The sequence below is a fragment of the Solea solea genome, chromosome 19 (genome assembly GCF_958295425.1).
Source record: "Solea solea chromosome 19, fSolSol10.1, whole genome shotgun sequence".
NCBI lineage: Eukaryota > Metazoa > Chordata > Actinopteri > Pleuronectiformes > Soleidae > Solea > Solea solea.
Genome location: NC_081152.1, coordinates 3316863 through 3447833, shown reverse-complemented (window position 1 = coordinate 3447833; position 130971 = coordinate 3316863). Strand labels below are relative to the sequence as shown.

Below are 130971 nucleotides of genomic sequence, written 5' to 3'. Positions count from 1 at the left end.
TGACTTGAATTCAGTGTATTTATCTAATCACACCATTTTTTGGATTTAAGATAATTTGACTTGTTGCGAGGTATTTATTTCTTCTTACATTTTCTTTCCGCACAGGCAGATTTACATTAATACATTAATTAATACATTAATTTGGCTCGAAACAAGCAATTTTCCCCTAAAAGTAGTTATTTTTTCTTGTTTTTTAGAGGCATTTTTTGCTGTGAACAAGAAAACTTCAATCCACAAGCCAGCTTTAGCTCAGATAGAAACCATGCATCATCAATATTATCATAAAACTTAACATAAAACACAGCTGTAGCTCAGGATGTACGTGATTAAAATGTAAAGGATGAAAAAAAGATAAGAATAAGGTTTCTCTGTGATAAATGATTCCTCCTGGTTGAACGTCATCTGCCTCCGGACGTCCACTAACCTTTTATAGTAAGCCAGCTCCTCCTGCAGCAGGAAGACTTTGGCCTTGAGCTCGTTCCTCTCGTGCAGGACGTCCCTCAGCTCCTGCAGCGTGAACCGCGGTCGACACGGGTCCTTCAGGTCCAGACCTCCTGTCTCCTCCTCACACAGCGCCTCCTACAAAGAGAGAGAGGAAGGTGCATCACACTGAGGAAACTAAGCCCAAGGAAGGGAAGGACGGGAGAAAGGAAGGAAGCGGAGGATACCTTTGTAAAATATTGGAACACAGCAGGCATGTCCTCATCGTACATCGCCTCCTGGTGGCAAACGTTGAACTCTAAGTCAGACTTGCAGCCGCCTTGTTCCAATAAATAATGTAAAAGTTACTCCTTCCCTTCAGCCTCTAAACTTAACCGGAAACTTTTTGGGATTTCTTTTTCAAACTCAGCACAAACGAGACATTCACTGTCCGCTTAACAAACACCATGCAGCGGACTCAAGACACTCATGCACTGAGCAAACTAAACACACCAATATTCTTATATTTCCATGTCCAACTGAAATCACAATTAGTCAAAAACAGATTGTTGGCATTATTATATAATCAGCATTGGACAACAGTTACTTCTGTAAGTTTACTGACTTGTTCTCAAATACTTGATAGTTGCAAAGTACATTTAAACTCCTTACCTTTACATTTGGTGTACTTTATTGTTAAAAAAAAACTGTGAATTGACAAATTTTATATTTTTATATTTATTGTTTCATTGATACATTACTTTAGTTTGAAATGTATTAAATGCACTGAAATAAAGAATGCAGATTGGAATGACAGTGACCATAAGTGTTATTTCCAAAATGTTTGTTTAAGTCAAGACATTTTGTGTATTTTTTGTTATTATTACATTTATATTTTACCAGATAGAGGAGGAAAGAAGAAAATTGGCTAAAACATATTATTGTCCAAAAAACATCAATATCATACATCAGTCATCAGCTGTACTGATATCAGTCAACGGGTGCTTTTCAAGTTACTGTGAATGACGACTGTGTTTATTTGATTCAAGTGGGAGTTGCTTTTGCACATTAGGCAGACTAGAATTAAAATTCTCTCTCATTCTAGTTCTATTCAATAGTCTTACTCCACAATACATTATTGGATGTTGTAAGTCATAAACTAAAAAATGGCTGAAGCATGTTTTCGATGCATTTATTAGATTCTCTGCTTTTGTAAATGTGTAAAATTGCTCTCTGTGTGAATCGTTAAATCATCCAATGATAAACCGGTTGGACTTTAAATGTCCATTCCTGTCGCCTGTGTTTCAGGATTAAACCACGTGACAGGAAAAACAGTGATGTAAGAGGCCGAGCGTTCACACTCATCTATATTTAGAAGAGCTCATCGGTGCGGTCATCCGAAAAGTGTCACCCAGTTGGCCGGAGAGCAATAAAAAATCCACTGACACTCAGTGTTAGCGCACTCACAAACAAACACCCATGCACCATCATGGGTCAGACACATGTTAGTCCACTAGCTTTTATATTTGCTCCCGTCTATATTGACGCTCGTCTCGTGGCGGCCGTGCAGGTCTGGAGTTAGACTCATCGGGACAATCACACCAAACCACTTCTGCATTACCCAAAGCAACGCTGCCTCTTCCTCAGCCTCCTCATCCTCGTCCTCGTGTCCCTCTGGACTGAGGGAAGCAGGCAGAGGCAGTGGTTGGGCGAGGTCGAGCCCACCAGACATCACCTCTGAGAGGTCAGGGCTGTGTGCCGCTGCTAGCACGGCAGCACCTTTGCCATGCTGGTGGAATAAAAGACAGTTTATCACCTGTTCACCGGGCCTCAGAGACTGTGCGTCTTTCATCCAGTTGACTCTAAATATGACCAGAATTTACAAAAATGGACATCATGATGTATTGAAGAAGACTTTGATTGGGACCATAAACAGCTCCCAAATTGTGGAATTCATATTAGGAGCTTTCAGCCGCTCTGTTCCACTGGAATCTCTGGAATTCACTCCCACCAGAAATCCACATCCGCTGACTCTCTTCCTCTCTTCAAATCCAGACTCACCTGTTCAAAATAGCCTACTCTCTGTAATCACACTGCATTTTTTACACAGTTTACTTTGTTGTCCTGTTGCCTGTTTTTTTATTGTTGTTTATTTTGTAGCGCCTATAAATAAAATGTATTATTATAATATTATATTATTATATTATATTATTATATTATTATGTATGTATAATATAACCTTAGCTGCAACTGGCAGCAGCACCGTTACACTGGACAACAAATCCACGTACCGATATCGACCTGACCTGACCTGACCTAAACAAGTGTATAGTGTGGTCATTTTTTTGACAGACTTAAATAAAGCCAAACAAGGCAATGAAATAAAAAACAACACCATAATGGAGATCAGTGATGATGCTATTTTGTGTCTTTTCATTTGGTCCCTTATTCAAACTCAACATCCAGTGATCGAATGTAAGATTAAATACTGTCCCAAGTTGTTCGAAGGAAGATTCACTCAAAACCTTATAGTATATGACTCCATGAATGTCTGAGCATTGCACCGGAATTTGCCCACCTGGTCTTGTTTTCTCACTAACATCAGGGTTCTCACCAGGATTTTTTCACAGCATAGTGGAGGACTTACTGCGGAGCAGCCCCACAGTGCGCGAGTATTGTAGAAAATTTTAAAATCTATAACCCTCTATAACAGTATTTCCTGCATTTTGTGGGTAAAGTGAAGCTATTATTACGATGGTACCGATTAAAAAAATGGAAAAAACAACAGAAAAGCTGAAATCACAGCGTGGGCGATCAAAGTCACAGGGGGGGGCCCCCTATGCTCAACTGCACTGGCGAGAACCTTGAATGTTGATCAGACCAAAGACAATACAATCAACACTGACTTGAGATTCCCACTGGTCAATATCTGTGGAATCCCTAAATTAAATGTTTTGGGGTTTTCTTCACCAGTCTATGATAAATATGAATAAGGTTAAATTCACCAATAATTATTTTATGGCTTTAAATGACTAAGACAAAAGGTAGTGATTAAGGTGTGGGAGGGCTTTTCAAACAGAGTGTTTGGTTTTGTTAGGTTTTAATTCTTTCTTTGGCTTTTCTTACATGTTTGAAATAAATAGATTTCCATTCCAGTGTATAGTCACCCCTTAATGTCCATTCAAAAGAATACAGGTTTCAGACACACAAACATTTAGGCCTCAAATTCTGTTCCAGGAGACTACGCTTGAAGGCGATGGATGGCCTCGTTTTTACCCACAATGCCCCATATGTCTATAAAACCATTGAGCTAACAGGATGCATGCAGGATTCCCTTCACCATGGGACAATTGTGGCATCATGAAAGCCTATATATGCCACTATATATGACAATAATGACAGAATAAATCTAATCATTACTTTAGTGATTGTGTGTACTGTGTTACCTTTGCAGGTGAGGGTGGCAGAGGTGAGGGCTCCTCAGAATTCTGGGTGGGCTGTTCTCCTTGAAGTCGCTCCCTTAAGCGAATCACTTCCTGCCGCAGTGCAGTGACTTCCTGGCCTTGAGCCTGAGCACCAGCTTCCAGTTCCACCTTCTGCTCAATGAGGGCTTTCCCCTGAGCCTCCACCACAGAGATTTTATGACGCAGGTCATGGTTGATCTTCATGAGACGAGACTGCTGCTGCTGGAGCTGCAGAGAGAGACGGACAAGCACAGAGAGGATGAGACAGATGGACATGAGACATACAGAGACAAAGAGTCGCGGACAGTGTGACTAGTGATATGGAAAGCAGTTGTAACTCAATCATTAGAATCAGTTCTTCCATGACCGGAGCACAATCTCCATCTGACATACAGCTGAAATACAGCAGCAGGGTTAGTGATTTCAGTTACCTTCCCTTGGGATACCTGGGTAATGGTTCAGTACGGGTGGAGCTAGACCCGCAACAGTCAGCGGATTGGGCGACAGAAAAGCGCCACTCGCTGGCAACTGGTGTTTCTTCAACACCACAGTCTATTCTCATACAAAGCTTTGTGTCACGTTCAACGTCATCCCACTACGTAGCTTGGTGACACGGCCTTCTTAGTCGAAACACAAGCCTGACCTGGGGCTTCACCATTCCAAGCCATACCATACTGTACTAAACCGAACTGCACCATGAGGAAAACACGGCTTAATACTCGTATATACAAGTGTTAGTATATTCATAGTTCATTTGAAAGAGCCCACAGTGTGTTACTGCTCTCCTGTGACTGTAACATTGTTCAACACAACTATGGAGATAATAATAGTTTAAGAAATGACATAAGTGCTTAACAAAAACGTTTCCTTTCTGTCGTCTTACTGCTTCTATGTCCTCGTTCTTCAGCGTGAGCTCCCGGTCCTTGGCTCTGATCTCGTCCCTCTGCTTGTCCACCACCTCTTTAAGCTTCTTCATCACCTGCCGCTCTCTCTCTGACATACCTGAACACCACAGAGAGCAGAGACAGTTAATTAAATAATAAAAGATCATTCGCATTGTTTTTAAGTGTTTGTGTGAGTAAGAAAGACAGACCCAGTATGGGTCAGTTTCCATGCACAATGAAGTCATTCTATGGTTGTAGCTCCACTAAGCTGTTCAGTTGTAGTGTCCTAGCACGAGTGGGGAATTGATTTATTGAATATTATTGAATTGTTAGTCTTCCTACCATCATCTCTTAATTCTTAAAGCCGATCATAAAATCAATCTCCTTGTCAGTCCAAAGAATGTACAAGGCTGAATTTTGTTGACTTATTCTTGTGTGTAACAGCTTCTTCTAATATTTACAGATATTAGCCAGGGATGGGAAATGTAGCACATGTGCAGAGCACCCAGACCAGCTCGAGTCCCACTGAAGGTTTACGTGCAGCAGCAGCTGGACTCCTAATTGCATTATCTGGGTGTGTTAATCTGACTTAGTATTTGATTAAGTCAAATCTTTATTCGGAGGAACATAGTTATACGTGTTTCCGTGTTTCTGTCATGTAAATGCAATGATACTGAGTCAGTCGAGCAGGTGCACTCACACACTGAGGGTGTTCTTTCCACAGTGCATCAGAGAAACTGTGCAGCCTCTGTGTGAAAACACGAACGAGTGAGACTGACTCACAGTCTGACACAGAGAAAGCCTTCTTTGTGTGAGTGTGTGTGTGATTTCAGCAGACGTCCTCACCCTCATGCCTCTGCAGGTCCTCCTCACTCATGGGGTCTTTGATGGACATGTTGGTCAGCAGAGTTTTGTTCTCCTCCTGCAGCTGAGCGATCTGTGAGAGCAGATCCTGAGCTTCTCCTCTCCACACATCCTCCACCAGCTCCAGCTCCTAAACATACACGTATGTACTGTATATTATATCACATAGGTGAACATAGACACATGTTGCCACACTGATTACACATGACTGTATTAAGATGGACACATCTTCAAGAGTACATGAGCATTAGTGCCTTCATTACTTCTACTAATAGCAATAGTACTTTTATTTTATAAATCACTTTTCATACATCAAATGCTGCTCTGGGTGTGTGACAAAACAACATTTGAAAAGATAATAAACACATTAAGAAGACTAAGACTTAGACTTCCTTTTGTTGAAAACACAGCAGTGAAAACTGGCAACGAAATTTCGTTGCTTGGCAAGCGGATGAAAACCGACAATACAGCATTGAATTTTGAGGTATTTTACTGTATACTATTACAATGAAAAAAATAAATAAATAAGTGTGTATGTATATAAATACATATAAAAGTGACAGGTAAAGTGTCAGTCAGTCATCATCTACCGCTTTATCCTCTGCCAGAGGGTCGCGGGGGGTGCTGTGCCAATCTCAGCTACATCGGGCGATCGGCGGGGTACACCCTGGACAGTTCGCCAGTCCATCGCAGGGCCACATACAGAGACAGACAAACAACCATTCACTCTCACACTCACTCCTATGGTCAATTTGGAGTGTCCAATTTACCTATCCCCACATTGCATGTTTTTGGACTGTGGGAGGAAGCCGGAGTACCCGGAGAGAACCCACGCACACACGGGGAGAACATGCAAACTCCATGCAGAAAGGCCCTTGTTCCAACCGGGGCTCGAACCCGGGTCTTCTCGCTGCAAGGCGAGAGTGCTCAGGTAAAGTGTATAATTGGATAAATAAGACAGGTTTTAAACCATGTAAATGAGAAAGGTACATACAAATCAAAAACAGATTAAAAAAAACATCAATTAAAAGGGCAAATAAAGTGTTTTAAAAACCCAGTTTTTACTTTTAACTTTCAGTGTAATGCTTTTTTAAAAAAAAGGTTGTTGTGTATCAACAGAGCTTACATGTCTGGAATAGCTGCACAATGTGTTCCACATTTTTATGTGCAAAGAAGCCAAAAGCTATAAAATATTATCTAAAGTAGCCAATAAAAGCAGTAGAGAAGCTTACTGCTTTTATTGGCTACTTTAGGTAATATTTAAAAAAAAAAGACCCAAGTGTTTGTACTGGCTGATAAGGTAGTTGATAAGAAGTTGTTGTGTTATTAAGAGCTGTGTGTGTGTGTGTGTGTGTGTGGTAAATAGATCAATAATAAGTGCAGGGAAGTTAAAACAGGAGTGATGTGCTGTCTTTTTCTGGTGGCATGCCAGAAAAGGCCAGAACAGTAGTCCAAGCATGGGTTAGATTCTCTGCTTTTGATCTTTGGCCACATTCCTTCAAGATACAGTGTGTAAAATTTAGCTACATTTACTGGTGAAGTTGTATGTTGCAGCTGAATATCTGCAACATGTAGATATTCATGCTTCTCCAAGTGTGTTGGAGAAGCCATGTAGCCTAAGATAATGTCCATGTGAAAAGCTGGATAATTGGCGTGTCAGTGGGCGATGGGCAATTATTAATATTGCACTGTGGTGCATCTATTACCACAAGGTGGCAGCAGCAGGAGGAAGTATTTAGTTAGTAACTTGAAGCTGCTCATCTAAGCTCAACGTGCAGCATCACTAGCTGTCATGCACTAGAGTTAAGTATATTGGACGAATAATGTTGAATATTCAAATAGCATTCTTGCTTGAAGTGTGGACAAATGTACTTCCATCAGACTCTGCCACACACCTGAACGTCCCAGATATTCTGTTGTTGTGAGCAAGTGTAGTCCAAACAATCATGATGTGTTAACAAAAGAACCCTGGAAAGTGTCTGGGCCAATTTTCCACACATTTTCCCCACAGATTATTTCTAAAAACAGCTCAAGTCTGAGTGTTTGTCTGTGATTTTTCGTCCATAAAGTGATTTAAAATGAAAGTTCTCTGGTTTCTTCACCTTTCATTCAAGAGCAATAATAAAAAATTACAAAAAGCATTACTGCATTAATCAATACTAACTTATTTGGGGGGGGGGACCTGTGAGAATAATTATTTTAGTAATTAAATTCAAACCTAGTTTGTATTCTTTATGTGGATTTATGCATGTAACAATTAATCTCAGTCATTTCTGTATCACAGATAATAATGAGGAAGCTACTGCACATGTATCACTATTATAAGACCTCTGGAATTTGAAATAAATAAATATGCTAACATTGAAGTCTGAGTCTGAGAGGAAACAGTCATGAGACACAGTTAATGAGTGAGCCGGTGACTGTGTTCACTCTGTCATCGCCACGAGGAGCTGACATTAACCTTTATATAGCAGCAGCAGCAGCAGCAGTAGTAGTGGGCTGACAGTGCTGCTGCTTCACTTGATCATTTCTATGTCTGCAACCATTCCATTACACTGCTTCTGTGCCACATGTCAGGAGGAGATACTGCACTAACGACTCCACTTTATATTCAGATTTATTTATTAATGACTCTTTACACATTTAGATTTTACACACAACACATTATACGTAATAGAGCATTAGTCAGTACATTGTCTGTGTTTTTATTCATGATGTAGCACCAGTGTTGTTGGTATTAGGTCACTATATTATTGTTTTTCTACTTGCAATGGAGTACTACACAGTATGTTGTTAGTTTTTAACATGGAATGAAGTATTAGTCAGCATATTATTGATATCTGATGAAGTAGACATACTGAATTTATACTCATAATGAAGTATCAAGCACTGTTGCCTTTGCAGCAAGAAGACCTGGGTTTCTCCAGGTGTTCTGGTTTCCTCCCACAGTCCAAAAACAGATAGCAGATTACAGATTAAAGGGGATTAGGCAAATCGTACACTCCAAATTGACTGTAGGTGTGAGAGTGAATGGTTGTTTGTCTCTTCATGTGGCCCTGTGATGGACTGGTGACCTGTCCAAGGTGTGACCCCACCTATCACCCCATGCCAGCTGAGATGGATGGATGGATGGATGGATGGATGAACAGGGCTGCACAAACATTTTTCCTTGAAATTAAGCACCGCACTGTGTGGTATTGGTATACAGACTCTGTATCTCAATACAGTACAGTACAGTGGCCCATTACAAATACAAAAATACCAATACTTCACTGTATAGTACACAATTTTGAGTAAAGAAATACCAACAAACCACTGCTCAGTACTCAGTACAGTATATTATTGACCCACATTTTAAAGATGGCAAACAATTGTGACCCAAATCACAATAATAATGTGGCAAAAGCAAACTACAGCGATATCTGTAAGACCTAATATCAGTTTGAACTGGTAATTGGATCATTAGGAAGAGATGTTTGGTAAAAGAATTTGGGTTTTTTAAGAAATCAGAACTGAAAGGTTGGGAAAAGTCTGCAACTTTGTTTGGGGGCTGTCTCGTTTGTTGTTGGTATTTTACTAAGAATAATACAGAAATTATTATAGACAAGTTACACTACTATACAGTGTTGTATTTTTGTATTTTGATTTCATCAAAGTCTGAAACTCTGTGGCTCTGTTTCACTTGTGTTATTTGTTGTCTACAGTCCAAATAACACAGTTCAGATAAATGTGCAGCAACTGCTTGTATGCTTGACTATAAACTATAACATACCAGCGATAATAAACAATGATAAACTCCCACCTTCCTGTGCTTCTTCTCTTTCTCCAGCCGGTCCATCCTCTCCAGCCGCAGCTTGTCCAGCTCCAGCCGCAGCTCCTCGGTGTCCGGGCTGATGCTGTTGCGGCTCACCATCACCTCTAGGATCTCAAGAACCCGCACCACTTTGGGCATGAGCCTAGACAGAGCCTCGCAGCCATACTGGTCAATAATCCGCTCAAACTCCTGACCCACCACCGCCGCTATGTCGTACACGTCCATCACCGTTAGGTCAGCCACATTCTTCTCCAGCGCCGAGCCGGACTCCTCCATGTCAGGATATTACGGCCCTCCTCGGTTTCCCTCACCGCAAACTTCCTTCCGCTGGAACAACAGTCCCGCTAAGTTACACCACGGCTGTGTACTTTCTAATTAAACTTTGTACAAATACACGGTAGCGCCGCTACAAACACAACAACTGCCGCCTGTCTGTGGCTAACGCTACAGTACAAGTTTCACTTTGATTTATTCTGGGTAAACATCGTCCATGTCCCATCGCTGTCCTGTCGTCACTGCGCCACTTCGGCTTGGACTACTCCAAAATAAAACAACGCACTTCCGGCTACACCTTTCACAATTAAACAACTTATACTGAGGAACGTACCACCAAGCCATTTCTGAGTAACTCTTCAACAGTGGGCCTTATTTATCATTGACATAGTCTTTACTCATTTATTTAAAAGGTGGTCACCAACATGTTTTGATTCAACTTCACAATTGAGAGAATACTGACTTCGAGATAGATAGATCGTTCTTAAAACTACTAGGTAAAGTAGTAGTGCTACCAAATGTCCGGTTTCATTCGTGTTCACGGTCTTTCAATTGAAATAATATTTACTAATTAAATCAGAGGTCTTTTATTTTGAAGAAAAAAAGATCTCCACTTCCGCTGTTCCTTTCTAATCTAACTTTTTCTGACTTGACCACGCCTCGTTTTCGATAGTCACCAGTGGCTGCTTCCATGGTGGTGTGAGTTTGCACTTTGTGTTGCGCATGACAGAAATAACAGGCAGATGAGGTCGCTGTTGTATTACAGAGAGAGAATATAATGTTGCTGATATCACATGTAATGACACCTGAAGTGTTGATGACCATTAATGTATAATTGACCACATGGATGACGAATCTGTAACTGGAGGTTAGATGTAATTAATTACTTGTAATACTGTATCATAACTCTACTTAAGTAAAAAATCATTAACAGGAGAAACTCATGACGACATGTTAAGCTTCAGCTTTTAGCTCAGTCGGATTTTAGACCTCATTCATCCATCATGAGTCAACCTCATCTGCCTATGACTCACTTTAACCTTCATTTAACAGACAGAAGTATACAAAAGAGAAGAGAATGTGCTTTCACTAACAATCAATCAATCAATCTGTCTGTCTGTCAGCCAGTTGGAGGGCAACAGTTTCCAGTGCAAGAATGCAAACAATTTCAGTCTTTCATCCATCTGAAAGACTGAAATTGGGGGGGATGTTGGGGCGTAAAGGCCAAGGGAAGAAGCTGCTGCTGAATGTGTGTGTATGCAGCGAGCCTTCAGGCAGTCTAGTTTGAGAAAGTGTCATGTGACCGCGTCAGGCACAGCCACATGGGTTGAGGAGAACTTTGGAAGATCATTGTCACTGAACACAGTCGTCCTTTGCATCAAGACAGGGTGAGATTGTTCTGTCATGTAAAACTCATTATGCAAAGAGGAAGCTATATTTCAATTTTGTGCAGAAATATTACTGAGTTCTCAGGACAACATCTGACAGTAAGTGTGGTCAGATGAGTCTGATAACCAGCTCTTTACCTGGTCTGCTGTAATGCCCTGGCAAGATAGGAATCTCCATCCATCCATTTTCTACCATTTTATCGTCCACATGAGGGTCATGGGGGGTCACTGTGCCAATCTCAGCTGACAGGGCGATATTTAGAGTCAATTTAGAGTGTCTAATTGACCTAATCACCATATTGCATGTTTTTGGCCTGTGGGAGGAAGCCAGAAAACCCGTACCCACACAGTGAGAGCATGCAGAAAGGCCCCAGGTCTTCTTGCTGCTAACCACTACTACTCCAACCGTGTGGCGAGAATATAATGATGCAAAAGGGTTGAAAAAGTGCAAATACACTCAGTGACATTAGAAAACGTTCAGATCTTTAATATTTTTCTTCTCTTTACAGCATCAGGCTTAGTGCACAAGAGAACGTGTTGGCAGTGTTGTTGTTAATCTTAAGAGAACATAGTTATACAGATCAGCTGGAAAATACAACATAATATCACGTTGTTGTTTTTTGCACATTATATCTACATTTACTGTAACTAGTGTAAAACACAGAGCCAAAGCCAGAAAGAGTTTATGTTTTAAACCTTATGTGGAAGTAAAATCCTCTTGTCAGTCACTCCTCAGGATTCCCCCGTCCCAGTTTCACCTCGTTTGAACTATGATGGGGATAAAGAAACACACTCATGAAGTCACACGATCCACTTTATACAATTATACTGTAAATGCAAGATGGATATGAGCAGATGAGAGTCGGTACTCACCGCCTGCTTGAGCAAATTTCCAGATTTGGTGAAGATGTTTGGCTTCTTAGAGGCGGGTTTGACTGTGTCAGTGCTGCTCTGCTGGGTCGCCTGAGGCGGAGCAGGCTGAGCGGGAGGAGGAGCAGCAGGTGCTGTGTGTGATGAGGGCAGTGACGGCGAATACGGCTGAGGTTTAGCGAAACTTTGGGATGTGTTTGGTGTGAAAGAGGAGGGTGTGTAGGACTGAGACGGTGTGTAGGACTGAGACGGTGTGTAGGACTGAGACGGTGTGTAGGACTGAGACGGTGTGAAGGACTGGGACGGTGTATAGGACTGAGACGGTGTGAAGGACTGAGACGGTGTGTAGGACTGAGACGGCGTGAAGGACTGAGACGGTGTGAAGGACTGAGACGGTGTGTAGGACTGAGACGGTGTGTAGTTTTGGGGCTGTGTGTAAGTGTTTGTTGTTGTCTGAGGCATAGAGAACGGTTGTGTTTGAGGCACGGAGAACGGATTGCTTGGCCCAAAGCCCTGAGTGTTGAGGTAGGGCTGTGTTTGTGAAAAGGATGCAGGCACCGGCGTGGAGTCCAGCAGAGTGGGTGGCGGCGGCGGAGGGAAGTTATCAGTCGACTCCGGTACGTCGGCGGCGTCGTCCCCAGGAGGGCCGAGCTCATAGTGCCTCTTCCTGAGCTCGCCCAGGCGGACTCGCTCCTGCTCCAGCTGGCTCTCCAGTTGCAGCACCTTCACCTGAGACATTCAGGGAGAAGAATCTCATCGTTAACCACAGATCTACAATCAACAGGCAGTGTAGGATTCTGCCGAAGAAGTCTGGCTTTTCCCCCTTAAGGAATGGAGAGATGAACAAACCAAGATGGCTTCTTTTTAACAACCTATATATAAGATTAATAATCATTTAGATCTCTACTTGAAGGTAAGGGCTCCTTATCTGGAAATGATTGGAAGGTGATCAACTGTCAAAATTCTTAGTATTCATCATTTTTGCATTATTTTGTGATTATTATTTGTATTTTGTCTTTCTACATTTCCTTTCTTTTCCTTGTTACTGTTAGGTTTGTTTTATTTTTCTTAAAATGTTGACTTTATATTTGCACAATGGTTGTGCATTTGTGATGAAAAGTCAGTACGTTAAACTGAAGAAGACTTATTATCGAGACTCACCTGAGCTTCCATTTCTTCTTTTTTCAGCTTGATCAGAGACAGGCCAGAGAAATCCATCATACCTGTGAGAACATCAGGGTGAATGCTGCTGTAATCAATGTTTTAGTTTAATGATTTGTATATTTATGTTTCCACACAGGATGAACTACCAGAACTGTAAAATGAAAGAATGTACAGTTGTGGTAATCCTTCAGGGGTCCTTCTCTCACCATGGTTGGAGATCTGCTGCTGTCCATGTTTGGTGGAGGTGACCACCACGGCGGCCATGTCGTTCACATGTCGCGAGGCGTGCTGCAGCGTATTAAGCTTCTTATTGTTGCGATCGGCCTTCACCTGAAATCACAGTCAATCACATCAGCAAACAAAACAGTGTACAGTGCACTCTGTGTTCTAAGATTGATTTATTTGCCCAGAGTTTAATGATTTTCTGTCCGCACTATTGAGGTTTATGTGGAATAGAATTTTATCATGTGATTATTTACACTTGTGCTGAGAATGATTTTCACTTGTACACGTGACAGTGTCTGCCATTAAATTAGTCTATTAGAAAGGGAAGAAGAGAACACATTTTAGCATTTTTTTCACGATATATTTGATTTGCGGTTATGTGTATTGTGTAAACTTCACTGATGTGTGATGAGTGATGAGAATGTCATGACCGAAATAAACATATATATAAATAAATAAATAAATAAATAATAATAATAATGTCGTTTGTGACTTAAACAGAAATTAAAACCTCATACGTTCAGCAGAGGAATGTCTCTTTGGTGGAGCTGCTGACATTCCATAGACATCACAAATATGATAAGATTCTGTCATGAGTCACTGTAAAGAGGTTTCAAGTGTAGAAAAAAAGTGTAAATACTTACTAACAAATAAAGTAGAATGTACAATAATTGTACTGCCCAAAAAATACCATAAAAAAGCACTTAGTTCATTTCAAAATGTGCATAATGGGCCCCAGTTCTAGACTGATTCAAATGCTTTGTTCAGACCACTCTCCATCAACCTGAGAGATGGTTATGTGTGGAAAAACCCAGCAGATCAGCGGTTTCTGAAAGACCAGCTACCAACAACCGTGCCACGTCACTTGAATGACCTTTCTTCCTGATTCTGCTGCTTGTTTTGAAATTCATTGGGTCCTCTTGACCATGTCTGCATGCCTAATAACACTGAGTTGCTGCCATGTGATTGGCTGATTTTGTATTAACAAGCAGCTGAGGAGGTGTTCTTAAAAAAAGTGGAGTGTGTTTTTGCATTTCTGAAACTATGCAGTATGCAATAATGCATAAAAAGAATTGTGGGATGTAGCAGGATGATTTGTTGTTGGGTCATTGCCCTCTCATATGCCTAGAGTACCAGGAACCTTCAAAGTAAAGTGACTGCTCCTCCACACAGCATCTACAGGAGGTTTTGACTTGACTGTACCTTGGACGCAGCAACCAGCTGTGCAGTACTTGCAGCGATCTCGTGTGAACAAGCGATGAGCTCCTCGTACGTTCCATTTTCACCCACGACCCGGTCGGCAGACTCTCTGACAGCAAAGAGGTGAACACGGACAATGTCATCACACATTCAGGGACAGTCTTGTATAAATACAAACAACCCGAGTGTGTTTGTCATTAATAGGAGGTGTAAATATACTTTATTTTTAAAATGAGCAAGGTAAATAATAAGTAAGTAATTACACAATATGAAACATTTGATTTAAAATGTTCTTTGTTGCTAAGGGTGCACAAGTCTTGCACTTGCACTGTATGCATGTGCACTTTACTCCTCTTAGAAGAGATAAGTGCTGGTTTTCTGCACCCTAAACAAGCACAAGAGAGAGGTGGAAAAGGAGAGAAGAGAAGGAAAGAGTGACGAGAACAGAGGGAGAATGAATAAAAAATAACTAAGTGGCTTAAATCAAACTACAGGAAAAACAAATGAAAACAAAAGGAGTGAAAACAAATTCAAACATTTCCTGCTGTTTCCAGCTTCTTACGTGTTGTGTGTTGCTGTTTTCAGTGTCATATATCAGTCATTTCCAGAGACTCAGGAGTCACGAGGAGATGCCAAATAACTTTTCCAGGCTTTTATTTAAGATTTATTAAATTAAATATACACAAAGTGATATTTTGATTAATTTATCAAACAAAATAAGTGGTTTACCAATTCAAAAATAATACTAGGTGTTACAGTCTTTGAAAATACTGTAAATGTTAGGTGTTATATTCTGTAAAAATTCAGTAACTTACAGAATTGATATTTTAAAAGCCGGAGAATAAGCGTCTTTGTCACCAGAGAGGAGAGAGTTGGAGAAATGCCTGTGCAAGTACTTTATACTGTTCAAAATTCAAATTTAACTTGCAGGATCTGTTGTTCATGTATAGCTACAATGTTTTCTTATTACCATTTTTAGTTTTTCTTCATTTTAATTTTTAAAACATGCAGAAAATTGTAAATAACTGCCAAATGTTCAAAGTTATTCTAGAAAAACGGTCAAAATCACTTACTCCGAGGACATTTTTCTGGCACCTTTATGGTTAAAAGAAGCAGGACATTTTGAGGGTTCGTTGTTAAAGGGTTAACCATGTTCAATGTTCAATGGTTTGTCATGTTTAAAAAATGAGTGCTTGTATAAAATGAACTATGACAGTACATGAAGAGTCTGGAGGTTTTGAACTGTTGATTTGAAAAGTTTTTTTTAATATTAGTAAAGACAGTGTCACCAGCTGCCGCTGGCTTGTATGTGTGGTCGTTGGTACTTACAGCAGCTGCGTGGCGCCCCAGCCCACAGCCTTTGAGGCAGAGATGAGTCCCTCTGTCCAGCGAGAGTTTTTGGCATAAAAGTCAGTGACGGATGCTGCTCCCTGCAGGAAAAAAAAACCCCAAAACAATTTCACATGACGATTCAATTTAATCCAACATGGTATCTGTCATTGTTAGGGCACTGTTTCTTTAGTTTTAACCAGATCGAAGCAAATACGTATGAAATAATCTTACATACATTCACAATGTCTTAGAAATATTTTAAAAAACAGAATATTTCAGTCAAAGAATGATGGAAACCAGTGTAGACAACAAGACATTCTAATTTAATACAATGTATATATTTATTTATTATAACAACATACATTTCCACGATAATATTCTTTTATAATTATGTATGATGGATCAATTAACCAATTTAAAAATAATCAATTAGGATAATTAAATATATAACTTAGTTATACAACAAGTATATACCTAGTTATTATATAATCACACTTTAGCTTTTTGGAAAATAGTTAGCATTTCCCTAACACATTAAAATTAAAAATGATTTTAAATTCACTATGCATCTGAATATTTGTCTGTGCATTTCACTGAAAATTAGTTTTTAAATCAGAAGGTTTTTCACTGTAGAATAAAAGGGTTTATTGTTAAAGCGTAATCTAAATTTTGTGCATGACATATTTTCAGATAAAAGGTCAAATAATCATTAGGTAGTTACTATTTAATGCTTACTTTCCCAATTTATTTAGGATGAAAGTTTTTGTGAGTGACATATTTTTTGAGCCTGTATAAGACAGGACAGCGAGTGAGGGCAGAAAAAGGACCACAAGTCAAATTCAAATATCCTCACTGGTGCCACTAAAACCACTTAAACCTTAGTTTGATGAGAAGATGCGAAACTCACCCTGCCTCCTTCCACAATGTCTTTTTGTAAGTCAGTCGCAGCTGTCACCAGCATATGAACAGCCTGCAGACGAGAGACAGAGAGAGAGAGCAGGAGAAATTTAAATGAAGTGTAAAAAAATAATAATGTGGTCACAGGAGATGATCAAATACTGGACAGCATTTTTACCTTCATCAGGTCAGAGCAGGATCCCAGGATACTGAGATCAAACAGAAAGAAAGAAAACACTGATTGAAAATAAGACAATGAAGAAAATGAATTATAAACAAAACATACAAAGCCTTTATTTTACCCCTGGTTGACCTCCAGCTTAACACCTGACGTTTCTTGACGTGCCTGATTTAAAATCTCCTGTACGACAAAAAAAAACAGAAAGCGTTAAGCATCAGCAGGTGTGTGAAGAAGGTTGTGTCCATCACATTTGATGTGTGTGTCCTTACGTCCATTCGCAGCACAGCCTCCTCTATGGCAGTGGATGTAGCGATCATCTCTCTGTCCACCATGTTCCCCAGCTCTTCTTTTAGCACATCCTGACCTCTGGGGCGCAAATCCTACACACAAAACCCCCCACTTGTTACTTATAGTACAGTGTGTGCTGAAAGTCAAAGACACATTTGAAGGCGGTTAAATGTATATACTGTATCTTCATTTATAATGAGTGACAATTACTTTACAAATAGGCAGGTTGTGGGTGAAACACAAACTAATAAACTGCAGTGTTTTACTGTATCTTTGCTCTGACAGCGTGGATTTTCCAGTCGAAAATAAAACCATCAAAGCAGATTTTCTTTCACAGTCGGACTGATTTCTGTTTTTCTTTTAGTCTGTGTTCTTCGTACTAGTGTGAATTGACACAATGTTGCTGCATGCTGTACCTTCAGGCACCAGAACCTGTTACATTCAACTCAGGAAGATGTTTGAATATGACCGACCACTATGACCACAGGAATCTAAAACTAAGTTTTAACCCTTAGTGCTCAAGCTGCACGAATCTGTGCCGCTGGTGCACCCATGGTCATTTGCCGCGGGAATAATACACAACTCCTTAAATGGACATCCTTGGGGTCGTGTGTGTTTATAGGTCACATATTCAGGCTTTAGAAAAAGTTTTTTTTCATCTTCTTATGTGTTTTTGAGTCAAAGTTATGATTCATTTTACATCACATTTTTAAGTCTTGTACCTCTGGAAAACCACTAACTGTGACTCACCTGGCCCAAAGCGAGGATGCGTTGCACAGTGTAGCGTACGGCGGAAGGGTCTGCTCTCTGTAAACTGGCCTGAAGCTTCAGATCCTTTAAGAACTGAAGGCAGTTGTTGGCGCAATCCCGACAGCTGTCAGTTAAACCTGTGTGAGACGGAGGCAGAAAATGCAGTGTTTTAGACTTTTGTGTGTCACTAAGAGGTGCAGTGCGCGTGTGGTCTGTGGTTGAGGGGTTAACCAAACATGTGACCATATATAAATTTGTGTAATGATGTGTGATGAGGTTTGTGCAACAGGTTCATGTGCATTCCCACCAGAGTGCAATATTTTAAGGGGGCTCTGTGCTTTGAATTTTGAATCTATAATATTAGCACTTTACTATCATCCACTGTCACTGGCACTTTAGTAACAGCTGCGTATGTATGTATTGTATAAGTATAAGAGTATGAATATGTGTATGTGAGTATGGATGTATATGTATATCCTGCTTTATGTCATTTTTCCATGTTCCGATGTTTTTGTGTCCCTGGATGTATTTTAATTTTTATCCCTTATAAACATCAACGATGTTTATGAATATGCATTGTCCCTTTCCTTAAATAAATAAATAAATAAATAAGAAAATAAATAATATAAAAAAGTGTGTGTCTCTCACGATCAGCCTGGTCAGTGGGAGCAGAGTGTGATGTCGCCGCTCCGTTGACGATGGTGTCAGCGGCCATGTGAGAAAACTGCGTGACAGCTCTTAACAAACCACTGGCGTCTAAGAGGAAAGACAAGAGAGAAGCATCAGATGATCTGTGATCATAGAAGGTCAACAACACAACAACCAAAGCACTTACCATTCCTGTTTCCCAGGTAAACCAGGTGACTCTGCTGCATTTTGTCTATCGAGCCCAGAGTGATTTCAGCCCGGTTCACCAAATAGTCTGAAAACAAGAAGGAGTAGTTATCATAGGGATGTAAATAGTACTTGTGCTTATGAGCAGATAAAGGCATTAAAGGTACAGTGTGTAAAAAGTGTGAAGTTGCAGGTTGCAGCTAAATATTCCTCACTTTACCCAGCTGTGTTGTGCGACACAATGCCAAAACATTCAGACAAAGGCTAATGGGAGAATTTCCCTGAATCAACAGAGTGAGTTGTCTTTCAACTAGAATGTTGTTGGTTCGATTCCGGGCTAGTCTATATGCCAATGTGTCCTTGAGCAACTGTGCGAATGTGAACAGGTATGAAAGATGTGTGATAAATACGCTGTATGAATGTGTGAGTAAATGGGTGTGAATGGTCAAACTTTAGTGTAAAGTTTCCTTATTCCTTATATCTAAAGTGTGTGTTATTGATTAAAGTGTGCTGTACCTAAATGTAAAGGCTTTCTTTATTCTACTCCTCAAAGTTAGGGGCATGATCTTTATAAGTGAAGTCTGAAGACAGGCAAGACTGTGGGATAAAATGTAGATGAAGGAGTTTAAAGCATGTCTACCTGGCGAACTGATGCAGCGAACATGAATAGGGTCGTCCACTTTGGCCACAGCGTCCAGTATGATACCCTCGGCCTCCACCACGGCACACTGGAGCAGACAGAACTGCTCGTCCTGCAGCTTCTGGGCCAGTTCTCCTTCTCGACAGGCCTGTTTTCACACACACACACACACACACTCAGTATGTGAAATCCTCTACACGGTCTACTCCAGGAGTGGCCAATTATTTTCCCCAAGGGGCCACATGAGAAACTTCCTCATGAGAAAATATTGAGGGTAATGGGCTGAACTAAATTCTGCTTGATATTCATTTTATCTCTTTATAAAAAGCAGTAAATCGTATCGTTTTGGAGTGGATTTTACTATATGCACTGCTGTGACACTGCGGTGTCCCTGTTGTGGGCATAGATTGTATAGAAAAACAGGACGTAGGGTGAGTCTCATCAGGAAGTAACAATATAATGAATATCCACCAGGGGGAAACACTGCAAGTTGCACAAATAAGTTTGTTTGAATGGAAGCCTTTGACAGTTGGTATCGTATGGTATGATGTCACTGGTCAAACCAACAATCTAAAGCCCCCATTTTGATGTATGACATCACAACTGGTTGCCACTTGGTTGTGGGACGAATAAATTATAATTTTATCTTAACTGACCATCGAGATATATACAGTACACAACATAAACACTAGCATTGCACCTGTTGCTGTAACTGGGCGTGCAAACTTCCCAACTCCATGTTGCTCCTCTGCCTCTCCTGCTCCAGCGAGCTGTGGTGGAGCTGAGCTTGTTGTCTGAGGGAGTTGAGCTCCGCCTCCTGCTCCCTCACCGACCGCAGCAACGCGTCCTTCTCCGCATGCAGCCCTGCGAGTGAGCTGCTCATCTGAGAACCACTCTGTGGAAGGAAAGCAGCTGTGAGCGTGCTCCATCTCAAGAGGAGCGGATATAAAATGTGAGGAAAAATAGACTCTTACCATTTCTTTGCTCTGCAGTAAGTTGTTGGCACGCATCAGGTCTGCTCGTGTTGAGTCCAGCTCTCGCCTCAGCCTATCGATCTCCAGTTTCTGCTCTGCGTTGATGGCCAGCTGTGGAAAGACAGACAGAATCGTCAATCAATCAATCAAATCAATTATAAAAGACAGAGACAGCCACTTACCCTAATTAATAATCCAAATAAGAATAAATAATAATTCCGATTGAGTTTAAAATTAGAAAAAAAAAGAAAAAGGGATGGATAGAAACTAAATAATATTATTTCATTTAGCACGCGACAAAATGGTGGCTGAACGTGAGTCGAGGTGTCAATGTAGTGAAAGTAGAGCTGCAACAACACATTGTTTTGATATTTGAGGTTTTGAGAAATGGCAACATTCTCATTTCCACTGATGTGTGGTTTCAATAATTGATTTTCTATTGCACTGCTTTCAAAACCTTTTTATATTGGGACACAAATTTTAAAGATGACAAACAATTACATCCTGATTCATAATATAAACCTTTACTAATTTGTGCATAATGTAACATTTCTGGCTACCCTCACCTTATTACTACTACTTTAACACTTTGGTCCTTACTTTGTGATTTGCTTTGCTGCATCTTATATTTTATATTCTAAAGTACTCTGTCTTATCTAGAACATAGCCTATGCTGTTTGTCTGTTGTTATTTTTCTTACTATTATTATATTTTTTCATCAGTGTGTGTGTGTGTGTGTCGCCTGTGTTACCTGCTGCTGCAGCTGAGCTCTCAGCGCCTCCAGCTCTCTGTTGCATCGGTCTCTCTCCAGGTCCATGGAGCCCTGCTGCTGCTGCGCCTGCAGCCTCAGCGACGACAGCTCCGTGTTTCTCTCTGTGGCCGAACGCAGGAGCACGTCGCGTTCTGCCTGCAGAGCTGCCAGGCTGCTGCTCACCTGAGAGCCTTCCTGCAGGAGGAGAGAGAGAGAGACCAGGGAAATAAAACATGGAAGAGGAAAGAGCAGGGAAACTCAGAAAACTGATCAATTAGCTGAGCAACCACTCTGTCCTGGGGTCTATAGTAAATAAATACATTGGAAAGAAAAAGCATTTCCAGTAATATAAAAACATTAGAATAAATATAAAAATACTAGATAATAAATATAGACCATTTACCATAATGGTCGGTGAAACATTTGTGTGGAACATTTTCTTGCAATTGTAATAATGCTGTTTGCCATTTTTGTGACAATATACAACAGTTTAGTTTCAGTAAACATCTGATTATGTTGATCCTTTTCTGTTTGTGGCATTAATGTACAGTTGTAATCTTATTGCATAATTTAAATCTGTGCAATAAATAGTATAAATGACGCATTAAACTATTATATCTATCTGTTATACCAGATTGTAAGCAGCAGGTAAGAAAGCCATAATTAAAAAGTGGTTAAAACCAGATATTCCTACAGTAGATTATTGGATTGATATTATTTATGAAGTAAATAAAGACATTTTCATGCAGACAACAGAAAGACAAATTGGGTTGTATATATTGTATAGTAAGTTAGTAATTAGTTTAAAGCAAAAGGAGGGCAATTCTATTTATATATCCTATATTATGTCTCTTCTGGTCCTTGCTTGGTAATGGTAAATTTAGAAGAATATGAAGACACACCCTCAAAGTTTAGGTCAGTCAGTAGTTGATTATAATAAGACTTGTAGATTTATCGTGTTTGTGTTTTTATTATGATGTTGTTATTTTTAATGTATCTTATACTTGAATGTTCGAGACTTAAAAGCGAATTATTCTACACTGTGACTCATCCTCAGTTATTGCTTTGAACTAAATAATGTTAGATGATGAGTCACATGTTCTCCATATGACGCCGTGAGTGACCTGATGGTTTTGAATGTTTCATAAACAGGATGAACAGGAACAACATGAGTATTTGCTATTATCTCATTAACTGATCTACAGAGGAACACTGGAGACTGTGTTGTCTTCCTGTGTCTCTCTGTCTGTGTGTCTGTTATCAGGATTAATCAAAAGCTACTGAAACCATGTCCATTCAATTCAATTCTGCAGTGAGTCTGGAGAAATGGCATTTTTGACATCCTTTGAATCAGAGGTCGGCAAGTACATTTTAGGCTTAGGGACAATGTTTTTCTTCAATTCACTTAGACAGCCTAACCAAAGACTTATCCCTAACCTTAACCATAAGCCAGGTCCTCAAAAATGAGGCAAACTTATCCAAAGCTTTTCCTCCCACGTTCTTACAAGGAATCACTCTCTTAAGCCCCTTTTCCACTTATGGTCCCAGCTCGCCTCGCCTCGGCACGTCACGGTTTAGGTTGTGTTTCCACTACAAAATAGTACCTACTCAACATGGGTCATCACTGCACGGCTGCATGAAACTGCAGTGACTTCGTTTTACACGCGCAAACACAAATGAGTGACTAGTGACTTGTAAAGCAGTTGTTTTCAGTGTAACTGAATCATTAGAATCAGTTAATTAAAAAGATTTGTTCAGTACTTCCTCCATGACCAGAGCACAGTCACCGGACTGAAATACAGTAGCAGGGTTTGTGATGCCGCTCGCCCGTCACGATCAGCAGTGCTGTCTCTAAAAACACCAGACTCCTCTGTTAAATATTGAGATTTTAGTCATTTCCCTGGTCATTTTTGGAGATTAACCCACATTTTTAGGATAGTTAAGTGTTTTTAACTGATCTACAGTTCGGCTTGAATCTTGTGTTGGATGTCTTACTCATGACGGCACTCTGACCAATCAGTGGCCGGCAGCCTGGCGACGCCATGCTTAGTATCGCCTCAGCTCGCTTGGAACCTCGCCAGAGCAGGTATTAAAAAAAGTGCCAGGTAGGCCTAGTATGCTAGTGGAAACACAAAATAACCGTGCAGTGCCGAGACAAGGCGAGTCGAGCTAGTGGAAACACGCCGTTATTATCAGGAAATTTGACTGACAGGAGAAGTTATTTTAAATGACTGAAGTGCTCATTTGCATTTTCACAGACAGCCCGTCCAGATAACGTAAAAGAAAAAGGCCCTACTTCTAAAAGCAGCCACATACGCACCTTCTCCTTATTTTCCAGTGTACTGCGAAGGAGGGCCAGCTCAGCTCGTTGTTCCAGCAGTTCTTTGTTGAGACGCTCGTTCTCCTGCTGCTGATGATTCATCTGGGTGGGAAAGGAGTCATTAGATTTATGGTTCATGAGTGTCTGTCTTCCTCTGCAAACACAAAACCAGGCTGAAATGGGGCAGAACTGCTGTCTGTCTGTTCACAGGAGGAAAATGATGTTTTTGACGAGGTATGCTGATTCGTGTAGAAAGCTGTGAGACGGCAGAGGACGTCTGCTGAGGAAGTCTATCACAATGTAATTGTGTTCATGTAGCTCCGGAATGTGATGTGGACACATACATCCTAAAACTGACTTTGTGAATGTGTTGGGTTTTTTATGTGAACAACTGTTTAATTGGCATAATTTCACACATTGAGGTCAAATATTACCAACAGTACAAACATTTTAACATGCCCCAAGCCAGCCAACCAAACTTTGCGTTGTTTCTCACTCAGCCCCAAATGTGAGTCATCATTGAGCAAAAGGATAGTCGGCTCCAGAGGTACAGTCATAGTAGATAAAGTCACTGTTACCTTCCTCCAAAAGCTATGAACCTCATATGCTTAAATGTTCCCGGTGTGTTCAAGGAACACAGGCCACAGTTTGGGCTGGGTGAATGTGTTTTTTTGTGATCGGAGCTGAGGACACATTCAGGATGGACTGGCAGTGTTTGGATCAGTCAGGATAGATGATAGGTGCTAGTTATTTTAGTACTAACGCAAAAAAACCCCAAGAAACACGGCTCTACTTCTAAATTTAAAAATAAGGTTTATAAACACTTGGTGTAGTGGTGCGTTCAGGTGTCACAGAGGTCTTACTGTGTTATACTTCTCCTTCCGCAGGTTTTCCAGCTCGCTTTCCATCTGCTTGTTGGCTCTCAGTAGATCACCATGGTTTTGTTTCGTGCCAGTCAGCACCTTCACCGTTTCTGCATTCTGCACATGGATACACAGAACAACAGTTTGCAACACGTCTGGACAGAACTCTTTCAGAAGATGAAAGTAGTTGTTATCTTCTCATCTACACAGTGGAGACACATTGTCCTAAAATGTCTCCAAGTCCCTTCAAAGTTGTGCCAGAAACGACCTTGATGAAGATGAACGGTGCAGTTTACCTTCTTCATTAAGTCAGCATGACTGGTAACCAGCTCTGCGTGTCTCTCTTTGAGTTGCGTGAAACGAACCTCAGCGGCATGAGCTCTGGCTGCAATGAAATAGCAAGATACCGCCCCCTTTTTAGTGATGTTCTTCAATATTCATGTTACTCGTCTGCCTTGACACACAACTGCATACTCACTGTCGGCTTCCTTGAATCCAATCTGTGCCCCAACATTGACGATATTCGTGCTCCGCAGAGCCTCCACTTCCATGCGCAGGTGCTCGTTTTCCACCATGGCCATCTGCTTATGGGTGCGCTGCTCCTCCACTTGGGCCTCCAGACGATTCACCTGACCCTTTAACTCGGTCACGCACCTCTGAGCCTGAGGAGAGGAGAGACAAGGATTTGTATGTTTGGAGTTCGCAAGAAAAAAAGAGAGAAAAGTCATGCATGTGTCTGAGACCAGAGGTGAGAGTTGCAGGGGGTTGAGATGGCCAACTCCAGCACAATTTCAGAATTATTATTTATTTTTTTAATATGAAGTCTCCCTGACAAATAGTAAACAAATAACATAAAGCAAAGTAACACCAGGATGGTTGCTCAGCTGACCTCATTCTTGATGATTTGCAGCTCTGGTTTGAGCACCTCCAGCTCCTTCCTCATGCTCTCATTCTGTGTGTCTCTCTGCTCCAGCGAAGTGTCAGGTGCTGTCACTTGGCTGAGCAAATAGTACTGCTGTGAGAAGCAAAACTACATGTTAGGCCATCCTACCAAAAGACACAAAAGATGGAGGAGAAACTTCTTATAATTAACATTGTGAGACGCAAGGAGGCGTCATTACCTGCGCCATCTGTGGTGCTTCCCTAAGCTCTGGTTGTGGCTCCACCTCCTCCATCTCCTCCTCATTGGGTATCACCACCACTGGCCTCCTGTACTCCGCAAAAGCAGCCGCACGAAGGAAGTTTGGTGGAGCCTGCAGGGTATACAACAAAACAACATTAGAAAACAGAAGTATCGGATTTATACACATAGATGTGGACGAAGCCGTTGCTGTACTTACGTCGGGGAGATCTGGGATCTGGATGATACTTTTGAAGAACTCCATCTCCCTGGCTCTGTTGAAGAACTGTGAGAGGCTGCAGGAGAAAATGCATCTCACATTAGTGACATAAAACAGTGCTAATATGCTAATAATACTAATATACTGTGTTAAAGTGAAGTGAACCACACAAGTCCCCAGGGGCAGAAGGGATTTATATGAAAGTACATGCTCTACAGTACATAAATAGCACAGCATTAAGAAGAGGGATGTTCTATTACCAACACTATACACACATTTGCATGTGGTATCTTAATAATAAACAAACTAGCAAGTATGTAAAAGAGATATTAGAAGTCTTCCTTATATTAGGGTTAATGAGCAATTCTAAATGTTGAGATTTTTCTAACTCTAGGTGCATCTTAACATCTGTCATAAGGTTTGAATACGTTGGGACTGTTTAATGTTTCCATTTGAGACAATTTTACACATTTTAACTTCAACCTCTTCTCAAACTGTGGTCTGAGTGTTGGTTTCCAGACATCTCACCTTCTTGCCAACTTTTATGTCATGCCCTACCATCACCGCCACCTCCTGTTTGGAGTTTTGCCTCAAATACCTTATATACCAACCAACAATAACAAATGAAATCTTGGAAAATATGCATATGTATACGTACAAAATGTCATTTTAGAACACAGGTTAGTCATGTGGGAACATGATTTCTTTGTGACAGGGTTGGTTCCTGTGTGTGACTTTGATTTTCTATTGATTTTACACAAAATGATGCAATAATATTCTTATGCACAGACGATGGAAGAAACAGAATCTTGTGTGTCATGTTTCAAGAAACCAAACAGCTTATAGAACAAGGGTCTAAAAAGAAATACCACTACATACAATCTATCCCTGCACATGCATACGTTGGTTTCTTGTAAAGCATGTTGGTGAGTTTATGTTGACTTGAGTTAACAAAAGTGTGTGTTTGAGATTATAAATTTGTCTTGGAATGCTGGAAAAAGTATTTAACTTTTATTCACATTTACTCATCATATTATTTTATCAGTTATTCATTTATTCTGTTGATGATATTGTATTTTGTGAATGCATGTGCAGCAATCTGGCTCTGGCCTAAATGGATTCATGACCTAGTAATAAAAATCTCCTTCCCTTTTGACATCACCTACCTCATAAACAGATCGCGGAAACGCTCTCGATGACCGAGTAGAACGTCTGGGGGGATACCTGTGAAGCAGAGGACACGGTGAATTAATCTAACGCAGAGAGGTTTGACTGGATGAGAATGTGTTACGTCTGTGCCTCACTCACGGCTGTGAAGTTTGAACATGAGCAGGACGGAGAAGTGGTAGAGGAAACTGCAGTCCAGGATGAGAGGAATCAGAGGCATAAGTCTGCACTTTCCAGCTGGTGTCGTAGATTTGGCCCCGTTGGCATCGAGCTGACGCAGAACTTCACACAGGAGAAACAACAGTAACCGTTAGAACACAGAGCATTTCAACTGCTTTTTTCCATTACTATGTTTAAACATACAGTATATACAGTTTTAGCACTACATGGGTACAATGTTATCAAAGTAATTGTACTTTCATTTGAAAAGAGTGTTTCAGTATTTTTTCCACCAGTAATATAGACCATTAAACCTGCTGGAGGACTCACCGGTCTCAGACATCTTCAGTCCAGCATCCAAGTAGTCCAACAGCTCTTGTGTCATGTCTAGCCTATAATAAGACAAGAAATAGGTGTCAGAACCACACAATTCATCAGAAACACTGTGTCGTCATGGCAGCATCTCATCATCAACAACAACAACAACAACAACAACAACAACAACAACAACAACAACAACAGCAGTACTTGAAAGCTGAGATTAACTTACACTTTGGTCATGTCAGTTCCTGCTTCCTTGTCCAAGGTCTCATCACTGGCTTCCAGGTTGCCTGGGATCACCTTGTGCTGTGCAATGGAAGGTTTGTGTCATCAAACTGAAGTGTTTTTATTATCAAGAAGACAAAATAAATAGAAAATGATTACCTTGGCATGAAATTCCAATTTGTGGCAGAGGAACTTGGCTGACAAGGCGACAATGTGGCCATATCGATCATGTAGGTTCCCCTGGAAACAGTCACAGTATACAGTATAATAGATGCAATGAAAAAAGCTTGATTTATCCAGAGGGTAAAATAACTCTGTTACACATAATTCTCTTGTTTAAATCTTGTCTTGTCAAATTTTACTACTGTCCTTGCACTGCTGCTGTATATACAGAAACACTCCCTCAGTCAGGTCTGATAGTTTGTTTTCAGATCAAGGACACAAATAATGTTACACTGTTTCTGTTCATAAAGATCAAACAGAAATAAAAAAAAATCATCAACAGTTACACACTGGAGCTTCGCTAAATAGTCATTGTTTCAATATTTAAATTTGGAATATCTCCAAAATTCCCAAACACAAGTTCCCATGGAAAGTTTATGGATATGTACAGGGAATTTTCTGCCCCTTTGCAAACCTATTCCCAATAGTGACATAATACAGTAGCTTCCATAGAGAATGAAATAGATTAAACCAGCGGATGTTTTACACCAACTACCACTTGAGGAAAATATTGAGCTCTTGAAGTAACACCATTATCACCAGTGTTAAAACACAGTGGTGTATAAAGGCCGAGCAAAGTCAGCGACAGACTTTTCACAGGAGGCAGATATATTCCCATCCTCCTCCTCTTCCTCACATATACTTCAGACATTGTAGTATCCAAATTAGATTACATTAGATAGATAGGTAAGGTGACTCCAATTTTTTTTCATTTTCTACACGCACTGGTCAAAATTCCCCAGATCCACTCCGATCACATACCCTGGTGCACATCCAGATGTGCATTTGTAAATCACAACCTCAACTTTTTTTTTTTTTTACTTGAATAGAAGATATCTCACAAGTTTTCACAAACGGTTACTCACCCAGAGGATACCCATGTCTTTCACGTTGCGACAGTGTCTGTAAGAATCTGCGACAGCCTGTGGAGTCAGACAGACACACGGGGAGATTACACATCACCAGTGTGCAAGTGAAGTGTGGGGAAGTGGAACATAGTGAAGGGGGGCAAAAGACAGTGGTCTACACAAGAAGAGATGGGTTTGAACTTGCATTTCTGTGTCCATCCCTGAGCAGTTTGTGCAGCACGTAGCAGAACTTCCAGCTGACCATGGAGTTGCTAGACAGTGGCAGGTTCAGGGTGTAGGACCAGAAGGTGGTGGCTCCGCCCTCCTTATAACTTCCCATGATGATATCTTCCCAGCTGTTAAGGAAACTCTGAGGTACCAGTGTACATGGTGAACCGTGGTGAAAAACAGCCCATAATTAACCATAAAAGTACTTCTGACAACTCTAGATTCAACTCTACTGGGGCTGCAACAATTAATGAATGAATTACAGCTCATTAAGTCATTACTAAATTATTGCTTACTATTTTGGTCATCAATGAATTCCTTTGCACATCTGTGACAAGACACTGCCAAAATAAGACTTTTGAGGGAATCATCCCTTTATGGACCAAACAATTTACCAATCATTCAGGAAAACACACAACACATTAATCACATAATCAATACTTAAAATGAAGACTTAGTTGATGTCCTAATCCTAACAACTACAGGATGATAGACATTAAGATTCTATCAAGTTGTTATCCCCCAGGAAGTTAAAGCCCTCTGTTTTTGCTTTTCTTCTGACATTTCAGCAGATATTCATGATCCCCAGAGGATACATTCTGACTGTAAGAGAAGAATCTCAGCAACAACTGAATCAGTTACCAAGACTTTATCTAATGGTTCCCAAAGACTTGTTTCTAGACATTCTAGGACATACTAAAGAGTTGTAGGAAAAGGAGAATACATTCAGATTCATGTTCCAGAAACTGTTTAACAGTGTCAAAGGATACTGCGCACATATTTCTCCTTGGGTGGTGTTTCACCTGATGTGATGGTTTTGCTGATGCTATGGAGCTGAAAGAAATGACGTAAAACAAACAAGCACCAGGTCATAAATACACAACTCAACTCCCTCACAAACATATAGTCAACATCAGATCGATGGCTGATAACAAAAGGTTATATTTACTCCAGCTAACATTTTTAACTACACATACACCAATCAACCATGACATAGACAACAAAATGACTGTTTAACAATGAACATGTATTAACTTTAAAAAAAAAAAAGCATTTGTATGATATTCACTGATCAGCCACAACATAAAATGCATTTTTATGTTGTTTGATTATATATAGTGATCTAAAGGAGCTGATTTCACTTTCCTCACTTAAAACAGTAGGAATGTGAACTGAATCCTTCCCCCATTAAAAAAGAAACCCAGCTTGTTTATTTTTGCTACAAACAAGAAAAATGACTTACCTGTTGTTTTCCAAACTGCTCCTTCTCAGCTGCCAAAGCCTTTTCCGTCTTATTGTCACTTTTGTTCTTTGGTTTGCTCATTGTGTTTTCTCTAGCTGACACTGACGACGAGTCAGACGGTGCCAGTCCTGATTTCTGCGCCTCACCTGACGTAAACTAAAAGTCCTTCAACCACGCGCATGTCATCTAGAAGCGTTTCTTGTTCAAAATAACACACCAATAACTTCCAACAAAGCTGGCCAGGGAGAGAAATTGGCCGAATCTGTCTGCGTAAAAGCGCTCCGAAGTCGTTCCAAATTGCGTAAATACGCACGCCAAAGACGGAAAACACACAAAGTCGGCGATGCGTTTGTAAAAAAAAAAAAGATTGTTTATAATACTTTATCACAAAAAGTAGTGAGGTGACTCTTACCAGCGCTCTACAATTCAACTGAGTCACCAGCAGGTAAATGTGCAGGGAGTGAAACTGGAAAAACAATACAAGGACACACCACTCAACAGCCCAGTAGGACTGGTTTCACATCTCACCCACTTCACACAACACATCATTTAAGAAACAATACTGCATTTAAAAAAAAATTACACAGTACATTTATGTTAGGAAAATAGCACAACAAACACATTAAAAACAAAAAGGTATATATATTTAAAAAAGGTTATACACAGTTATGATAGTTCATGATTGAATCACTTCATCTTGTTTTCCTGAGGCAGTATTGTTCAACATTTGGCTGTGTACATACACAGACATTCATTTAAATGTAATAATACTGATTTAATATTTAATTCAGTGCATAATGTGAGTTTGGTAAATGCTGAATTTTCCACAGAAAATCATCTCCTCCTCAGTCTGTGTGCAGGCATCCACTTGGCCGGCTGACACCAGGTTGAGGGCAGGCTTTGGGTGGGGTTTCACCGGCCTGTGGAAAGAAAAAAAAAGCTGTTATGTCTTGTGGCCACGCCCAAACACAAAGGTGGAACGGCTGAACGATGATGAAACTCGTCTACCTTTTGTGGCGGGCTACAAGGGTTTTGGTGGTGATGGTGCTGGGGTGACTGGACCTTCTGAGAGTGAAGGGGTTCAGTGGCGTAGTAGCTCACAGCGGGGCCACTGTTGTATGAAAAGCTGTGGGTTCTCAAATGGTGGGGCATGATTTCATCACGCAGCTGTTGCAAGAAACTGCTGGACAGAGGATCATCGCCCTGTAATAGAAGGCTGTTGATAATGAACTGCTGAAGCGAGATTTAGGCTGATGAATGAATGCCTGTGTTCACATGAGATGGTGAAGGGAGAAGGGAGTGGATGCTATAACGTCAGCAATGGGCAGGAAGTTCATGTTATGTAACATATATCATATATCAATTTACCAGCAGTGCAAAAATACATTAAAATACACAAAATGAAAGTTAAAAAAATAACATTATAATAGACATAAAATAAATCAAAAACAAATCACACATTAAAAGCAATTCTGAAGTGGTGGCTTTTGACAATGGATGCATTTGGAGGATGCAGCTGTTATAGTAAAGAAATCAACACTTCCTATTTTTATCTTTGTAAGAAGGCGATTAAAAAGATGTACCTTAAGTATATTTACATGGATCCTGCACAGTTGTTTTTACGTCTTTCATTGTTATATTATAGCAATGTATTAGTAAATGTGTAATTGTTACATTTTAAACAATATGTATAAATGCATATATAAGCACATTTGAGGACATTTGCATGAATGTATAGGCATGATTTTTAAGCATAAATGTGAATATGTTTTGGGTTTATTGCTCCATAAAACAAAGAAATGATTTAAACAGATTCATTCTTGTTTGTGGACAAAATAATAAATAGTTTAATCAATTGTGACAACAATCGATTGTTGTTTTATTTGTATATTTAACAAATGATTATTCAGAACATTTCATGTTTGTATGGATGATGATGCAAGACTTGAAATGTAAACTTTCTATACTGACATTAGAATAAAATAAAAACAATATATTTTATTGTCAACCCTTTGTCCATATATCAAAAGGTCATGTGTTTTATCTTACATCTATCACGTGTGATGAGAAGATTCCCCGGTCATTGTTCACTGGTCGTTGCTGGATCGTTGCTCCAGGTAAAGTGGAAGTTTCATGTCCAGGTGCTGAGTTCTCCCCTCTGAACGATGGAGGTGAGCGGCTCAACTCCTCCTGACTGGGAACACAAACACAGACAAGAACCCTTTAATCGTGGAGTCTGCATCACTTGCACTGGCACTACGGAACTTCGGCACCATGATGACACAAAAGGAACAACAAAATTCGACTTAACTTAACCTAAGTTGACTGTAGGTGTGAGAGTGAATGGTTGTTTGTCTCTATATGTGTCCCTGTGATGGACTGGCGAACTGTCCAGGGTGTGACCCCCCCTATTGCCCAATGTCAGCTGAGATTGGCACAGCTCCCTCTGCGACCCTCATGTGCAGGATAAAACAGCAGTAAATGGATGGATGGATGATGCTTGTGCTCACCTCAGCAGTAGCGCATGTTTGGTTTTCTCCCTCAGAGTTTCCCGGGCACTTTCCAGGTTTAACTGCAGCAGCTGCAGGTCATTCCTCTGATTCTCACATACCTACAACAACATTTCATTTTATGAAGAAAGTCATTTGACACTGAAAATACAGGCTCACATTTTTGAGATGCTCTGTCACACAGCCGGTTTTTTCTCCCCGGTTTTCTATTGCACCTTTGAGCAAAAGTCCTAGTAGAGTATGTTAATAATGCAAACAAATGTTTTTATGCCTTATTTACCTCATTTTTATGACTTATATCTGTCTTAATAATATGATTAATAATGAAATGTGATGATTCTTATGTTTTTTGTGAATATATTAGGGTTGCAAATTGTCATTGTCATCATTCATTCATTATTTTTCTCAATTAATCCTAAATTGTTTGATCAGATTAATTAATTCTTCTTCCCTATGGGTGGAGATACAGGCTCTCAGGCTACAGAAGGCTGGGTTAGGGTTAGAAGGCTACAGAAAAAACCTTGTTTTTTGTTGGTGTAATGTGAAATAGGAGGAGGAATTTTGGGATTGGGAGTGTTTTAAATCAAGCTTGGTTGTGCTGTGTGTGTCGTTGTTGTCCTTGCATATTGTGTTTCCCCCCCCCCGTGAGGGACAATAAAGCTCTGAACTGTCAATAAAATGCCATGACAGTGACCCAGAGTCACTGCTGTGGTGCAGAAGCACCGTGAAGTATGCGGCCAAACCAGAAACACTTCTCTGATGACAACAACGACGTGAGCGGCAGGAATGAGGAAGGTTGACTCTCCAAAGCTGTGACTCGACAACTGAGGAGGTATTTAATCACAGATTTATTATGTTGCTTTAGAGCCACCGCTGGGATTCATACCTGTCGCAGGCAGCGAAGTTCAGACATGGTGCGTTCCTGTTTAGAGTGGGCCATTTCCAACAGGTCGTCTTTCCAGGTGTCGCTCTCTCCTGGTGAAAAAAGATGTCAAAGCTGAACTTATCTGAGTAGGAATGATTCTGTCTTAACCTTAACAGGTGAAAGGTGCACACAGCATGGATCTGTGCCGCAGGTGCACCCATGGTCATTTGCCGTGGGAATAATACACAACTCCTTATATGGACATCCTGGGGGTGTGTGTGTTTATAGGTCACATATTCAGGCTTTAAAAAATGTGTTGTTGAGTCAAAGTTATGATTCATAGTGATATAAAGTATCAATAATTCTGCAGAAGTAAAAAAATACAGTGTTTTCCTTTTCTTTTTATTCATAAAAACGAGCCAAGTGAACTTTGACCTGTGATGTATTTCCAAAATTAAACAATTTTGAGTAGTTTTTGCTCAGGTGTGTTTATATAGTTTGTGAAAATGATTTTTTTTTTCATCAGATTGTCTAGATTGTGCTAAAAAAAGGATATAAGACACTCTGTATTGCACATTCATGGTATATACTGTATGTTTCAACATAGTAATGGAAAAAAGCAGCCAAAATGCTCTTTGCAAACAAGTTGACAGTTGTAGGGCAGGGGGTCAAATTGTGAAATATTTAATTAAATAAATAAATAGATAAATGAATAGGCTCAAAAGCTGTATAAGAAGTATTTTATCCTTGCAGTATACAATTATAATTTTAAGTGAATGGAAATGTCCTGTGTACCTAATAAACTGGCCAATGTATATACTGTATATATATATATGCTATTATAGTGTATTGCAACTATGTCAGTTGGTGCAACGTGATGTACCTGACAAAGCCAGATCTCTGTGGAGCAGCTGCAGCTCCTGTTTGAGACGGATGATCTCCTCTCTTTGAGTGCTGCTCTGTGTTATTTGCTGCTGCAGCTGCTCTGAAAAAACACAACAAAAGCATGACGCCGATGAGACGGAGACACATGTGAAGTATATATGACCCATCACTCGAAGGTGTGCATTGTCTGAGGAAATGAAATCACTGAATGTACCTTTAAGGGAAGTGACTTCGTGTCTTGTTTCTTTGTAACGCAGTTTTCTTTCCTCCAAGTCTCTCTGAAGCTTGTTTTCTCTTGAGCGACTGTCTGTTAGTGACGTCTCCAGGTCTCGCAGACGCCCTGAGAGATCGACTATATGACTCGATGCCTCAGTCAGATCTTTATCCTGAATGAGAGGAAAGCCACATGAACCCACTAACGTGCACTGACACAACTTATCTTGATCATCCCAACAGCAAATAATAACATACGTACAATATAAGGTCCTTTATTTGATGCTTGATACAAAGATATGCTGTTTACAATCTGCTTGTGTACCTTAAGTTTGAGCATGGAACTCAGTTCTTCATCCTTGACCTGCAGAGACCCAAATTGACTGGACAGAGACATTAGTGTGGAGTTCAGACTCTGGTTCTTGTCCTGAAAGAACACCGGAGACAGAGACTTGATACATCATAAAGACAGAGACAACTAAGTCTGTCCTCTACTGAGTATGAAACGTACACAGTCAATACTGTATACTTCAATAGAGATGTGTATCTTAAAGGTAAAGTAGGCAGGTTTTTTTTGCATTATTGATCAATAATACAGTGAAAAACTCTTAGCAAAAACTGAGAGCAGTGTACGATACGATACGATACGATACGATACGATACGATACGATACGATACAATACGATATACCATTATTGTCCCACAATGGGGAAATTCCCAGTATTACAGCAGCAAAGAGATAGTCACACAAACTATATATACAGGAACAGCCAACAATAACTCAACAATAGGTGCGCCTCGTGAGTGCAACAAACATTTAGATTTGAGAAAAAATCCTGCCAGAGAATCATGATCTCAATTCTAAGCAAAAAAAAACATGATCTTTTCCAGAATCGTGCAGCCCGAGATGAGATGTAAAACTGAATCTAAGAAAACTGCATCTATACTCCTGAGATGACTGAGAACCTTTACAGACTTGAACATAATGAAAAACACATAATCTAAGAGAGAGAGAATGAAACTTCTTCAGCTCCTCCTGGCTTTGATCCTTAGATCCTTCGGGAAATCTGGCTCATCAGAGCAACCCAGAAGCATTATATTCTTCTATACTCTCAGAATAGTGATGTGTGTTCATGTGCCACTGGTACCTCAAAATCTTGACATTTCTGGCTGATGTGCTGTTGTTTCTGTTCAAACTCTTGGAGCTGTTCTTGGGCTACGCTCAGCTCCTTCTGGACCTCCTTCACCCTGTTTTCCACTGTCCACGCATGCTTAGTCAGGACTCTGATCATCTCATTGCGCTTCTGCAACTCTTCTGTAGGTACAAACAAACAAAAAGAAAAGAACAGGTAAGAAAGAAAGGAAATATTTTAATCACATTTTGGATTAAATTGCTCAACGTGGAGCTGATGTATGAAAAAGTAAAACTGTATAAAAGTAAACTAAGCAGGAAATGTGTTATTGATCATGTTGATCAGTGTCTTGCATCATCTGTTGTACCTTTTAAAACCCCCACTTTGTAAGAACTATCCCTTTTAATCGTGACGGTATCTCTGAGGTTTTGTGCTGCTCTCACCGTCTAAACAGGAACACCTCTGTTCCAGGCTGAGCACCTTCTGGCGATCTTGTTCCCAGATGTAGAGCTGCTTGTGATGGGATGCAGCCATGTTGTTGAGCTCTCGCTCACGGTCCTTCAGCTCGGACATCAGCAGCTGCAGCTCCCTCCTCTGCCTCTGGATGGTGGAACCACTCAGGTCCTTCACAGGGAACTTGCGCAAAACACGCAGAGGGACCACAGAGGAAATACGCAACATGTTAACATAACATGTACAATTTATATTTTGACATTAAAGCAAAAACAATTAGTCAATTTGTCCATTTCCAAATGATGGCATAGGACTACGTGTGACCAGATATGTTACTTATTTTTTCCTTGATTCAGTCTTGTAAGCAATTTTGATCATTGATAATTTGGTTTTAGAGATTTTTTAATAATTAAAACAAGATTTCTTTTTTTTCAGCCTCTTAAATGTGAATATTTTCTGGTTTCATTGCTCCATTTGACAAATCATTTAAACTGAAATATTTTTGGTTTGTGGACAAAACACGACGCCTGAGAGCACCATCATTTCCAACATTTTCCAACAATGTCTGACATTTTATGGACCAAAGAAATACGCAATAACAATACTATTATTACAGTAACTAAGTAGTTTTTGTTTATATTGAATTGTTTCACCACAAAAGTGTTTAAAAAGAATCTAGTTATTTAGATCACCCATCCAAATGTAACCATCACCTCCACACAAAAGTATGCTTTACCTTTCTCTTATGACTTCTTATTTCTAGGGTCCACTAGAAAATGAAGATTTAATTATAATTTGGATAAATTCAAGTGCCTAATAATTCCTAAAATTAGTTTTTGAATGAAATGCTGTTTTTTCCAGTTCACTCTCGGGCATCAGATTTGCTGGAGTGCTAAACTCGCACATGAATGTTTCCCCATATGACCATCATAAAGAAGAAAGAAACATGAACACAGAGCAAATACTGATTATAATCCAGATCCATCTCACCTCAGAGTCAAAATGGCTGTTTTGTTTTGCTGTGGTGTCCAAGCTGGTTAAGACAGTGTTCTGTGTAACAGTCAGTGGAGGGCCACCATTTTCCTGAGAATGATTCCATAAGCTTTATTATTGACATGTACTAAACAAAAGAACCCTGCAATAAATCCTGCCTTCATCAAAGTCCTCATGTTGAACTTTTATTTTTACTTTATTTTTTAATTTAATTTACAAATGCCTTGTTTATTATTATCCATACACAATCAAGAGATATACATATGTATAAGTGGGGAATAAACTTCTCTGATATTTCAACTTTCTTAAATGCGTAAATGAACATTTTTTGGATCCTTTGCTCCAGAAATAATGAAAAATTAATAATGAACCACTGGTTTCGGGACAAAATATCATCATTTCAAGGTTTGGGAAACAGCAATTGAAAATGTCTGTTAGTTGCAGCCCCCATAGTTGATCGAATGAGGGAAAACACCTGTAATACATAGATCTCTAAATTACATACAGCAAGGAATCATCATAGAGAGGTGCAAACTGATGATTAGATTAAGTGTTGACAAACTAGCGCCCATATGAGAAGAGACTGATAACTTTAGGGAACAGTGGCAATGTGACACGTCCCAACAGTTATCCAAGAAATTACCAGTAAACAAAATGGTGTCACTGACCTTTTTAACAGGAGTGCTGTGCCAGAACTCAGCTGATGCATATGAAACACAGTGGAAGCAAAAAAAAAAAAAGCCTGGTTAAGTTAATTCAGTTAAGAACAAAGGTATTTTAACAGGTAAAAAGGGGCTGAGAGGTGAAGTGATTTTGAAGCAAAAATATCCTCTTAGATTTGTGGGAAGGGGGCCCCCCCAAATCAAATTCAGCTTAGGACCCCGTAAAGGCTTGGGTCAGCCCTGTTCCAAACAAGCTTTGTGCAGCTTGTACCGATACCGTAACACCTCAAATAAATGAGCACAATTATTTTTAGCCCAAGCTTGCTTGACTGTGTTTCCACAGATGTAGGATGGACCGAAGCAGTACAAAGTACAAATACTATGTTACTCTACTTAAGTACACAATTCAGGTATCCGTACTCTACTTTATTTGTATTTCTAGCAACTTTTACTCCACTACATTTCCTAAATGGTGTACTTTTACTCCACTACATTTCCCCTAACTAACTTTGTTACTCATTACAAAATCAGAAGAAGAAGAGTTGGTATTATGGTATGTATTTATATAGAGCTTTTTTAGTCTTGATGAGCTGCTTTACACTACAGTTTAGCATTTCACCCATTCACACATCTTTCATACCCTTTCAGACGCTTCAACATGGGGTTCAGTGTCTTGCTCAAGGACACATATAGAGTAGCAGAGCCAGGAATTGAACCCACGACCTTCCTGAGTTGAAAGACAACTCGCCCTAGCACTTAGCCACCATGGCTCAATCCTTACTCCTCACATTTTATATCAGAAAATGACTTTTTCTACTTAAGTACAGTAAATGTCATACACTTTAAGACTTTTACTTAAGTAATATTATGAAAACATTCTGGTTCTTTCGAAAGTATTCCTTTCAGGGAACTTTATACACGACTGGTGTTTACCTTGTGAAGAACCCAGGGGAGAACAGGCGAAAGCTTTTCCATGAGCTCTTCCATCTGAGGCTGATCTTCTCCCTCCGTCCATCACATCGTCACAATAACAAACCTGTATTGTTGCAGTGCAACCTGAATAATAGTACACTTAAATGTAGTGTGCTGCAAGTCAAACGCTTACAAAACTAGCAGGGACAGTTACAAATAACAACTCGAAGTTAACTATTTAGAAGTGATTCTTCTTCTAATAATCATTTCCGGCAGGCTGTACACTCCGGGCGGTGCAATGCTGCCCTCAACAGGAAAATGTTGAAAATGTTTAATTTGACATGTGCCTTGTTCATTATGTAGTATATGTTTTGAAGTTTTTATGCCACGTATCTTTATTTATAAAACTTAATTTTTAAAACTTTTAATTTTTTTTATTTAAAGGTTCTAGGAACTACATCATCCCCAACAGAGGAGCCATGCTTTTTTCCCTTTCAGCTGAAAAAGTGATTTAGGGGTTTGTAAACAGACAGTACATGAGAATTACAATTAGAATTATTTTTGCACACACACACAACAATTAGTGATAGTGAATTTGACCTCTGCATTTGACCCGTATTCATTATACACCAGCACATACACGCCAGACACAGGAGCAGTTGGCAGCACTTATCTGTGTCTGGGGGTTTATATTTTGAAGTTTGATCGTGGTATGAATTTCAATGAGAATTTTTGAAAGTTGTGGAAGATCTGCATATTTTGAGTATTTTTATTGATTGTTTTGCTCAGGCATATAAACTGTTGCACTTGCCTTGTCAATTTCTCACTTTTTGTATTTTTTAATAGAAAAAGAAACGGTGCCACTTTGTCTACACTAGCTTCAATGCATGGCTTGTTGTTATTATTGTTTTAATAAGACAAGAAGAAGAAGATACGATAAGAAAACACAAGATAAGCTCTACGTACCCATAGTATAAAAATATAACAAATAGCAAAACAATTTGTCTCTAGAAGAATCTTTAAAAATAATAATAATCAGAATAATGGACTGACTACGTTAGCTCATTCCCCTCCTCCACGTTGTCCCTCACCGGCAACACATTGAGTTTCACCGTCAGAGACTTTTCCTCTGTGTTGAGAGCCTGAAGGTCATTGTTAATGTCAAAATCATGGACTTGAAATAAGTCCCCTGAGAGGTCAGGGGTTGGTTTGGGGACATGTTTATCTTTAGGGTGTTTAGCTTGACCCAGCTTGTTCTTCTCGGGTGTTGACCCAGAGCCATACTTCTGGTCGAGATGAGCAAGAATGGCTGCATGTACTGATGAATTTCTGACATTTGACACCATTATGGGTTTGCACCGTTTACGAATGCAAGGATCCATTTGTTGTTGTCTTTTGGCGTTTTGTCCTTCGTCCATGAGAGCGCGCTGAGATTCAGCCATGTTCCAGCGTCTCTTCCTCTGGTTAATATCATGGACATCAAAATAGTTCTTGGTCCTCTGTCTGTTGATAGCTTCTGCCCTTTCCTCGAGCTCGTTCAGCTCATCTTTAAGCACTCGCACTCTTTCATAGTCTCTGTTCTTTTCTGCCACCGCCTTGTCTTTAAGTAACTGTGTTTTCTTCATGGCATAATTCAGAGGTGCTTGACGGAATCTGGCCTTTTCCTTGACAATAACCTCAATGTCTTTGTCACTGAGCTTGTAGTTCAGAGCTTCCATGATGGACTGCACTTTTTTGGCGACTTGGGCATGAGTTGGTACTTGCATCCTAGCAACCATCATTGCCTCTTTCCACTTCAGGAACTCACTGTCTGTAAAATCCTGATTGGATATAAATTCCAGCCTGAAAACACGTGTCTCGCTTCCATGCCTTAATTTTAGTCCCTTGTTTGTTCGCGTTGAACCAAGCTGGTAAACCTTTGCCGTCTCCACCACTTCTATGATTTCAGTGACCCTGTAAACTGGTTTAGTGTTGCATTTGCCAATCCCTATCCTCACAAAGCAGCCAGTCACTGTCTTGGCAAAGAAGGGCATGTGGCACAAGTGCTCCAGCTTGTGCCTTGACAGACGGATCCTGTTGAGCTCAGCTGGTCGTGAAATGAGCTGCGACTTTGGTTGAGTCTCATGAGTCGATGAGTGCGACCTCCAGCGACTATTGACTGAGGACTTGTCATTGTTGGAGAAAACCTCACTCGTCTTCAGGGGCGCATGTTTGGCTGTTTTGTTTTTCCTCCTCTCATGTTCAGCTTTGGGTTCTTCTATGGTTTGGAACTTCTTGTCAGGTTTGCAGGTGTGTCTTGGACCTGAGGATTCTTTTCCCCTTTTCTCTTTATTTGCTATTTTTAGCTTCTTACTTCCAAACTCCCTCTGTAACATTTCTGAATGTTTGAAGATAACTGTTGCTGGTTAGCGGTAACCACCTGGCTTGTTGGCTAGCTGGGAGTATGTGCAACTTCTGTTGTTGCTGTTTCTTTGCACAACTTTGATCTCAACAGGTATTACCTAGATGAGCATTCACTGTGGAAAAAGGAGTTAAAAATTATGAGATTTGTTGTTTTCTTTTACATCCGTGCTTGTCAGGATTTGTTGCCTTTGATGCATGCGTGGTCGTAAAGATCAAAGGCAACCAATGGCAATGGCCACTTTTGTCCAAGGAAACAGATGGTGCTTTTCCACTACACAGCCTGGCACAGCTTCACTCAGCACATTTTTATTTTGCTTTTCCATTAGCCAAAGTACCTGGTACCAGGTAGTTTTTTCAGTCGAGTGTCTGTGTCAGACGGAGTCTGTGCTCCGGTCATGCAGGAAGTACTGAACTATTCTGTAAACAAATCTGATTCTAATGATTCAGTTACACTGAAAACATTTGCTTTACAAGTCACTACTAGTCACTAGTTTATGTGTTTGTGTCACGTGTTTAAAAGGAAGTCACAGCAGTTTCATGCAGCTGTGCTATGATGACTCCACCCACGTTGAGGAGGTACTATAGTAATGGAAAACCATACCAAACTCAAGCCGAGATGAGCCGAGTGGAAAAGCGCCAAGAATGTAGACGGCAGATTTCCAAAATAAAAGCTGGATGAACACAGCACACTTTTTTTTTCTTTTTTTTCTTTTTTTAATTATCATACATTTTGGAAGGTAATTTAAACTAAAACCAAGGGAATAAAATAATATATCATAGAAATGTACTCAAAAATAAATTATTATTAGATTGCTGTTACTTATTAATACCACTTAACAATAAAACAGAAAACTACAATAGCTGTAAACAATAACTTGTAACTGTAACGTGATAAAGCATGTTTTAACTCAATGTCAAAAATATCAAAGAGAAAGAGAAATAACTCACACTCCGTATCAGATGGTGGCGACAATGCACCATATCGTTGTTTGCCAACCGCAAACACCTCAAAGAAGAAGCGTGAAATTACTCTCCTGCGCACCGGAGGGCGCTGTTGCACATGAGAGCAGCGTGTCGATCTCTCCTACAACTACTGAAACAAGAAGCGCATCAAGGCGTGCTCAAAGTACGCCAACTAAACCTGAATCAATGACAATGATTTTCTAAAAGTCACTCCAGGATTAACGATGCAAACGGGTTCACTGGTCAGAAAGCAATTTTAAAGTATCTTTTGCAGGGTATGTACCTCAACATTTGTTGTATCTTTAGCCAGTTACTGGTCAGCAGAGCCTTTTCTGGTAGCGGTGCGTTAGCTCAGTTAGCATGCTAAGCTAATGCTTACTAATGGTGACAGCTGGGGCACTCAATGTAACCTGATGAATGAAACCACTGAAACTTAATGCAGGGACTTATTTTCCCCCCAGCAAGGTTTATGTTAATTTGTCACAGTGGCGACAGAGTCTGAAATATTGGAAATTGTGTGAACATATGAGGTTAAACGGTCTGTTATAACAGCCGCATGCGTTAGCCAGGTAGAGCTAGTTGAGTTGATGTCGCCTACCTGGCTATGTAACGGTCTTGCTGCAGTTGTGAGTTAAATTAATTATATTAAAAGCGACGTGTGAAGTGTTTCGGTGTCAAAGAGTTTTGTTTTATGTTGTAAGCTAGCTGCTGCTCATGTATCCGTTTGCAAAATGTATATGAATAGACCGCGAGTGCTAGTATGATGACATAATTGCAGAAGCCCGATTATGCCACCAATGGAGTCTCTTATTAATTAATTTGAAGATGCTTCATACTTCAGATGAATTATCTTATCAGTATTAGTGTGGACAAGTTCATTCTCGAAAAAAAACGTTTACCCGAAGTATTGAAGTAAACCATAAGCTGATTGTACATTTTCAGCCTGCATTTTAGAGACTGTGATGATAAATTTCATGAACATGAAAACATGAAATTTCAAACACATTTGAATTGCTAAAAGCTGCAGGCAGTGTAATCAATCTAAATTAAACATAGTGTGTTTTATATGGGAATTACATGCTGCCATTATATTACGTTTAGATTAACTAAACTATGTAAAGACAAAATCCCAGTTGCAAGAATGTAAAAATATTTCTATATGTCACATATTGAAATATTTAAAATATCACGTAACCAATAATTAACCATAATAATATATTTAATCAGTGACTATTTTATTATGGCATTTGTTTGTTAAATAAAAACAAGTATTATTTATTAGATCCCCAAATGACAAACTGAGGTTGCTTGTGTTTTTGAGACCATATGCCGCATCAAGTTTGTAATTGAATCTCTTAATAAACAAACATATCATCCAGAAATGTAGGTTTTTTTTAGTTTTAGATTAGGTTTTTTTTCACAAAAAAGATTTGACGTACTCACTTAAGAGTGTAAAAAGCATTTTAATATTCTTAACTAGTGTGTTCAATTAGGGCTGCAACTAATGATTATTAACATCATGTTTTAAAATAAAAAATAAAACATTCACATTTAAGAATCTGAAATCACAGAACACCCAATCTATAATGCAAATAGAATTAGAAGAACAATTAGAATAATATTTTTTCACAGACATTGATAATGAAATTGTCCTCTGCATTTAACCCATACTTATTACACACCAGTAGTGAGGAGCAGTGGGCAGCACTTATCTGCACCCGGGGAGCAATGGGGTATTGGCTTCACCCCGACCCTTGGCCCATGTTTTGATCGGAAGTCTGTGTCCTGAATGTTTCTGTCCATCTGTCTTTAATTCAGATCATTTGTGATGGCGACTACTGAGATGGAATCTGGTTCTTCAGAATACAGATCAGAACATGGGAGTGGAGATGCTGACTCAAAATACCCACTCAAAGTTCTTTATTGTGGAGGTAAAGTGTGGAGCTTTTGACTGAGTAAAATCTCTTTGTTAAATTAAAGTGGGGATCCTTTTCAGACTGTGACTTTTTCTTTCTTTGTCTGTCTGCAGTGTGCTCTCTGCCTACAGAGGTAAGGTTAATTATCATAAAATCTGGATATGCTGTAGAATCACTCAAGTAAGTACCGTTGTCTGTGTTCTGATTGAATCTACACTGTTGTGTCCGCAGTACTGCGAGTACATGCCTGAGCCAGCCAAATGTAGGCAGTGGCTTGAGAAGAACTTTCCAGATGTATTTGCCAGGATGACTGTAGGTGAGTGTCATCTACGTGTTTTTCTTAAATTTCACCTTAGGATTTATATGGGTAATATAGGTTTATGAATGATATAATATCGATTTTTAATTCAAAAACCTTCTCGTCCATGGTGTGGAAAAGCACACATGGCAGTAGATCATCTCTGCCATGAAACTACAATCAATTAATGTCCACCCCATATCATAATAAACACAATGACACTATGTTACAGCTCATGTAGCCACATTTGAGTGACAAGATAGTTATATAAACTGTTTATAGTACGTCCTATTTGCAATCGGAATTTGGACGTCATGGAGCGCTCCCTGAACTCGGATTTCCAACTCGGAAACTTGGAGCAACCTCACCAACCCCAACATGGAATTTCGAGAAGGCTGTTGCCCCACAAACACTGCTACCGTTAATAGCACTTCTCTCATACTTGTTTCACAGTCTATCAGCTGTACACATGGTACTGTTTATTTTTAACCATAGAGATGTTGCTACACTGCAAAAAGTACAACGTAGAGTGTTGTTGTTGACTGTTATTGCTAACAGTGGCTAATAATGGCGAGCCCAAGATACATTTGCATGTCTGACTTCTCAACAGAACTCGGTGAACTTGGGGTGGCGTCACCTCCAGTTCTGACTTCCAAGTCTGATTTCAATGGTACTCCAGGTTAAATTTCTCAAGTATGAAAATGTTTGAGATTTTTTGCGATGCGAGCAAAAAAAAAAAAACATTTATCACTAAAAATCTAAGCAGTTAATTGGAATTGTAATGGCATTAAGCAATTCTTGTTTACATTGTGAAATGATGTAGTTGTTGCGGGATTGGTTTTAACATCTTCCTATTTTACTTGTGTCCTACTGGTCCTGCAGTGAAAGCACCCAAACAGGAAGCCGGCACTGGAGAGGCTCCCCCTGCAGGCGAGGAGGAGAAAAAGAAACAGAAGCGAGGTATCTCAAAATCAGAAATAAATCTGTAGCAAATGAGTTATTACTTTATACTTTTCATTTAAATACAGACATTGACTACAATCGCAAAACATGGTGTCATGTGTGGTACCTTAAAGCTTAAAGGGAAGATGACATAGTGTATTTCTGGTCTTAGTGCCCACTAATTCAATAATAATTAAGTTGTAATTGGAGTAAGGTTGGATTACATGCATCATAATTAGTATTCTTACAGTGAAAGGTATTGGACAGAATGTGAATATGTTTGATGACCGTTGCACAAAATGTATCAAAAAAGGGATTTAATTTTATTGGAATCTTTTTGAATTATAACAATTAAAGCCAATTATTTTTTCAGTGCTGTATGTTTTTAAGGATGTACCTGTATCTGTTGTGTGATTACATTTACAGTGTGAGTCACTAATACTTTTTACTCTTATTTTACCCTCCCAAGGTGGAAAAGGCCAGATTAAACAGAAAAAGAAGACTGTGCCTCAGAAAGTTTCGATAGCAAAAATCCCAAGAGCCAAGAAGAAATATGTCACACGGGTCTGTGGCCTGGCAACGTTTGGTGAGTGTCTCTGGTTTTATTATTCTCAGTGTGTTGTTTCGCTTCCCTTTCCGCGCTGTGTTGTTATACAAACCCTGTGTTGACTGTTGCAGACATCGAGCTAAAAGAGGCTCAGCGATTCTTTGCCCAGAAATTCTCTTGTGGTGCCTCAGTGACAGCAGAGGATGAAATAATCATTCAGGGAGACTTTACAGATGACATAATCGATGTCATTCAAGAGAAGTGGCCTGAGGTGAGTTGTGTTATTTGTTTTTAACTGAAAAAAAAGAGAAAATTGTGTGGTGTAAATGGTGCTAGACTGAGAAATGTAGAGAATCTCAATCGACAATGGTTTGATTGTAATGGACATTGGTTTATATTTAATACCATCCATTCTCACACTCACACCTGTCTAATCCCCAAATCTGCATGTTTTTGGACTGTGGGAGGTAACTAGAGAATCCGGAGAATACTAACGCACACGCGTGGGGAGAAAATTAACAAACTCCCGAGTTTTTTAAAAACAGAACTTTGAAAAATGCTTAAATTGAATTCAGCTTTTAATGATTTGTTTCAAATCTTAACATGTAACTGTTACATAGAGCTTGGTTAGGACGCAAAGGAAGTGCCCAAAACGTCTGTTCAGTCAAACTACACAACCAACTATTTTGATAATCGATTAATCGGGTCAAAGCTTTTTTCTATGATTAAATCAAGATTTCAGATTTTTTAAGCTTCTTAAATATGAGTATTTTCTTCATTTCTTTGCTCTGGATAACAAAGAAAGTTAATCATTTTGGTTTGTGGACAAAACAAGACATTTGAGAACATCATTTCCAGTTTTGATGAACACCGTTCAACATTTTTTACGGTTTTCTGATATTTTATGTACCAAACGATAATCGAGAAAATAATCGACAGATTAATCGATTATGAAAATAATAGTTGCAGCTCTAGAAATGATAACGGCAAAGACTGCACTGTTTTGTTTTTTATCGGAACAAGATCCAAGCACGAGATGGTACGAACCAAGCATGACCCAAAAATCCAATAGTATTGGAGCTTAAACCTATATGAACCAGCTAACTTAAAAATTGCCAGTGTTTGGTCTGTGGTGTTTTTCTTCATTTCCTTTGTGCAGGCTGTGATGTCACAAATGCACTGGAAACGTAACAGGAAGTCATAGGAAGACGATACCTACAACCAAGTAACAGTGGTTGCTATTTGGTATCTTGTACTTTGGTCCACCTCCCAATCAATCTATCAATTGTTTCCACTGATAAAATTAAAATGATTCAGTGCTGTCCCAGGTTGTAAAAAGCAAGGTGACAACATGCACAGAGCAACACCTACAACCTCTGCTAAAATATAAGCCAGCCCCTTAATTTCTGGTCAGTTTTTGCCAAGGGGAAACTTGGACTTTATAAGGTAACGTTGGCGACTAAAACTTCTGATATCGATTAAAAAATAGTTATCCCTGAGGCATTCATCATGGCCGAAAATGAATAGGGTGTTTAAATTTAAGCCTCATGAGGGGACAACAGCTGAGCATTACTGCATCACACTGTGCGCAGCCTCCACTAAATTTTGTAATTCAGAATTTGTCACTAAGTAATCTTTGCTAACTTCAGCAGACACCAACTGTGTCTTTGGCTGATAGTTGTATGGGAAATAGTCTGCCTGGATTATTGAAAACCAGGTAGAGACTGTGCATATAATCTATTAAAAACATTCCATTTCCCACTGGTTAATGTTTCTTTTAAATAAGGTTTAAATTTTTCTTAACCTGTGGGGAATTGGGTATTTGTATCCAAAGCCTGATATTATTAATATAAACAGTTGGGCTGGTGTCAGTTATTCACTCTGCAAAAAAAAGTATTGGATAAATTGGCACTAAATAAGAGTGCTGTAGATCCCATTTAATCCTGAGGAGAACATTAATGTTTGCACTATCCAGCTGTATTGGACCACCAGAGCAGCACTACCATCCCTGGTGGTCAACGAAAGTATTTAAAATGAGACATTAATTAATATTCTAAACATTGGGTTTAAAGGTAACCGTTTGATGCCTTATTTTAAAGCTGTTGGTGAGAGACCATGTGACCATACTCTCTCATGGTTTATGATTATATTGAGGCTATAACTATAGTGCTGTGTTTGCTCTCAGGCATGTGTGCTTTTTATTGAGGTGAGGATGACAACAGTTGTCAGTGAGAGTCAGGTGGAGAATCCCCTAACAGATAATGAAACAATCTCATGAAATACCTAAGTGCAATATGTTATTCATTATGTTTTCATTAGAGAATAATTACTGGGAAAATTCAATACATTCAAAATATCCCTATTATGTTTTTGAGTTTTATACTTTTAAGAGTCCAACATGTTAAAGTCTCAATTTTTTGTTTATTTGTCAATGTTTGGGGGGAAAGTCATGTTAAAATGCGCTCTCTCTGCTTACAGGTGGATGACGACAGCATCGATGATCTGGGTGAAGTGAAGAAGTGAAGACCAAATATGCACTTTGAAAATGGATCTGACCCGTAACGGTGACAACCTGGCCAAATGTACACATTAAGTCATTTTATACCTATTTTATTTACTGTACATAAAAAAAAAAGCTGCGGACTTGGCCACTCACTTGGCATTTTTTTTTAGTTCACACACTCTTGTTTTGCCAAAGGTGTGGTATGGTGTGATGATTTTTTTTTTTTTCCTCCCCAAAATGTTCTTCACTCAAGCAACTGTAGGCTAATAAATTTCAATCTCCCTCATCTATACTCTCAAGTCTGATTTGTTCACCTTTTTTCAGTGCGTATGGGATTGATTTTAAAAACAATTATTTTCCATGGTTATAATCTTGGCATGTTGCAGTAAACCTGCTTTTTTTGTAGTTAACCTGAGTCACGGGTCACTTGTTTTTCATTTGTCCTTCTTGATACCCAGGAGTCCACCTATTCCTCTGCATAATAGTTTTATAATGAAGACTTACTCCCAAGGTGGATAACATTTACAGTTGCTGCCATGCTCCTCTGGGTCAATACCACTTCCCCCATAGATAACACACAGATGTTTGGTCCACTGTGGAATTAAAATGTTTGTCTGAGAATCATTTGCATGATCGCAAACATGATTCCCTACCAGAAATCACCTGGTACGGCATATCTGTGTTGACACTGTAAAGAGAGGCAGGTTGGTGTTGTGTTTCATCTGCTGTGATAGCAATGAATGTCACAGAGTGCTGTGCCTTTCCGTCTCCCATCCTGGACCAGGTTTTGCCTCCAGTGCTGATCCTGGAGTTCATGTTTGGACTGACTGGGAACTTCATCGCCCTGTCGATGTTTGTCTTTTACATGAAAGAATGGAAACCCAACTCTGTGTACCTGGCCCACCTGGCTGTTGCAGATTCCATTGTGCTGTTCTGCCTGCCTTTCAGAGCTGACTACTACAGGCGTGGTAAAAACTGGCTGTACGGTGATGCCTTTTGTCGTATCCTGCTCTTTCTCCTGGCAGCCAACCGTGCTGCAGGGATCTTTTTTCTCACTGCTGTGGCTGTCGATCGATACTTCAAGATAGTCCATCCGCTCAACCGAATCAACCGTCTGGGATTGGGCTATGCTCTGTTGGTCTCTTTTGGCCTCTGGGGTCTGATTTTTTTTGCGACCGGCTACCTTCTTTTTGAAGAGCACTTCTTCTACAATAACAACTACACACAGTGTGAGAGTTTCAACATCTGTATGGGCTTCAGCGCCCTCTCCACCTGGCACAATGCTTTCTATGTCATACAGTTTTCCCTGCCCACCGCAATCGTTGCCTTCTGCACCATCAGGATCACCTGGCAGCTGAAAACCAAGACTTTGGACAAAAGGGGGAAAATCAAACGAGCCGTTAAGTTTGTAATGGCAGTGGCTTTGATCTTCATCATCTGTTTCTTTCCCAGCACTGTATCCCGCGTTGCAGTGTGGGTGCTTAAGGTATGGTACAATGAGTGCAGTTACTTTGAGACGGCCAACCTAGCGTTCTACACGTCTGTGTGTTTCACGTACTTCAACAGTGTCCTCAACCCTGTGGTGTATTATTTCTCGACCCCTGCCTTCAGTGGCACCTTCCAGAAGGTGCTGAATAAGCTGCTGAGACGGAGTGATGATCAGACGGACTCAGCGGCGAATGACATTTCCACTGTTGAGGGTAGGAGGCTATGAAAACGGGTGCTGTTGAAAGGAATCATAACACAATAAAGGCTGAGCCAGTGGTAAGATTTCTCCATTCCTATAACAACTCTCAAGAATATTATATATATATATATATTCAATTTCTAATATAATTGGTTTTTTGCTGTGGTTGTGAACAATAACCACTGTCCACCTCAGAAATAAATAACAGCTTAATGTTTTGTGTATACAATGTAAAACTCTGATTGTGGTTGTGTGTATATAAGCAAATTACAAGCTAGTTGCAAGTCAGAAGTTATATTTTTTATGGTGACCTATGTCAAATATTTACTACTTGTTAATCTCATCTATCAGAGGAGAGACTTGGACCACATAGGAAAATTCATAATTTTCATCATCTGGAAAATAATATTCACACTACAAATCACCTCAGGATCTGGAGGGAACCTGAGGTCACTGTCAAATAATGTGTTTGTTAATATAGAATAGTCAAGATCGTATATTGTAATACATAATCATACATGAGTCGTGTATTTAGTAGTTCCTTAAATGATGCTAGTTCTGTGTCCATGTTTCAAATTCTATCTGTTCAAATCTTTGTATTGTGATCCAGACACATTCTGCTTTGGTTTAAGAAAAATGTATTCTCTCAAATGTACTTCTTCTTTCTGACATTTCCTTGTTTTGTGCTACAGCAAATGTATCCGTTTGTATTCAAGTTTTACAATGTAAATAAAAATATGTAGCCCTTTGAATCAACAATAAAATATGACTTCTCCCAAATTGACCTCTTATATTTTAAGTATACACATATTGGCTATAGTTACCAGCATTTTATTTATCTCTTTTCCACAGCATCATCACAGTTAAATCGAATGTAATTTAAATGCACATTTACATAGATTTACATATATTTTCTTTATGAAATTTGTATTCATCTCTCACAGGAATCCGAGGGACTGCTGGAACAAAGCATTGACACATGATGTCCAATATCAGTCAGTCATCATCTACCGCTTTATACTCCACCAGAGGGTCACGGGGGTGTCCTGCCAATCTCAGCTACATCGGGCGATAGGCGGGGTACACCCTGGACAGTTCCCCAGGGCCACACACACACAGATAGAGACAAACAACCATTCACTCTCACACTCACTCCTATGGTCAATTTAGAGTGTCTAATTTACCTAATCCCCACATTGCATGTTTTTGGACTGTGGGAGGAAGCCGGAGAACCGGGGCTCGAACCCGGTTCTTCTCGCTGCAAGGCAAGAGTGCCAACCACTAAACCACTTTTAAATCTAAGTTGGCTCGTGTTGTTTGCATGGATTCCTTGGACGTGCAGTCAGCGTGACTGACACGCAGAGAAGAACAGTGAACTTGTTTGTGTGCATTTTCCCACTGCTCTTCTCTGACCTCCACTCCCACACCTTCCTGACATGTATGCTTTTGGATAAGCATTTTGAAAGCTGTGGATTTTCTTCTTCACTGACACTGCCAATAAATCTGGGGTTGATCCTGTAATTATCCAGTATTAACTCACAGGAACTCACAAAATAATGACAAATTAATCACAATGAAAAGATTCAATGTGACTACAATGACAGTTAGAGCGACCAAAAAAATGAACAGAGAGCTGATATTAGAACGGATACAAAAACTATTTAAACGACTGTAAAATGGACTTAATTGTTTCTTGTCAGTTTGTGTATTTTTATTTTAAAGGTTTCTAGAGTGGGGGGCCTTAAATTAAAGAGTGGACCCCAAAGTTCCTTGAAATCTGCCTCCGTCTCTTCTCAGTCCACGGCCTCCGCTTCCATAAACAGGAGGAATAATTACAGCTAGGAAAAACCTCTGTCACACTGAAAGGCTCAATTCTTTCTTTTTTTAAAGACATTTGTTTTAGACAGAACTGATCAATCAGTTCACAGGTGATGCTGGGACTGGGATGTACGAGCTCCTGTTCGGGTCCGCGAAGGCAGCATTAGTTCCCAGGGTGACGTCATGTAGTCGGGGTTGGGAAACATGGAGCGGGGAGAGACGTGCACTACACCGATCCACAACATCTCGGACTGAGAGCCTGCTCGCCGAAAAACACCAGGTAAGCGCCCACAGAAACTTTCCAACCAGTGTCCGCGTTCCTCTGCTGTAATATCACCTCAACACGACGTTAACCGCCTCAGTGTTCTCCTTAGTTTATGCTCCCTCGTTAATCTCTAGCTAGCTAGCTCTGGCATTTCAGCAGGGACACAGAATGTGACAAGGAGTAAAGTTTATCCCGCCACAAAGGTCTGGAAGTAGCTGCCAGGTACCACGCCTGGTCCCAAGCTCATATTGTGATTTTAAATGTGTGCAGTGTTGTGTTTGAGTGATAGCCCCTAAATTAGTGGTACATCTCTAGGGATGGAGGCAGTAGGTGGAAAGAGAAAGAGCCCAGCCCAGACACAAACAACACGGCCCGCTCTCATCCAGTGTTAACCAGCTTCTGAATTAGCGGTAGCGGTCGCAGCTCGTGTGTGTTTTATTCATGGTTGGCTGTTGTGGCGTGATGCCGCAGACAAAGCAGTGATAGAATTGGACGCCACAGAGGCCCGAGGAAGAGGTTCGAGTGTTCCAGGTTTGACAGCTCCAGGTGAGCATGTTGTTGTTGTGGTGTGGCATCACCGCCTGGGCGCGGTGCGTTCAGGCTACACCACAAACTAGGATGGTTTGATCTAAAACCGACGAGTCTGTCTTTGTATCAATAAATTATCACATATTTCATTATCTACTGAATCTGATACCAGTCCAATACTCAATTTTTACCAAAACAATTGAGCTGTTCTAACTGTAGTGTGTAACTTTCAAATACTATAAGTTACATTTTCTCAGCTCCACACAACTCTCTCTGTGCTTCTCAGTGTTACAAATCTTGTGTCACCCCGCGACACTCACGTGCTGCACACAGGAAGTGAGTCAGCATGTTATATCCAAGAAAGATGGCTGCAAACATGACAAAGCACCCACAAAAAGTTAATTCTACTGCTCAAAAAACAGTGTAAAGCATACAGTTGATGTTGACCTAGTTGCAGTTTGACTGAGTCAGCCTTGTTGTTATTAAAAGAGCAGCATGAGGAGGCGGCTGTCCACCACCTCCAGACATGCAGGAAATTAAATCTGACCATAGTCATTTGAGTTATGTAAGAAAAGGGAATTTATGATTAATGCTGGAGCCTGCACACTTCCTTCAATGCTACAGAAAACTTTATTTGTCTTGAGAAGATGAGGTGATGTAAAAGTCCTTTGGTTATAAATAGATATTTTCCAAAACTTTTACACTGAAGACCTTGACTTTTGATGTCATATTAATGTTGCCCGGTATATGTAAATGTAATGTTTGTTCACTCTTTTTTCATATATTTTTGCTAAACCTTTACTTGCATACATATGTTTGTAAAAGTATTGAACATTTTTCCTTTAAAGTTAAAAAACCTTTCAGGGTGATCACCTGCACTTGATGGTCATTGTGCATATGAAATCAGTCTCGCCTGAGAGGATCCACATTAGATGTGTCGTCAAATAAAGTTTTCTTGTGGCAGTGGCTTAAGCATGCATGTTCTATCTCTTTTTCAGAGAAGGAAATGTTCAGAAAGTGACCTGAAAGTGCAATAATTCCTTTGTAAAGGCATTTCCTCCTGTTTCTAGAGCAGAGACATGAAACTGTTCATGAGGAGTGATGTCAGCTGCACATCACATGCACTGCATGGGTGATAATTGATGTCTAGGGATTGGAATAAACATTGGAATGTGAATTGTGGTCGGTGTCGAGGGAGTTCCAAGAAGTGCTCAGTGTTTTGAGGCCATGCTGAGCAGTGCCGCAGCTCCCACACTGACACTGGGAGGTTTTTATGGTGTTGAAGGACAGATACAGTAAAAAGTAGGCCCCTCCTTTGTAGGTTTTTATGTTTTATTGGCAATACTGAATCAATAAGCCTTTAATGGCAAAGAGGCCATAGATCTCTCCAGTGTAATACACTTAAGAAAAAACGCATTATACCGGTAAGAGGAATTGCTTTATTCATTGCCAGTACATCCATTTGCCTTAAATTACATAAGTAGACATGTAGTCAGTGATTCACTTTTTGGGTAATTATTGCTTAGTCAGTGTTTCCAGCTTTTTCTTTCCTGTTAGTCATTTTTTAAGCAGATATACCCAAACATTGAATTTGAATGTTATTCCTTTTTTTTTTTTAAAGCTTTCAGTTGCTGCAACTGTCTCTGGTGTTTTTTGAGTGTGCGCAGTTGGTGCACGAAGATGGGTACACGCATGGGGGGGAAGGAGGGCATGAATTTGTTCACCCTATCTTTAAATTAATATGTTTTGTTTTTGGTTTGTTGAACCAAAATTAACTCAACATCTTATTTCCCCCAGCTCTCCTCCATTATATCTTGACAGATTGGGGTTGTGGGGAAGGCCAAATCCCCCAGCTTGATCAGGCCAGACACCCCACACGCCTCCCCCAACCCCACCCATGGAGAAACAAGGTGCCGTGAGTGCGCTGGGCAAGGTCAGCGGCCTGAAACCGCCAAGTAAAATTGTCCGTCCATCAGTTGTGCCACCAAGGACATCGCCATCCTCTGGTAGCAAACAATTATTAACAATTGCTGTATCTTCACTGCATTTTCATGAAATGGTCAAAAGTAATTTGTCACTGTGACAACAAACATATTTTAGCACTTTATAGTTTGGCTTACTTGAAGCACTTACTTACTTCTAGCTCTTGTTTGTACTCAAATGTTGAAATGCACTTATTGTAAATCGCTTTGGATAAAAGCGTCTGCTAAATGACTTGTAGTGTAATATTTTAACCAATATTGGCATACAAACACATGTTCTAGTTTGGATTTCAGATTTAATGGTTTCCCTGTAACATGGAGCTTCTCCATATGTTTGTCCTTGTATTTTTGTTTTTTTAATAAAAGTTCCTAACTGCCACTTTAATGCCAATGGACCATTTACACAGTGGCTATTTTGACACGGTTTAGCAGGAAAAGCACAGGTGTCACTGATCACTTTAACGATGGCCCTGTCAAGGCAGTGTAACTCAGGCATAATTAAGTTGATTATCTACACCTGTGGTTTTATGAGTTACCTGCCAAAATGGCTGTTGTGCAAAGGGCCCATTCAAAAAGATGCTATTTTAAAGGAAAAACACAGTCTTAATAGCTGAGATGTTGGTTATGTTGGTTGTAATTTTTCATTTGTATGACTGATCATAGGTACTGCAAAGCCAGTTCCTCCCGAGAAGTCCCCTGGCAGTGTGACCTCCCCAACCCAGGATGGAAGTACTGACTTTCAGATCGGGGAGAAGGTCTGGGTCAACAGCAACAAGCCCGGCTATGTGCAGTTCATTGGCAGCACGCAGTTCGCTCCAGGACAGTGGGCGGGCATCGTGCTTGATGAGCCAATAGGAAAGAACGACGGGTCGGTTACAGGGGTGCGGTACTTCCAGTGTGAGGATGGGAGGGGGATATTCACGCGGCCATCAAAGCTTTCCAGGACTCCACTGCCAGAAAAGGAGGTAAACGGGGGTCAGGCCAATCCCACACAAGAAACCGCTGCGACAAGCGAGCCTGCACCTGCTGTCACTGCCTCACCAGGTAACAACTCACTGATTTATTAATAGAGACATTTTTACTGCTTTAGAAATGTTTTCAGATTTGGCACAAACATCGACTTGATTACTTTCTGGCAGTCAGAGGTTAATAAGGTCTGGGTGAATGCAATATGCAAGTAATACTTGTAAATGTGGCACAGTTACTTTGCCACATTGATCCTTGTAGAGCTATCACCTTTTTCCAAAAATCAAGTTGAAATGAGTATAACACACAATTCCTTCAAAGATATTTTCCCACACACAAACACAAACAAGATGACAATGAAAAGTTGCAATCTGGTAGATCTGTGATTCTTCCTCCACGGCCTCACTAGGGTGGAGCTAACAGCTTAGCTAAGCAGATTTGTCAGTTACTTTGCTATCTATTATGTACAACCAGAAATACTATCATATGCCACTTCTCAGATACTTTGGCATCATGGTTGTCTGCTCCGTTTTCACATCAAAACAACATCATATCAGTGTCTTATTTTTCTGCCAAAAGGGCATTTAAAGTTGACCTAAGGTAATTACTTTAGATGGTTTGACACACTTCTAGGCTGTAACAAGTTACTTAACCAAATGGGTGTTCAGTGTTCAAGATTAAAATGATTAAAATGTCTAAAGTTATATCTGTATTTCAGATAGAAGTCCTATCACCAAGTAAAATACATTTTTGGCCTTGTGAACACTCGCTTATTTGGCACGTGTTCACTTGGATTCAAGGATGAACTGTCATTAAAAGTAATTTGTCACTCACCACACAAATCGGTTTTTAGCCATTGTGCTGACAGGACTGACATTACCCTAGTTGGTATAGGCATATAAGTCACTAATCATTTAATAGTAATAATACTAGTTTTTTTGGGTTATGTCACATACTGGTCACATACTGGTATCTGTTTCCTTTGTTTAGCTCCAGGCTCTGGAATAAAGACAAGTGGCGTTCTGAACTGCATGCTCACACCCGGTGAGTCAGTGTCAAACCTCTCCGACCCAGACTCTGTGACGAAGAACAAAAGGGAGCTGAGGCTGGGAGACCGTGTGCTGGTAACACATCATATCACTAATCTCTGTACAAGCATATTCTCATGTTATATATGGCAAGATTCAGAATAGTTCCACCTGCTCATCAACAAGTAAATGTAAAATCAGTGAGTGGAATAATCTGAATCTCAAAATTGCTTTAAAAAGGCTTTTGTTCAATTCATTTTTTTTGGCCAGGCAGTGTATGTTGCTTCTCTACTTTTGTTTAATTTGTTAGAAACTTGTCATCTTTGTTTTTGTCAATTTTTGATTTATGAAGGTGGGTGGTACCAAGGCAGGAGTCGTGCGATTTCTGGGAGAGACTGAGTTTGCTAAGGGAGACTGGTGTGGAGTGGAACTAGATGAACCACTTGGCAAGAATGATGGGGCTGTAGCAGGGGCCAGGTAAAGAGCAATAACAAATGACTTGTTATATATTTTTGAATGTAATTACACAAGAACCTGAACCAGCATCCATCAGTGGTTGTGTTTTTGGTTTCTGACTCTGTGTCGTTTACCTCTCAGGTATTTTCAGTGCATGCCGAGGTTTGGCCTGTTCGCTCCGGTCCATAAGGTGACACGCATTGGCTTCCCCTCCACAACACCTTCTAAGGCAAAGAGCTCACACAGGAGGTCCGCCCTCTTCAAGAGGAGCCCCAGTGCTTCCTCCATCAGCTCGCTCAGCTCCGCCACCTCATCAATAAGTGGAAAACCCAGTCGAGCAGGACTGGTAAGACCTACACCATATTTTTGTTCAACACCAAAAGTTATGCAACTTTTCCCCAAAGTGGCAGCCCCATTTCTGGAACAGAAATGTATTTAATAATTCAATTTCATTTATTTTCCCTCAATTTCACTTTGTAGGAATAACATTATGATTTAACTTGCATGAACATCCGTGTGCACGCATGGTTTGGTTTGGTCACAAAGTGACTTTAACCACAAGTGTTTGTTTAGCTTTGTTTAAACACAGTCAGACTTTCATTAACCTCAATCAAAGTGCTGTTAACATAACCACAAGTGGATGAAAACTGGTTTCTAGGGTCCAACTTATATTCTCTTATGATTATCTTCATTATTCTTTTCTTAATTATTCTTTCTTAATACCATGTCTGTGATTTCCACACCTCAAACTGACGACATCCTCAAAAGTACATTCAGTTCACCGCCATCGAGAAGCAAAGAAACCGGAACATATTCACATTTGCAGATGCATTGTGCTGCTTAACATTTTGTAACCCCTGGGCTTCATGAAGCCTCATAGAAACGTTGTACACCAGCCTGGAAGACGGTATCACGTTATAAAATACAGTCCATGAAGTGAAACATGAACGTATGTGATTCCCTAGCTGACAGAAACGTCGGCTCGGTACGCCCGTAAGATCTCGGGCACCACAGCGCTGCAGGAGGCTCTGAAGGAGAAGCAGCAACACATTGAACAGCTGTTGGCAGAGAGAGCCCTGGAGAGATGTGAGGTCGCCAAGGCAACCAGCCACGCAGGAGAGGTGCAGCAGGAGCTTTCTCTGCTGAGGAAAGGACAGGATCAGGTGAGAATCATGTATCCAGGTATATTTCCTGCAGGTAAACAGAAACACAAGCTTTTTCATTTTCACCAACTATATAAACGCACCTGAGCAAAAAGTACTTTAATAACGGATTGAATTTGTCAAATATTTGGAAATATGTCACAGTTCAAAGTTCACTTGGCTTATTTTTATGAACAAAAAGAAAAGAAAAACTGTCTATTTTGTGACTTCTGCACAAATATTGCTACTTTATATCACTACTAAAAGCGTGACATAAAATGAATCATAACTTTGACTCAACAACACATAAGAAGATGAAAAAGCCTGAATATGTGAGCTATAAACACACACCCAAAAGATGTTCATATAAGGAGTTGTGTATTATTCCCACGGCAATTTACAATGGGTGCACCTGTGGCACAGATCTGTGGTCAGGGTGTTAATGATATTGTAATACTGTACAATGATATTGTAAGTTTCTGAGAGCTTTGAACACAGTGTGCAGGTCCTTTTTTCTTCATTTTGATATGTCATTCAGCACCTGTGAAGGTTTATTCTCATGTGTTTACCCTTCACCCTGTGGTTCATGGGTTTCTTCCTCAAAAAGTATCATTTTTACTCTTCAGAGACAAAGACATTTATTATGAGAAAACAATCTCTCAGTGTCAATGTCAGTTGCAGCATAATGTCGATTAGTCGACTATGTATCCAAAAGTTTATAGCCATGTATTAGGAGTTGGGTTGTCAAAGTGAACACATTAATTGCTGCAATAATTTAACACAGTTAACGCAAGTTTGTTGACATGAGTGCCGTAAATTATCCATGCGGAACAGTCACTTTCCTGCAGCCTGCAGATAGGAGCGACAGAGATAGTAACTGAAGATGGAGAGAGGTGAGGGATTGTTGAGCGACGGAACCATCGATAAAACAAAAGTTAGCTGGGTGTTACTGCACAGTTTATTGACAATGACAATGAAGTTGCGATCCTTTGCCTTGACTGTCAAAAAAACCAGATGCACGACTAATTGCTGAGACCTGTGCTGAGGAAATCCTCCACGTTAGTGGAAAGCAAGTGGTAAACTAACCACTCTAGGCACCGATAGTGCACGATTTTCAGATTACCCGGATGGCACTTGATAGGCCTGAGTCTCTTTGAAATCATATAGTTCTATGTGTAGTTCTGTGTTAAAAAGAAAGATACAATTAAAAATGGTGTCTGATTACTCATTAATTCAGTCATTAGAAGAAAGGCAAACTTTTAATCGTGATTAATCTAGATTAATGAATTTCAAAATGTGAGATTAATTAGTTTATTTTTTATAGCCCTAATTAGGAGGCATTAACTTATCAGTGTGTTGCAGAGAAGAAAACATAAAGTGCACGTTACTTGTGGCGTCATCATTTCTGGAGTCACAAGGAAACATTTCATATTGTAATTATATCATGAATGAAGTTTTGAACAAGACTGCACTGTGTGTTTGTCAGTATGCCGTGGAGATGGAAGCAAAGCTCGATCAGCTACGTTCGCTGGTGGAAGCAGCAGATCGAGACAAAGTGGAGCTTCTTAACCAGCTGGAGGAGGAGAAAAGGTTAGATGTCCCACTTTCCTTGTAGCCTGCACTTTATACTGAATGAACATGGGCGTTCTAGCAGACAAAGCAAACTGCTGAAGGTGGCAGTTCTCACTTCACTGAATGACAAAAGCATAATTCAGTTCACTTTTATTCACATACCTCACAATAAAAGCATTTAAAAAAAAAAAATGTTATTTCCCACGATTGCCAAAAATGTAGGTATTGATAAATAATATATTACCTGACTATAGGCTTATCAGCCACTTAATTAGGCACACACAGCACCTCATACATTTACAGCACGGGTGCACCCAGTTTGGTCTCATGCTTCTTCAAGGATCAACGTGTTGTGCTTTCAGAGATTGTTTTTTGGTGATTATTGGAGCTACTGTTACAAGTTAATGTTTCCTTTCTATCATTTCAGACTAGTCTGACTGTTCTCTTCTGAACTATGGCCATCTCTATGTCTCACATATAACCATCTCTGGTGTAAACATTACAGATAGTTGTACATGAAAATCCCATTAGAGTAACAGTTTCGGAACATACAAAAAAACATTTCCCAAGAAACTTTAAATCACCTTTTTTGCCCCATTCTGATGCATATGGCGTGTTTCCATTAGCGCTACTTGACTCGACACGCCTCGGCACGGCACGGTTATTTTGTGTTTCCATTAGCGATAGTACCTGATATCTGGTACTGTTTTTAGGCGAGTCGAGCTGGGGCCATACGTAGGTGGAAAAAGGATGGGCATGAGTATGTGATTATTCGATGATTTGCTTGATTGAAGCTGATCAGTGACTGACCATTTGTAAGAAAAGATAGAGGCCTTGTGAACTGTCCAGGGTGTGACTCCGCCTCTCACCCTATGTCAGCTGGGATTTGCACCAGAACCCCCCTCGACCCTCGTGTAGAGGGTAAAACTTTAGAAGATGAATGAATTAATGAAAATATAGAAGGGGAAGTGTTTTCAATGATTGCATTGCAGGATTGCCATGGGCTTTGCTGAACAGTTGAATGGGTGTACCTAATGAAGTGCCTGGTGAATGAATAATTTACTGTATATTATGCTTATATCTGTATGTCTTTATTTTCTGTTCTACTCATTGTACTATTACTGTGAATTACCAATATACCAGCTGCAGGAATATCCTACCTGCCTTATATATATATTGATATTTGGCAGTTCAAAAAAGAACAGTTATACAGATTTTTTATTTTTATTTTTTTTAAACATAAAAATATTAATAGAAGAACATAAGCCCACATTAATGTGTTAAAGTGTTTTGGTTTGGTGTGTTTTTTAAATGTTTGGAAATGTAGCACTGACTCTGCTGATGGATTTAGTTCCAATTGAATTTACAAAAAAAACATTGCATCTGAAGCAGCATCTAATGTTTCAAGTCGAGGTGCTACTTTGGTTTTATTATTTTCGCTGTTTGACAGAAAAGCGGAGGATCTGCAGTTTCGCATGGAAGAGGTTTGCATCACCAAAGGAGATCTTGAGGTATCTATCTGTCTGTCTTCATCTCGACTGTTTTTCGCAAATATTTCATCATTTACTGAGTATTTTAACTCGCTGGTTGGTTGAAGAATTTTGACACGACGTTATTGCTTCAGTTCCCATTAAAACAAACCCTCCTTTACACCAGTTTCACAAGTTTCGGGTTTTTTGCTTTGTACTTTTCTCCGTTCAGTTTTTCTTTAGAACCTTTAGAACTAGGGTGCACTAATTTACAGGACTGCTTGGGGCTTTTGATCGAGTCAGTCGTTTTGAGGTTTTTCCTTACTGCACTCTTTGAATGTTTCATTTCCTATCTTGTTAGGACACACTTGTCTTCCTATTTCTTTTATGCTTGTTCATTCATGCTTAAATCACCTTCCCTCCATCTCTGATTTCTCTACCCATGTAGAGCACTTATTTTACCGTCCCCAGTCTCATCATCTTTTCATGCCCGTTTTTGAGAGCTGTTTTTGTCCTGCCTCGCCTTCAGTCTGCCTACATGCTCCAATCCTCCTCTTCTCTGTCTGTATCTTTGTCACTCTTGAGAGGAAATACTGCCTAAATCATAAGTAAACAAGTGCATCTAGAGGTGAAGTACAGATTTCTGAACTTGAGGTTATCAAAAAGAATTCATTCCTGATATTCCTCACAGTAGAATTAAAAAAAAAAAGTATTTTGTTAACAACCAGCTGATAGAACCATCAGCACTTTCATTCTGACTTACAGCTCTTCTCTTTAAAGTCTCTGTCTTCTTGCTCTGTGTGGCACAAAGCTGGCATGTCAGTGTTGCATTGGTGTGTTCTCCTCTTCCTGCTCTCTCTTACTAACAGACGCAGACCAGGCTGGAGCATGCCCACATAAAGGAGCTTGAGCAGAGCCTGCTCTTTGAAAAGACCAAAGCTGAAAAACTCCAGAGGGACTTAGAGGACACTAGGGTAATGCTGGCAGTCCCAGTCCCACTGCACGACTGTGTGATGTGCTTTTTCCCCCAGTTGGTTTATTAATAATGACATACAGAATGTGTCGAGGGAGCCACAGAGTACAGCCTTTATGAACATTTTCTTATTTATCACAAGCTACTTCCCATGCAGCCTAGTTCGCCACTAGCTCTGGCACAGGGATGTTTGAGTCTTGTCGACCTTGAGCTTTTTCAGTAACTCCTCAATCTTTACTAAGTGATGCATGTGTGCATGAACGTTCTTTTAAAGAACAGATTTTGGAAAATGCCTCTGCTTTTTACATTGTTGGTCTAAAAGGATAAGGCTGGCATCATGCTGCATTCTTCTTATTCAGCAAACACCATAAAAAGACCAACAATGTTTTACTTCTTTCTTTCAATGCTGCCGTCACTGCCCCATGTGTTGCACAAACCACTTATTCCTAAAGATGTCAAACTATACAACCCATAAGTATGTTTGTATACATGTATAAAGGTTTGAATAAAAATGTTCTTATAGCCTTAGGGTGCTTTTACACCAGAGCTGTTTGGACCAGCGTTAATTTCCTCCAATAGCCCCCTTTGTTTGGGCAGGTGTGAAAGCTCATCCGAACTGTGGTGCGGTTCGCTTACAGTGGGGAAGGCAAACGGTCTGCCTCACCTGCTGCTCATACTGGGCAACTTCTTGTGCTCGGTTCGGGCGAGCAGCTATTGTAACTGTGTGGAAGCAAACCAAACTAAAAGAAGGTGTGAAAACTTTCAGCGTTCCCCACATTCAACCTCCTGACTCCCATGAGCAGAACCATGCACCGAACCTTGAGGGACAAAGCCTTCACCGCCACTGCCCCTACCCTCTGGAACTCCCTCCCACTACACATCCGTAACTCCGACTCACTTGTGTTTCAAAACACAAATCAAGACCCACCTGTTCAATATCTTGTTATCTTGAGTGACCTGAAAAGCGCTATAAAATATGATAAATTATTGATATAAGTATATAAGTAATAAATATGGTAAATTGTGGCTGGTTCCAGCTTTTAATGTATAAAGATTGAATGCTTTGTTTTTTATATCATAGATAAAACAATAGATGATGAATAGGGACCTTGCGCTGTTTGGTGCTCAGGCCTCAATCTAAACTCTCTATTTGCAGCCCTGTTTTTTTCATTCATTTTATATCAAACACTGTCACTGAACCATGTTGAAGGTGAACTATAGTAATCAGTTTCTCTGCATTCACAACTCAAAGTAGTATTAGATAAACCAGTATTTGCTACATTCGATACAACCCAGGTCTTTTTCTCTATCCTTATTTGCCCTCATGCCTTCTCTCTGGGACTCTCCACTGCAGGTGGCCACTGTGTCTGAGCGCTCCAGAATCATGGAGCTGGAGAGGGAGGTGGCAGATCTGCAGCTCAGGCTCCGGGCGTCCCAGCAGAAGGAGGACGCTGTGTCTCTGTCCCAGCAACAGATTAACAGCCTCAAGGCCCAGGCACAGTCTCAAGAGAAAAAGGTGTGTGGGAAACACCAAGGCATTTGTCCCTGTTATGGGTGCATTTCTAAGCTCTTGTGATGATGCGTCATTCATGGCTCTACTTAGATGTACGTGTGTGTCACCAACAGGTCAGTGAGCTGAGTGTCGACATGGAGAGCAAACAGAAGGAGCTTCAGTCTCTAGAGCAAGAAAAGAGTTCTCTGGAGCAACAGATGAACAGCCTGGTAAGAGAGGAACATACGATACATGTGCTCAGAGAGCACATACCACTGCAAAGCACTAAAACGCAGATCCACACTAAATACTACATATGGTATCTGCATTACTTGTGAAAATGAAAATCTCACAATGTTAAAGCAAATTTAAAAAAAAAAACAAAAAAAACTCCCTGTATACACCCTCTTAATGGGATCTTCTCCAGATGACACCCCACCCTACTTCTCCCCAAGTTTCAAGAAAATCTGTTGCATAATCAAAAGGTGGACAGACTGCACTGAAAACATAACCTTGTTGACGGAGGAAATAATCACAAATAAAGTAGAAAGATACAGTAATGGACATTTATTACTCAAGTAGATTTGTTATTAAATGTGATCAATTATTTTATTCTAAACCTAGAACAAAAAACAACACAACAACTCAGAAACAATCTTACAAAAAGAAGAAAATGAGCCCCTGTGTAGCCTCTTTTTAATATCTTTTTATATCACAAGAATGCCTTGGCTCAATTGTACCCTCTTTTTTGCATCTTAATGTATCAGCCATCCACCAAAAAGCATGTTGTCAAATCTATGCATGACAAAAACATGTTTGTCAAACACTAGCTGTAGCTGTATGCTACATTTCCAGTGCCAAAAACTATGACACTGAAAAATACAAACGTTCATATTCAAAAATGATGCGTTCGTGTAACATCACCAGCATATTTTCACAAAGCAAGTGTATATCTGTGAGGGTATTGTCTATAACTTGGACTTAATTTTTTTCACTGAGCAGTGTTTTGATCGTGTGCATTGTGAAAGTGGCCTCATTAGGAGAAGCAGAGAAGTAGTTTATCCTCAAACTTTGCATGTTTTCTAAACCCCCTCATTATTTCCCAGTTAGCTCAAGGTACAAGAATGTTCCTATGTAAGTGATTATCTTGTAGTCAGGCCGATGTTTCTCCCTTGCAGAGACAAAAGCTGGAGACAGCCGAGGAGGAGAGCGGGAAGACGGCAAAAACCATGCAAAGTAATCACATCTGATATACTGTAGCTCTGTTTACTTAATGCTTATCACTAATAGTTATAATTATTGCAATTATTGTGACCTGTTGTCTGTTAGAACTGGAGCAGAGTGTGGAGCAGTCACAGAAAGACTATCAGACCCAGAAAGAGGAGAGTCTGTGCAAAGAGAAGGAGCTGAAGACTCAGCTAACAAAGGTATGTAGTTGAATTTTACTCCTCTGACTATACAAAATCCTAGGATACCACCAGCTTTGTTGTTTTCATGTCTGTTAAATCCTGTGACCATTGGCATTGGGATTAGAATGATGCAATTGGAGACAAAAGTTAACAAAACAAGTCTTTAATAGAACAGGCTAACAAAAAACCTCAAAATACAGGGAGTCAAAACACACGTAACAATTTCGCGATACGCATCGAGAAAAACTACAGCAACAAACTAAACTGAAACAAATTGATACAAATTATCTGCATGTGTAGATTAACACACATAAATGAGTGTGTATGGTTGCCTAGGGATCATGGTCCCTTTAAATTGCCGGGGGCTTAGGTGACGTGGCGTCACATGGTGATGGGCAGCACCATCTTCATTTTGGGCACTCTGCTGTTTTGGTGATGAGAAATAAACGCATCTGCGTAGTCGATGGTGGAAATGATCCGCTGTCCTTTACCACAATTTCCACAGGGAGTCAAAACACAAGTAACAATTTCAGGAAACGCATGGGAAAAACTACAGCAACAAACTAAACTGAAACAAAGTGACCTGAAACAAGGGAGGCAGGGATAAGACACAGGTGAAACTCATCAGGGCGGGGCAGACAATCGTAGGAAGACAGGATAGGAAGCAAAACTCGACAAAGTAGACACAAGGAAAAACTTCAAAATAAAACAGAAAACAAGTAAAAGAAAACCAGACACAGAGAACTAAGAACCCAAGGTTCAAAGACAACTGTCCAAACAAAGAGCATGACAAACTGTCGATGACTTTAACTAATACAACATGTGTATGTAATGCTCTAGCGTGTCCTGAACTACATACATGTTTCCTGTATTGTCTGCATGCGTTAATAATTATACTGTATGCTTATCATAGCATTGATTAAACAACAAATCTAATGGTGGCCTAAGACCTTTGCACATTACTGTATGTATTTGACAGGTGTAGCTGCCAGGGACTTATCCGATTTTAGATTTTACAATAAAACACAATAACCTACAACTTGTAAATTACCATAAAAATTCAGCCAGTGGTGTTCCTAACCATAACCCATCATGTTTAGTTTGTGACCTCTCTCAGGAAAGCAGCCTGTCAAAGAAATAAAAACACAACTTAAACATAATCATCTCACAGACCCTCAGCTTTATATGACCACTAGACTAAACTGTTTATAAAGTACTAGCTGCAACTCATGCAGCTTCAACAACCATACAATTCTCGGTTATTTGATGATGTAATGACATTTTTCCTTATTATACATATTGAAAAACATCAAAAGATCTCCATGTGTAAGTCCCCAACATGTGTGTGTGAATGACTGATATACTGAACACCATACTACTAAATAGTGACATTCATTCATTTATTTATTTATTTATTTATTTATTTATTTATTTATTTATTTATTCCTTCCTTCCTTCCTTCTTTTCCAGGTCACTGAGAAGTTGGAGAGGACAGCTCTGTCACTGGAGCATCTGTCCAATGAGAATAAGAAGCTGGGTACAGAGGTGAGTAGAAAGTCCTGGCAGGGGCATGTATGGTAGTGATGAAGCTGCTGTCAGCAGCGTCCTGTTTTGGCTAACCTTCTGTCAGATGCTGCCACAAGCTTTACCCTTCCTCCTCACAATGTCAAATCATGAATGCATTTCTTAAGCCAAAGAACCACCTCCTTGTGTGAAAGTGGCTTTAAACTTCAACTGCTACGGTTCAGTTTAGTGACCCACTTTTGCAGAACAATTGACCTCAGGCTGGATTAGCAGTCTTAAAAGGGAATTTATTATGAAAAGTCAAACTCAAGTCCAATGGAGGAGGATGATGGGCAGGCAGTGCATAGAGAGTTGATTTTTCCAGGATCCAGGGCAAGCAGAGGCAAGTGAATGGAACAGGTGTTAGCTGTTGACTGAAATGACAATGTTTGATACTGTTTTTTATAATTAAGTCAAATGTAGAAAACACTATATGCTGTACTTCTTAGGCTGTAGTGAGCTTAAAGTCACAACTCTTCATGAGAGGCATGTCTGTGAGTGAGTGGAGTGGAGTGTCTGTTGTTACTTGATTTAATTTCAGTCAGTCAGACACTGACTGAATACTTTTAAATTGATCACAATTTCCAGTGAGAAGGAAAACTGCTGACTTTTGTCAATTTTTCCCCTAAAACCAAAAACTCTCAATGGAGACAAATAAAAGAACAGCTGACTAAGATGAGTGTTGACTTTGGCTCTCAGTGTCATTTTAGCACACACCATCTGCTGCTCAGCCCGTACGTCCTCAGATGAGCAAGTCGGAGGTTGAATTGTGCTTTCTATTTTTAATGCTCTAACAGAAAAAAGCTTTTCAGTTGAACACTGACTGGTGCATTTAGGAAAATAGGTATTATATTAGGTAACAACGTGTGAAGAACCAGCTTCCACACTAACAATGTGTTATCTGTGACTGGAGCATTTTTCATTCATATCTCTGCACAGAATTCTTTCAAATTTAGCACAAACATTCACTTGTAATGAAGGATGAACTGATTGTATTTTGGTCATCTTAGACCACAGGTTACTCTGACTGCACAATTGCATGACTTTATTAATTTAAGAAGACTTAAAATTGGCACAAATGTTCACTTGGACTCGTCGGTTAACTTTACAGTCAAGGTCATGGTGAAATCATAAATTATATTTTTGAACATTCAATTTTAATTCAGTAGGAATTGTGTTAATTGTCTTTTTTTTTTAACAAGTTCACCTGGGAATTTTAGTATAAATAGATCTGGGTTTGCAACCCGGTTCAACCAAGAGAGTTTGCATGTTCTTCTCGGGTTGTCTTGTTTCCTCCCACAGTCCAAAGAACATGCAGAGGTGAATTTGAACCTCTAAATCGACTGTAGGTGTGAATGGGTGAATGGTTGTTCGTTTCTGTATGTTGGCCCTGTGATGGACTGGTGATGTGTCCATGGTGTACCCCTCTGTCAGCTGGGTTTGGCTCCAGCAACCTCCACAACCCCCATGTTATGGATAAAGTGGTAGACAATGGATGAATGAAGAGGCTTTCATTTGGAAAAACAAAACAATGGTGAACTGAAACTGTTGTTCATGGAAGCGTTCAACTGCTGTGCAGTGATTTCTTTTTTTCTCGTAAACCTTCAAACTGAGGAACTTACCTCATGGAGCCTAATTCACGTTGCCCCTGTGAGGAACTAGTTATTTTGGCAAACACGCTATAATTTGCAGCTTGGATTAGAGCTCCTTCCTTACCTTCTTGCTGTTGTATTACCCCTCCACATTTGTGTACTAAAAAGCTGAAGCTCTGACGACATGTATAATGTTGTGGCATGCAGAGAAAGCTTGATGAACTCATGCATGTGCATCCTCAGCTCAGTGAAAGGGTTTACACGTGCACATGGACAAGTTTAGCATCTGCTGCCTGCAGGGTTTTTGTTGTACACTCTTATCAGGATCCCACAGTCTATGGCTCTCTGGTGCCCTCCTGCTCTTCGGCTGTAAATTCAGTTTACCCCCCCACTCGTGCTGCTTGTGTGCTCCAGATGGTTGGCCTCATGATGGGTTGAAGATTAGAGCTGAAGCTCAGGATTGAATGTGGTAGTGTTTATATTCCTTATTCCGTGGCATGAACCTTTTTAATGCACTGTATTTCCGCCCTGCAGCTACACTCCTGCTCTTCTTAGTCATAAATTGAAGGAGGGAGATTCTATCTGTTTTACATTTAAGAGACTGAATTAATGTGAAAACAACATGTGAGAGCGCTGTATAACTATATCTACAGTTTACTACCTCCCAAGAGCATTTTAAAATAGAAAAACAACACCGTAAACTGCCCCTTTGTGACAGTATAAAAGCTTTTAATGGCATTATAGCAAATATATGAACATTCTGAATGTTCATTGATCTATTTATCAAATGCTATTAACACTCCTGAAGGTAAGGTACATTGCTGAATAAACAACAGTTGATTTCAGAGAGTTCTTTCTGGGTGAACTCATGCAGCTGGGAAACCTAAAAGCAGCAAAAGCTTAATTATATACATAAAATAAAAATCTCCAAAGACGTAACAAAATATGAACATCATAACAATGGTTAATGCTAAATAGAGAAGTGTGGTTGGATATTTTTCTATAGTTGAATTAATTTGTCATCTTATCACCATTATGAACAGATATTATGCTTATGGTTGAAAACTCTTCAAAAAAATAGCTCTCTGTCCAGTTGCATTTTAGACTGATGATTAAAGGTGTTATCGATATTATAAACTGGGATATTTAAAGGTCTTTTGACAGAAGACTAAAAATAACATCAGCATTATTCAAAGGTTAGAACAAACAGAGCAAACATATTCTTCATACACATGCACGTGTATGAAGTCAGCAGAGAGAACGCGATTATCCACTGAAGCGCTTTTAACATCTGCATCGTTCCTCCACTTAACATATAATGTTGTAGCCTGTGATGTAATCTTGCACGTGTCAGTGTGTGTGTGTGTGTGTGTGTGTGTGATATGATGACGACGATGATGATGATGATGATGCCGCCTGGTTGGACAGAACATTGCTTTAGTTGGCTTGACATTGGCCTTGTGTGCTGTTCAAGCTTCTGTCGTATGAAGAACTTCACTGACAGTTTGATTCATCTTTCAGTCCATAAGGGAATGAATCAGAAACTCCTTTGATTACTGATTTATTACTTGTCTTTATTAATATTATTGTATATAATATATAATAGAAAGATGTTTTAAATTTTGACACATTCTAAAGTTCCTTTGATGTGGCGTTTTCCAGTGTTTTTTCTCTTGATTATATTGGGTTTGGGACTTTATAGCAGCTCTGATCTCACCTTCTTCTTCATCCTTTTTGACGAGGTGAGACTAATTGATCGGAAAATAATCATTGGATGTAGCTGTAATCGTTTTGGTTTTGAACATTTCTCTGTGTAGCTCTGACTCCTCTGTTTCTGAAATGTAATATTCATGAGGGACACGAGTATGAATACAAGCATTTAACTTTTTTTGGTGAAATGCTCTTATACCATCAAAAACATCGTCTATTTTTTTGCCACTGCGCCATCATTCATATTCATACTTCCTCCAGCACTTCCTGTGAGATAAGATAAGATAAGATAAGATAAGAAAAGATAAGATAATCCTGTTTTGTCCCACAACGGGGAAATTTAATTTGCTACAGCAGCAAGACAGTCATGGCAAAGGTAATAAATAACAAACATCTATGAATGTATATAGATGTAGATGTATATACACATTTATAGAAAAATGTGTAGACAATGTGTAGTGTAATGCAGTCACAATAAAACATTTACTTGGTTTTATTTATTTAATAAGGTATACACATATACTATTTGTATAATATATAATATTATCAACAGTGTAGTGAATATTATTGGGGTCAATCAGCAAGACAAAACTATTTTATTTTTTTAGGTTTATAGGTCACGTATTCAGGCTTTAAAAAGGCTTTTTTGTCTTATGTGTTGAGTCAAAGTTATGATTAATTTTATATCACATTTTTAGTCGTGACATAACGTAGTAACAATTGTGCAGAAGTCACAAAATTGTTTTTCTTTCCTTTTTGTTGATAAAAATGAGCCAAGTGAACTTTGAACTGTGATGTATTTCCAAATTTCACAAATTTAATCCGATTAAAGTACTTTTTGCTCAGGTGTGTTTATATAGTTGGAGAAAATGAAGGATGAAGGATATAAGACACTCTATATTGATATATTCTTATACCATCTGTATACTGTATGTTTAAACATAGTAATGGAAAAAAGCTGCCAAAATGCTCTGTGTTCTAAGGGTTAAAGGACATTGCAATTATTAGGTCAATAATAAGTGTTCTACCATTTTATTGACCTGACAGATTTGTTATTTGTGTACAACTGCTACAATCTCAGAAATAGCGTCAGCGAGAAGTGAGAGTATGATTGGCTGCTTGCATTGTTTTTATCTGAAATCACAGCAGTCGAATTAAGGTTGAGAGCTAGTGATTTACCATGAATGAAGGGTGAAGCCTTCAGAGGCGTCTGTGCACATATGGCGTCAGCAAGCGAGGAAATTAGCTGGGTGGGGGTGAGTGTGGGAGGGGCTTATTCAGACTTACATAATGGCTGTGCTCAGGTCCTCTTTAACCCCACAGAGAGAGAGGGAGAAAGAGAGAGAGAGTGTTCTGCATTTGCCTCAGTTGTGCACGGTGGGGATGAGAGCTGATGGTTTATTGATGCTTGTGTTAGTCTGTGCTTGTTACACTGTTGAGAGAGGAGGAGTGAAGGCGTTGAGCAAGTGGACATCCATTTGAAATCTGGCAGTGTTGTAGGAGCTGTGTGTAGGTATGGACATAGCTGCTCTGTGTCAGGGTTACCCCACTAACCTCTACTCACCTCACTATCAGGTAGGCTGCAGCATTCAAACCGAACCATCTGTGGCATTGAATAATTGCTGTTTTCTTTGGTGTTGATGTCAACTTTCATGCATTTCAGCTGTGTGTGTGTGTGTGCTGTATGCTGGTGTGTATTCACGTGCAGAATGCTCGTTTGTGTCCTCTACAGTCTCCTCCTCACTTTGAAAGTGTGGCTGAACACTGACACTTGTCACGACTGTGTTTTGGAAGCGTGTGTCACACGTGAAGCCTCCAAAACACAGCTGATGACACACTCAGCAACGTGTTAAAGAAACACACTGCTGACGCTCCACAGCGAGAGTCATTGCACGGGAGTTTTTGATGCAACTTGCATCAAAGGCATGGATTTCAAAGTGGTACGTGTTAATGAATTATTGACGGGTGGTATGTCGAAACGGCTGCTGTCACAGCGCGCTGCACATGTCTGAATTTTGGATCCTCGCATAATAAAACACAAACCTTTGCGTCTGTTTATTGTTGTACATAAATACAGCAAATTCTGGTGTCTGCTGACTAATCAGTGTTTTTGAAGAATGAGCTTTTATTTGTGTTAATGTGGGCAGTATGTATCTTGTTTAACAGCTGCTTTTCCTCAGATGCAAGTGCCTTTTTTGGAGTGTATTAAATATGTTGGTGCCTCACCAAACTCAAACTGGGAACTGAGTTTATGGTCAGCATCTTATATACCCACAGTCTGCATCTATTGTGATATATAATATGATACATAAAGAATGAATAATTTCAATTTTTTTTGATTGTTCCATGTTCTGTATCAAATTAAACTGCAATGCATAAATGTTTGAAAGTGTTCATATCTGTAGGTTCTCATGCTTACATTATATTATTTCATATTTTGATGGTATCTTATGTGGCAATGCTCCATCTTGTTTTAAATTATTCAATGAATTTTATTATATTACAGTTTTTCATGCAGTTTGTTTAAGAAAAATACATATTTCCCCAAAATCTTTCAGATCTGTTTAAAGACTTTGCTGAAAGAGATCTAATGGCTTATTAATGCTTAAATGCTTCAGAGCTCAACACATTTTTAAGTTTCCAGTCTTACTGCCACAGTGATATCGTACATCCCTGTGTTCCACAAATAAACACGGTGGATTTGGGATCCATTTGCTAATTTAATAAGATAACAATCATAAAATAAGTATCATTACCATCTGAGGCTGACATTTCAAAAGCAATTTTCCATTCATTTCTTGTAGCTTTACATTTATATTGCATTATGTACAATATACAGCATGTATAATACATGGAAGGGTCTTTCTTATCTAATGCTATACACATGTATGATGTTGTTAGAATGTTTTCATCTTTCACAATATTTTATGTTTTCAGTTTTTCTCTGAGCCCATTTAAAAATAGAGTAGAGGGACAAGCACCTGGTCCCACACAGTTCCACATTAAATACACAGACATCACTCGTGTGTGTGTAATTTAACTTACATAAAGACTAAAGGATTTAAAGGATCTAATAATAAAACATTAAAACTTTGTTTTGTGTAAATACTCCATACTCATCTTGACTTTCTATCCATCTGTGTTTGTTTCCCCTCGCAGCTCGAGGCTTTAAAACAACACAACTCCAAATACCAGGAGGAGCTCAATCTGTCGAAGGAGCGGAGCAGCTCGGAAAACCAGCGCATTGGAATCCTCTGCAAGGAAATGTAAGTAGTCACAGTAAATAATGTGTTTCTTTTCCCCTGTAAATGTTGCCCCAAATAGCCGCTGCTGATGATTAAAATATCCAGTCTGAATTGTCAAGCATTTCACATTTTAATTTCATGAAGTCTGTTTTGACCACAACTGAAAAGTCAAGCGTGTTATTCAGGTGGCAGCGTGTGTAACCCTCTAGAGAGATGCCTCCACTTGTAAATATGCTGCACATTGTTGTGTAAGGCCCAGAATGAGCTGCCGTGGAGTACAATACTCATTAAAAGGCCGTTATGGCTCACATATAAACATTTCCACGCCGTGTTTGAGTGCGTACTTAAAATACCAAGTTTAAGTTCCCTACAAATGCTTTGGAATGAAAATAAGATTATGGAAACCAGCCATATTTGTGTAATTCATCACAGTTAATCCCTTGTCTGCATTAATGTCTTGTCCCAGTATCATTTATTATGGAAGAAATTAATTGTTTGTATTTAAAACAATTACTGCCCGCAAACTCTGTTTATGTAAGTTTGTAGAAGTAGTCCGGAACTCTTCCCGTCGACATCGGACAAAATAATTGTAATTATTTTAAGTTTATAATCTGACAAATGTTAGACACGTACAATTATTTTGTCGGATGTCGACGGGGGAATTTTTTTTTTCCAATAAACCCCCTCAAATGTTACAAACTGGACCTTTAAAACGCCTCATAATGGTTTATGAGTTCACTGCAATGAATTGCACATCACCATTTTTACTTACTTATCTAAATGAGCATCAATATTCATCCACACTCTCTGTGTCATAACTGCACAGACATCACAAAAAAATATTTTTAGATTCACTGGGACTTGAAATTGAGCCCTTGAACACTCACAGAAATCATTTTTTATTTATGGAATATAAAAGGCTGATGGCTGAAAAACCTCAGGCAGCTGTTTGTGGTGGAGCTCCAGCCTGATTCTGTGTCTATTTACAGACCTTGTGTTTATGTGTGTGTTTCAGTTGTGCCTGTGTGTGTGCGCGCGTTTGTAAGTGGAAATATGTTGTGTGTTTTTATGCAAGTGCTTTGATTCGTCACATCATTGCTACCACAGCTCCCCTGAGTCATCGGCGCTCTGCTCTGTGACATCAGAGCTCCAGCTGGATTTAACAGTCTAAATTGTAGTTTTTTAATTTAGAGCTTCCTGCAGGAGGAGCAGCACTGGGAGACAGAGACGTCACCAGAGCCAGATTTATCCACCTTTAGGAGCACTTACTTTTTGTCTCGTGCCTAAATAATAACAAACATATGAAATGATTGAACATGGAGGGGTCATGTGAATAACCACTATGGCTCAGTCACATTTTCTTACCCTCCTCCTCCATCCTGTGTTGACCAACAGTGTGTTTCTTCCATCCGTCCCGGGGCCATGTCCCTCCTCACTCAGCTGCTGTTATGTAATGTAATGGCTCTGTGTCTCCTCCTGGAGCCGCCTGGCTCCAACATGGCCACTGTGTGTGTGTGTGTACTTGTATTTGGTCCTTTTTAGGACCTTTTCTGGCATAAACACTGACCTTGTGAGGACCAGTAGTTCTCATGGAGACCAAAACAATACGTATTTATACATAGAGTATATGTATATATATGTATTTGTGTATATGTATATATATGTATTTATACATATATATGTATATGTTTATATATATATGTATATGTATACATTTATATATACATATACATATACTCTATGTATATATACGTATGGAAGAGTATTAGGGCCACATGTAAAAAAAAAAATTAAAAATTGAAAAAAGGAAAAAAAAACCAGCATGAACTCTGAGATTAAAGTCAGAATTCTGCCTTTTTTCTTTGAATTCTCACTTTACGTGACAAACACACAAACGAGTGACTAGTGACTTGTAAAGCAGTTGTTTTCAGTGTAACTGAATCATTAGAATCAGTCAATTAAAATATTCATATGTTCAGTACTTCCTCCATGACCGGAGCAAAGACTGTCTGACACAATCACTGGACTAACATACAGTGGCAGGGTTTGTGCTGCCGCTCACGATCAGCAATGCTGTCACTAAATACACCAAACTCCTCTGTTAAATATTGAGATTTTAGACATTTCCCTGGTAATTGTTGTAGATTAACCCACGTTTTTAGGATTGTTAAGTCTTTCTAACTGATCTACAGTTCGGCATTGTTTGGCTTGGTTCTTGATTCTCTGCTTTTCTTTTTGAGGAGCAGAGAAGTTGTGATGAGATTGATGCTCAGTGGTACAGACTCCTCAGTGATAGGAGTCTGTGTGACATTTCAATATGAAGAACACAGACGTATAGTCTGGCCTCGCTCTATGCCGGTCATCTCCTGCTTGTGTGTGTGGAGTGCAGGATGCTTCAGTGGCACTGAAAATGTAATTATGAATCAGGCAGCTTAATATTTCACCCAGATGGTGCCCAGACTGGACTATTAGTCACACGTTGCTTAAGAGATCTTTATTGGACACAAATCTTAAGAATTACCCACGTGGGGCTGAACTCAATTTCTCCAGCAAAGTGCTTTTCTTTTCACCCTGCACATTATTATGCATACATTCTCAGACAACACTGTCTGATTTTAATCATATGTATGTGCTGGGGTGTATAGAGTAGATTATTGTTGGGTTTGCAGTCAGCAAATCCTTTAAGATGTTTAAAACAGCAGTGTGTGGTCGTCTACATGAGCAGCAGAGATGCACCAACAGATGGCTTTTTGAAAGATACATCATTGTGGCAAAAAAAGCCATAACAGACGAGATATATCCAATTTCCTAAATAAGACTGCTCGAATGCCATGGGTTTGACATATTACCAGTGGCACAGCCAATTACAGCTGGACAGTGACGTCACTTGCCTTTCTCCTGCTGCTGCTGAAGTTCACTAGGAAACCATAGTGTTCCCAAACGGCAGAGCTGAAAGAGATTGGGGCTCCTCAAGGCTTCTCCTCACTGGCATTCTCCATACGAGGCTCGCCTGTGCTAATGTCACTTAATTTAGCTGCTCATGTCGCGTACCGTTACACTCCTAATACTACCCATTAAGTTTGTTTGAATAAGTGTATAATCAACTTTAATATAAGAAAGGTTTGCTTTTTATAGCCTGAGGAGAAGCCTTTTATATGTACGTCAGGCAAGAGTCTTGTTTGTGGAAGTCCAAATAGACAAACAAAGAAGAAGTTTGAGAGAACCATGATGTCACTAAAGAAACACTGTAGTTCAGTGATTCCCAAAGTCTGGTTCATGACCCACAGCCATGGTCATACATTTAACATACATGAAATGAAGCTTTAATTAATTAAACAAACATCCCTTTGAAATGTTTCCTGTACCAATTCAAAATGATATTAGTTGTTTTATCATATTTACAGTATGATTAACATCCAGTAATTCACTGAAGAAAACACTTATTTTGTTTATTTGTGGATGATAAGAAAGAGTCACATTTTAAAAATGTTTTTGATATCCTGATGAATAACACTCTCAGTTACACACACGTCACAGTAATGAGAGATTGTCACATGTACAACAGCAGTATACTGCTTATAATCAAATGTAAAAATGCATGGTAAATGTTTAGATCATAGTACAGTAACTGTGGGAAGTCGAGTTGATTTTGTGTTAATGTTGCACAGATGTGAGCACACTTGGATTTAAGCCTCATACTATAGTGTTGATCCTGACACAAATACACTGTAACAGGAACCTTATCACTTATCAGTGAGTCTCTTCCTCTCCTCTCTTCTCCTCTACCTCCCAGTGAGGAGCTGAAGCTGGCCTCCCAGAAGTCGCAGCATCTCGAGGAGGTAATGACCCTTCCTGTTTTTCACATAATGGAAATACTTTCCTTCATCTTGTTATCGCCATGGATGTATTATAAGAACTGGATAGAGCTCCGCCCATTTGGCTCCATTCATTTCTAATAAACTGTGTTACTCCCATAATGCCTCCTGGCTCTGCGCGTTCATGAACAGCCAAAGGCATGATGGGAGTAACACAGTAATAGATTTAATATAAAATGTTGTTTTTTTTACAATGTTATATTTTGTATTTTCTGTATTTGTAAAGTCTTTTTAAAATGTTCATCCACCTCAGCTCGTCAATTTGGGCCTATACTGTATGATAATAATCAAAGTTGCTGTAAACTGTGAAAAAACCTATGAAAAATACAGAGTGTACATTGTGGTGTTAACTTTATGTTTATTTGACATTATCAAACTTATAGGTAAACACATTTTTACATAGTTTTATTGTCAACAAACGTTACTTTCACATAACTCAGGGCTTTTATATATTATTCTCCAAATACAATAATGACAAAAATTACTTTTTAATTTTACCAAAAAATTCCAGTGCATATTAATTGTGAAGTTTACAAATAAAGCTCACTATTATCATTATTGTTGTTGTCATATTAATACCATTCTTACATTGATATTATATTAATATAATGATCATAAAACCAGAAAAGCTGCAGACTCACGATCATATTATTAGGAACAATAACAACGTGTTCCAGAGTGTTCCAGAGTGTCTCCTCTCCTCAATGAATCCACACAGCAACTTGTTAATACATCGATAAAAAGTTTGAATAAATGTGAATGGACAACGATTATGGACCTGCTTCTTCGTAATATCTTTAAAATGTAAAAGAAAAACACCCCATCGCCTTAATTTATTCACATTTCCCGTAAAGTTTTCATATCGTACGGTTCCCTGACAGTAGTGCCGTTCACGATATGCCACATGGCTGCACTTTGGTGTGCTTGTACACACCTGTAACGTCACTCTGGGAAATAAGGGCTTTCTGGCCTTCTATGGCCTTTAGGAAGGTTTTACAAATATGAAACTCCATGAATTAAAAATAAATGCCTTTATATTTGTTGTTTTTGCCTCTTAGCACAATGATGATCACAACAATCAACAGCCAGGCATGGCCACCAGGTAAGAGATGAGACATTTGAATGTATCCTTCCTTTATTGGTCGTGGTCTGACTTTGTATTTAGTAGAAAGTCTCTCTCTTAGTTCTCTCAGTGTGGCCATTGGTGCCTTTTGAATATATTATTTAATGTATGGTCTAAAGTGTGTGTCAGTTTGATGATTTTTATTACAGATGTCATTATTCTGCATCTGCTTGGATTATATTCTTATGGTAACAGACCTTACCATAATAATATATAAATATAATATAATATAATATAATATATATAAATATAAAAGCTAAGGAAAGTTTCCATTAAATTCTTTATTCATTTTGAAAAGAAATCCCTTCAAATCAACCAAAGGAAAAAAAAGAAGCCCAGGAGTGTTATGAGATAGCACAGATTAATAATCCTAGTTTACGATGAGTATTATAACATGTTTATTTATTATATCACTGTTTTTTTTCAGTAATTTTATCCAGTGTTGTGTTTCAGCTTTATATACAGTAGCACACTTGTTTTAGTTGCAATATTGTATACTCATACAGTATCTTATATGGTGTCATTGTTTAAGCTTCTTAAATGAGTATTTTCTTCATTTCTTTGCTCTGGATAACAAAAAATCATTAAAAGTTAATCATTTTGGTTTGTGGACAAAAGAAGACATTTGAGAACATCATCATTTCCGGGTTTGACGAACACCGATCAACATTGAGAACATCAACATCAACATCGAGAAAATAATCCACAGATTAATCGATAATGAAAATAATTGTTAGTTGCAGCTTTAATTGTGATATTATGTAATAGTGACTTGTCTGCTCAGCTGTTTTTCATGGAGAAGAGAACAACCCACAACGGGATCAACACACATTAATCCAGATTAACTCCAGATTAACTCCTGAAATAAGAGGCAAAGTGTTGTTGACAAAGGTGAAACGGTGGACACATCTTACGCTGTTTATAGTGCAAATGTTTGATTCCTCTACAGAGAAACCATTTCTAATCAGGAAACACAGGAGGAGATCCATCACCAGAAATCCACTGGAGCCTTAATCTCAGACAAAGATCGGGAACTGGAAACTCTGAGGAATGAGGTGCTCACTCGTGACTTTCTCTGTGTTTTAATATCTTGAAAAGTCTCTGTTGAACTGCTATTATTATTATTATTATTATTATTATTATTAATAATAATTGCTCTGTTGGCTGCAGATTGCAGTTCTGCGAGGAGAAAACGCCATGGCTAAGACCCTGCAGTCGACCATGGAGGCTCTGGAAAGAGACAAAGCTCAGCTGCAGAGCCGCGTTCACAGTCTGGAGCAAAGGCTCAAGGCAACGGAGGCATCAGAGGAGGAAGACAGGGGAGCTCCACTGTCAGGTGAGAAGATAACATTTGGAACATTCACACTGCTCTGGCTTCTCGTTTTGGACCTGTTGAGTGACTTGTGGCGTTGTGGTTTGTGCAGGACACGCAGCTCTGGAGCAGCTGAGGGACGAGAAGGAGTTTGCTGAGGGACAGGTATGACTGTCTCTCAATACATAATTAATGCTGCTGTCAAACCACTTCATGTTCCTGCCTCTCAGTTTCTCCTCTGTGTCCACGTGAGGGTGACCTGTGACTTCACTGTCTGTGCAGATCAACTTCCTGAACAGTGTGATTGTGGACCTGCAGCGCAAGAACGAGGAGCTGAAGATCAAACTGAAGAAGCTCGCGCTGGCCGAGTTCAACGGCAACGAAGGGACTGATGGGTAAACAATAACACAGATATACAATTTGCACTTTACTTATAACATAGTTCAGGAAAAACACATTATAGCCACAGTTTCCCTGATTAACATCTTGTGCTAGTCAAATATGTTTATGTTTACCTGCCACTATCCAAACACTGCTTCTTTTACCGTTAATAGCACTTGTTTCACAGTAAATCAGTCGTACATTTACCATTTACTCTTTATTCCTAGACTATTAGTGTGCACCACTTAATAACATTGTAATTGATAACATTGGATACGTATGCGTCCATGGTTCTTCTCTGACTTCTCTCTGGAACAGGATGAACCCTGAGTTGACACCACTCCCAGCTTGAGGTTGAGCAGTTTTCAGTTTAAACGACAATCTGAAATATCTCGTCTCTTTGTTGCTTAGTTTTGACGAAGGCGTGTCAAAGGAGGAGAAGAAGGCGACGCCCCGCCTCTTCTGCGACATCTGCGACTGCTTCGACCTCCACGACACCGAGGACTGTCCCACTCAGGCCCAGAGCCCCGACTCCGTCCCCCACAGCACCTACCATGGCAAGGCATCAGACAAGAGGCCCTACTGTGACATCTGCGAGGCCTTCGGTCACGCCACGGAGTCCTGCAATGACGACCAGACCTTCTAGAAGCAGCAGAATCTCTCTCTCCCTCTCTCTCCCTCTCTCTCTCTGTCTCCCCCACTGCATTCTAACCCCTTCATCTTACACTCCAGCGTTTCTCTCCCACAGTCCAGCCCAACATGGCAGCAAAGTTCTCCATAGTGTATTTTTATACTTGTATTTATGCACAGCACTAGTAACCACTGGTCTTTACTCCGCAGCTCTTTTCACCCAGAGAGAATAAAACTCTTCTGTGACGCGGCTGCTCGTCAAAATACGCTGCTTCGGTGCAATATTGTTTAATGTTTTTGACAAAAGGCGTTCGTCTTCTGCACTCGTCCTCTCTAAGAGGTTGTTTTCAAAAAGAAGGAAACGTGATTTTTTTTTTAAAATATTTTGATGTCTTTTAAGGCTTTATAAGCAAATATTAGCAAAAAGCACAGTTTTGACTGAAGGTGATTTGACTTTACGTCGCTGTTCTCAGAGAGTGACACTGCCACGTCAAACATTTTATTCATGTTTTATTCTTTGTAATATTTATAAAGTCACGTCTTGAAGGCCACTCACATGAAAAGAAATGATGGAAAAAAGAGAGTCAAACGTTTTAATATTTCAAGCCAGCAATTTGGAATATTTGAAGGGGGGGGAAGTTATGAGACATCCATACTGTATATTATTCTCAAAACACTAACACAATTTTCTTGACATATTTAACAACTTTTAATGCGCTTTATTCTAAAAATATGAATTTCACTATATTTTCACCTGAAGAACGATAAACATTCCGACTAAACTCTCTTTAAGACTGTTATAAAAAACATTCTCCACACATAATGACACATTTATTGAAATGTAATTGTATTCTTAAAACCATGTGACTGAAATCTTATTTTAATATTTTAACCTGACTCTATTTAGTGGCCCTAATATTCTGCCCTCTGCCTCAATGTTATTCCATTTCAGGAAGCTCAGTATTGACCGTGGTAACCCCAGAAACAGTAGCTTTGACACGTCGGTCAAATAATTCTTATTTTTCTTGTGTCATGTGACCACAGTGAGAGCCATAGAACTGCCGTTGTGGAGATTTTCAGTCCGATCTCACAATCTTCCTCCAGATTTGTGTGGTTTTGTTGAAGAAGTTCCTTTTGTATCTTCACTTCTAAAAACTCCTTAAAGCCGCAATTTAGCAAGTCTGATCGCTTTTTCCTTCTTTTTCTGTACGGAGCTCCCCCTACAGTTTCGGAGTACATATTTTTACGTCACCACTGTCTACTGTTTTCTCCTCACTGTCCACTGATGCTCCACCCTCCCTTCCCCTCTCCTGGCCATGTGCATTTGTCAGAGTTCCCACTCCCTTGGTTGACATCAAGGTCCTTGAAATGCTTTTCAATTCCCCTTAAATTCAAGGACCGAGATCGGAGGGCAACTCAAGAGCTGCTTCGCCCATGGCGTCCACTTTTAATCGCTCAAGTGATTGTCTTTTGGATCTTGGTTCAAACCAGTCTATTTTCTTTGCTAAGAGATCTTGGAATTTTCATTTCCCAGGCATCACATAATTTGCTCTCTCATTGTTCGGCGTGGAATCTCAGTGGAGAGAGACGGTGGACAGCATCCACAACACCGCTAGTAATGACGACTTGACTTGATTTGTTCTGCATAGGCCTAGTCTACGCACATCAAGCAAGGCAGGGCATACATTTTGCATGCTTCTGTGAAAAAAGCCGGCCTCGCTTGCTCTCTTCTCTGCTTCTTTTGCACTGGCTCTGCCATGATTAACGTCTAAAATAACACTATCACTGCCTTGATCTTACAGCCGGTACCTGGCCAGGGTGTGCACGTGTGTGTCGTGCCGTGAAGCAATTGGTTTTCTGCTAACAGACGCAGTAGGGGATCGAAAACTCCAGAAACTGCTCCTAAATAGAGCTCTTATTGCGATTATTTTCTCTGCTACTGTTTCCAAGGTCACATGCGAACGATCTGTTTTTTTTCTCCATTAACCTTTGCACAAGTCCGACATGTACATTAATGACTTATAGAGGATTCTTTGTCGTTATTGATGGAGTAAATTCATTCTGTTATTTATTGTCTAATCTGTCACTAACCAGTGATATTCCGTGGGGAAAATAAGCTAGCACTGATACAAACATATAACCTGCATAGTCTGTACTGGGACGACTGTAGTTAGTTAGTGTAGGCGGGGCTTTTCTAAAAGCATCTGCCTCATCAGACCAAACTGCACAAGCCCTTGACTCGCTTCGATTTGCACTGTCCACTTTAAAGGTTCAGCAGAAACAAACAGCTCTTTAATGTTATCCTTCAAATGTTTATTTAAAGGTTATTTTTGTCAGAATGGTCTCGTTTCTTACTGTCCTCTTTAAAGTTTGACATTTTTGGGAAATGTTATTATTTGCTGTTGCATGACAAGGTCTCAAACTCAAATGGGCAAGACTGGATGCTCAGTGCCCCCCAGGTCATTTGAATTTGAGACCCCTCTTTACTGAAGATGCGTAAAAAAGAACAGCTTTAACTTTTATGGTAAATGCTATGTGTGAGATTAGCTGAGCACAAACCCGGTCTCATATAATTGTTGGCACACACTTTTAAAGGTCCAGTGTGTAAGAATTAGTGACATCTATTGGTGAGACTGTAGACTGCATCAAATGGAAAACTCCTACAGCGTAATCCTTTTCCGAAGAGCTTCAGGGAACAGCCCTCATAAAGCAAAGACATTGCTTGAAGAACATATAAAAGGCTTATTATTTTAAAGACTATGAAAGAAACCAAAGTATTTTTCTTTTAAAGTGATTATGTACTTATTCAAACATACTTATGGATAGTTTATGCAATTTCTGCCAGCATCACATACTGGACCTTTAACATGCTACTGCTGTGTTTACAGGTCTGAGCGAAAAAGCTGCATTAAGTCTTTAAAAATTGGGGAACAACTTATGTAAAATTTTGATCAATATGATTAAAGTTTGAAGTTTAAAAAGTATAATTAAAAAAGTGGAGATTGCACTTTTGTTTGCTGCTTCTCAGCTCCAGGCTACATTAGCTGCTTGTCAAGTTGCATTGTGCATAACACAGGCAGCAGTTTTTAATCGTATATAAATAACCTCAGCAGTGAACTTGTCTTTAACAAACAGACAAAAAGCCAATGGACGAAATTTCCCTCCAAAATACCAAACTGTTCTTTATAGAAAACCCTATATTTTGACTTATCTTGTTCTGAAGCACAATTTTCATCATATTGATCATATTGAATCTCCCAGTGTAACCGTGTATATAATCCATGACTAACCACTGACACGAGTCTTTGTAAATACTCCCAAGTGTCCACAGAAGCGTGGAACAACAACAAAGCTTATATGTGAACTACATTTTATTTTTCTGCCCTGTTCTTATAAAAGCGAGGGATAAATACAGAGCCAGTTTGTATAGACTTCAAAACATTGTGTACTTTATAAGTGATGTCTAATTATTGACGTAATGTTTTATATATGTAACAGTTTCAGGCTCCATCGAATCACAAATGGTTTCCAAATGTCCAGACCATTTTGCAGATGTTGATGTGATGTGTCAAATTGTCACTGTTTTCTATGTACTGTATACTCCTGAGCAGTCCAATAGAAATGCTACCAACAACAACAATTCTCTTTGTGTTCTTCAATTTTCATCCATACATTCATCTTCTACCAATGCCAATCAGCTGTATGTATATGTGTATGTATATATATATATACATACACATATACATATATTTATTATATATACACACACATACCAAAATGAGTTCAACAGTCTAGAAAACATCACATTTTGTAAATTTTATTAAGAAAACAAAACCATTGGACATGATAAAAACCAAGCACTACTGATGGAATAAATAAGTCAAACCAAACCATAAATCTGTACAAGATCTAAAGTGAAACAAAAAATGGTCCCGTGGAAAAAAAAAACCTTACAAGATTTTTATCTCACAGCTTTTTTCTTTTTTCCTTACACACAGTTATGAGCAAACTATAAGCGATCAGCTCGATCGGGTGAGAGCGACAACGTGAATGAGATTTCTTTGTCTTAAACTGAGTGTGTACATAATGCTGTTTAGAACTGTTAATGTCAATACAATAGCATTTTTAAGTTCCAGCACTGCTGGACTGGGAATGAGGTATATGCTAATCCATCCTCTAAACTGAGACAGTTGTCATTTTCATTTTTCTTTTAAAAAAAAAAAAAAAAAAAAAAAAAATTCTCTCCATCCATGTGAATGTTGATTTGCTGAAATCAGATCAAGTAACTCTGGTGTTGTCATGACCTTCTCCTGTAGCCCCCTGTCGTGACATCATCAGCCAGTGGCTGCTCAATTGATTTTGAGGAAAAACAAAACCAAAAGATGAATTCGGGTGAGGTCGAACATTAAGAGGTCGCGGGTCTGAATCCTTACGGTTTTTCAGATCGAGTCTGCACAAAACTAAGAGCTTGACGCCACACGTGTTTTGGATTCAGCCCACAGACAGCACCTTGGAGGAGGACAGGAGCTTACGTTTGAGCTAAAACGCCGAGACGAGACGTCCGAGGGTCAGAGAGTCGCGACACACCGGACATGTACAGAGATGAGAGGCCGAGACACACAAAGTGGTGGCGCTGAAGTCATGGTGCCTTCAAATGTCGCGTCGCATTCACTTTTTCAGTTAAAGCTGCAGTGTGTAACTTTTTTTGAGGGGGTGATTTTGTTATTATTCGGCCTCTGGTTCGTCTTTGAGCAGACAGTTTGTTACATTATCTGTGATGCTACATCCTTCATCTGAAAACTGGCTCCGTCAAGCAAAACTATCACACCTGAAAGAGGGAGGGCATTTGTGTGTATACAGTGGCAGCGCAGGGGCAGGTGGAAACAAGAAGCATTTAGCCCATCAAACTCCAGAACTACTAGGATTTTTCATGGAATCTTCTAGCATAACGTCGCCTTTGTCCTTACAGAAAAAGAGAACACTTCCTGTGTGGAGCGGACAGGCTTCATCAGCACTATAAGACCTAACTTCACGATGGTTTAAGTGAGTTTTTACGTTTTTAGGGTGTTGCCATTGTTTGAAAACGGCTTTTTTTGAAACAACTTTACCAGTTGAACATTGTGTTTGAAACTTCCCATGCTGTAAATGGCATTGCATTTAGCTTTGTATGACTAGAATAGGGGTAGTATTTTTGAAAATGTGTGCTTCACAACCTCAGTTTCCCCCGAGTCGAATCTTCATTCTTTTTTTGTTACGTGTCCACCAGTGACACTTGGTCTGAGGCTTGAAACTGCAACGCTAATTCCGCAATTTTTAGACCCACTCGTAAGGGGACAGGACCTCATTCCCAGAATGTAAACAGTGTCCGCCATCTTTGCTAACAGTTATGCTAACAGGACCAAGTGTCACTGGTGAGCGCGTAACAAAGAAAAGAATGAAGATATTTCTCAACTCAGGGGAAACTGAGGTTGGAAAGCACCATTTTCAAAAATATTACCCCTATTCTAGTAATACAAAGCTAAATGCAAATCGGTGAAGTATTCCTTTAACAACTCCCTTATTCCCATTTGAAGGCACCACACGTATCAGCAACTGTCTTTTTTTCTACTTGAAAGCGGGAAAAAAACAATAACAACAAAATATGCCACCTGAAGTTAAACACAGACCAGTGACCAGGGAATTCTGACATATCAGGTTCTACAAGATGTTCAGAAGACAAAACGACATCAATCTGTGAGTAGTGTTCAAGTTCCAGTCTCAAACGGTTGGAAACAAACGTGATTGAAATAAGCCGGATAGCATTCTGTGTCTGTGAGATAAGGCTGTTAGCTTAGCATCAAGACTGAACACGAGAACAGATAGCAACACTTCAGAAGCTCATTAAAATCTTTCCGTTAAAAAGATTGACGCGTTTTCTTCAGGAAGAAAAGTCATTTCATGTATTTATGTAATGTTGTGTATTGACCACTTTTAGTCTGTTGGAGTCAAGCTTGTCGTTTGCCCTTGATTCCAGTGCAGTTGATGCTAACGGTAGCTTTAGCAAACAGACACAGGCAGTCGTCACATCAGTGTCATTTTCAAGCTCTGTGAGAAAACAAAATACTCAACTATTCTTTTAACTTAAATCAAAACAGTTGCAGGTGAATGTAAATATCGGACAAAACAGTGACGATCTTAAGGCAAAAAAAAAAAAAAGAACAAATATGGCACTAAGATTGTAAATTCAAAACCAGTTTGACCTAAATCATATTCAAACGCAGCAACTCAAGGCACAACTTCAGGAGCGACGCTAATGCTATGCCTGTCTACGCTTCTTATCCAAGAGTCCGTATTGTGACCACTACCATCATCTTTCTCCGCTACAAACCAAACTAACCTCTTTTTTGTAAAAAAACAAAAAACAAAAAACCAAAACGTGAATGGAGGAGTTTTCATGGATAGAGAAAAAAGACGTCCACTACAGCAGCAAATCTATCTGTGATCGATTGTGACATACCATAACAGTGCATTGACCCTCCTGAGAACAAAAACCCTAAACATATCCTAAACAAATATAGAACATTAGTCTAACAGGAGGCGAATCAGGAGGACTGAGGCCATGTGGTCTCCTCTCTGGCTGCTGATCTGAGACCTGGTTAGCCTTTAACCTGAGCTAAACCGTTAGCAGTGAAAACAAAACGGTCTCAGAGCAGCAGCGTCTGGGATCAACCTCATCCTGACCTCAGATCCCCATGGTTATAAACTCTTCTAGTCACAGATGCAGGTCAGGGTTTGTGGTCTGGCCTGGCGGTGGCTGGACTGGGCCAACAGCGCTGCCTCTGGTCACAGAGGGGATTGTGGCCTGGGTTCAGAGCTTCTCTTGGCATTAGTGAAAAAGTGTGGAGAAGTGGAAGGAAGCACGGAGGGACCAGTGAAGAGAGGTAATATCCGTTCTCCCTCTGTGGCAGAGGAGTGTTACGGCAAAGGTGGCAAATTGCAAAAGGAGGAGGAGGAGGAGGAGGCGGAGTCAAGGTGGAGGGGAGAGAGGGAGGAAGAGAGACGTCCATTCTCCCTGTGGTGTTGAAGGTGGGGAGAGGAAGAGGAGTGGGGGGGGAGAGCCAGTGTGTGTCCATTAGCCCTAAATTATCTAGACTTAATGGAGGGAGGAGATACAGAAGGAGGGAGGGAAGGAAGTAAGGAGGAGGGTGAAGGAGAGAAAATGACTCAGCCACACACGTTTAACTCTCCTCAAAGTCCTGAGATGAGGACTCCTGTTTGCTCTTCTTGGTGGGCGGAGCCTCCCCCTCTAGGTCCTAAAAACAAAAACACAAATGAGGACACACAATGATAACTACTCAAGTTTTACATAATCATCGCGTTTGCAGAGTTTATGTAAGAATTTATGTGTCAATAACTGAGCCTGTAATTACCAGCAGCCGCCACTGGAGTGGGGACAGCTGATTAGTGAAGAATTGGGGGTTTTTGACCAGAGAATTCAGCTGAAATTGATGTTGTGTGAACTAACTTTGTTCAAATTCATTCTGTATTAAAACTTTGACTGAGAAGTTTTAATACAGAATGGATTTAAACCTGCAGACATACAGTAAACACATTGTGACATGTGGTCCTTCAAGGACAGCTGGCTATCACCATCAGTCCTGTTGTAGTTACAGCTTGACTGCGTCTGTGACGATATATATATCCGTTGAACATTCACTGGGGCCTCAGGAGCATCGCATACACATTAGCAGTTGTTGTAGCAGCAAACATTGGAGCAGCAGACACAGACGACGCTCGTGTTTCTACCTGAGTGGCTTTGCTGTCTGAAGAGTCCTTCTCCCCTGAGGATGAACTGTCTCTCTTGGCACTTTGTGCTCTCTCTGAGGTCTCTGATGAAGGGATGCTCTTACCTGGAGATCAGAACAAACACCACATCAGAACAGCAGCAAGTCTCCCTCTCTTTCACACTGAGGCCTTAATACACAAACACTCGTAGACATGGAGCATTGAACTGAATTCAAACTATATACTTTAAAAAAAAAAGAAATAAAGCTACAGAATTAAACAAGCCAGGGAGAATATAGATGATAAAATAACATTTCTGTAAGTTCTGTATAGGTTGTATACGTGAAAATGCAAGGGTAGTGTTTTTAAAATACCAGCTCTGTCTGAATAAAAAGCTGAATCAAGGATGAGCCAATGCAATATGGGCGGATCCCTGGAAATGATAAAAATCCTTTGCAAATTCTCCTAAACTTGCTCTTTTGCGTAAGGGCCCGAAACACAGATGGAAACCCACACTCGTGTGTAATCATCACCACCACAATTTGACTATTGTTTCTTCCTACATCTCCAGATTTTGTTCACTAACTTTCTGAGTAATGCGTCTTACAGTTAGAATCAGACAAAAATACACAGTGTAGGTGATCTGCTGTGAGTCTCTCACACTTTGATGACACCGTGTGGCCATGAATGGTAACTGCACATTACACTGAAGACAAACTCATTGACAGAGTCATTCATTCATTCATTCATTCATTCATTAAAGCCGAATTAGAAATCCATTTGTCTTAAACCTTTCATTGCGATGTTCTACTTAAACATCGCAGTGCTTTAACTATGTTATTCTCTTAAATATTGGGAAGGGTTTGATCTGAAAAATGACGACTATATAGCGACACAAAGGAACAGCATTACTCTAGCGTTGAGCTGGTTATTTATGGTGTTTTTTCCACTCTAAGGAAAAGTACCCATGTTGCCTGTGGCCTCTTTTACCAATTCAAGTGCAAGGGACATCCCCTCTGCTACTCACACAGAATCAACCACATTTTTAGAAAGTCTGTGAGTGCACAAAAAAATGTCAATGTGTAACTCACTGACTGTAAACTGTACCCCAATCGGAGACTAAAGTCATGTTGGATTTAAAATTAACCCTTTTTAAAATTCACATTTGTGCATACATGTATACTTGAAGTAAAGTCCTCATTTCAAAGGCTCTGGTTAAGGTTAGGGGAACAAAGAGAATTGCAGTTGGCTGAAACAAATGCATGTAAGGCCCATTTTCCACCTATGGTCCCAGCTCATCTCACCTCGGCACAACACGGCACGGCTGCTTTTCCACTACTGAACGGGGGCGGAGTCATCACTGCACGGCTACATGAAACTGCCGTAACTTTGTTTTACACGTGACTCACAAACGAGTGACTAGTGACGTGTAAAGCAGTTGTTTTCAGTGTAACTGAATCATTAGAAACAGTTCATTAAAAAGATTTGTTCAGTACTTCCTCCATGACCGGAGCACAGAGTCACACGACACAGACACTGAGCTGAAATGCAGCGGCAGGGTTTGTGATGCCGGTCGTGATCAGCAGTGCTGTCTCTAAATACACCAGACTTAGGAGTGTTAAGTCTTAGAGCAGGTACTAAAACTATCAGGTACCATCGCTTGTGGAAGAGCAAAATAACCGTGCCGCGCAGAGGCGAGTATGATGTTTTATTTTCCGCGACGATACAAAATGGTCGACGGTGACCAGATCTTTGACAATGTTGGTGTTGCTTTGTGTGTGATTGTCTGACCCCTCTTGCTGTCTGGGCTCTGGTCTGTCGTCTTGGCCTCGCTGGTCTCACGGTGGGACAGTACGGCGGGTTCTGGGGCAGGGCTGGTGCTACAACTGTTTTCCTGTTTCACTGGGGACGAGTCGGCGATGGAGCTCTGGTTGCTGTTGTCGTCTGGCAAAGACAGAAAGATCGATGTTTTTATTTCGACATTCTTCTTTGACACATACAACACTTTAAAGTTAGGCTGTGAATTGAATGGTTGCAGCTACTTTGACAAGTATAGCGGCAGCACTCTTTCACAGACAGGAATTTCAGTCATTTCTGATGCAGTCATTGTTATTCAAAATAAAAAACTGTAATACTTCGGACAAAAAGTATCCAGATTCATTTGGAGGGAAAAGACAAAGTAGAGAGAAAACCTGTGTTTCTTCATCAATTAAAGAATCTAAAACCAGTAATTAACTGATCTGGTATCGGCTGTGTTGCCTGACTGTATTATTCGAGCTCCACTGCTAAAAGGAGGACTAATAAAAACAATCAGTTGCACTTGGTGACATGTTCCTTCATCACCATGGCTCAAAACTCTTAACAGGCGCAAAATATGAACGACTCCACTGCTGAAAATAGCAGCATTTATTCCTGTTAAAAACATTAGCTCAAGCTGCTGCAAGTAAACACTCAGCTTCCTTTTAATTAAACTATTTGCAAATTGTTGAGGCTTTTTTTTTTACAGTTCTTCAGTAGAAACTAATGGGTTTGAGTCTGAAAAGACCAGGCAGTACAGATGAGTTCAAAAGAACTGAGACAGACAAACACAATGGGATTTTTTTTATCAAAAAGGTAAAGAACATTTTAAAAGCTTTATTATTTAAAGCGTTCAGTACGTACCATGCATGTCCATCATGCCTGGAGAGGAGCTGTTCTCTGGAGTTGTCAACTCTGAGCCATATTTCTCATCTTTGCCCTTCTTTTTATTCTTGTTTTTCTACCGAGGAAGGAGGAAAAGTTTAAACACAGTTTACAAAAACAAATGACAAATGCTGAGCTTGCAAATTATAAACAAAGTCCTTTTACTGTCAAATATCAATCAAATATGATATTTATCATCACGTTCCAGCGTCTCATGTGCTGTCACTCATCCTTGCACTATTTGTTTTTAATCACCAATTACAGTTTAGAGAGCAACAGTTTGACTTATATAGGGTTTGTGCCGTCATACATTTATAATTTGCTTATCTTTGATTTGCCCGATTGGCCAGAAAAGTTTAAATTTAAATTTGAACTTGAACTTGAAAAATATTAGTGCTGTCAGTTTAACGCATTATTAACAGCGTCAATGTTTTTATCGCAAAATAAACATCCTTTTTGGCCGAGCAAACTTTGTAGTTTTTTTCACATGCTGTTGCAAGATACGATACACTTTTCTACGTTGATAAGAGCATTAAAATTAGTTAACTATGACATTAATGCGAATAAATATTTTTATCATTCGACAGCACTAAAAAAATATCTAAAAAGCTCATCAGTTCTTTTGTTCAGTTCTACTTGATTTCGCTTTGTCGTCTTGGTTTCATATTTTTCCAAGGAGCTTAAGTGAGCACACTGGCAGTTATATGTGTGACAACAAAAGAACCTGATTAGACAGACAGTATGTGGTTAAACGTGTGTGTGTGTGTGTGTGTGTGTGTTAATGTCAGAGAGGAGGCTGAACTCACATCGTCTGATTTGGGCTCCGTCACTGGAACCCACTTGTAGATACGAAGGGACGTGTCTCCAACGGTCACCCATTTCTTCTCCCTGTGTATGAGATAAATAAATGAACACAGACGACTGAAAGCCCTGGGAGTCAAATGTATACACATACATATATGTATATAACAGACGTTAAAATAAAGGTGCTTTATGAATTATCCCATTCAAAACCTGAATGCAGCTTCCTGCCAAAAACCACATGCATTCTTTAAAACATTCCTGATGGGATATTATACAAATTTCAATCTAAAAGCACAAGTTGAATGAGTTTATTCTTAGGCTGAATGTTGTTTTCAATATCTGTTAATGACTCCACTTAGAAATAACTGAATGTTTAGCCTCTAAAAAAAAACCAAAACCCAGCCAGTTAGTCATTTCAAATGGAATAATTCAACATAAATTAATAAGAGCAATTTAATTTAAGCAATGAAAACTTTCATTTTATGTAATAACAGATGAAATAACAGATCTGTCTTTGAATATAATAAATACACATTCAAATTAAAACTCAATTCCACAGACTAATTATGTTTCTACATTAAAGAGGGTTTAATTTCAAGGCATCACACGAGTTGTGAGGCTCAAGGAAAATTTGATGCCATTCCAGTTTGCTTACATTTTTGTTTTTAACTGTCAATTCAATAGTTAGCCAGACATTGGATATTTGTAACCCACAGTTATTTGATCAGAGAATAGTGAAAAATGTCTATTATACTTTTGAAAAGCCTAACAATGATATTAAATAATATTCAACAGATGGACTCCCATTTTAAAAAAATGTGATTAAGGCAAGATTTTCATTATTAATCAGCAATCATTTTTACTTGATTACATCCATGGTTCTCAAACTGTGGTATGTGTACCACCAGTGGTACGTGAGCTTCCTCTGGTGGTACTTGGAGGGAAATCAGAAATTCTCAGTCAAGCAATGTCGCAATGCTGCAGCAACAATTACAATGTGTTGTAACAAATGGACAAAAATAAAATTTAAAAAAAACAAACACACACAATCCATTTTACATTTGCCATAAAGCGTGTTTAACTATTAAAAAAAGTGTACATTTAGTGTATTAGTATCTAGTGAAGCAGTCTGTGCCTGTTGGCTTTAAAAAACTAAATGTACACTAAATGTACCTGGATTTAGCTATAACAAAATGTGGAAGTCACTTGTTTTTATGAACTCATATGTTTATAGGAGTCAAATTTCTAAAATAATAACGAGAAAAGGAAACAGCAAGTATAGATATTATGTAAAGCAGTTTCTTATATTTTGTCTTTAAAAACCTAAATGTAACTGGATTTAGCATAAAAGCGTGCTTGTTGTATTAACTCATGAGTCAAATTTCTAAAATAATAATGAGTTTGTTATTACCAGAAAAGGAAAAACAGCAAGTATGGATATTTTGTGAAGCAGTTTTATTGCATTTAGCCTTTAAAATGACAATAAGTGGGATAGGTATAGTAGCTTCCTCTAAAGTAACTTGTCTGATGATAAACAGAAAAAAAGGTTGGCTCAGAGAAAGAAATAACCCTAATAAAAGCGAATAATTACCTAAAGTTATCCCAAAGTATGTTTAAGTTTGATTAGTAATTTTGTTTGAAAAGCAAAAAAAACTAACTTCTACTGACTAGTGTGAGGACGTTCGATTTTACCACCTGATTTAAAAAAAAAACAAACAAACCAATAAATGCTGCCGCGGGGAGGAGTTTGACGCTTACTAACACAAAATCAGCACATGGTCGCAGCAAGTGTTTGATATAAGTGAATTACAATGCCTTTGTTCTTGTGTTAAACGCTCAGTGACTGTGCGTGTTCATAGCAGCAGCAGCAGCAGCAGCCATGCACTACAGTAACCTACTTCCCTCTCCCAACCCCCACCGCCGCGTCTTCTCCTCTATCAGAGCTAAAGGGCGACTCAAAGCGCTTCATTTAAAACTCCACACGGACTAAAGTACTCCGGCTCCACAGCGCCGTCGTCAAATTGTTTCAGACTCGACACTTTTATTGGACGTGTCGGTGCCGAAGCGGCCGCCGCCGCGAGCTCAGCGGCAACGGCGGGCAGCAATGGCTTCATGTGACTGCAGCGAAATGGCTTCTGGGTTGAACCCAGAGAAACGGACACACGGGTACATGGATGAGACACCGGCGGGGCCGGGCGGCGCTGAGCTCCGCACTGGTGCGCCCCAGTGTACCTGAGCTGCAAGTACATCTGCCGTTCAACAAACCCGTCCTTTAATTTCTTCCACTTTCATCCCTCACTCCGTCTCGCTCCTTCCCTCTCCTCCCCCAACAAGCGAGCCTTTTTCTCGTGTTAGATAACCGAGCCTTTTTCTTTGTCTTCTTACCATTTTCGTACTTTCTCAATGGCGGCCATGACCCGCTTGATGTCATCTTTCGCCCTGCTCCGGGTCTCAGCTCGGACCGACCTGCCCGACATTGCCGCGGTGGTTATAATATTTTTAAAGCTCACCGGCAGCTCAGACACAATGCAAACAGTAGAGCGCACAGAAGAGCCACTGCGCATGCGCGGGTTGATTCAGCACGGAGACGGGAGGAGGCGGGTGAATGCTGTTCCAGCTTGCACTGTGGAGAATAGGTGTGTGTGTGTGTGTGTGTGTGAGTGAGAACAAAGAGAGAGGGAGAGGCGCTGCAGGTCCTCTGGAATAATGGTACCACACAGCCCGCCAAAGTTTAGATATTGTGACTGTGTGTGAGGTCAAACTTTAATAGATGTTATGGTTACATACATATAGAGATGTATAATGAACAGCCTGCAGAAAAATAACACAAACAACTTCCTTTGATCCTCTGCTATGAAATGGCCTATAACAATGGTCAGCAACTGGTGGCCCGTGGGGCAAAACCAGCCCGTCAGCAGCAGTATCTGTCCCGGCAAATCTGATTTTCATCTTAAATAGTTTGCGTATCTTCACAAAAAAGAAAAATTCATATGAGTTCAGAGCTTTTATTCTGAAAAAAATATGCATTGATTCAAATAGATTCTGTCACTAGAATTGATAGTTAACCTAAACTAAATGTTTGGTTTGAAAAATAAAAATAAATAAAAACACTACTGTTGTACACTACTGTACAGCCAGGTTTGGGGAGAAAATGTCCATAAAATAACTACTTGCATATGTTAGGCTCACATTTACTTGCCAATCCCTGGCCTATAAGATGAAGAGGTGGATGGGTCAAACTTTTCATGTGGGAAATCTGAAGAAGAGTCCAGTAACTGAAGAATCTGCCTCCTATTCTACTCTAGGCACAGTTCTGACCTCATACAAACATATGTAAGATTAGATAAGATCTAATAAGTCCCTTTATTAATCCCGCAGTGGGGAAATTTACATTGTCACAGCAGCAAAGACAGTAGAGATAAAGATAAAAAATAATAAACATGCATTTCCACATGTGTCAAAGTACAGTATAGAAAGATATTAACAATACAACTATAACAAGTTAAAATAGAATGTACATTATAGACAGTTACCAGAATATATACAGTATGGGCTTGATATTTACAGTATAAACAAGGGTTAAACATGATATATTGTATATGTATATAGCACTCATGTAAAGTATATTATATATATTGCACGTGGGATGAGTAACTTGTTATGTGTGGTCTACTGAGAGCAGTGCTTGTTGTACAGTCTAACAGCTGCAGGGAGGAGCGACCTGCATAAATGCTCCATAGATATTTAGGATGTTTCAGTCTGTCACTGAAAGAGCTGCCCAGTGCTGTGATGGTGTCCTGCAGTGGGTGGGAGAGATTGTCCATCAGAGAGAGCCTAGCAATCATTCTCCTCTCTCCCACCACCTCCTCTGGGTCAAAGAGGCATCTGCAGCTGAGATGCTACTGTCCCAGCAGACCACTCTAAAAAAGATGACTGACCACTACTGAGTCATAGAAGGTCTTAAGGAGTTCTCCCTGAACTCTAAAAGACCACAGTCTGCTCTGACCCTTCCTGTAAAGTGCAGCAGCATGATCAGACCGGTCCAATTTATTGTTTATATGAATACTCAACTACTCAACTGGTGTTGGAGGAGAGTGTCGCTAAAGAAATCATAACTTCATTGTCTTGATGTGATTGTCTGTAATGTTACATTAAAAAAATAGGTTTGAAAGACTGCATTTATAGAGAGAAGTGATCTTTTGGGATTCAATATCAGTTCTCTGTCACAACAGATAGTTTGCCCTGGAGCTGGGTAATGTCTATTCTAGTGTTTCCCAAACTTCCGTGCACTTTTTGAAGATGGCAAACTGTTGTGACCCAAACCACAATATAAAATATGCCAAGAGTGAATTATAAAATAGTGACTCATTTACAGCCATATCTGAAACACCTTGTATAAATTTGAATTGGTAAACAAATCAGTTCCAAGATATGTTTGGTAGATTCATTAAAACTTAGCTTTATGCATGTTATTTAAAACATATACAAATAAATCTGAACTAAAATGTGGGGGGAATTCTGGGCTCCCCAAAAAAATCTCCTGCGACTCATCTGTGGGTCCCGACCCAGTCTTTGGTAATCGCTGGTCTCAAGTCATATACACTCAGTTGTCGGTTTATTAGGTACACCCAGCTCAAAACTAATGCAACAGTCACAATAATTTTGTTCAACAGCATTGCATCGTGTTGTCGTTCTAATGTTATAGGATTAAAACATAAACACACTGCAGTTGGATTAGCAAGCTACAGGCCCCAGACATGACATGGGAAAAAAAATGAATTAGTTCCCACAAAATAGGTAAAACGTACGCACGAAATACTAATTCGTTCCTACGAAATAGGAAATACGTGGGCATGAAATGCTAATTAATTCCCACGAAATAGGTAAAACGTGTGCATGCTTAATATTAATAACATTCCCATGAATTACCTTGAGAGCTGCACAAGTAAAGCGAGTAAAGAGGGCTGAAGCTTCGGGATAGACAGAGATAGCGTGATTGAGTTTTATTTTAGGTTGGGAATTCTGTCCTATGAAAATATTTGAATTTATTTCTGTATTGTTATGACACTGATGTATATAAATTTAATTGACACAAAATCTAATGTTTATGTTCTTCCAATGACAGTTGTAGTATGTCTTAAAGTCCAGCTCATGCTTAATACAAATTACAATAGTGCCCTCTAGTGGTGAAATTTAAATCTGCAATTGTACAGAGACAATTTAGGCATTCCCCACCAAAATTTATAAACTTTAGCAAATAAAAATGTACCACTATTCATATTCAAGACTTCACCAAATAAAGTTCATGAGATGGTACTTTTGCTGAGTGTTTTCCTCTTTAAAAAAGTAGACATAATATTAAAACTAGTACTGGTCGTGGTACTCGCAGTCATGAAAGGGCCCTCGCGTCCCTCTGACCTTTTTGACTCACTCACAAAACACAGCGTAGTTACTGGGCATTGTCTATTATGGATGATCTATTTCCGAACATGTTGAATGTAGTGCGCTATAGAGCACTGGATGTATGGCCAAGTAAGAGGGCACTTCCATTTGGAGCCGTTTGGGCCCCTGGTGTTCGTGCTGTGAAAACAGTGAAAACTGCAAGGCAAACTTTGTTCTAATATAAGTCGTCTTTGTTCTTCATGTCAAGTCATTTTAATACAAAAAGGGTAAGATCTACAAATTAACTTCAATTTTTGCACATTGTATATTTGGGGCCAGACTATTGCTCTGTCACAATTTTCTATCATAGAATTAAACATTTTAGCCAGAAAAATACTAAAATGTTATTGAGTCAAAGCTATGATTCATTTTATATCATTTTTAGTAGTGCTATGAAGTAGCAATAAGTGTGCAAAAGTCACAAAATAGAGGGTCTTTCTTTTCTTTTTGTTCATAAAACCAAGTTTAAACTGTGACGTATTTCCAAATTTCACAGATTCAATCCGATTTTAAACATTTTGATTACTTTTTGCTCAGGTGTGTTTATATAGTCGGTGAAAATGAACAGTGTTTCATCAGATTGCCTAGGTTGTGCTGACAAAAAAAGGATATAAGACACTCTATGTTGCACATTCTTATAGCCTCTGTATATACTGTAAGTTTTAACATAGTAATGGAAAAAAGCAGCTTAAATGCTTTGTGTTCTAAGGGTTAAAACCTTCAATTCTCTGTCTGATTTCCACTTCTCCGATACCACGCAAAGGCACCACCTCGCGATGCCCCACTACGTCATCTCTTCGCGACGCGTGAGTTGACGGCGCACGATTCCATAACTACACCATCTCGTACAAGAAACTCCGTGGACAAAATCGTGTTTTTAGTCTTCGACCGTTTGAAAACCGTTACCGGTGAATTAAGTGAAAATAGCGAGAAAAGCAGCGAGTGTGATTGACAGTGGTGTGATTCCACCGTGAAAACGTCACCTGCGTCTTTTTGCATGATGGATGAAGAGGGTGAGTTATTTCTTACTTACATTCGTTACACTTGTTTAAAACTAATATTAACTGTACGCAGGCGTGATGTAGTGAATCTATCGTCAATGTGGGAACTGATGCCCCTTAAAAAGAGTTTTCACATCTTTAAATCAATATTTATGCCTTTCAGGGGCCAATCCTTCATATCAAATTTGTACAGAAATGACGCAGTATTTTCTTTTGTCAGTCAACAGGTACTCAACTTTTAAATCTATAGTGTTCAAAAGCCTTAGGCCACCATAGTTCTGTTGTTTTACTTATGCTATAATGACCATGCAGTAATATTATTTCTCAACCACTTTATTAGAACAGATCCATGAAATATGGGAAACATATATGCAGTTTAACCCTCTATGGCACCACATAAAAGGACCTCACAGTGTCCCTTTAATTCTTTAAAGGACAAAATTCTTTTTAAAATATCACTAAATATATTTGTGTCCAATCCAATGCAAAATAATGATAATCATGTTTTTAACTTTCTCATCTATTAACAATTACAGGAGAAGGATGCAAGAATGTTTTATGGGTGTAAGGAGATAACCCTAACCCTAAGGAGAATGATCTGGGAGTTAGGGCCATTCCCTCAGACAGTGAGGACAGTGAGCTTGAGAGTGATAGTGATTTTAGTGTGACCTACCCTTACACGACAACTCTTTTACACCAGAAGTGTAACCCTAAATAATGTTATTGGTAAACCCCTGCTCTGTCCTACATGTCGATAAATGTCTGCTGTGAAAAAGGTCTCTTACACCAGGGATATTCAATACATGCTTAATCATTACATACAGTGTTTTTCAATCAAAGTTGATTTAAGTTAAAGAATCAGTGTGCAACTTTTTTCTGTTATTATTCTGCCTCTGTTTGGTCTTCGGGGAACAGAAACAATGTAACAATATTTATGTGTTGTGTGTCCATCTGAAAATGGGCTCTGTCAAGCAATACTATCACACTTGTCTGTGTGTATACAGTAGCGGTGCCAAGGCAGGGACAAGAATAGTTTATACCCCAGATTATAGAGCAGATTAGAAAAAAAAGGATTTCACTTGCAGCAGCCGCTTTAAACATAATGGACAGTATTAAAGCACCAACTGCTGCAGTAGGCAGTACACCCTTAATTTGTGAGATTATATTCTTTAAATGTAATGACTGTGTGTGTGTCTCTCTCTGTTCCCTGGGTTAGAGCTGGTGGAGTACTTCAGAGCTCAGTTGAGGGAAGACCCAGACATCGCTTCAGCTGTGGCCGCCATTCGCACTCTGCTTGAATTCCTCAAACGAGACAAAGGTACGTTCAGTGGCAGCACCAGCATTCTCACACCTGTAACCTCTAATTGTTCTCAGGGATATTTCTTTTTTGTGAACAACTGTTATATTGAAATTATAATTTCCCATGACAGGGTTGAACAGTGCAAACATTTTTAACAAACCTGTGACCGCCTGCTCTCCCTCCCTCCCTCCCCTTCTTTACCTCTCATGTGATTGTCCATTACTTTTGACCCCAGGTATTTAAACTCATCCACTTTCTCTACCTAAACTTGCATCTTCAACATCTTCTACATTCGCCTATTAGATCACAAAATTCAGTTTGTATTATCTATTACAATATTATATTAAATATAATATACAAATAAATGTTATAAATTAATGTTTCCAACTCTCATTAAATCCATAGAAATCTAGAAATGTTCTAGTGAAGATACTGGACCGTTTCACATTGGTCATCAGCTTTACTGTCTCTGCTATAACTTCCGGAGTAGTTTGTTGAGTTCAGCCACAGACGCTCACGCCGTAAAGCACAAACACTCAAATGACCTGAATGTTTTTTTTTACTATTTATTGTTTTTAAATTTGTATACTTCAGTTGAGTCAACAATACCTTCAATTTCATTGTACCCTTTGAAAAAAAGTGTCAATGACAATAAAGACTATCTTATCTTTTATCTTATTGTTGTTGATTGAGCGACACCTAGTGGCAGAAAGTGCTTACTATGTGTTTATCCAGAGTTTATCCCAGATATGCAGAATCTCAGGAGGATGCCTGGAGAGACTTCTATGGACATATTTGTCTTAATATACAGCCTCTCCAAACTTCTCCAGAGAATATCCAGACTTAAGTGAATGTCCTCATTCAACAAGCTCTTTCTGGCCCCGTTAGGTGAGACCATCCTGGGCCTTAGGGAGAGTTTGAAATGGGCCACAGCCTGTTTGACAGGAGTGGACTCCTCTGTGGCCGTGTCCTCAGGAGGGGAGCTTTTCCTGCGCTTCATAACCCTCACATCACTAGAGCACCAGGTAAAAACAAACATGCACCTAAAACACAAAATAGCACAAAAAAATAGCGTTTTTCATTTGGACCAAGACTGTGGAGACGTGAATGTTGAGGTTTTCATCTTTTCATATTTGTCTGAAAAAGTCTCTCGCTTAATTGTTTGTATCATTTGTCACCTTTTCTTTCAGGATCTGTCACGTTGTAAGAAGATGATGGAGGAGAGAGGAGAACTATTTCTAGAGAAGATCTCAATGTCCAGGAGCAAAGTTGCCAAGCTTTGTCACACCTTTATCAAAGACGGCGCTGTAAGTAATATGTTGTTTCTTAGAAGAAACAAGCTTTATTTGCCCTTTTTTGAGAAAATTTGTAGGATTGTAATGCTGTATTACATGAATTATATTTACATTATGATTTAGGGCAAGGAAGACATTTAAGGGAAATTGGAAATTAATAAAAATTCTAATAGAAGCTGCAGGTCTCCTACAGAAAATGAGTGGTTTCCTTTTGTACCATGGTGTTCTGTTGGAAGCATAGTTATTGTACTATGAGCAGGTCTAAAGCCAGGCAACATTTAGTATTTAGCCAGTATGCTTATGTCCCCCCTTGTCTTTAAATGTTACTTTTCCAGAAAATCCTGACTCACTCTTACTCCAGAGTCGTCCTCAGGGTGCTGGAAAAAGCTGCGGCCGAGAAGAAACGCTTCTCAGTGTATGTGACTGAATCGCAGCCTGACTCAGCCGGGTAAAGTGAACACAACAGTATCAGTCATCTGCGTCCCAGTTTCATCCAGACACACACATGCTTATTCAGTCTGTTTATTTATTTATTTATTTTTGCTTCTGAAATGTCTCTGTTAAGGCGACAGATGGCAGAAGCCCTGAGGAAACTCAATGTTCCAGTCACAGTTGTCCTGGATGCAGCCGTGGGGTAAATACAAATATCTGTGTTGATACACTTTGTCTACATGAACTATATTACCATTATTTAATGTGTGTCTGTCATTCTTCACAGGTACGTCCTGGAGAAGGTGGATCTAGTGATCATTGGCGCAGAGGGAGTTGTGGAGAGTGGAGGAATCATTAACAAGGTGAGTTATGAGGATACACACTCTCCATGAGATCAGATTTGGCTTCTCGTGCACTGTCATGGTTGTTTGCAAGAAAGAAATACTATTTTTTTTTAATGCCAAGTGTTTGTGTGCATTTGTCTGCACGAGTGACGGACAGAGAAAAATGAGAGGGAGAAGTGAAGCAAGGCTCTACTCGAGCTACTGTAACATGAAATAAGATGTTAACCATTAGAAAAAGAAATCAGGTGACTATTCACACAGAAGTTCCACACACTGTGGAGTGGCTTATTCCACTGTATAAGCACAAGAGGGGAATCAATAAAGTGTGTCTACACTATTCTAGGTGGCAATATACCTCCTTTCAGCTTGTTAGTATTAGGCATTTTCCACAGACCAAAACTACTTCAGCTGCTATTTATTATTCATCCTTTCTTTCATCTCTCATGAACAGTATAACCAGCCTCTCTCAGGTCAACATTGCTGGTACCATGGTGCTTCATTAGAAGACAGACATTTAAAGATGGCCACCTATCCCTCTGATCTAATTTTGTGACACAGGCCACACGTGACAGATACATTCATGTTCATCTTCAATCGTTTGTCCTGCAGATCGGCACTTACCAGATGGCGCTGTGCTCCAAAACTCACAACAAGCCCTTCTATGTGGTGGCAGAGAGTTTTAAATTCGTCCGCCTGTATCCGCTCAACCAACAGGATGTGCCCGACAAATTTAAGGTATCGCATCATATATATAATTGCTCTGAGTGTAGCTGTACAAGTATGTATAGGACATTCATGTTGTGATCCAAAAGAATTATGATTTCACACAGACAGAGAAGAAAAATATATTTTTTTAATTTCCTCACACGTGTCGTCTTGTCCTCAACAGTACAAAGCAGATACTCTGAAGACGGTGCAGAACCTGTCAGAAGAGCATCCCATCATAGATTACACGCCTCCTTCCCTCATCACCCTCCTCTTCACTGACCTGGGAGTCCTCACCCCGTCTGCCGTCAGCGACGAACTCATCAAACTTTATTTATGAATATGCCTCAGAATTCTCAAATAAAAACCCTTTTCCTAAGGTAAAACAAATGTTAGCGATGTTACACTGGATTATTTTTTGTGCTCTGACATGAGTTGATTTCAGCAGTTCTGTCAAACATCCTCTTGGATCGCGCAGTCGATTGACGGTGCCTCTGTTTTGTGTTCCGACTTCACGATCTGTTTGTCAAAGTCCTCTGCACTGATGTGGCCTTTCTTCAGTTTCTTGAGGAGACGAGTGTCATTTAAAAGCTCCGTCATGTCTTCATCGTCCGTGCCAGAGTCCTGCAGTCAGAACAGAAGAGAGTTAAAAAAAATCTTATCAACTAACTTATTATAAAGGTTTGGGGTTTTTGTCTGGAAATACCTCGTCTTGTTTCCTCTTGGTTATCCTCTTTCTCTTACGTTCCTTCCTGGTCTTCTGTTTGGACCAGGACTTGTTCCTAACGAAATGCTTCCTGGGCTGAGGATCCGCCTCCTCTCTCTCTTTCAGCATCTTCTGTCTCTGTTTCTCTCGGTGTTTGTCCTTGTAGCGGATGGTTTCCGTGTCCACCGTCGTCCCAATGAAATTGGGGAACGTTTTCCTTCTCAGTTCGGGCATCTTGGGCATGCGAAGGAGGCCAAAGCCACGGGCTAAGGAGGCAAAGTCCAGATCTGGACAAAGAAAGGAGCATAAAAATGTTAAACTTACACAGAATGCCTCTTAACACACTGGAACTTAAAACAGAAAACGTTTTTTTTTTTCTTCCCACCTTTGATTCTAAAGATGAGACTACATTCGTGTTTGGCATACGCCTGCACGTAGGAGACGAAGGCCCTCATGCTCCGGTCAAACATGGCGCGGTCTGCTAGAGACATGGCCTTCACTTTGGGCAGCACGTCTACAACGTCAGCGATAGAGGGCATCTTCTGGAGAGGGCACTGGAGAAATGAGACAAGTGTTTATGAGGGCGAAGTAGTGCTATGTAAACATGGAAATTCCACATTGGGATCATATTACCTCAAGTATTGCGATTTATGATATTGCCGTAGGTAATAACAAACCCTCATTTGGTTCTCATCTCTAAGCTGTATAAAATAAAAATATTCCTTGTCTAAAAGCTTATAGATCTGGAGGAAACATTTCAATGTGAAATAAATCTTAAAAGCGATTATAAATCTCTGAAATGATGCAGATTCCTCTTGTGTCACTTTAAATAAAATCACAATATGCTGTTGAAGCTTCATGTCACTTTTCCTATTCACGGTGATCCCACTAATGGAAATTCATCAACTTACTGTAAGTACTTTTTAATGTGATATATTGTCCTATTCCTAGTGTGAAGGCATGAGTGTGAGTTTTTAATGAAGAAACATTTCAGCGTCTCTGAAGACCCAGTAAAACTAGTGTTCGAGCTGTTTGATTTAGCACATTTATGTGTGTCAGGCCGCACAGTGGTTCCCGTCCGGGTCTGAAGCCTTTCTACATGGAGTTTGCATGTTGCTCCCTGTGTATGTGTATGTGTGTGTGTGTGTGTGTGTGGGGGGGGGGGGGGGGGGGGGGGTAATTGTGTGAGAGTGAATGGTTGTTTGTCTCTGGGATGGACTGGTGACCTGTCCAGGGTGTGACCCTGCCTTTCAACCTGTGTCAGCTGGGATTGGCACTAAACAGCCCTGTGACCCTCATGTGGAGGATAAAGCGGTAGACAATGGATGGATGTGTGTGGTTAAAAAAAACAAAAAAAACCTATGGAGAGAGGAGGGAAATGTTGTGTTTACAGTAGCCAATGGCGCTGAAGTTTGTCACATGTAAATTGACCCACGGGAGAGTTTATAAACAGTTAAAGGTGAAAATAATCCACAGTAATGGGTCCATTTAAATCAAGTTAACTACTATAGAAGAAGCTACAGGTGGTGACAAATGGATACAAATGATTTCAGTGCTTGTTGACTTGTTTGTACTGGCAAACCATGATCTTTAGAGCAGGGCACTTGCCAGAAAAAGAAAAAACTGGGAAAATACTACTCACTTTCTGGTTGATGGACAAGAAATTGACATACGACTCCTCCATTGGCAGCAGAAAGACGAGGGCGTTTCCCTGGTTACCAATACGTGCTGTACGACCGCAGCGATGGACAAACGCACTGGAGGGAAAAAAAGAAACCAATCAATCAATCCAATGAGTCGCTCAGAAAGTTAAAGCTGCGGTGCATAACTAAAGCCCCTTTTCCACTTATGGTCCCAGCTCGAGAATTCACTTCCGAAACTTTACTTTGTTTCTTACAAACTAGTTTGTGTGTCCTCTGTTGCCTCTGTCTGTCCTAACATAAAACGAATCAGTAATGTCACAAGATCAAGACACTGCTATACTGGGGAGCAGAGTCATTTGCATTGTGTGAAATCATTTGACAACATTTTAAATGTAACAGATATTGCAGTTAAGTTATGCACTACAGCTTTTTTTTAAACCAGAACCATTAAATTAGTCATCTTATATCAGGTTTAAATGAATGATTGAATCAATTTCGCTCAACTACTCTAGAACACGTCCTGGAAAGTGAAAAAAACTGATTTTTCTTTCACTGCAGCTGAGAAAATGTCAACACAATGCACTGTATTTTCACTTCTACTGTATTTCCTTCAGACTGACCGGGCACTGCTGGGAGGATCATACTGCAGCACCCAGTTAACGTCAGGGATGTCGATGCCCCTGGCCATGACGTCAGTGCACACTAGGATCCCACTGCAGCGGAACAGAGACACAGACAATACATCGCAGTCAAATGAAGCACAGGCGGAATCACTGGGCTGTTTAAACGTGAGCTCATTCTCACCTTTTTAGGCTCCGGAAGTCGGCGAAGATCTTGTTGCGATTGTTTTTCATCTTGCCGTGGATGAGAGAGACGGTCACCTTCTTGATCAGCGTCTCCAGAGCTCGGCCGTAGTAATCCACACATGCACACGTGCTGGTGACCACACAAAACCAGTCATGTCAGTCACTTACTTCCCCACTTCAGTCAATTTGTTTTTCTACCAAGTAACTTTTAGTCTGACTTTTGAGAGACAGATCACGTCTCCTGATGGACAGGATGGGTTCAATTTTCAAATTATCCATAAGATACTATGGAGAGGTTGTATTTCAAAATAATCAGATTAAATATTATCTGCTCGACTGAGACGGAGATGTGACTTTAATGAATCTGAACTAGATATACACAATAGTGCACGATATTGGCTTTTAAATGTATTGTCAAATATGGTAAATTTCCCTGATGTGAAAAATTATTATTTTTTTATTATTTAGCACAATTAAGAATATATATTATCTATATTATCTACATTATCTGCTGTGACATCAGTATGAAAAATATGTTAATCTCACAGAGGAGACTAAATGACCTCATGAAGTCATGGTTTACTAAAATGTGCAATGTTAGTGCAGGTTAACGTACCTGAAGAAGACCAGCTGCTTCTCATGCTTGTGTTGCCTCAGAAATGCCACCAGGTTGTTGAACTTGTCCTCAGATCTACACATCTGAAACGACAGGAACGTCTGTGTCACTGAATGTTTTACTTTTTGGGGCTGACAGGTGGCAGCCAGTAGACTTACAGTGTAGTAGTTGGAGAGCCGTGACGGGGTCTTCTGGGTGGCGGTGGCAGCCACGCCTTTTTCTTTGACGGTGATCCGCACAGGATTCCTGAGGCCGGCCCTCACCAGCTTCTCCAGCTCCTGTGTCTGAGTGGCTGAGAACAGCCCGGTCCGCCTCTGTTTGGGCAGGTAGCCCAGGATGGTGTTCAGACTGGCCACACAAAGCACAAACACACAAAATAAGACCTGTTACTTCAGTACGTATCAACTGTATTTGAAGGAATAAGTGTTCACAGTGAACTTTTCCTTCTTTCATAGCAACATTCACTTCATGTCATACCTGGCCTCGAAGCCCATTTCCAACAGTCGGTCTGCCTCATCAAGCACGAGCACGTCCAGACTCCTGACCGAGCTGCCCAAGTCCAAACCGTCCGGCTTCCTCCTGAACATGTCCTCTAGGCGGCCAGGTGTCGCAATCAGAATGTTTGCTCTGATGCACATGTGACAATATGAACAAAATGAGACCTCAGTGGGCTAAAGTTTGAGGTTTTAATTAGCCCATGGCTATAAACATCTACAGCATGACCTTATGATCTCTTCAAGGACTCTTGACTGTTGGGGTTGCACTGATCTTAGGGAAGAGTGACGCAAATTTGGTTTAAAATGCTGTTTGTATCAGATTTTCAGTCTGAACAAGGCCTAACTGAAGTGAACGTGTCATAATAATAATAATTCAGATTCTGAACAGACCCTTTAACAAGCTAGACAATTACATGTCTCTCCAAGTGTCACATACCCTTGATTCTTGAACTTCTCCACATCTTCTATTGGGTTAGAGCCACCAATCAGTAAAATCTGCCTGAAAACAAAACACACACGTAACACTTTGATGACATGCTGTGCAGGTGGTTCAGCACTGATATCACCGTCTAAAGCATGGAAAATAATTGGAATAATAATTTAAGGCAGAGCTGAAAATAAATGTTCATCGTAAAGTGCTTATGTATTTCTTTCGGTCATGTCTGGCATATGTAAACATGGCAGGAATGGAAGCAAAAAGTTGTCTTGAGTCAAATCAAAGTCATATCCACACACACTCTCACAGTGACTTTCAACTCACGTGAACTGTGGAAACTTTTGAATGAACTGCCCCATCACTTCACTGATCTGAAGGGCCAATTCTCTTGTGGGAGTGATCACCAGGGCCCCAACCTGCAGAAAATACATTTCAAAGCTCAGTGTCTCCCCCTGAATGTCCCACCGCACTGTTTCCCTCGTCATCTAGTCAGTTTCCAGTGGCTCTACTTGTACAGCAACACTCTCAGCATGCAGGACACATGAAAACTCCACAGTCAATGTAAACATTTGCCTCTGCTTTTACTGTACCTGCATCTTCTTCAGTTTTTCTTCTCTCTTCAGGAGCAGTTCTATGATAGGGATGACGAAAGCGAGCGTCTTTCCACTGCCCGTCACCTACAGTCACATGACATTGGTAAGTTGCAGAGAAAGCGTAGCATAAAACCAAGAGTTTTTAGTAAATTAAGTTGAAAATAGGCTGAACACCTCCTAAAATACAATAAATAACAATACAATCAGTACGGTCTAGATCTGCTCTGTAAGAAAAGTGCCTGGTGATCATCCTGTAGAAATATAATGGTAATGGTAACTGTTTTCCAAAGGAAAATGTGTCACACAGAAATCACAATCTATTCTCTGATTTTATGGAAACTTGCTTTTATGGTAAAGGACTCAGCAAGAATAAAATAATCACATCATAAAGTATAAAAATCCCCTTAACAGAATAATCAATCACATATCTCTCATTATAATAATCGGATAATAATATATTATCTTTGACAAAGGAAAACACTATAATAATCGCATTAGAGCTGCAGATTCGGTCTGTTTTCAAATGATTGAAAACGACTGCTCTTTAAAACCTTAATGTTTTATTGTTGCAACATCTGGCAGAAGGGCTGATTGTAATTATTACTGTATATATTTGTGTATAATCCTGAGTACCATGTCGTAGTCTTCCTTTAACACATTATTTGTTTAATGCTTGTATGAATGTGGATATTGAAAGTTAGAGACAGTGAAGTGCACACTCACCGCCTCAGCAGCCACATCTTTGTTGTTCAAAAACAGCGGGATGCACGCGGACTAGACAGAAAGTAATGATGAGAAGTGAATTTGTTGTTGTTGTTGTTGTTGTTGTAAAGACAGGTTTGCACCAGTATTGCTGTTTACCTGTACAGGAGTCATATGTGTGAACTTCAGCTCCTCCAGTGTCTGATAAACCCCTTCGTTAAGCTTTACGGGTAAACGGTCCCATGTCCCTTCTGTCGTGTTGTCCATGCTGGACACAAACCAACAAACCCGCGATTACACTCACTAGTTTTGCTATTATTATTATTCTTATTACTATTATCATTCAGTAAAAGCAGCGTGACGCTGTAGCTCAATCTCCACGCTGCTCCTAGTTCCGGGCGCGTCGATGTTTACATTCCGGGTAGTAACTGAAGCTCGGAGCTATCGTTCCACGTACCTACCTCCGTCTTCTTATTGTTTAAAACTGCCCTTTCACTTACTTCGTCTATTTTCAGGATACAGGTACTGAATTATGTATGACTTTGTTGTTTTTGTGAAGAACGTCTTTCAAAATCAGATTTTTCTGTTAATCCTCCAGGTATTAATGCTGGTGGACCAGTTTTGGCCCTGGGGCCACCAGTTGCTGACCAATGAGTTGTGAGATATACAGTATTAGCTGCATACCATGCCAGAATTGTGTCACTGAAGTGTCCTGTGGTGCCTTTGCTCTGCTGCTGTGCTTCAGAAAACAGGTCACTGGTACACAGGTGTGTGTGTGTGTGTGTGTGAAGATGCACCTGCTCTGTGGTATTCATTACACACACACACAAAAACATCACAAACGGCTTTATGTGAATAGTGGTGCTTTCAATTTAAGGTTGCCAATCATTCCATAAAATAAGTTTTTTTTCCGTATTAGAAAGATGAAAGACGTGTTCCGTATTGAACATATACTTTGCTCCTTATTTTTGATTATTAAGTCAGTGTACAGAAGCCATTAATGAATTTATTTTGTATTATAGCAAGGGGTATTGATCGTTATATTTTGGCATTTTTTTTAGTTTTGTTATTAAGTTTAGATAACCACCTGTTCACCTGGCAGAGGGAAAACAAGAAGGGGAGCACTACAGTCCACTGATCAAGATTCTGCTATCAGGCCCTCTCAATCTCATTCATTAATATCCAACAGAACAAAACGGCCAATTGGGAGTCATGTGTATCATAGCAAGAGGGAAGTTAATTCAATTAAATTTTATTTATATAGCTCAACATCACAAATGCAATTAGCCTTGAAGGGTTTTACAATCCTGGTTGAGCAGTAAAATATTTTCTGTAATCCATGATTTAATATCTAAAATACAGTTAAAAGGAGACTCAATCAAGTCATCAGCATATCATTAGCATAGTCAATGCCATGTCTCCTGATGACATTCAAGTGGCAGCATGTACAGAACAGGACAAAATAATAGGATTTAAAATCAAACTTGATGGAAACCCGTATTTCCTTTTATAGCTTTTTTAGATATACTGTATATATTGCAGGGCTTTCAAAGTTAAAGCGTTAATCATTGCAATTAATACAGCCAAGATTAACGTGATGAAATAAATAACCGCAGTTAAAATAAAATGTATATTTACATATAAATAAGAGATTTAAGAAAAAAAACAACATATTGTCAAGGTCAGCAGAAGGAATAAAAACATACTCTTACTCAACAGAACAGACTCCTCACACCCTGATGTAAGAAATTCACAGCACTTGTGATCCAACAGTCCTGCACTGAATTCTTCTTCAGTAAGGTTCTTGATATTTTGTTGTTTGTGTTGACGTACATCTTTTTTTGTTTTCCCCATTTACAGTGACAGAAACACGTCTCTCTTCCTAGACAGACTGTGTCAACCGATGACAGAGTTACTGCTGGAAAATCGAGCTTCTCCAGTGTTTTGTAAAAATCTGATAAACTCTGCCACTCAAACTTGATGTCTGAAGCAGATGTTTGTTCCTCAGGCGTTTCTCTCCGACGGTGGGATGAACTCCAGATCAAGATGTGCAAATATCTCCTCCTCTGATGAGGCTTGAAGATATTTCCCCTATGAGAAAAAGAGAACCCAACAACCCGATATGTTATGATTCCATCTCGCAGCTTGAATTTGACTGAATTATATTAATTTCACCTTATTTCACTTGTGATTTCCCTTATCTTATTCATGTTTTACCTGAATTTATTCAAGTAAAACACACATATACAAGTATGTATCGGTTTATTCTGGCTAATTAACAGAAATTATCATTAATATGCACTATTATATGCTATATGTGCACTGTATACTATATTATACAATAAAAATAAAGAAAGAACAACAGGTCAGCTATGAACTGTAATTGACTGTAGGATTGTGAAAATATACCTGTTTGTTGTCATAGAGAGCATGGCTGCTCAGAGACATGGCTTTCTCCTGTCCGGCCCAGCGTCGCAGCTCTCGCTCAAACAACTGAAAAAGAAAAAGTTAACAATTATTATAATAATAATAATAATTATTATTATTATTATTATTATTATTAATTAATTATTTATTATATTATTATCTACAAAGCCCTACATAGTAAAGAAACAGAAGCACACAATAAACACCCATAAAAGCACATTAAGAGTCCATATGAGCTATTTATATGCAAATCAGTATTAACATTTTGAATCAGCAACGAAGCAGCTGATACCATTCTAAGGTCCCTCACCTTGGATCCTGTCCAGCCAAGGACAGCAAAAGCAAACTGGCTAATGGGAGAAACCACCAGGTCCACTCTCACAGCTCTCCATGGCTTTGTGTCCTCCTGCCCTCCTGGCGTCTGAATCCTCTGTGAACGTGAATCCTGATCCGTCTGCAGACCTGAGTCACCACGCCGACGCTCGGCTGTATCTAGATGTAGCGCCCCCAGCTGTTTTGCTCTATGCGTCTGGTCCTGGGCCAGTTTAAAGATGGACAAACACCTCTCAAAGCGGTCCATGTTGGAGGAAGGCAGGGCAGGGCTATCGTCAGACACCAGGTAAGAGTTACGTGTGGTTTTCTGGTACAACAGAAAACCCTGGAGAGAGAGCGAGAGAGTAAGATTTATGCTGAAAAACTCTTGAGGTCCTTAAGACTGAACTAAATGAATGGATAGTCTTAGTGACCTTACCTGTGACTCCAGCCAGGACACCACTTTAGACATCAGCCCCACCTCTCTGCCTTCCTCTGGGTGTGTGATGAGGAAGTCAACATCATGACCCATCAGCTTTCCTCTACAAAAGAGGAAATGTTAAAGGGATAGTTCAGGGCTAGGATGTGTGTGTGTAATGCCAGGAAGAAATTTGTGTTTTTGTGAGACCCGAGAGTCTTCATCAGGTCAAAGTGGTGGATGAATCTTTGTTCTGCATATTTTCCTGATGCCACATGTGTGTAGCAAGATCACATGAAGGCTCAGTGTTTTTATGACACACACCGTGTCCCAGGGTTTGCTCTCTCACCTCCTGAATCCTCCCGTCAGAGTAACCTTTGCGCCCGGTAACACAGAGGCAACCACTTCCTCCACAATCTGTTGGATAGCTTCGGCCTCCGCCTTAGACACCTGCTGGTTGAGGTCGTCGTAGTGCTCCAAACCTGAAAGACAACAAACAAGATGTTTCATTCACACGGAAACAAACACATAACATGGCACCAATGTAAACATAAGTGCCAGGGCACGCACCGGCTTGTTGAGCTCGATTGAGCGCGTGTCCTGAATTGCGTAACTGGTGAAGAGTGTGTATCCCCTCTCTGATCCACCGGGCCGCTGTTTTTGCTCCAACTCCAAACACCCCCGTCAATACCTGGAATTCAGATTTTCTTTTCAGTAACAATCGCTCACAGTAGAAGGCAGGAACAGTCTAAGACGGAGATGTCTCCTGTCATGATTACGTGGAAACCAAGGTTACTGAATTAATCGCCAACTATTTGAAAGTGTGTCTCCCTCCTTTGCTCTTCATGGCATTAAGCCAGGTCATTAAAGACACACGGCTGTTAATAAATAACATCAGCACATAGCAGTGTGCACTGTTCTACTGCTCCACTATGTTGCACTGGTATGATGTTCGCCTATTAACATCTGGCCTAGAGTGCACACACCCCTTGGTGAAAACACAAGTTGACGCTGGACAAACCTTCAGTGCTTTATACTGCTTGGACTGCTTCATAGATTCCACCTCACGTGACGCTCCATTCGCCAAGACATCCTACAAGAACAGAGAATGAAAAAGGTGGCTCATAAGCTCTTCCTTTAGTTTGATACAGAAGCCAAGGTTTCACTCACTCTGATGACTCTCAGCGAATGTTCCCCGAGACACGGCAACCCTCGGAGCTGTGTCATGCTGGTCACTGGCTCGGGGAGAGACTTCATCACGGCGGCAGCACGGCGGAACGCGACACCTCGCCCGTCCTGGTCACTGAGCTCAGCGTTTTCAGCCAGGAGCGATAAGGCATCCTGAGAAGCAGAATGCGTATCGTCAAGTTGCTGTACACTTTCTTTTTTTCCCCCATAATCTATGTGATCTGTTTATGATTGAGGACGTACAGTGAGGACAGTGTTGTGGTTGTCCAGACTGGTTCTTCTCTGACAGGCGTAGCTGGGCACTGAGCACACAGCAACTTCTACTTCATCAGCCTGCTGCACCTAGAGGACACGCAGGGATTAAATATGCATTTATCAAACTACTAGGAGAAATATTATGCTCAGTTGTTAAGGGTTTTGAGATGTGGTCAGAAAGGTTATCATGACACCGCCAAAACCAAGAACGGTAGACAGACAAGGAGGAAGACAAGCAATGACCAATAAAGCTTGTGTGTGTGTGTCTGAGAAAAGCAGCTTTGATTAGTGGTGCTGAGCAAAAATAACCTGTACTTTATGTCGATCCAGGATCTGGACAGGATGACCAGCACTCATGCTCTCTGTAAACCAGCTGATGTCCAGAAGGTGAAGCGGCGCCGGGCATCTGCGAGTCCTGTCCTGTGAGTCCAGCCACGCCCTGACCTCATCACCTGAGTTGTTCTCAGAAATGACATGTGTGACACTTGCGCTGTGAGGAGGAGAAAACACAGACTGTAAAACAAGATTCCTGGAACTTTAATTTAACAAGTGTCTTCTACATCTTCTGCTCTCTACCATGGGGAACTGCTGTTTTCCTTTACATTATCAGTGTTATTTTAACATATCTGAGTTTTACAACAAGAGATGTTAAATAATATGAGATATTAATATGAGATTTGTGTCTGCCTCCTAAAATCATACTGTATACATGTGAGCTTCAAGTGAAGAACTAAGACTGAAAATTTAGACTCTCACTTTCTGACACTGCAGGAAATTGTGCATAAACTGATGGTGGTAACTTTGTAGGGTCATTGTAAGTTACAGATTATGTTTACATTTGATTTTATACTTATTCCTTTAAGCCAGTGTGTCTAGGTCCTCAGGGACCCATTTCCTACATGTTTTGGAAGTTTCCCTGCTAACACACCTGGTTTAAATGAATGGGTCGTTATCAGGCTTTTGCAGAACTTGATGACGAGCTGGCTTTTTGAATCAGGTGAGTTGGAGCATGGAAACTTCTAAAATACGCAGGGAAGTAGGTCCCTGAGGACCAGTTTAGAGAAACAGTGCTTTAAGTTATGAATATTTAGTACATTTTCCCTGCAGTTTCTCACCCTGGGATGATCATCTTACCTGAATAACTCCTCCACCTGAAATCCTTTCTTTCGTCCGAGCTGAGAGAGGAAAGCTCTTCGACTGGCTCCCATTTTTCTTTCCAGCAGGAATAAAAACACTTCAGGGAACTTGGGTGGTGTTTTAGTTCCACCCTGCTCAGCCACACTGTTATTACCTGCTACTTTTCTTCGCTTTAATGGCACCATGGCTTATTCTACAGTAAAAACAGTCAAATAACGGGCTACGGAAGCCTACAATCCTGTCAAATCCATGCTTTTAATCACATTTAAAAATTGCTTTTGCTCATTAGCCTGAGTCACTCCTCCTATACCCTGGACTTCTGTGTTGTTAGCTGATTTCGTAACGTCTGTAACCATAAAAAGAGTGCTTAAATGCTGGCCTCGTTTTTTGAAGTAGGTTAAAAAGGGGAAAATGCGGCATATTTAATCGCAAGAGCGAACCCGGATGCAGCTGTGTGCGCCAAACCATAGATAAACAGCCGTAAACTTTTACTCCCGCCCTCCCTGTTCTGTGATTGGTTGAGGTTTTCGGCATGAAGAGAGATGATTGGTTAATTATTCCAGTCCGTCACCAAAATAATTCCGGCTGGAAACAGCGCATTGTGGACTCCGCCCGTCCGGTAGGAAGATTTCTGCCGGCGAAAAATTTAAATATCAGTTATGATTAAAAGTCAAATAATTAGGTTTTACTTAGAAAATACAAATGCAAGTGTTTTATCAAAGTGCTTTACAGAGAGATTAAACAATGGTATTATTTAACAAGTATTTAAATTTGATTGTTGCTGGTCAGCTGCCCTGAGGGGTCGGAAGTGTGTGTGCATATAAAGTAACCCCTTCCAAAATATGTTTCAGCACTTGTTTTTAATGCTTTTAAACTTTCGAAAACTGTTTTGTATCAATTGATAAAATGAAATGTAGCAGTAGTGGTAGTAACAACAATAATAATACATTCATGTTATACCAATGTACGAATGAATGAGAATCTTATCAGCCAATCACTTATTTGGGTTAAAAAGAGGTGATGAACAGTTACCTAAAGTGACCAACGAGTGTATGCGTTAATGCCAGCTAGGAGGCTTTTAATTGGTGTAAAATGACTTAATAGTCTTTTTAATTCATTAATTATGAATTTGTATTATTCGTGCTATTTATTGGCATTTTTAATGTATTAAAAGCATGATGTCAAATCACAAGACAGCGAGACAAACCTTTGACTTTCAGTAGTAGGGCTTTACAGGCTTCCCTTTCCCTTATATTTCACGTTAATTATTGCCAGTAAAGTTGTGTGAAAGTTGTACAATGTGCGTGTTGTACACTATGTTCTCTGTCGCTTCTCCTCCCACTCACACTCACACTCACCAGATCATATGATCTGGACTCCACTTCCTTAAACACTGAAGCCCAACGTGTAGTGGAACACACAGAGACAGACGCAGACCCTCCCCCCTGAAGAGCAGCAGCAGCAGCAGCAGGAGCAGCAGCAGGAGGTGGTGGAGGAGGAAGCGAAACTGTCAGTTCTACATTGTGAGTACTCATTTCTCCGGTAGTGTGTGCGAACATGGAGCCTGACCCGGCCCGGTACTGCGGCCTTCTCTTGACCGAGGTAGCTTTGAGGAGAAGCGGATACCGAGCGACTACACGCCGGCCGCGGCGGCTCGGGGGAAACCCCGTGGCCCTCACTGTCCTCGCGCTGCTGACGGTGCTGTTCACCTGCTGCGTCAGGTGTGTGGAGAGTGTCAAACCCAGCAACATTGTGCTGATCCTCGCCGACGACCAGGATGTTTACCTGGGGGGAATGGTGAGTTTAACAGACTTTAACATGAGCTCATAATAACACGTCTCTGCTGTGACACATTTGCTTGTGCCGAAAGTTTAAAGGGATACGTCAGTTTGTTTGTTTTTTAAAGTGTGTCTCGTCAGTTTGTACATACAGATAGTGTGCAGACTTTCTAGACATACATACAGAAAGAGGAACCAGAACACAATCTATGCATTGCTTTGATGTAAACAGGCACAGAGAAAAGGTGTTGTAGCCCTTTTAAATACACAATACGTAACTTCTTATGGGTCTCTCAGTATTAGTAGCACAACTGAACACTTTCTTCCACACCCTGTGTCATTGGTTGTTTGCCTCAGAAGTTACAGCAGTTAGTTGGTTAGTTGCAGCTCTTGTGCCAGGTCAGGCCATGACTAACAGGGAAAGAGGTCACAGTCAAATGGAATTTATTTTAAGGATAACTCAAAGGAAACACAGTTTGGTGGATGAAAACAGGAGTAAGTGGGGAGGTAGACGAGAGTGCGCGTCAAACCAGAGACAGAAGTGATGGCTCAGGTTATTTAACCAATGTTTGAATGAGGTTTTGTCAATATTGCCCAAGCTGTGCACATGTGAGCCAACAGGTGATGATATCTTGCCAGTAGACAGCCCCTTTTCCTTCTGTTAACTGAAGTTAGTTAGTTAGAAGTTAGCTCACTCGTCCACATCAAAGTCTATTGTGAAAATCAGCATTTTTAGCTCCTGGTTACACTGCAAAAACAGCCGTACTAGAAATAAGTCAAATATTCTGATATTGATAATTGATTAATTAATCTGTCCAGGGTGCATCCCGTCTTTTGCTGAGATTGGCACAGCGCCCCCCGTGACCCTCATGTGGAGAAGATGGATGGATGAATGGATAAAATTCTTGAATGTAGATTGTAAATCTAGACAATTTAAGACTACAATGTGTCTTAAAATTAGACAAAACTGGCCAAAAGTCGTAAAATATTTGTATTTATTACAAGCAAAGAAATTGTGTTCCTTGTCTTAATTAAGCTGACGTTTACAATGTATACCTGAAATCTAAGAATAATAATTAGTGAGAAAATAAGCCCTGCTCGGATTTGTCTCGTCAGAGGAGAGAAGATCAGAATCTCCTCCATCCATCCATCTTCTACCACTTTATCCTCCACAGAAGGGTTGCGGGGGTGCTGTGCCAATCTCAGCTGACATGAGGTGATACCTTGGACAGATCACTAGTCCATCACAGGGCCAAATATAGAGGCAAACAACCACCCACTCTCACACTCACACATATGGTCAATTTACCTAGTCCCCATATTGCATGTTTTTGGACTGTCTGAGGAAGCCGGAGAACCCGGAGAAAACCCACGCACACATGGGGAGAGACAAGAACAAAACTGCTTTTATTTTCTTGAAAATCAGTTTTTGCAGTGTACCCAGGAGCTGTGTGCCCCTTTTGGGAAGTTTGTGTCAATTAAGTAAATCCAAAGGAAGGATTTAAAACACAGATGTCACAAAATAACTCATTTGAACTTATTGATGGAGGCAGCAGTGGATCAACAACTCCTATTCCCGCAGTTTAAAGTTGTTGAAAAGGTTGTTTTACAGTGCAAAGCAGGAAATTAATTCCTAAAATATAACGTTTTTTGGGGTGTATACTCCGGATTGTTTTAAACCTGGGTGAGGCCACTACAAAAAGATGATTAACACCATTCCCATTGCCAGTGGCTGTTCTGCCCTGTGATGTTTTTTCCCTCTGTGACACCCATGTGTGTAATTTAACGCCCTGGAAACAAAACGAGAAAACTCCATAGCTCTCAGTAATAACGTTATGGTGGTCACTGTTTTGCACTTTCTCCCTTTGTCTCTCTTTAAATTGATAGATGACCTGATTCATGAAGTAAATGATATAGAGCACAAAGAATGCTAACGGCCGGAAGATGTATCTGCTGCGTCATGTTGAGCTGGAAATGGCGCATTACAGGCAGAAAACGGAGGTTGCTAAAAACCCGTTCCCACTGGTAAAAAACCTGTTTAAACTTGGGATTAAACAGGTTTTGATAAGTGGGCATGGGGTATAATTTTCAGTACCTCATACAACCACACTTCAGAAAACCTAAACTATACCTTTTAATTATAAAGACCCATCCTATATATGGATTATGGAACTTTACATTGAAATATCTGTTTTGATAGTGTGTTTATGTGCTGAAATGGAGGCCAGATAGGCTGTGATTGTCATAAATATGTTGGGACAATTTTCACTTTGCTTGTCTCTCTCTCTTCTGTTCTGCAGACTCCTATGACCAAAACGAAAACCTTACTAGGAGAAGCAGGAGCAACATTTGTCAATTCTGTGAGTACATGTACCGAAGATGTGTATTTATTCAAGTACAACTGTACATGCACATGCTACATTACAGATGGAAATACTGTGTATAACATTTTACTATAATTACTATCTTTCTTTTAGATTAAAAAAAGCAGTTGTCATCACATGTGCAGTTGAGGAATAAACCTGTGATTTCACAACGTGTTGAGCTTGTGACCTAGTACTATAAAAAAATCTTATTGTTCGAATGAGAAGGATGAGAAGGCTTGTCTCACTTCAGGTTCTTTGCCTTAAATTTATCACGCATTCCATTGAAATAACAAGGAACAAAGTTGCAAAATTGTCCAAACCCCAAATTTCACTTCTTTAAAAAGAACAAAACAAAAGAAAATCATGTGATACCGTGTCGCAATTAGCTGCAACAACAGCAAAATAAATGAGATTTAAAGGTACGGTGTGTAAAACTTAAGTTGCATGTTGCAGCTGAATGAGAGGGATGTTTGTTCATTGTGGGCTACTAAAAACATGGTGGTCCTGCCATCATTGATAAGCAGTGTAGTCTTTTGGCTAAGTTCCTATCCATTGCTGCCATTAGCATTCTCGTCCCTCCTCTGTAAGTAATCTAATGACTATGTATCGAGCTTGGCAAGTGACGTCACACCGCAGTGCATACTGGGATACCCGGTGCCGTTTTGAAAGCTTGTTTCATGAATTCCCCGTTCTATAGCGATAATACATTACCATTATTGTTATCGATTCAATTTGGCGATGCTGAAGAGCAAACTTAAAGAGAGACAAAGCAGCAGTACATGTAAAAAACAAAACGCTTTAGTCAGAAATATCGTCCAATGGAGTGGGAGTCACGTATTGTGTGTCTGTCTGTATTGTGGCACTTCCTGATTTGTCCACTGGGTGTCACAATACTGTCCTGTTACGATAGATCTGTTTGTCTGTCTGTTTTTGTGTTTCCACACTTGCCAATATGGCCATATTTGCGTGAATGGGGTGACGTCTGCCATCCCTGATTGCCTTGTTGCCACAGAGTGACACCACTTACACATTTATGCAGCTAAGAAAAGAAGCATTTGTTTTGAATTAGGTGCAAAAAAACAAGAGTTTCTTCACAGTGATAAGTTGTGAAAGATGTTTCAGGGGAAGACCAAGCCTTAGACGAATGAGTGTCAGTAGTACCATTTGAAACGGCACCAACGTCTTTGGACCTGCCAGAAAAGGTTTAATGGTCTTAAACATAGACAACAAAATAGCAAAACATGTCTCTTTTACTTCCTTTGAAAAACTCTTCATCATCTGTCTCTTACTTACTTCAGACCTAAGCTTCCTCTTCTCCTGCAGCAGACAGTTTATTTCTGCCCTGTTTTGCACATAGTTCAGACAATCTGTTTGCTGTTTCTGAGCTGCTGGTTCATGTGAATCTTCTGCCTCTGCCGCACCCAGTAGCAAGAGTGGTTCACTGAACTCAAATACTGCTGAATTGCTGGCTTTCAGCAGTGTTGTCACTATATACACCAGACTCCTCTGTTAAATATTGAGATTTTAGACAGTTCCTTTGCTAAATGTTGGATACACATATTTCGGGATATTTATCTACAGTTCTGCATTGTTTGGTTTGATTCTTGTGTGGGACGTCGCACTCATGTGACTCAGTGATGACACTTTCGAGAGTGAGGCCCAGATTATCAGCTCACATCCTGATTAGTGACTGATCCTTTCAGACTCATTTCCCAAAAATGCTTTGTATTCCAGCATTTTTTAAATTCCATACTGTATGCTACACAACTTAGCCGAGCGACCAACCTTCCTCCCTCACCCTTGTGACTGAAGAGTATGACTTGTGTCACACACATGCAACAGGTCAAATTAAATACAGAGTTACTTTCTCTTCCTTGTTTTCCATTAATCTGTTTCTTCTTTCTTGTTTTTTTTTCTCTTCTGCATTTTATTGAGTGCATTAGAGGATTTAGAGTTCAAGTTTATTATTTTTGTTTTTTTTTACAGGCAAATCGATTTCTTTGGATTTTATGGACGTGGGAAACATTTCTGCCTTTTGAACTCAGGCACTCAGCAGATGATGTACTCACAGGCTGTGAGAGTTTTGGATTTATGAGGATTTTTTTTATTCTAGTGACTTAAAGATATGAGGGATGATTTAAAAGTTAAAAAACTAATTACATGAAAACTTTTCTTCCTGGATGCTCTGTCTATACCTGTTGTTGTTGTTGTTGTTGTTGTTGTTGTTGTTGTTTTTTTGTTTTTTTTAACATACCTGTTACCCACATTGCATGAACTGTGGGTAAATCAGTGTGATCACTCACACAGTATTTTACTGATGAGCCACAGATGAGATTTTGTTGAGATGATGATGTTTTGGTCAGTTCTGACCAGTGTCTGGTGTAAAATCACTTTACCTTTTAATACTTAAAGGCTTTTACAACAGCGTTAACACTTTCTTTCCTCATTTTTTCCTCTTCTTGTTGCTCTTGTTTCCCTCTCCTTTTTGAAGTTCACAGTCACGCCCCTGTGCTGCCCCAGCAGGAGTAGCATTTTGACTGGTCGGTACCCCCACAATCACGAGGTGAGGAACAACTCCCTGTCCGGGAACTGCTCCAGCTCGCTGTGGCAGAAAGGTCCTGAGACTGAGGCCCTCCCTGTTTACCTGAGCAAACAGAAATACCAGACCTTCTTCGCTGGGAAATATCTCAACCAGGTTGGAACACGTATAAACATGACTTAAACCTTTGTAAACAGAGCTCTGTGGTCATCATGACACCCTGTTATGTATATGGGTGCATATATGTATGTATATGTATGTGTATATATATATATATATATATATATATATATGTGTGTATATGTATATGTATATATATACTGTGTATATATGTATATATATACTGTGTATATATGTGTATATATATATATATATATATGTATGTATGTATGTATATATATATATATGTGTGTGTGTATGTATGTATATATATATATATATATATATATATATATACACATACAAGATATCTAGGGGTACCCCTATATATCTCATGTATTTAGGGATATAGCCTAAAATATCCAGATATTATTTTAAACCATATCACCCAGCCCTGCTGTTTGTAAAAAAAAAACAAAAAACAGTTGTCGTTATAGTTGTGGTTGCCCCTATCACTCCCCCCTTTCAACAGTTCACTTTCATTTTCTGACTACAAATGTAAAGCAGCATTAGGCTGGTGCTATTTGCAGAGGTCCTGCACAGCTCAGGCAGTCCTGACTCAGTACCTCATGCAACAAAACTGTCCCTTTTTTAATATGCACATAAATATGCTTTAAATGTTTCCTCTTCTGCCAGTATGGTAAGAAAGAAGCAGGAGGTGTGACCCATATTCCACCTGGCTGGGACCAATGGCATGCATTGGTGAGTCTCACAGAAACACACACACAAACATAAACATAAATGTTTTTTTTCCTTGGTACTTGAATTATCACATGCCGTGTGCTGTCTGATTCACAGGTGGGAAACTCACAATATTACAACTACACCCTGTCTGTCAACGGCAAAGAAGAAAAGCACGGTGACAGCTATGAGATGGACTATCTCACTGACCTCATAGTGAGTTCTAATGTCACACACTGAGCGTCGGCATGCAATGATGTGCATTTACTGAGCTTGTGATCAACAGTAATCTGGTGCATGGGAACACATATACAGGGACATGTTATGAGAATGTATGGGTAGGAATTGTCTCATGACTCAGCTTAGTCAACAGCATGACAAGTCAATCATCAACAACCAGATTGTGAATGAAAGAGACAAATGCTGTAGGATGTTTAGTTTTCGTGTGTTTCATTTTTCAGATTGTGGAAGTTGTGAGTGAGGACTTTGTGCATGTCATGTGATGACTGCTCATCATCCTCATCAGCTGACACGTGGGTGTTTGTCACCCACACTGCTGACTGTGATGAGCTGCAGTAATGTCACTACTCTTATCAGCAGCAAAGGGTGTCAACAAAACTTAAAGACGGACTTATTCGGTCTATTAATAAATTCATTAAAGCAATTTATTGAGACTCAGCTAAATGCTAACTAACTCACAGAATCTTAGGTCTGTCATTTATTAACCTTACCTTACCTGGCTCTCAAAGATGTTGTTTTCTCTATAGCCATGTTTCCACCAAGTGGAATTGTTTGGTACAGTGCGGAAAAGTAAAGGTACTTTTTATATATATATATATATATATATATATGTATATGTATATATGTATACATACAAGATATTTAGGGGTACCCCTATATATCTCATGTATATAGGGATATAGCCTAAAATATCCAGATTTATTTTAAAGGTATCGTAGTGTACCAAACCGAACCATACCTTGATGGAAACACAGCATACGTTTTTGCTCAGCAGTGGTTTATTCCATACTGGTTTGTTTTGCTACGCAGGCGAACCGCTCCCTTAAATTTCTGGATGACAGGAGCCCGCAGCATCCCTTCTTCTTGATGTTGTCTACTCCAGCTCCTCACTCCCCGTGGACGGCAGCACCTCAGTACCAGAAAAAGTTTAGTGATGTTCAAGCTCCTCGAGATGGGAGCTTTGACAAACCAGGAAAGGTATTAGGAATCAGGAAGGATTAACAGCAAATATCAGGTGTAAACTTTTCCAATTGAATCACTGTTTTACTGTGTTTTCAGGACAAACACTGGCTGCTGCGTCAACCCATCAACCCCATGCCAAATTCCTCACTGACCTTCCTGGATAATGCATACAGGCAAAGGTATATTTCATATCAATTATAATGTAATTTCATATCCAGTCCTCTTTTATAGCCGCTCTAAAAGCAAAGGCTTTAGCAGTGGTTTAGCCTCTATATCAGCAGCAGCGGTGTACAGGTGTCTTCCATACCCTCAAAACATTACTTTTTCCCTACTAGCAAGTTTTTTTTACTATTTCTATTAACAACTGTCTGCATTCATTTGAGTCAAAATAAATGTATTATGGTCCAGACCTCTTCAACTTCCTGATTAACTTCCCTTCATCTTACTCCTGAGAGTCACTGAATGTTTACAAGAGCCTGAAGGGAAACAAATGGCCACAATCTGACTGTGTGAAAAACATTCAACTCTGGAAGGAAAAGTAGCTTCACATTAGCCTTGGCAAAGGGCAGTGTAATTTCAATAATTGTTGTGTTAATATTGCTGTGCAGACTAGTTGGTTAAATCTTGGTAAATCTAGTCTGAGTGCATGATTTACCAAAAGTGAACCTCGAAATCTGTTCCCACTGCAGGTTTCATAGCAGTGATTTGTCTTTCTGGATCTTTAGGGATGGGATAAAATGCTCTCTCTTTAGCCTGTCTCTGACTTTTTTAGCACGTCTGTTCACTATCATCACTTTTATGATGAAAACAGCCAACAAAGAGACAGGTTTTTGGCATATTTCCTGACTTATGTGTTGTCTTAAAACAATAAATATTGGTCATCTCATCTGCAGGTGGCAGACCCTGTTATCTGTGGACGACATGGTGGAGAAGGTGGTCAAGAAACTTGACAGTATAAAGGAACTGGACAACACCTACATCTTTTACACCTCAGACAATGGCTACCACACAGGTCTGAGCAAGCCTCAGTTTCTCTTCTTTAAAGAGATAGTTCAAGTTTTTTAAAGAGTGGTTGTATGAGGTACCAGCTGCTGTTACCAGAAAACAGCCTGGGGAAACGAAGAAAAACAGATTTCAGCCACTAAATGAAATCTATGCTAGCTTCCGTTTAAGGTATTTCAAGAAAGTACTTACTGCTTTGTTTAATTCTAAAACTACCTTTTTTGGAAACTGAAGTTTATGTCGCTTTGTAAAATACTCCCTCCCCCTCTACCAAAGTCCACAGAGAAAGTCACAGATTTTGCTTCATAGCACACAGGAGTTGTTGATCCACTGCCGCCTCCATCAGTAAGTTCAGATGTGTTACTTTGTGATTTTGTTGTGTGAAATTTAGGTTTACCAAAGTGACCCAAGCTTACCAAATGAGGCAGCAGTAGACCAGTACCTCCTGTGTTCGTGTGAGCTAAAAACACCGCTTTTCTTTATGGACCTTGGTGCAGAAGAGTGAGTTTATAGGTTTTCCAATAAAACCCGTCCCAGTACGGAGTTTATGACCGACGTGTGTTCCCAAAATATTGTGTCCTCCACAGTAGTTTATGTTATAGATTTATTCAACAAAAATTACAAAAGGAAAAAGCATATTTTATTTTTACATAAAAAATAAATTGTGACATTTTTTAAAGGAAATAGCAATGCTTGAGTGCAACAAATACAGTGCAAGTATTAATTAAATAATAATTAGGACTTAACCAAACACTTTTAAATGCAGTTAAATCATAAATACTAATATTAATCTGAATCATAATCATTCATCAACTGAAACTACAATGAAATACATCAACATTCAGCAAAGATGGGCCTGACTATGTGTCGGTACTTCACACAATCACACTTCAAAAAACATGAACCATCACTTTAACCCCTTAACCCCCTGCCCTCCCACATTCCAGGTCAGTTCTCTCTGCCTGTCGATAAGCGGCAGCTGTATGAATTTGACATCAAGACTCCTCTTTTGGTCCGTGGACCTGGCATCAAACCAAACCAGACCCTGAAGGTGACATGACATTCTGTTGTTTGCCACTTTGCCTTTTTTAATCTTTGGTTTAGTTTTCACTGTTTTTTTTTATCCTGTTGTGTGACTCTTTCAGGCGTCGGTTTTGAATATTGACCTGGCTCCAACCATACTGGACATATCTGGGCTCAACTTGTCTTCTGTGAATATGGATGGACAGTCTTTCCTTGGGCAGATGGTCAGCTGCTTTTTCTTTTGCCGTTGTCCATCTTTCCTGCCGTCTTTGATTCTGTCACGTTTTTGTTTTAAGCATTAACTGAGTTTTTCCTGTTCAGGCTCCTTCACTGCGTAATGCCAGCACACGGCCCTTTTTCCTCATCGAATACACTGGAGAGGGACATGAGACAACAGATCCTGATTGTCCCAAATTAGGCCCTGGTCTATCTGTAAGTAGAGTGAGATTTTTCAGGCTCCGTTCAGAACTGGAAACAACTAACCTGGTAGATCAGATCACAAGTGGCATTTAATTGTAATTAATGTTTAATGTTAGCTGTTCAGTGGCGGATCTAGACAATTTTACATGGGGTGGCAAAGGAGTGGCAAGATGTGCAGTATGTGAACATCCCCTATATGTAAATGGAGTCAACAAAAGATTCACAAAAACACTTAAAACTATTCATTTATTTAAAACTACGTATTGCATTATCCCTTCGAAGAAACATTTAAGCTTAAATTGTTAGAATCCTTTTTACACGTACCATACATAAACCAGAAATGATTTATCACATGCAGACAAGTCACACACTAGTTATATTTGGATGACTTATTCTTACTTTATTTGTTATTTGTATGTAACGTGGTTTAATTGTGCAGCTTTGCATTGCTGTGATATTGTCACTGAAACTTAAGCCCCGGAACCAGTGACCCTCTGGATTCAGAACATTTTTTTAAATAAACTGCTCTTGTGTTTGATATAATCAAAAAGAACTCCATTTATTTCTGTCTGTTTTTGTAATTTATAGGTTCATTTAGCATAATACTTTTTTTTTTTATTGTGAAATATATTTAATTCTTATCAAAACAACTGTGTTTACTTGAAACATCTGTGAAATATCATCATGAAAATTGTTATTGACTAAGATGCTCGTTGGCTCCCTCGTTCATTTGAGTTTGAGACGGCGCTGCTGTAGATTCTAGTTTGTGTCACAATGACACATTTGGCTGGGGAGGTTGTCTTTAATGCGTCCTGGAGACCGATTAGTGTTCACACCACCACTTTCAAATGTGGTGCAATGATCTGATCTGTATTCGAGCCACAATTTTGTTCGTTTTTACCTAAACTTAGAGCTGCACACTCATAATTGGATCCTTCAGGATGGATGTTGAATACTAATACCACGTCTGAACAGAGCCTCAGTCTCTGGCATCTCCTAGAAAATAATGATGACGCAATATTGCAAAATGAAACCATTATGATTCTAACTCCGGTAAATTTCCCTTTCCTCAGGAATGTTTCCCCGACTGTGTGTGTGAGGACGCCTTCAACAATACGTACGCCTGTGTCAGGACCATCAGCGGTGACCAAGACCTACAGTACTGCGAGTTTGCGGACAATGAGGTAGAGCCTCACTCTAATTCTCACACACATAATTCAGACATAATGTATGCCACAGTTTTAATGTAAACCTAATAGAAATTTAAGATTATTAATACTCATAAAGAAGAAGCAATATATTGGCAATGAATTCATTCATTAGAATTTACTAATATGGAATAGACCTGGCAAATTGCGTGTGTTTTATAACTTAAGGTTATAACCCTGGTATGACCCAACGCTTTTGTCTTGAATTTATTTGCGGATGAAAGTGTCATTAGATGACCTTTATTTTGTGAAAAGGGTCATTGACGGACATTTTTGCGTCATAGTTTGCAAAAACAGACGTGAGGCTCACTGTCTGCACCACTTTGTGTCCTCAGTCGTTCGTAGAAGTGTACAACCTGTCGTCAGACCCCCACCAGCTGGAGAACATTGTGAAGAAGGTGGATCCGACCGTCCTGCAGACCATGAACCAGCGACTCATCCAGCTCCAGTCCTGCGTAGGTGACAGCTGCCGTGGCATCAAGTAACAGGGGGCCGGCCCACAGAGCGCTCACATACTGTTTACTCCCGGGAAGCTGCCAAATATACACCACCTCTCGCCCAATTGCACCACTTTTTTCCCAGCAGCTCTATGGTTGGTGTTTCCCTGTGAACCAACCTGTGTTTCCACTACTTTTAAGCAGAATCGTTAATAATAATTAGTGGAGGGAGGTTCACGTAGAGAAGACGGCGAATAACTTTGATTACCTGTGAGTGTTTGTATCGTCATGACGGATGCTGTATTCTTCAGCAAGTCTTTTTTTTTCTACTTCTGATCTTCACCGTTGCCTTCTTCATCCTCTGTTTTACAACCAGTCGCTGATATTGTTGCAGCTTTTTCATTGAAAACCTGATTGAACCCATTTCTAAATGCAAACCATAAATTTCCCCAGGCTTTTCTTTTTGGTTGTTATGTCCGTACACTTCAAAATTTGATTTGTGAACCTTTTATCCATGGTGGTGGATGAAGTGGGAGCTACTTTTGTAAGTTTAAGTCCACAAATTCTTGTTAGTTTTTGTCCTATGTGGAGATTTACCCTGCGGTCACACCGAATGTGAATTTGGACTGAATCGTGGACTTTTTTTTTTCTTTTCTTTTTTCTTTAAACGGTCTCTGTAGAGTCCTAGATGTGAACACACACACACACACACACAGATATGTTTTTCCTCCATCATAAACCAACGGAGTCTGGCTTGCTGGCTGTCGTGTCGTGGAGGTGACATTAGTCGAAGAATCTTAATGCCGATTGGTTTTTGTGTAATTCAAAGTTTTCTGCAAAGTTGAAAGTTTGGCGAAAAAAGAAAAAAAGGTTTTTACCGTGTTTAAAATCACTGCACGAAAAAATGGTGTGACCGCAGCATTAGAGCCTCATTCAACCAAAGGTGTGTCGCTACACTGTAGCATAATCAATTCTTTAAGAGAATAGTTTAACATTTTAAAAAATAAGCTCATTTGTTTTCTTGTGGAGCGTCAGATGAGAAGACTCACAACCACTCACGATCACCTGATCAGCCTAAACGGATAGAACACAGTTGGTGTAGAAAGTGCAAAGTTGGCTTAATCCACCTGCCTCTGTCACTTATACTCATCAATTTAATTTAATTCAAAGATCCACTGTGAAAGATGAAGTGGCATCTTGTGGTTAGACTGCGGACAATAACAAACTCTCCCATCACTTTTCCAAGTGTCTTCACTTTACTACCGTTTTTTTGTGTAGTAAACTTCTGCCTCAAATAAACTCTAAACCCTCTGGATGGTTTGTCCCCGAAAGAACACATGAAAGGCTTATTTTATTTACTTTACAGCAGTTATGCACTAACACAACAATAATTATGTGCAGTATATTCAATAAACACTCCTTAATACACGGTGGACATTTTAATTGAATCAGGTCATATAAGTTGGAGTTGTGTGTGTACTTTGCAAGGACCAAAAAAACCCTGTATAAATCAGAGGAAGTGTGTGTACGGTCACAAAACTTGTCAATTTTGTGAAATGTAATAGAATAATAATATAATCACAGAAATAGACATGAAATAATGAATACAGGTTTTAAATTCATTGCTTTTTAGCTTATGAATTCTGCTCTTCTGACTAGAACCAGGTTCCAGGTTCTTGTGCTGGAGGTTCTGAAGTCTAATGCTAAGCTAACTAGCAGCTGCATCTTTATGCACTGATGGAGGAAGTTTTGTTGAACTTCTAATCTAACATTTGGACAAGATTTCACTTCATGTCAAACTATTCCCGAATTCTACAGCTATTTGTTCGTTTTTTATTGCTTTTTAAAAGAAATGGTGTTGTCGTTGTGCTCTTCATTGTGTCCAAGTGGCCCTTTCATTGAACGAAGTGAAGACAGTTTTGACCTCTTTTGTGTCCAGGTATTTCTTTATGTTTTAGAAGGAACACCGCTTTTAAAAACTTTAAAATCCATTTGTTTCATTTTTTTTCTCTGGACAATTCACTGTGACGATTTGAACAGAGTCTCGTGGAAGATGAACAAAAGGAAGTGTTTTGTGAAGCATTCATAAAGGGAAATTCCGTATGGTCTCATGTGCCTTTTCTTATTTGCACTGACGAAACAGCATGTGCCTCAACTGTGAATGTATTTGCACTGTGATGGAAAAGATTCAAATTAAAGCATTTAATTGCACTCATTCATTTGTATATGTTTCTTATTGTATATTAGATGAACATCCAATGCAAATTTTTACATCGTGTCATTCGCGCACATTCTGCCACAAGATACATTTTGTGCTTTTTTTGTGTTTTATCCTCCACTTCTCTTTGTATTTGATTTATTTTTTGTCTCTCCTGGACATGATGGACACATGCCCTCATGCTTGTGCTAAAGTAAAGTTAAAGTAAAGTAATTACAGTCTTCTGTGTGTTTATATTTATATCTTGAATTGTGGGATTTTTCACATCTTCCCTTTCTCCCAACCTGAACTTCTCCCACTCCCTGACAGAGGGCGCTAATGGGTTACTTACATTATTGACTTTAATAGGATTTTGAATGCAGGACAAGTAATGCGGTGTGACAGTGGTATTTTTGGTTTAATGAAGGATGTAAGTGCTTAGTAATTTTTTCTTTTTTTCAAGGACTTTGACTTGTGTTAAAAGGCACAGTGTGTAAAATATCTAGCAATAGCAACTGAATATCCCTCATCTCACACTTTCCTTTAAGTGTGTCCATTGTGGGCTACTGTAAATACATGGTGGTCCAAAATGGCCGCCTCAGCAGAGCTGCCCCAGCTTCCTGACTATGAAAATAAAAGGCTCATTCTGGATTAATGACAAAACAATTCATGCAGTGAGGCGACAGTACACTTATATATAGTCATGTGTAATTACTGAATCTTCAAGAAATTCCGCGGAGAAATTTCTAGCGTGCCTGCTGATCTTGCCGTCGGGTGCAGGATTTGTGCTGGTAAAGGAGTAACATTTAGGTGGACTGAACCTTTAAAACTTTTTGGACAAATGAATAAACTATGACATTTTGGAGAATTTTTGGACGACATACTATACTATGACTTTTTTGCATGATTTGGGACGACATGCTATACTATGACTTTTTTTACTAATTTTGGACGACATACTATACTATGACTTTTTTGGGTAATTTTTGGACGACATACTATACTATAACATATTTGACCGATTTTGGACGACATACTATACTATGACATTTTTGACCAATTTTGGACGACATACTATACTATGACTTTTTTGGGTGATTTTGGACGACATACTATACTATGACATATTTGACTGATTTTGGACGACATACTATTCTATGACATTTTTGACCAATTTTGGACGACATACTATACTATGACTTTTTTGGGTGATTTTGGACGACATACTATACTATGACTTTTTTGACTGATTTTGGACGACATACTATACTATGACTTTTTTTGGTGATTTTGGATGACATACTATACCATAACATTTTTGACCAATTTTGGACGACATACTATACTATGACTTTTTTGACTGATTTAGGACGACATACTATACTATGATATATTTGACCGATTTTAGACGACAGACTATACTATGACATATTTGCCCGATTTTGGACGACATACTATACTATGACATTTTTTACCAATTTTGGACGACATACTATACTATGACATATGTGACCGATTTTGGACGACATTCTATACTATGACTTTTTTGGGTGATTTTGGACGACATACTATACTATCACTTTTTTGACTGATTTTGGACGACATACTATTCTATGACATTTTTGACCAATTTTGGACGACATACTATACTATGACTTTTTTGGGTGATTTTGGACGACATACTATGTTGTTTCAGTCTGCCCAGTTGGTGGAGTGGTCAGTTCTCCTGACTTACAAATGAAAGACAGGGGTTCGAGCCCTGGTTGTAACAATAGTCTTTCTGCATATACTTTGTATGTTCTCCCCAATAACGTAGGTACTCTTTGTACGACATACTATACTGTGACTTTTTTGACTGATTTTGGACGACATACTATACTATGACATA

The 130971-nt window shown here is 39.7% G+C and overlaps 12 protein-coding genes across 24 annotated transcripts in view; 5 read left to right on the top strand and 7 right to left on the bottom strand.

Moving 5' to 3' along the window:
- The window catches only part of rilpl1 (Rab interacting lysosomal protein-like 1), a 17327-nt gene extending 7341 nt beyond the window's left edge, over positions 1 to 9986 (bottom strand). For 2 of the 4 annotated variants that reach the window (XM_058617542.1, XM_058617544.1), the window contains exons 1-7: positions 9435 to 9985; positions 5615 to 5762; positions 4768 to 4886; positions 3867 to 4112; positions 2042 to 2209; positions 669 to 719; positions 425 to 579 (exon numbers count right to left, since the gene is read on the bottom strand). In XM_058617542.1, the coding sequence (XP_058473525.1) occupies positions 425 to 579; positions 669 to 719; positions 2042 to 2209; positions 3867 to 4112; positions 4768 to 4886; positions 5615 to 5762; positions 9435 to 9722 (1175 nt within the window). In that variant the 5' untranslated portion in view covers positions 9723 to 9985. Of the gene's footprint in view, positions 1 to 424; positions 580 to 668; positions 720 to 2041; positions 2210 to 3866; positions 4113 to 4767; positions 4887 to 5614; positions 5763 to 9434 lie in introns of all 4 variants that reach the window. The other 2 variants (XM_058617543.1, XM_058617545.1) reach the window with 2 other exon arrangements.
- Positions 9987 to 11568: 1582 nt separating this feature from the next.
- Positions 11569 to 30626, bottom strand: LOC131446329 (huntingtin-interacting protein 1-related protein-like). 2 transcript variants are annotated; one of them, XM_058617486.1, is made up of 33 exons: positions 30150 to 30626; positions 29677 to 29740; positions 28884 to 29026; positions 28697 to 28753; positions 27768 to 27848; positions 27613 to 27689; positions 27393 to 27454; positions 27045 to 27185; positions 26903 to 26960; positions 25737 to 25812; positions 25518 to 25649; positions 25286 to 25411; positions 24875 to 25058; positions 24693 to 24781; positions 24397 to 24513; positions 23534 to 23635; positions 21214 to 21408; positions 20463 to 20573; positions 20189 to 20383; positions 19489 to 19636; positions 18850 to 18936; positions 18663 to 18770; positions 18015 to 18151; positions 17246 to 17356; positions 17098 to 17156; positions 16974 to 17004; positions 16806 to 16868; positions 15896 to 15996; positions 14570 to 14675; positions 13348 to 13471; positions 13139 to 13200; positions 11981 to 12706; positions 11569 to 11875 (listed from the first exon to the last, which is right to left on the bottom strand). In XM_058617486.1, the coding sequence occupies exons 1-33, from the start codon at positions 30228 to 30230 to the stop codon at positions 11840 to 11842; spliced, it is 3990 nt and encodes a 1329-aa protein (XP_058473469.1). In that variant the 5' UTR covers positions 30231 to 30626; the 3' UTR covers positions 11569 to 11839. The 2 variants fall into 2 exon arrangements, with proteins under 2 accessions (XP_058473469.1, XP_058473470.1); XM_058617487.1 differs by having other exon boundaries at positions 25286 to 25408.
- A 145-nt stretch (positions 30627 to 30771) lies between these two features.
- On the bottom strand, positions 30772 to 39042 carry ccdc62 (coiled-coil domain containing 62). The gene is made up of 13 exons (XM_058617488.1): positions 38797 to 39042; positions 37870 to 37901; positions 37199 to 37291; positions 36199 to 36391; positions 35771 to 35937; positions 34948 to 35049; positions 34624 to 34795; positions 34408 to 34509; positions 33546 to 33634; positions 32660 to 32760; positions 32199 to 32343; positions 31158 to 31352; positions 30772 to 31069 (listed from the first exon to the last, which is right to left on the bottom strand). The coding sequence occupies exons 1-13, from the start codon at positions 38876 to 38878 to the stop codon at positions 30995 to 30997; spliced, it is 1548 nt and encodes a 515-aa protein (XP_058473471.1). The 5' UTR covers positions 38879 to 39042; the 3' UTR covers positions 30772 to 30994.
- Positions 39043 to 39640: 598 nt separating this feature from the next.
- On the bottom strand, positions 39641 to 41277 carry LOC131446594 (RNA polymerase-associated protein RTF1 homolog). Its single transcript, XM_058617947.1, has one exon. The coding sequence runs from the start codon at positions 41148 to 41150 to the stop codon at positions 39828 to 39830; it is 1323 nt and encodes a 440-aa protein (XP_058473930.1). The 5' UTR covers positions 41151 to 41277; the 3' UTR covers positions 39641 to 39827.
- A 960-nt stretch (positions 41278 to 42237) lies between these two features.
- denr (density-regulated protein) lies at positions 42238 to 48633 on the top strand. 2 transcript variants are annotated; one of them, XM_058616496.1, is made up of 8 exons: positions 42238 to 42416; positions 43960 to 44072; positions 44171 to 44190; positions 44289 to 44373; positions 45238 to 45315; positions 45767 to 45883; positions 45976 to 46115; positions 48323 to 48633. In XM_058616496.1, the coding sequence occupies exons 2-8, from the start codon at positions 43970 to 43972 to the stop codon at positions 48365 to 48367; spliced, it is 588 nt and encodes a 195-aa protein (XP_058472479.1). In that variant the 5' UTR covers positions 42238 to 42416; positions 43960 to 43969; the 3' UTR covers positions 48368 to 48633. The 2 variants fall into 2 exon arrangements, with proteins under 2 accessions (XP_058472479.1, XP_058472478.1); XM_058616495.1 differs by having other exon boundaries at positions 42240 to 42416; positions 44289 to 44375; positions 45231 to 45315.
- A 450-nt stretch (positions 48634 to 49083) lies between these two features.
- On the top strand, positions 49084 to 50225 carry LOC131446588 (hydroxycarboxylic acid receptor 2-like). Its single transcript, XM_058617921.1, has one exon. It carries the CDS (start codon positions 49084 to 49086, stop codon positions 50059 to 50061), a length of 978 nt encoding a protein of 325 aa, XP_058473904.1. The 3' UTR covers positions 50062 to 50225.
- Positions 50226 to 52012: 1787 nt separating this feature from the next.
- On the top strand, positions 52013 to 84205 carry clip1b (CAP-GLY domain containing linker protein 1b). Of its 2 annotated transcripts, XM_058617998.1 has the most exons (23): positions 52013 to 52132; positions 54443 to 54651; positions 55291 to 55671; positions 56584 to 56717; positions 56974 to 57098; positions 57219 to 57423; positions 58043 to 58240; positions 59706 to 59809; positions 61242 to 61302; positions 62130 to 62234; positions 63588 to 63749; positions 63860 to 63955; positions 64904 to 64961; positions 65055 to 65152; positions 66605 to 66679; positions 73159 to 73265; positions 77038 to 77083; positions 78178 to 78221; positions 79192 to 79297; positions 79413 to 79578; positions 79667 to 79719; positions 79837 to 79949; positions 80347 to 84205. In XM_058617998.1, exons 2-23 carry the CDS (start codon positions 54543 to 54545, stop codon positions 80579 to 80581), a joined length of 2781 nt encoding a protein of 926 aa, XP_058473981.1. In that variant the 5' UTR covers positions 52013 to 52132; positions 54443 to 54542; the 3' UTR covers positions 80582 to 84205. The 2 variants fall into 2 exon arrangements, with proteins under 2 accessions (XP_058473981.1, XP_058473983.1); XM_058618000.1 differs by lacking the exon at positions 62130 to 62234.
- Positions 84206 to 84779: 574 nt separating this feature from the next.
- On the bottom strand, positions 84780 to 94379 carry bcl7a (BAF chromatin remodeling complex subunit BCL7A). Its single transcript, XM_058618019.1, has 6 exons — positions 94201 to 94379; positions 91818 to 91899; positions 90991 to 91087; positions 90121 to 90273; positions 88351 to 88454; positions 84780 to 87857 (listed from the first exon to the last, which is right to left on the bottom strand). Exons 1-6 carry the CDS (start codon positions 94377 to 94379, stop codon positions 87783 to 87785), a joined length of 690 nt encoding a protein of 229 aa, XP_058474002.1. The 3' UTR covers positions 84780 to 87782.
- eif2b1 (eukaryotic translation initiation factor 2B, subunit 1 alpha) lies at positions 94367 to 102724 on the top strand. Of its 6 annotated transcripts, none has more exons than XM_058618010.1 (10): positions 94367 to 94451; positions 99475 to 99576; positions 99689 to 99793; positions 100447 to 100583; positions 100749 to 100865; positions 101189 to 101301; positions 101419 to 101487; positions 101572 to 101647; positions 102239 to 102364; positions 102519 to 102724. In XM_058618010.1, exons 1-10 carry the CDS (start codon positions 94421 to 94423, stop codon positions 102672 to 102674), a joined length of 1032 nt encoding a protein of 343 aa, XP_058473993.1. In that variant the 5' UTR covers positions 94367 to 94420; the 3' UTR covers positions 102675 to 102724. The 6 variants fall into 6 exon arrangements, with proteins under 6 accessions (XP_058473993.1, XP_058473996.1, XP_058473991.1 ...); XM_058618011.1 differs by lacking the exon at positions 94367 to 94451 and adding an exon at positions 98042 to 98270; XM_058618013.1 differs by lacking the exon at positions 99689 to 99793.
- On the bottom strand, positions 102463 to 108752 carry ddx55 (DEAD (Asp-Glu-Ala-Asp) box polypeptide 55). The gene is made up of 14 exons (XM_058618004.1): positions 108493 to 108752; positions 108355 to 108405; positions 107629 to 107715; positions 107363 to 107454; positions 107039 to 107101; positions 106583 to 106732; positions 106264 to 106453; positions 106106 to 106188; positions 105488 to 105619; positions 105304 to 105396; positions 104683 to 104797; positions 103426 to 103594; positions 103041 to 103327; positions 102463 to 102958 (listed from the first exon to the last, which is right to left on the bottom strand). Exons 1-14 carry the CDS (start codon positions 108598 to 108600, stop codon positions 102788 to 102790), a joined length of 1791 nt encoding a protein of 596 aa, XP_058473987.1. The 5' UTR covers positions 108601 to 108752; the 3' UTR covers positions 102463 to 102787.
- Positions 108753 to 110090: 1338 nt separating this feature from the next.
- polm (polymerase (DNA directed), mu) lies at positions 110091 to 114697 on the bottom strand. Of its 2 annotated transcripts, none has more exons than XM_058618007.1 (11): positions 114068 to 114697; positions 113249 to 113423; positions 112922 to 113020; positions 112661 to 112831; positions 112512 to 112583; positions 112061 to 112181; positions 111840 to 111972; positions 111512 to 111614; positions 111071 to 111418; positions 110743 to 110826; positions 110091 to 110424 (listed from the first exon to the last, which is right to left on the bottom strand). In XM_058618007.1, exons 1-11 carry the CDS (start codon positions 114253 to 114255, stop codon positions 110338 to 110340), a joined length of 1581 nt encoding a protein of 526 aa, XP_058473990.1. In that variant the 5' UTR covers positions 114256 to 114697; the 3' UTR covers positions 110091 to 110337. The 2 variants fall into 2 exon arrangements, with proteins under 2 accessions (XP_058473990.1, XP_058473989.1); XM_058618006.1 differs by having other exon boundaries at positions 113243 to 113423; positions 114068 to 114696.
- A 567-nt stretch (positions 114698 to 115264) lies between these two features.
- gnsb (glucosamine (N-acetyl)-6-sulfatase (Sanfilippo disease IIID), b) lies at positions 115265 to 127034 on the top strand. The gene is made up of 13 exons (XM_058618005.1): positions 115265 to 115867; positions 118149 to 118208; positions 120706 to 120909; positions 121549 to 121614; positions 121711 to 121809; positions 122644 to 122811; positions 122893 to 122975; positions 123690 to 123808; positions 124746 to 124849; positions 124944 to 125045; positions 125143 to 125253; positions 126315 to 126425; positions 126785 to 127034. The coding sequence occupies exons 1-13, from the start codon at positions 115628 to 115630 to the stop codon at positions 126932 to 126934; spliced, it is 1617 nt and encodes a 538-aa protein (XP_058473988.1). The 5' UTR covers positions 115265 to 115627; the 3' UTR covers positions 126935 to 127034.
- The last annotated feature ends 3937 nt before the right edge of the window (positions 127035 to 130971 follow it).

What these genes read in the sequence shown, in the direction of transcription:
- LOC131446329 (XM_058617486.1), bottom strand. Translation starts at nt 30,230, where the DNA reads ATGAGCAAACCAAAGAACAAAAGTGACAATAAGACGGAAAAGGCTTTG. An exon ending in TCAGGGATGGACACAGAAAT is followed by an intron (nt 28,754 to 28,883) that starts GCAAGTTCAAAC and finishes CTGACTCCACAG; the next exon opens with GCTGTCGCAGATTCTTACAG. An exon ending in TACTGCAGAGCAAAGAAATG is followed by an intron (nt 20,384 to 20,462) that starts GTAAGAGTCTAT and finishes TTCCTTCCACAG; the next exon opens with AGTGGTTCTCAGATGAGCAG.
- ccdc62 (XM_058617488.1), bottom strand. Translation starts at nt 38,878, where the DNA reads ATGGACGGAGGGAGAAGATCAGCCTCAGATGGAAGAGCTCATGGAAAA. An exon ending in TCCCCTGGGTTCTTCACAAG is followed by an intron (nt 37,902 to 38,796) that starts GTAAACACCAGT and finishes CATATGCATCAG; the next exon opens with CTGAGTTCTGGCACAGCACT. An exon ending in TCTCATCACACGTGATAGAT is followed by an intron (nt 31,353 to 32,198) that starts GTAAGATAAAAC and finishes CTTCTATTACAG; the next exon opens with GGCGATGATCCTCTGTCCAG.
- LOC131446594 (XM_058617947.1), bottom strand. Translation starts at nt 41,150, where the DNA reads ATGTTACAGAGGGAGTTTGGAAGTAAGAAGCTAAAAATAGCAAATAAA.
- denr (XM_058616495.1), top strand. Translation starts at nt 43,970, where the DNA reads ATGGCGACTACTGAGATGGAATCTGGTTCTTCAGAATACAGATCAGAA. An exon ending in CAAAGTTCTTTATTGTGGAG is followed by an intron (nt 44,073 to 44,170) that starts GTAAAGTGTGGA and finishes GTCTGTCTGCAG; the next exon opens with TGTGCTCTCTGCCTACAGAG. An exon ending in TGTGCTCTCTGCCTACAGAG is followed by an intron (nt 44,191 to 44,288) that starts GTAAGGTTAATT and finishes TTGTGTCCGCAG; the next exon opens with TACTGCGAGTACATGCCTGA.
- LOC131446588 (XM_058617921.1), top strand. Translation starts at nt 49,084, where the DNA reads ATGAATGTCACAGAGTGCTGTGCCTTTCCGTCTCCCATCCTGGACCAG.
- clip1b (XM_058617998.1), top strand. Translation starts at nt 54,543, where the DNA reads ATGGAGAAACAAGGTGCCGTGAGTGCGCTGGGCAAGGTCAGCGGCCTG. An exon ending in TGCTGTCACTGCCTCACCAG is followed by an intron (nt 55,672 to 56,583) that starts GTAACAACTCAC and finishes TCCTTTGTTTAG; the next exon opens with CTCCAGGCTCTGGAATAAAG. An exon ending in AGCAACAGATGAACAGCCTG is followed by an intron (nt 63,956 to 64,903) that starts GTAAGAGAGGAA and finishes TCTCCCTTGCAG; the next exon opens with AGACAAAAGCTGGAGACAGC.
- bcl7a (XM_058618019.1), bottom strand. Translation starts at nt 94,379, where the DNA reads ATGCGCAGTGGCTCTTCTGTGCGCTCTACTGTTTGCATTGTGTCTGAG. An exon ending in ATTGAGAAAGTACGAAAATG is followed by an intron (nt 91,900 to 94,200) that starts GTAAGAAGACAA and finishes TCTCATACACAG; the next exon opens with GGAGAAGAAATGGGTGACCG. An exon ending in CGGAGCCCAAATCAGACGAT is followed by an intron (nt 91,088 to 91,817) that starts GTGAGTTCAGCC and finishes CTTCCTCGGTAG; the next exon opens with AAAAACAAGAATAAAAAGAA.
- eif2b1 (XM_058618008.1), top strand. Translation starts at nt 94,421, where the DNA reads ATGCTGTTCCAGCTTGCACTGTGGAGAATAG. An exon ending in ATTCCTCAAACGAGACAAAG is followed by an intron (nt 99,577 to 100,446) that starts GTACGTTCAGTG and finishes TGGCCCCGTTAG; the next exon opens with GTGAGACCATCCTGGGCCTT. An exon ending in TCGCAGCCTGACTCAGCCGG is followed by an intron (nt 101,302 to 101,418) that starts GTAAAGTGAACA and finishes GTCTCTGTTAAG; the next exon opens with GCGACAGATGGCAGAAGCCC.
- ddx55 (XM_058618004.1), bottom strand. Translation starts at nt 108,600, where the DNA reads ATGGACAACACGACAGAAGGGACATGGGACCGTTTACCCGTAAAGCTT. An exon ending in AAGATGTGGCTGCTGAGGCG is followed by an intron (nt 107,716 to 108,354) that starts GTGAGTGTGCAC and finishes ATGTGACTGTAG; the next exon opens with GTGACGGGCAGTGGAAAGAC. An exon ending in TCTTGTCCATCAACCAGAAA is followed by an intron (nt 103,595 to 104,682) that starts GTGAGTAGTATT and finishes TCATTTCTCCAG; the next exon opens with TGCCCTCTCCAGAAGATGCC.
- polm (XM_058618006.1), bottom strand. Translation starts at nt 114,255, where the DNA reads ATGGTGCCATTAAAGCGAAGAAAAGTAGCAGGTAATAACAGTGTGGCT. An exon ending in ATTCGCTGAGAGTCATCAGA is followed by an intron (nt 112,584 to 112,660) that starts GTGAGTGAAACC and finishes CTGTTCTTGTAG; the next exon opens with GATGTCTTGGCGAATGGAGC. An exon ending in CTCTCTATGACAACAAACAG is followed by an intron (nt 110,425 to 110,742) that starts GTATATTTTCAC and finishes TTTTTCTCATAG; the next exon opens with GGGAAATATCTTCAAGCCTC.
- gnsb (XM_058618005.1), top strand. Translation starts at nt 115,628, where the DNA reads ATGGAGCCTGACCCGGCCCGGTACTGCGGCCTTCTCTTGACCGAGGTA. An exon ending in AACCAAACCAGACCCTGAAG is followed by an intron (nt 124,850 to 124,943) that starts GTGACATGACAT and finishes TGACTCTTTCAG; the next exon opens with GCGTCGGTTTTGAATATTGA. An exon ending in AATTAGGCCCTGGTCTATCT is followed by an intron (nt 125,254 to 126,314) that starts GTAAGTAGAGTG and finishes CCCTTTCCTCAG; the next exon opens with GAATGTTTCCCCGACTGTGT.